At 35.9% G+C, this 144,179-nt stretch overlaps 1 protein-coding gene across 5 annotated transcripts; it reads right to left on the minus strand.

The window, feature by feature from the left end:
• Positions 1-23,220: 23,220 nt before the first annotated feature.
• LOC102687815 (TLE family member 1, transcriptional corepressor) lies at positions 23,221-71,030 on the minus strand. Of its 5 annotated transcripts, XM_015368453.2 has the most exons (21): positions 70,395-71,029; positions 70,215-70,297; positions 69,591-69,691; positions 68,218-68,281; positions 67,981-68,025; positions 56,504-56,566; positions 52,862-52,966; positions 44,633-44,840; positions 43,352-43,368; positions 37,784-37,900; positions 37,286-37,339; positions 36,070-36,222; positions 35,061-35,202; positions 31,604-31,794; positions 30,496-30,572; positions 29,643-29,892; positions 28,405-28,652; positions 27,165-27,312; positions 25,721-25,871; positions 25,508-25,584; positions 23,221-24,517 (listed from the first exon to the last, which is right to left on the minus strand). In XM_015368453.2, the coding sequence occupies exons 2-21, from the start codon at positions 70,236-70,238 to the stop codon at positions 24,410-24,412; spliced, it is 2,343 nt and encodes a 780-aa protein (XP_015223939.1). In that variant the 5' UTR covers positions 70,239-70,297; positions 70,395-71,029; the 3' UTR covers positions 23,221-24,409. The 5 variants fall into 5 exon arrangements, with proteins under 5 accessions (XP_015223939.1, XP_015223963.1, XP_015223947.1 ...); XM_015368477.2 differs by having other exon boundaries at positions 44,633-44,837; positions 52,892-52,966; positions 70,215-71,030; XM_015368461.2 differs by having other exon boundaries at positions 44,633-44,837; positions 70,215-71,030.
• Between the last annotated feature and the right edge of the window lie 73,149 nt (positions 71,031-144,179).

Raw genomic sequence — 144,179 nt, forward strand, 5'->3', positions numbered from 1 at the left:
ATGTTTTCAGCTCACTTGCCAGATTAAAAACTTGTGCTGTACTTGGTGATGGGTACTTCCTGTTCCATTTTACTAAGACCCTTTAAAAATAAGAATAAGATTCAAATTATTTTAGAAATATAAAATAATAAATGCCACTCACAGAATCCAAAAGTATTGTGAATATTTCTATTTTGTCTTTATCTCCTCATGTAGAATTAATAGTGAATACAGTGTATATACAGTAACAAGTCCTGGCAGGTACTGTACCTGGAGGACAGCGTGATTGAAAGGCAGATCAGCATACAGTACCTGTGTGAAATAGTAATAATTTCTAAAAATCAGAAAACAACTGTCTTTGTCACTATCTGCTACCAAAAAACAAACATGTTGCACAGCACCTGATTAGCAGCTACCCAACTCAGGGGAGCATTTAACACTATTGTGCTTCACCATTTGTATTGGGGACAAATCAGATATTAAACTGAGGTGAACATACTGTACTGTATTGCTTATTAATATTCATCAGATATCTACAATGCATTGCATGGAATGAACAGGGTTTAAGTGCTAGCTGAATGTCTTGAGTTGGGACACAGCCCATACAGCACTCACGTGGGGAACTTTGGCGTTTTGGTTTGTTTCTATGTCTCTAGCTTGCCATGTGGTTATTTTATTAATTTATTAATTTTAGTAATGTAGTTCCCAGGAAAGAATAATTTGTATCCAGTTCAGTGCCCTATTCATATGCAGAACTCTTAAATAAGGGGAGATATTTTATTATAATACATAATATGATTTGCCATAATATGATACATAATGTCACTGTGCACATTAAGCATACCATTGTAGCAACCTAATTCACACCTGAAGAAGGCTCCATGGCCAACACGTTTTGTTTTCTTTCTTCTCTTTTCAGCATGGAATAAACCTATCATATGTTCCTTTGCAGCCTACGCATGCTGACGCAGCTACCCACCTGAACTATTGTAGCAACTTACTGTGATTCAGACATCTTCTGATAAGGAGACAGGCATGATGAATATTCACAATAGCAAAAGATTCTAAGAATTGAATAAATTAATGTTTCTCCATTTAAACAGATGCAGTCTTAACTTGTTTGTTGTGCTTATTTACAGTGACTGTCATGGTCTGTCAGTCCAGCGCCCCACAGGTCACAAGTTACTGAAGGTAACTTTCACACTGTAGAGAACCCAAAATGCAGTGTCAGAATCAAAACAGCTTTTCAGCTTTGCCTAGTTCACATTTAAATGTGTCTTTATCATATAGATTATGTGTACTGTGGGAAAGGATGTGGAGCTTTTTATGCTTCAATTTCTGGTTCTACAAGATTTTGTCTAAAGTTATTTCAATTGGGAAAAGGTTTTACAAACTGGGCCCTTCTACCCCAAGACACATATACACAAGAAGCTTTTTTGACTACTTAAGTTAAATACATGTTATAACAAGATTGACTAAATATTAATTACTACCAGTAATAATAAATATGTATTTATAATATATATATATACTACCAGTATATACTGTATAATTTCTATAAATTCATATACTTTATACTCTATATACTATCTAAAGATTCTATTATCGTCAGCATTAGTACTATTTATACACAGTGCAAGTAGGTATTGCTTGCATTAGCTTTGTGGAAATATGAGTAATAAACTACCTGTTTCACTGGCTGTAGCTCAAATTCTTCACTCATACATTTCCAAGAGGTTTCTTCTCCCATGCAACATATTCATTTTCTGCTAAAAAGAGATATGGATTAAAAATGAATTGCTAGTTGTCCCTTTTGAAGACTTTGAAAGGGCGATTAGCTTCTTATCTGAAATGAAGCTAAACAAGCAGGCTGCTTTCCAACTCCCTTGACAGCATGTCTGAGTTTAGGAACCATTAATAACTATATAATTCTCATAGGCTCTTGATTAGTTTAATTATACATGCATGATTGTAACAGGGAGAGAAGAGCATTATGCAGATTAAATGAAAATCTTGAATGAACCTTCTTTTTTCTTTTTCTATTCTTGTGTCATGAGAATGATGACTCTCTTTTTGACATTTGAAAGAGGAGACCTGCCAGTTTATCATAATTGTCAATGGCACGCATTGTGTGCACACTGGAACCGACACAAGACACAAAAGCTTCATCTCCTGCTTTTGGAAGGCAGATTAAACAATTGTGTTTTTATTTGGCAATTTGTAGCCCTGTTCCTCTTCAGAAGCTGACTGATTAAGAAAGCAGCTGGGATTTGAGGGCAGCTGGTGTGTAAATAAGCAGATGAGCAGAGTGGAGACCACTGGTTCAGAAAAAAGTAGAAAAAATACAGAAAACCAAAGTAGCAGATGGTGCTACAACAAGATCTTGAAACATATAGTACTATAGATTAAATATAAATTACTTAATTAGTGCATATGCAGTTTATTGGGTTGGCAAGGCAGGAAACCTTTTTTTTTGCGTTCTACAATGAATTCTGGTAACTTTTCACTTTAAAATAGTAAATGTTCTCAAGGTAAAACATGTGCCTATATTCAGATAAATAGATAGATATATATATCTGCTTTCAGTGCATATCATAGAGTCAACCACTCTATGGTCTCTTTGTCCATTAGCTCTGGAGCATGTTAAATTAATAGTGTTGTAGGCAGATGGATACAAGTATTAGTGAAGCATCCTTCTCTGGTAAAACCTTATACTTCCATAAAGGTAGTCCATTACTACTTTTGGAGTATTTGATAGCAGAATATACCAGTAGTTTTTAAGATTTAATTTCCCTTACTACATTATTGTCAATATAATTAAATCTTTCCAGAAAGAAATGTTGTCTTCCCAGCATTTGACAAAAGAACTTCTAAATCTAAGGAACATGTTATAACATAATGGAAATGTATAGAAAGAGTAGGTTAGGCTAGGAGACTGTTCAGTTATAATTCTATTCATAGACTTCTGCAATTATGAGTTGACTTATTCAGTAGACTAAGTACTTCAAAACCTAGAGTGACTTAATAAGAAGGAACCATTCCAAAGAGCTTGAAGGTAAAGAATATTCAGGTTTTGTGAAGATAAAAACCTTAATATATGTAAGCAAAGACAGAAGGAATGTAATTAAGGAGAAGCTGAAGAGTGAATCGGAAAATTAAAAAATCATTTGATTTACTGGCACACAAATGCCTGTTGTGTCATTAGATCAGTGATCAAGCATTAATTGTCAGCTGAGGTCCTGGAAATCCTGATACTATATAATACTACATTGTTTCATATAAACATGAAATATCTTGTTTTCATTTTATTGTAGCTGGGAAAGGAGATTCTTCACATTTCCAAATGAAGAAAGACAAAGAAAACAAATATATATGCATGTCTTTTTAAGGTGTCTAGAAATTATTTTGTGAGGAAAGCTATTGGGATTATCTCATACAGTCTGTCTATACAGTCATGAGCAATTAAATTCACAATGGCTCCCAGGATCCTATCAAGCAGAAAATACAAAGATTACTACCAATTCCCTATACTAACCATAAAATCACAGAATACACTTCATACTTACTCAGGTTTCATTCTGATATCCTTTTTTTTTCTTTTTTGACATGGCCTAAATTTTATAGCAGAATATTCATAGCATTATAGTCTTGTAGTTTGTTTACATCTTGATTTATACTCCCACAAATTCCATCCAAAATTATGCCATTTATTTCTCCCATCATCTTAAACGATAAAGAATATCTTTTTGATGGAGTTGAATAAAATGTGAAGTTATATTTTGAGCTCACAATGACAATATCCGAATGGTAACTTTAGCATAATTTCATGGATAGTTCATATAGCTTTTTAGCTGGGAAAATAGATCATTCTTCACTCCTGGTTGACTTAAACCGTATGTGATTGTTTAGTGCAAAATATGTTACAATCAATTTTTTATCATCAGAGAAAAGTGGCCATTGAATTTTATATCATTTTATTTTTACGTCGGTTTACTCAATAAAACTGATTTGTGTCTCCTGAGCTACTAGAAGAAAAATAAAGCAAAAATGGGAATGAAGATAGTATTTAAAATTTGTAAAGAAAACAATTTAATATAAATTGGAATATAACAATGGCACTGTTTCAAGGTAAAGTGAAGAGCAGAATAAAGAAGTGCAGGCCTCAGATTTTTATTATAAGGCAATGGTTATGAACTAAAATTAAAAATTATGCTGTAAGTTAAAAAGCATTACAGACTATTCACAGCCTCCCAAAACTACAAGTATTTAAGATTCAAATCAGTGCTATACTGTTAATATTTAGTTCTGTATAACATGTTTGGGCAGCAAATGAAACTAAGCACTATCACCTAAAAACATAGAGTTAAAATAAAGTGATAATCTATTAATTCATACATTACACAAAACTACTTGTTAATTAGTGACCTTCATAACTTCTTTCTTTAAAAAGTATTCAGATCCAATACTCCTCTTTCTCAGATTCAGAACTTGTCTGAATATAAGGATACATTAAAGTCTACTACTTCTTTCACATCATTGAAAGTAACCATAACAGCCCAAGACACGTACTGTATTCTCCACCATCAACAGACTGCGAAAATCAAACTGTCCCACCACATTACCTGCCTCATCACAAGTTTGCAACACATTTTTAGATTTCTTTAGCTCCAAGATCTACAGAATCCAGCATAACATTCTCTCCACTACGCATGTTACTTCCACACCTCCTCCCTGCTTGCCTACCTTTACTGATTCCCTTCTCTCCATCTTCTCTCTTCTTGACTCTGCATCCCTCAGTAAACTGGTCTCGCATATGAAATCCACCACCTGCCTATTAGATCCCATTTCTACCACTTTCAGTCCTCTTTCACTTCTTCACTCTCTTCCCCCTTGTCCTCAATATAATAAATGAATCCTTGAGCACTGGCGTTGTACCAATGGTCCTCAAAACTGCTGCCATTACCCTTCATATAAAAAAAGCCAACTTGGCTCTGGACAATCTAAACAATTTTTGCCCCATCTCCAACTTACCCTTCCTTGCAAAAATTCCCGCTGTTACAATTCAGTTAAATAACTACCTAATTGCAATTAACCTTTTCGAACCCCTCCAATCAGGTTTCTGACAACTTCACAACACAGAAACTGCCATGGTCAAAGTCACTAATGATCTTCTAATAGCTCTTTCTATCCTAATTTTTCTTGATCTCAATGTTGCTTTCAACACTCTTAACCATGATATCTGTCTTTCTTGTCTTGAGACTGTGTTTAGAATTTCTGACACTCCTCTTAAATTAAGTTCAAGTCTTACTTCAACGATTCATGTCATTTTGTCTGTTTTAGGTCTGAACTTAACGAGTCTGGTGTTCCTCAGGGCTCAATACTGGGCCCACTACTTTTCAGCATTTACATGTTTCCACTTGGTCAGCTTTTAAGATCACATGGTGTCAACAAGCACTTCTATGCTGACAATACCCAAATCTACATCCATACCAAACCTGACACTGATGTAGCTGTCTCTATTCTCTCTAATTGCATCCGTGACATAAAAACATGGATGACTTAAAATTACCTTAATCTAAGCTGTGTCTAGACTGAAATCATGCTTGTTGTCATCACCCAGCAACTTTGTAAAGCGAGTGCTGTAACCGAATCTGTGGATGGTACTATACTTCAGGCTTGACATTTGTCCTACATGTGCAACATTTTGTCAAAACATCATTCTTTCACCTCAGAAATATCACCATACTACATCCTATGTTATTGTTGAAAAGCTGATCAACACATTTGTCTTCACCCTAATCGACTACTGTAACACTGTACTTGCTGGGGTTCTAAATCCACATTGAACAAACTTCAGAATGTCCACAATTCGGCAGTCAAAATCCTGACCTAGCTAGTGCAAGTAATCACATTACTCATTGAGGATTACATTATCCTCAAGTCTTTGCACTGGCTTCCTGTCAGGTTTCATGTTAAATTAAAAATCCTTATGATATAAGTCTCTGCATGCCTTGGCACATCAGTACCTGTTTGAGCTACCACCGTCCTACTCCCCACCTCAAAATCTTTTCTCTTCTCTTGTCTGTCCTTCAAGCCCTTCTACACTCTAGGGGTGACAGGGCCTTCTCCTGTTATGCCCAAATGCTCTGGGACTCTATCCCTAGGGGTATCAGAGTGTCACCTTCCTTAAGTTCCTTCAAATCTAGACTCAAAACCTTCTTCTTTAGAAGAGCCTTTACTTAACTAATTCTGTTATTTACCCCTCTGCTCCTATTGTATTCAGTACCCCCATCTACTGTCTCCTCTCATAGTGTATTCTTATTGTGCATATCTTGTGTATTATTTTATTGTTATTGTTGTCTTTCTGTAAAGTGCTTTGAGAAGCCATCTTTAAAGGTCCTATATTAAATATTATCATTACAGAGGGTTCTCAATATACACAAGGGTTGTGTTGTGGAAACCCGCACGCATTGTAAATTTCACGTAATTTAAACAAATGTTTCCAATTTAAAATAATGGTAAATGCTATAGTGGCATTCTATGTGCGTAAGTTTCACCCTGCTTACACACTATAAATGCAAATGATGGGATGTGCCATACACTAAATACTTTCATCAACTTGTAACATGTATAAAATAAAAACAGTTTACACAGACATGTATACATAAAAACACATAGCATTACATAAAATATTAGTAAGCATCAGTTATGTTTACTGTAAAGGGAATTTGAGAGAGAAAGAGAAAATGCAAGAAAACAATTCAAATTCAACACTCTTGTGATGCGTTCCTTGCTCTCACCACAATCATACCGTGCAATCACATCTAACTTTATCTCTACCAAAATCGACTTTCTTGTGCGCTTTGCGTCACTACTGGCACTTTCAGTCTTTGCAGGATGCTTGCTAGCCATGTTGAAACATAAATTGCACACAAAAATAATGTTTATGGGGTAAAATAAAACTGTTGAAAGAAGGGGGAATAACAGAACTGCACAGGAGACAACTATACCGTAGTACACCAAGTGGCAGACTGAGGCCAAGACAACATCATCACTGTATACCAGCATTCCCATCGTGCCAACGCGACACTCACGTCATGAGCATCAGGTTGCCAGTGGGGTAACTATGCAGCAGGCATTATTTCGACTCGCGCTACGTAATTGTAACAAAAATATACGTAAGGGTATAAGGCGCTATTTTAAAAATGCATATTTCAAACTCACGTAAAACGCAAACCCACTGTATAAAGTTTATTATTATTCATGTAACTGTGCTATGACTTTTCACCAGAGTAAGCACCATGATGATGCTATTTTTCACCATACCTAGCCAGTGACTCGAAGTCTTGCAGCTACTGTACCTGAATTTGTTTATAGCATTTTAGCTGACCTGCAACTGAGTTCTTTCTTATGGTGCTATCTTTGCTCAGGGGAGACTGTCTTATTGGGAGTAATTTCAATAACCATAACCAAATATACACCCAGAGACCAGAGTACTGTAACCTATAACGGTTAACCTAAACTGTGAACCTTGTAATCTTAAACCTTTATGTGATCACACATATATAACCCTGAAAACATATCCATATCATAAACCCTAACTATCATCTGTAACTTTACAACCAGATCTACAGTATATAAAACCCAAACCATAGCCATGTACATTAATATTTCCTTAACCTATCAGGTGTTTTCTCTGGGTGGACCCAAATCTGTTTAGAGTGTAATCCCCTCTGGGATTATTTGTTTACCATGTTTTCTCCTTCTGGGAATAAATGCTGTTGTAGTTTTCATTCCATAGTGGGTTGATCCAACAATCCTTACTCCCCCTTCCCATGATAGGATCACCCTTTTCTGCCTTTTCCTCCATAAAAACAGGGAGAGATCAACTTTCTGTCTCTCTGCCTCATGTCGGTCTGAGGCACCTGTCTTTCTGTCTTCTCTCTCTCAGGCCTTAGCTACTTTCCCTGGTGACTAGCACACCCACTGTAATCTTAAAGGTTATAAAGCTGTCATGGTGAGCCTGAAAGAGTCTCTTCCAGCTCGTTATACCCCATCACACCTTCGCAAGACCAGTTTCACCACGCTATTAAACAATGACCATGAATATCACAATATTGGGCTAGAAGCAAAACAACATTAGCTGGGTGCCTGTGGAGCTAGATATCAATGAAGCAAAGCAATAGCTCAGGCAGGAAGCTCATTCATCCATACAATATAGAACACCAAAGCGTGCATATGGATACCTTTAAATGGTGTCATCAGACCACCAGAAGAGCAAATGGTATTCATACATTATTAAATAAACATAGCCAATTTATATTAAGGAAGAAACATTGCAGTAGATTGGGATTTACCCCCTTATCTCAAACCTCCATGCTCACCGAGGGGGGGTGGCAGCATAACACTTGCTGATGGTCAGGCAATATAAGCTTCAAAGTGTTGCTCAGAGGCAGAGATACCTTGAAGGTCAGTGCCAAAAGCCAGTCATGCCATTATAAGGCCTGCTGTATACCAATTTCAATGAGTTTTCCTCCTGAATTCTTTGATTTGAAGTTGAAACTTTTTTTATTATTCATATTGTTAAGTGAAGCAACTAGCGAGAACCTGTATTTCATATGATGTAGGTCTTTGATTCTCCAAGTTGAGATGAAATAATCTGCTTATTCCTGTTTTTCTTTAGTTATTTCAGTGTAATGCTAATTGTATTTTTGATTAATGTACTGTAGTTCTATTGCCAAATTGAAATTGTGTTGGAACCACTATTAAGAATAGAATTATTGTACAAGATAAATATTTTGCTCTGCTAACTTTAAACACTATTAAAGAACTCAGAATGTTGCTAATCCTCTAAAGTGTCAGTAAGAGGTTGCAGAGCAGATAGAAAATAGCCTCCAGGGTTCCGAAAATATATTAGAGAGTTTAATATTCATATTGTATTATCCCATTCCAAGGTGTCTCTTGTCACACTCACACATAATCAACTGCATAATTCGGATAAATGCCGGCGCATTCCCATGACCCCTGTCAATCAGACATCAGCCCGTTCCAATTCCCAAAAATGACAACGCACAAGCTAATCGTCCTATCACATCTCTCGCTTCCCACCGCACCTGCTATTTAAACCTCCTCAACCTTCACTTCACCGCATGGTATTAAACAGTCTTCTGTTTTCCTAGCTCTTACCTTTGAAACCTTGCAATTCCCTTAATTCTTTAAGCTTCCTGGAAACTACATGGATTTCATACAAGACTACGTCTTTGTCTCGCCATTTGTCGTACTCTCTTTGCTGCCTCTTGGATACGACCCTGCCTGCATACCCGACTACGTCTTTGGCTTGCCTACTGGACTCGTTCGCTACTCGTTTGATACCCCACCTTCACACCGATCTTGACATCTCTCACATCATCCTACAGATGTGTCTGTTTCCCTAAGCTTATCACAGTGTCTTTACCCTTCCTTTCTCAATCTGATGTTTCACCTGCTATGCTATTTTCTTTCATCCACTTTCTTCTACTTTTTTTTCCTCAGCAGCTTCAACCTATTATATTTCTCTTAGATCATCCATTGAAAATGCTGACACTCTAAGAATTGATTTCTGTTTAAAAGTGACAGGAGAAAAACTGCATGTAAGCCTGAAATGTACTTATTCTTCCTTAAAGATCACTATATTTAATGAATGAAATGACACAGAAGCCTTTCCTAGCATGTCACTGATAACTTACAAACCCACTTTTTTCAAAAGAGACACGTTTCGACTGTGGAGTCTTCTTCGGGCCTTCTTCACTTTTCAGCCTGGAATAAACCTTTACTTGTTCCTTTGCAGCCTATACATGCTGATGCAGTTGCCTACTTGTACCACTTTTTTCTGCTTCTTAAATTTTTAAAGTGTAAACCTGGTTAGCACAGCTGCAGGGAACAGTCACAGTCAGGGCCGAGGAACAAAGGAACACTCAAGGAGCTCAGGCTGAGTGATGCTCACCAGGCATCGGAGCGGGAACAGGATGCCTGGCTAACTAGAAGGGGAAGGGAACGGCTCTGCTGGGACGCTGGAAGGTGGCAAGGAATAAAACAAAACAGAAAAAGGAAAAGGTGACTCAGACAGCCTGAGAAACAAAAAGGTGAGAGAAAAATATTCCTAAAGGTCTGGAGAAAAAAGCTGCCTCAAACAGAAGCCAGAAAGGCAGCGGAAACGAGAAGGCTGCTAGACTGAGGGAAGGATGACTGCACGGAGAGAGCCCGGGGGTCCTGGATGACGCAAGCTGCCTCCTAAAGTTAGTCTGAACCCCAAGAGAAGAGGAGACCCACAGAAAAGATTCCAGGGCAAAGGCCCAGAGAGGAGCAGAGTGCAGACTGGATCTAGAACTGGAACTGGAGCTGCAGTTCAGGCAGAGCAGAGTGAAGACTTGAAGCTGAAGCTGCACCACAGGTGGAGTAGCAGAGTGGGAGTTAAAAGTGCAGGCTGATTAAGAGGAGAAGGGAGAGGGTAGTTTGTATGGAGCCCAGAGGAACAGAATCCTGGACGCAAAGCCCGTTGACCAGGACTGGGAAGCCTTGGCTCTTGGGGTGTCACTCACTGGTCAATGGGGAGTGGATTCCTGCTACCGAGCTTCCAGGAGCAGAAGGACACTACAAGCTGTTTGAGCTACAGCTCACAACACTGGAAATATGAGGAGAGAGTTGAAGTAGTACAGCAACCGTCAAAGTGGAGAAACAGCAATTGAATAATAGATTTTATAATTACTAATTAAGGTAGATTTGGTCAGAGTAGCAAGCCCTTGAAAACCATAAACTGTCATAAGAATGTGATTGTCTCCCAAGGTAACCGCTGGCTGAGCGACGCCACAGGACAGCGGTCATAAGACTGTAAAGTTTCTTGAAATTACTTATCATAAAAAAAATAACAACAATAATAATAATAAATTACCAGATGTATTATTAGTAGAAGGAATAGGAAAATAAAATAAAATATCTTCCCTCAATTTAAGTTTCAGATGTTACAAAATTTAGAATGCTGCCTGAAAAATTACCTCTTACATTTGCTTCCTTTGGTAAAGTTATAAAGAATGTTAATGTGCAATTTCCTTTTGTTTTTTATACTGCCTACGGCAATGACCATGTAAAAATATTTTTTGTGTATTACTTTTTAATATCAGTAATACTCTTTTAAATGATCACATATAGCAAACATTATTTAAATGTGAGTTGAGTGAGAATTTTAGATTTATAAAATAATTTCAGTTTTTCTTTGAATGGTCGGGTAAAACATTAAGTTAATTGAGGACTACTCACTTTTTACATGTTAACTGAATTAGCATCCACTAACTATGACATGAAAAATTATATAGTTATTTTAACACTAAATTAAAAAAGAATAAAAGGATAGATTTTATAGATACTTTTTTAATTTTAGGCATTGGCAAGGCGTGATGGCATTCTGTCAAGTATACAACACGGCTGCTTGACTGATTTTATGTTATATTACATATTTTCATGAAACTACCATAGATATTGCAACTACAAAATCATTACTTTTATTCCACCAATTGACATGGTCACCTTCACTCTTACAAAATGAAGAAACAAACACTAAGAATGCATCATAACTGTATTCTCTCGCTTAAGGACTCAGAGTTGGTTCAAATTAGTTTAAAGCCTCACAGCTAGAACTATCAACCAAATAAGATAAAGCAATGTTGACCCAAAATAGGGCAGAGACTATGACAGGAAAGCAGTAAACAATTCCTGAAAGTGTACTGTATATCTGACAGAGCTTATCCACAACAGAGAACTGGAGAAAGTGGGGTGATAGGGCTCTTCAATAAATCGTAAAACAAAAGCCTTATTTTTAATCTTACACAGAAAAGAGCTGGGGGGACAGCAACAGCTCAGATGCTCTTTATCAGCATTGTAACAAATAACACTCCTGCAGTTTAAATATTTAATGCAAAATCTGTGGATTAATATAGCTTACAAAATGCCATAGGCTGATTATTTTTACTGTTTTCATGACAGGAATATTCATATCTCACAGCTCCAGAACACATTGCGAAAGGAATTCCTCCAGGTGCCTATGCTAGATAGCTTGCACACAAACATCAATAATCTGTTAATTATGTAACCCCCTCAGGTAGGCTAAAATGTTATTAATCTGATTAAATTATTTATGTTCTTAAAGAATAAAGCTGTTTGTTTGTTCCCCTCTGTCATTATGTTAGTGTCACTGCCCTATATGGATAGCTTATACAATTTAATGGTGGCAACTGTTTTTCTTTTCACCTTTAAGGATCTTTTGCCACAATCCATCACTGTTATCAACTATGAAAAACAATGGGTACATGGATTTTTTACACACATACAGTATTAATGTTTGTAGCTTTTCCTTCTTATAGTCTAAGTAATAAACAGAACAATTTGGCCTAACCTGAACACTTTGACATTTTATTAAAATATATATTATATATAATGCAGTTGTAATGTTACAGTGATTCTTAAACATTAAGATATTGCTAAAAAAGTTATTTATTCCTTTTTTCCGAGTATCTCCTGTGTAATAATTTGAAAATGTAGAGAAAATGAAAATCCCATTAAAAAATTAATGATCTCCGTACAGTATTTGGTGACACTTATGTTTGCATTGTTTACTGAAGGGGTCATTAGGAAAGAAGACAATTTCACCGATTCTGACCTCCTCCAACATGTGTCAAGGCACTGAGGCATGATGGGATTAATGGACCTGTGATAACATTCTAATTGGCATTAGAGGACCACTGCTCTTACTTTTTCTTCCAAGAATTCTAAAATTCTATTAGAAATTCAAGATGAGTGCTTCCTTATGTACAGTACAGATGAAGACAGACACAAAACGTGTGCTGTATTTATTAAATATTCACAATGCCATGGGACATACGATAGCCACAACATCCTGCTCAAATTATGAGTTGAGAAACCATTTTAAATAAGCAACATTAATTAGATCCAGTCATCATGTTTACCATGGTGCATCCAAGAACATGTGAAGTTTGCTTTCATATAATTGTGATACACAATAAATTGTTTTTTAAAATCAAAATTGAGACTTTAGATTTTTACAGCTAAAAATGAAATCTTCCCATGTTCATACCAGGGTCTATAAATAATATCATAAAATGAGTGCATTTGATAAGTAATGACTTTCATTTGTACATGTAATAAAGGTGAATGTCATTCTTTTGCATATTATCCACGGAGTTTGCCCAGTCCTGAAGATAAATCCCTCTCCACATATTAAAAGCAGACATCAGTCCAGTGGAACGTTTTATCCTGGCAATATGTGATTAAGACCTGGAGTTTAAATTCAACTGGCAATGTAGAGATTGGAAAATTAAATATACAAAATACACAATATAAACTATTATACTAGCATAATAATACACCACTGTTATTGGTTTGAATTTTTACTCAAGTGATGGGTACTTCATAGTTTCTATGAGCATTTGTTTTTTTTCTGAACAGTACTGTGGCAATGACATTTAATTTGTGTGAAGAGTTGACCCAGAAAGAACATTTTAAAACAAGCTACTTAACATTACAGATATTTACCTCTACTATGAACTGACAGCTGTGTGGAACATTGCTCCCTGTAGTGTAAAGAAGTGTCTTTCTCTCTTTTAAACACATGTTGGAAATGCAGAGAGATCATTTATGATAGGTTTACAAACAAACTGATCAACGCTTCAGTACAAACCAAACAGGGAGACGATTTTTTTAAAACCCAAACGTCATGGAGTTTACATAATCTGTTGATCCACTGAATAAATATATGTTGAAAGATTAGGCTGAGGGATTTATTTTGCTGCCATTCAATGCTAGGAATGTATAGCAGACTAATTTTCAGCTTGACTTGCAGCTTAGGGATTTGGAAAGAAAAAAATTAAATCACCTTCTCTCATGTGGCATGAAGTTATCAGCACATAGGCCTCTGAGGTAGGTCAATCTATCATCCTTATTTTGGCATCATTCATTTCACTGCCTCTTATAGAATGTGCTACTTCACTGACCTTAGCTTTTTCATTTTTCTCTTAATAATTCAGCCATTAAATGCAATTGTTTAAATGAGTATAGGTGATACCATTGTTGGGAATTAAAATATGTATTTGGGATTATACATTTCAGTTGTCCTTCTTTTAGTGTTGTGATACAAATGTAGTGTGGACTTTTAAATTATTCTTAAGCATTTCATAATTAATAGATTAAACAAGTGTGTTCCTGTGACTACATGGAATCTGTCTACATGTTTGTTTTAATCATCACCCTACATGGATTTCAGGCCTTTTAGTAATGGTGAAGATACAATATGGTGATACTCATTTTAATTTACAGGGCTGCTGTTACAAGAATTACAGAACCCAAGATTTGTGCTAATTGGGGTCTTTGAAAACACTGGTAGGTTTATGAATCAGTTCTTCCAATTTCTGTCAACAGAAATGAAATACAGGCTTTTAAATGAATTCTAGCATTTCTTTCAATTTGTCTTTCTGAATCCTTCTGAAAGGGAAAAGAGAAGAAATTAATGTAATCCTGATTTTTCTGAACTACAGGTAGGTGATAGGAGGGCTTCTTGAACATGTAACTTTTAATAAACACCATAATTAAATTAAAAAGATAAACATGATAAATTAATTTGAATGTGAATATTTTGCAACTTCCCTACACCATGAACCCCTTTCGATACTGCCTAATTTTCCGGATATTGTTGGTATATTGAATGTAAACAATAGATGAAAAAAAATAAAAAAGAAAACAGCTGGATGATTGTAATTTGTTTTAATTTAATTTAGTTTAATGTAACTTGTTTGCACCGTAATGCGTACTGTCTCTAGATGTTATGTTTAATCACACTCCTCAGAGTGACGACAAAGCTCAGAAGCCTACATCATTTCCACACAAGCTTGTGCTAATTGTGGCCATTGAAAATGTAGTGGTGCAAGCACAGAATACAATCATATTTCACTCGTCCACAGCATTATAGTTGCTATAACTATACTATGGACTTAAAGATTTAAAATACCTCCTTTTCATTTTCAGTACATTAAGGCTAAGTAAAACAACACATCAAACCATCATTTCCTGCTGATTTATTAGACACACATGTTTTTCCATTGGTGAAGTTCTACAAGAAATGCATATTTAAGTAAATGCTATCAGTCTCTACATGAAAAAAAAACTTTCTTCAGCTTAGTCCAGAGCGTATCAATGACCAATCAAGTACAGAAATAATTTTTGTGTGAATAATCACTTGACACTACTTTTGAATTCTAACAGAAACAGTAACTTTAATATTCTTCCCTCAAAAATAATACAATGGAGTCCTGTCCGGGAAGTATCTTCCTTGCACCCATTGCCTCTGCAACCCTGAATTGGATGCAGCAGTTAGAAAATGGATGGATGGAAAAATAAATTACAAATTATCTGGCAGATCCAGATTGTGATCATTATGAGAGAAGGCTGGAGAGAGATTTTGCTTTGGCTAGAGTACTTTTGAAGACTGGACTTTCAATCTGTAACAAAAACGTCATAATTGCCAAAGCTTTTATACCATTTTTTATAGGGAATTGTCTTATAATGAATTTTACCGTTTCAAAGTAACTGAGAACAACAATAAATGGAAATGATTAAATGCAATGCAAAGTACACAGATAAAGTAAAAAATGTTTATTTCCAATAATATTAAAGTCTTTATATCTTCCATTGATTTGATTGCAGTTTGAGTTCCAAACAAAATTATCCTGTGTAGCTGATAGTACAATTTTCATTACCAAAAATTTTGAGTATTAATATTGTGATTTAAGATGTAATGTCCAGTAAAAAAGTGAATTGCAACATATTTATTTCTTGTTCATAAAATGGACCAGAGATCTTGGTCATCAGTGATGTACTACAGTAAGTCAGTGCAAATAAAAAGAGAATGTATGAAGAGACACTGTGCTTCATTACTAACAAGGACTGTGATGTATTTATATATCTATTTTATAAGTACTAAATATATGTATAAGCAGCTATATATACAGTATGTAGCAAACGACAAAATGCAATCAGTTCAAATAATTTAAACACACAAACGTGTGAATTCTATGTGCTTAAGAAAAAAAACAAGCCAGTTTTGACTGTCATTTATCACTTTAGATTTTTAACTGTGGACCAAGGTTTACATGCAAAAGGTATTTTCTACACTTTAGTTTTTTCTAACAATTTACAACTACTTTATCTCCTCACCTCCAGCAGAACTGGCCGCAGACCTGGACTGGATAATAATGTACACTCCTCTCATCGTGCTGCCTTTATACAACAAACAGCAAAGTCATTTCCCACTGAGCCAAAGGTCATTTTTTTCTGTATGGAATTAATAGCAGCTCTGGGAGTGCCGATGTCGTGCTATTCTACATTTTTTCTGGGCCTGGAGATGCAATTTCCTGCAATCTGCAGGCAATTTCCCACCAGTTTTCTCAGGAAGCTAATAGGCTGTGACAGGAGCTGGAGCTGGCAGACAGCGGGTGGCCAGGGGGAAAAAAATTGCTTCTCTGCCACCTAACTGGTAATCTGCGTAAGACAGCATTTCCAGACTTGTAGTGCTATTTGACCCCATACCAGTGGAAAATCATGCAGCAATCTAAGGCAGTCTGTTGTTCATGGTCAGGTATCTAGCTTTTATTTCAGTTTTTCTACTTCATTTGCCATAACTGCATATCATCTTGTAACAAATATACTCTTTAATTCTGCAAAACAGCTCAAACGCCATGTGAGATTGAAATCAATCTGGAATGGCTGGGAGAAGACATGACATTGAAGATTGTGTCAGAGACTTCACTGAACACCAGAAAAAATGTATGTTTAAAACCTTGCATTATTAAGACCTTTTTTTCATTTGATTGATTGATTCATTGATTGGTTGATTAATTGATCGATTGGTTGGTTGAGCAGTTTAGTTATATGTCATATGCTAGTATTTTACATAGATGAAACTCTAAAACACTCTGAAATATACTGGGCCATCTGAAATATTCTTATTTGTATAAAACTATTATAATAATAATAGGCTTTGCATTTAGAAAGTGCTGTTCTCAAAGGATCTCAAGTCTGTTCAGCCACAGAGTACTGTAGATATATCTATGTATATATACTGGAGATATATATATATTATGATATTTAGGTCCCGATTTTCAGTACACATAATTTAACTATACTATAATATAATTATTTATTTTAACTGTTATGCACACACATTTTAGATTTGTATTTATGAGACTTAATTTGAATGCTTTATAGATGGCAAGTTTACAGCACAAAAAATGTGAAATAAATTAGTTTAAGACAGTTAAGTCTATGGCAGTGTCTTTTAGATTTTTTATTTTTTATTTCATCTTTGTTGTTCTCTAGTGACCTCTAGGATTCATCATTTTCCAGTGCACTGCTACAAAAACATTTAGTGACTTTCTGCTTCTCAGATTGCAAAAATAAAACAAATTTACTAATGCAGAAAAGATACAATTCAATTTGTAACTCTACTAAGTTTGCTGACTTTACTCTGAAATATTCTCAGAGTATTTTATTTTTCCACTGAGGAAAGATAGAAAAATATGTTTACTGAAAATTACAAGATTTAAACATTAACTTTTTTCTTAATTACAAGAACAGATATTACCCAGTCATCACTCATTCAAATTTGTGACTAACAGTGTATAAAAGTAAAAGAAAATAAAAATATGGTGTGAATTACTGTAGTTACATGACTTACATAGCGTTTATAAAAGTGTTCCAGTTATTTAAATATTTTTAAATAGAATTAAGTGTCTGAGAGATAGAAAAGATAGGGAAAACTTTTAGAAGATGTAAGTGAGATAGCTAATGTATAAAATTAATAATCAATTCAACGATCAAGCAAGGCCAGGCTGAGGAAATGCCGAAGTTGTATATTAGTATTTGCACAGAAGATACTGGTATGAGAAACATGGAATGTACAAATGTCTGGGTCCTGCTGGTATTCAACAAATTGTAATTAAGGGAATGAGGATTGTTATTTACAGAACTTTAAGAAAGTTCTTTCAACTGTCATTGGCAATGCCTGTTACTAGTTCATTTCAAAATGTGAGGTAAAACCAAGTATACGTTCATCAGTATGAATAAATCTGAATTCCTTTGCATGTAAGGTTATGGAGACAATAATTAGAAGTAAAAGTAGACAATTATCTGTATTATGGTAGTCATAAACTAAGGGATAGTCAATGTAGATTTAAAATATTGGTCACGCTTTAGTAACTTATTGGAATGTTTTAACAAATAACAGCAGCAATGGATAGCAGCATATAATATGGTATAAGAGCATATATTTACATGAAATCTGTATAAGTATATTCATTAACTGAATTTCTTTACATAAATATACTGGAAATAATTTGCATCCCTGTATTGTCTTCAAAATAAATACTTTGTTTATTAATATCTATAAACTTCAAACAGTACGAACAGCAGCCATTTTTACTTTGATATTTTCCTTCCATTTTGTTCTTTTTTATGAAAAGACCTTAAATTTGACCTTGTAAAATGAGAAACTCCCTTTGTATACAAGTGTGGTCTGTGCTTCTAATGCAAGAAGTCATAACCCCTTATTCCCTGTTCAACATTCTTCCCGAAACCTCATTGTAAACAAGACAGCAGAAAACTAATGGCCTTTTTGACCAACAGCCATCACAGAGAAACAGTGTTCCCTTGTGTAAAGGTCTATGTAATCATCCAAGAAATGTCTCTCTTTCACTCGAAAACAAAAACTGTGCCTTCTGAATAAGGTCAGCAACATGGGTTGCAGGGCCTAACACACAGAAACCAAATGATTTGAATAAAAATCAGAAACAAAACCAAATTTAAATAAAAATGTTCGTACGTATTTCATAAGGTTATATTTGAAAAGAGTTGCAAAACCTCTTAAAATTAGTCTAACTTAATATAAGTTTCTTAATGATCCAAATGAGTGTAATTAAATTTTGTAATTGTAAAACTGTTTCTTAAAGATCTTAACTGCTCTACATTAAATGAAAGTTGGAAGTGAAGTAAATGAACTGAAGGCTTCATTGAAAGATTATGACAAATAAAGGGCGCAATTAAGTGTTACTAAAACAAAGCATTTTACTAGATTTAAATGAATTAATGTTATAGCATATCACTTCATTATGATACCGCTTTGGGTGAAGCATAATGAATGTAAACGTTTGGCTTCATCATTTTCTTCTCAGATATAAAGTGCAGGCATTTTAATAACATTAAGATATTGAAAATAATACTGCAGTAATGAGAATTCATGATAATTCAGAGGCCAATATGTAATAATATCAGCTGAAAACACAGTAAGCAGCATTCCAGGAATGTTAGACCACCTCAAAAAATGTGGAGTTCATGTTTTATTGATTTAACATCCATTATCCACATACTGTTCAATCTGCTGTCACGGAAAAATGCACGATGAACTCCCCCTTATAGAAAAGCATACACCTCTCTGTACTTTATCCTTTAGTTTAGTCATACACATAATTAATTAATCACTAAGGATGAATGCACCAGTAGCTGTTTACACGAAAGCATATACCATTATGAGTTGCTGATTCAGTAATCCTACCAAACCACACATTCTTCTCACTTCAACTGCATATATAACCAAAGGTACATCAAAATGACATGGGCAATGAATTAAACTGTATGACAGCAGTTGTTTAACAAAACACTCACAGGTTAGGGAAATATTTTGTAATTTCCCCAAAATATACCCCAAAACTGCGCAAAACCTTTTACATTGACAGATCATTGCTATTTTAAATGTTTAAAAAATATTGGTTTCAAATACAGATTCAAAGCATTTTACCATGCTTGCCACAAAAAGATAGAAATTCAAAACAGATGAATAAAATATGTATTCACTGCAGTGTCATTAACTTTTATTTTTTAAATATGTATGGCACCCAATGTCTTGACTAGTTTCAATATTTGATCTTGGTACATTCAATCTTAAGAATATTATTAGAGAGCCCTAGGACAACAAAAAAGAATTCTAAGGGGATTAGTGCTGCTCTCAAATTTCTCTTGCTTAGAAATTATTTTTTAGAGACCAAGAAGCAAAGCAGAGTGAACGCTAGAAAAATGATCATAATTTATGGAAATCCAAAGTAGGAATAATTTCAAGCCTTTTAAATATTATTATTACATATTATTACATAAAGTACTTGTTTGCACGAATTAATTTCAAACAAAATTCAAACTATTGCAACTCATTAATCTTTTTTTTTCATTTTCCACATTGTACCATTCCTGTAGTTGCGCCCTTGAGCAAAGTACTTCACTCACATTGCTGAAGAACATGCCCTGATGAATAAATGGGTACTCTCCAGGTCGTCATTATAAATTAGAATTTGTTCTCAGTAAACTGATTAAATAAAAGATTAAATTCAATTAAATTAAATTACTAATGCAGCTTTATACAATAGAAAAAATCTTAATAGAACAGTTCCTTTGTAAGCATTTTTTTCCTTACTTGGTAAACAGTTATGAATCTTCAAATGCATGGCTCTCAAATACAAAGGCATGACTTCTCTGTATTTGTATGGATAGTAAAGGTTTGTATTAACCTATGCCACACTATAGCCTTTAGATCCTTGTGAGGCTCACTTGCGTTTTCTGGTTTTACAAAATCATCCTAAAGCTCTGGTAACAAACAATATAACAAGATTGCCTAAAAAAACCATAAAGTTACCGATGATTTTGAGTCGATTTTCTGTGGGTGCTCCAGTCCACAAACCGGCCCTGGTGTACGTGTGTACTTATGTATATTTAAATACATAAGTAATTTCTAGCACTATTAAAGGGAAAGGAAAACATTGCAAAATATGCCTACCATTTTATTCCAATTTTAACTACTGTATGAATAACAAGAAAGTACATGAATGTGTTAGCAAGCAGACCATATTCACGGTGATGGATATTAGTTTGAATCAATATTGGGAAAGCGCAATGATAAAAGAAAATTTTTCTTATTACGTTTATTTCTCACAATAAACACTTTACCTAGAGAATATTTTAGACCTTTCAGCCTTGACTCAAGGGCTTAAATTTCAACTTATGTCTCTTACATACAATGGCTGAGTTCCTGAATGAAGTGCAATAAGGCTACTGTTAAGTATAGTCTAGGCTAGCTGCCTGTGTTGTGAGTGGTAAGTGTATAGGTATACAGCATGACATTCAAACAGTTTTTAGTCCAGGTTGAGTTCAAATACAATGAACAGGACTTCATAAACACAGTACTGACGTTTTATTAAACAAACATACTGTACCAATTTACTGTGTAAATTAACTGTTGAAATTGACATTGGTCATCATTAAGCTTTATCAGCCAAGACTTTTCAGTAAAGACATAGACTTGTAACATGTAGCCACTGTTAGAAGTAATACAGTGTCACACTGTACAAGATTGTAGAGTCCTGCAGTCCTGTTCCATTCCTCCCATAGAGCCTCAGCAAGCAGGTTGTTCACCGTTCTCTGAACCCTAGATGAAAGCTACCCTTAAGCTCACCTCACAGATTTTCAATTGATCTTAAAGGGGACCTGCAGTCCCAATTTCTCAGGCCAGTTATTAAATCTCGATAGCAAAACAAATCGACTCTACCGCAAGATTTTACCATTATTAAAATAAGTGTGAAATTGATAACTTTCTGAAAGAACTGTATGGTGTTCATGTTGACATAAACCACTGGTCTCCCCAATGGCAAGATTGAGAGTTTGAGAAAATTGTGATGAAAAAGCAGCCCTTCCTGCTCACTAGTCATTGTAAACAAATGAATAACATGGTCTCTCAACGTTAATTAATGAGTGTATTTTATTTGTTTGGCAGGTTGCTCTTTGCAATACTTAAAAGTATATAAAAAACATGTTGCCTGTATGTGTTAGTTTATATGAAAATATTTATATGGCAGTAAAATTTGCTTTTTGAGCAATGAGCGCTCAACCGGAAGTACAATGCATACAATGCAAATGCAAGGAAAGAAGGAAAGCGAGAGGAGCATAGATGTCTGTTCGATGCTTTGTGTTTGTTTGTTTACTTTCATGCTGTGCTCCTGCTCTTATTCTGCTGTGTTCTATGTTGCTTTGCTGCCAAAATGAGACAACCTTGCGGTACTTTCTCGGCACAATATGAGATTTGGAACTGTGATGAAAAATCATGACGGAATTGTGTAGTCACTCCCTGCGATTCCTAGTCGTATAATTTGACACCCTCTAGGACAGAAAACGCAGCGAAATTCAGCAACTGCAGTCGTTAAATTTGACATGCTCTCAGACTAGAAGTCGTGTCGAGTCCTGTAGTGCGACACTGGCTCAAAGCACGTTTACAATGCAATAGGGCTGCTTTCACATCACCGGGCATTTTTTTGTGGTTCAGAACCACAGACAATCATGGCAATATGTTGCCACACATACATTGAAATTTAGTCTCTTTTGTGATGTAAATTTGAGGCTGTACACATTACAGTGCACTTGGGAGTTTCATTGTGGTTTGAAATGCACACAACATTCCCGATTCATTATAACCTACAAACTTAATGTTGCTTCTCCCCTTAATGACTGGCAAGCCGGACATCCACAGTGTAAATGTCACATTCTCGCCTTCTAAGAAATCATTTGTTATGCAAATAGAACAAAGACGTATCTTGTCACACTGGAATTTTGTTTTGTCACAATGAGTCTGAATGAGGGTCAACAAATGAAGTTGCAGGATTTGGTTGATGTAACATTGTGCAGCCAAGTTGCAACTAATCATCGTAAGTGTTCCGTTACGACTTGAATTTTAAGACACCTGCACATTTTGACCACTTCAATTGGTCCATTGTATGCAACTATTAGTTTATTGTTCCACATGTCTATGCAACACTTAGCACGGTAGCCTACATAATACCTTGATAAGTAAAGAATTCCTTCCTCTTGGTTTAGCATTCAATAGTTTAAATTACCTCATCCCAATCAATTGCCTCACTAATGAGTGATGTAACAAAGTCAATTCAGTGCATAGCATCATTAACAGTCATACTTGCTAAAAACATACATGCAGAGTGGTAAGATAATGATCAGTATATATTTTGACATATGGTTGTAATGTTTCCTTGTCATTTAATATTTTAATTAGCAGTCAATAACAGAAAAAAAACATGAATGATTACCTGAGCCAAGCAATTCATTTTTAAGGCAGTGTTTATTCAAGGATGGCCTTAGTTCAAACTTGACTAAGCAGCAGTAATTCAAAAATGGTATTACTTGTTCAGGATATCATGAAGTGCAGATCTCTAAATTATGAAGTAACCACCAATGAAAATAAAGTTTGTCATTTCTGTGCTACTGAAACCTCTTTAATTTAAAGTCCAGTAAATTATCACAACTATAACATCAACAAATGCCAAGACCTCAGTAAAACTAGAGAAGACCACCTATTTATTCCTGAAAATTCAAAACATTACAGGGTTTGTTTTGTTCTATAGAAATCAGTAGCTATATATGCAGGCAAATGGGTTGCTTATGCCCATTTAAGAAATAAAATGGGCATGTGTCCTGCATTTGACAGTAGATTTTAAATAGTTTAAATATGCATTTGCATACCTGAGATTTGTTGTTATACGGAAACAAAATGTGAAATATTTCATGAAACAATCACTTCAATTACATTTATGAATTGTCTGGATTAAGCCCAGTTATTATACAGCTCTTTGACATTTATAATGCAGAGATTTTTCTTAAAAGAACAAAATCATCCATAAAATGAGAAGTTTCATTTTGTTAGGAAAAAAAACATTTATTGTGTAGATGAAACCATCAAATTATATTAGATAGAATTTAGATGAAGTGTTATCTTTGCTATGTTATTTTATATAAAAAGACATACCAAACATTTCTGTTACTAAAGCCTTTACTGTAATAAACCAAATATTTACAGTTTGTACAAATTCTTGACCTAAAACAAAAATACAAAAACGTATCACAAGATGCCAAAAGAGGAACAAGTTCTTCTGAAACGCCACTGTCGTACATTTAGAAGAATTAATGGTTGTTGAAAGAGGCAATGCCACACAGTCAGGCAATAAAGCTAGTTGAGGTCACAAAGGTGTATGACATTCTTCTGAAGACCGAGGGTCTAGTAAAACAAGTCCAAATCCCAGTTTTCCAAGTATTTCTCAGGAGTTCCTGTAGTCCACCCAGTTCACCTGTCACTTTACACATTCAGGTAAAATGTCAGCGTGCTTCAGGATTGTAATCTCAAATCACAGGGAGAAGTTAAAACATCCAGAAAATCTGGTGAGTGTTATACTCTTAGGAACATTGAGGCTTTGGCCCTCTTCAGATGTATAAGGTACAAAAACGCCTTTGGTATTCAGTAGATAACTTCATAAACTGTGGCCTTCTTGTCCCCAGAGCCTGTGACAATATATTTATCATCCACAGAGATGTCACAGCTAAGTACTGAGGAGGACTCCTTAGACTAGGAGAGAGAGAGAGAGAGAGAGAGAGAGAGAGAACAGAGATATGTAGTGAATAAAGAGTATTTTTTTTAAATGGTCAAGTAAAATATTACTAGTTAGCACATTGACTCAATAGTGGTTTAGTTTATACTTGACAGTAGACCCTACAGAATGTATCATTCTTATTACGTTTCAGAATTCTCAGCTTTATTCTGAGACCTGCATCCTTCTCTTATTTTAGAACCTTAAACTTTCCCCATCAGCTGGTAATCCACCTCTTCTTTAGTCACTGATCGACAGTTACAGTATGCAATGCAGCCAATCTATAGCATAAGTCTTTATAGCAATAAGCAAAAAAGTTGATAAAAATACTCCAAAACGGTTCTAAATGTTTATGAGTTGTCTTTAAAGCTGTAATATAAATTAAAGCTGCTTACTTTCACTTAGCAACATAAAGTGTTATCTTTTGAAGTCTGTTACAAGTATTATTTATGTGCTCTACTTTAGATGTCTGTGACAGACTTTATGATGCAACAGGAGCCCAAATAAAATTTGGATAGTCCATTGCTTTGATCTGAGAGGTCTCCAACCCTTCTACTAGAAAGCCCATTTCCAGCAGGTTTTATAGGTAGTATATTAAAGCCAGCAATTTTGAAAATCCACATTTACACTGTGAACAGTGAAACAAAGAATTTTTTAAAAAGATCATTTGGGATACTGCATTTCAAAACTTAAGTTATTGATCAATTAACCAACTTATAGGGGTTTCTAATCTTAAAAAAAACAGGTGATTCAAGGTGAGCCATAAGCCTAACTGCAATAGTGTGCAATAGGACAGCTTCAAGCTTTGGAGGCTCTTTATCGACATTACTGACTTTCACTGCTGCAATGTTTTACTTATTGTCTCAACAAGAAAAAAAAAGTAACATTTCATTAGTTAAATAGTAAAACTGCAAAACAAACCTAATACATAATAAAACAAATTAAAAATAAAGATAATTCAACTGTACTTGGAATATGCTGGCTCCATAGGGCGTCCTCCAGGCATTCAGGAGATTATCTTTTCCAGTGCTCACAAACCACTTGCCTAGTAATACAAGAGAACTTCATTGTAACAAAACTTATTTGAATTTGTAAAGATTGTTCATTCCATCATTTTTCCCCCCCAAGTACACAACCTATAAAAAGTTTAAGATAATGATTACTGTCTTGCAGGTTCTTACCACAATAGGCAAACTGTAGAGAGAGCACACAGCTTTCATGAAGGTGTAGCTGGTATTTGTCTGGTTTGTTTACATGTAGGACCTCAACATTGCTGCTCTCCATTCCTACTGCCAACCACTCTCCGGTGGGACAGTAACCAAGGGAAAAGATCTGGAATTACACAGGAAAGGTCACTAATTTCAAATCCATATATATCATCACAAACTGCAGAATGTCTTACATTACTACAGTAAAGCGCTGGCAGTATACCTGTAGTACAGCAGAAGGGACCTTGTATACAACATTTTTGGGAGACAGATAATTCACCCTTTCAGATTCTGGAAAAGTCCTTTGCATTCTTATTAGCCTACATTCAGTGACTAATCATTTGGTTAGGAAACTAAGTCAGTTGAAGCCATCCCTGAACCACATGATGTCAAGGCAAAGAGGTGTAGAACATTTTCTGGTCTTGTGGTTTTCATAAAGTGCAGCCGACCACTAAGTGACGTGGCTTAAAGCTTCAATGCCGTTGTAGGTGATACCACTTCTTTCAAGAACTGTATAGATGAGATACTTGGATCAATTAGCAACTAGAAAACAAACAGGTTAAGTGGGCTGTATGCCTTCCTGTTTTTTGTAACCTTTTTATGCTTTGGGACAAAGACATTCATGCTGATTCCACACCAAGCCGATTGTTACTGTCTTTTGATGTGTTTCTTTATTTCCATTTTTAAAAATCGATTTTATCGGGTTTCATGGTACATGATGTAAAGCCTGGAATACCTTCTGCAGTGCCATTTAAACTACTTCACTTTTCACAAGTAGCTAAGTGACCCAGCTATACAAGATTGTCAACATAAAACTGCAGCTCTAATTAATTAATAGATTAGTCACTGGTGCTGGTTTGGATGAATTACAAGAGATTATATTTTGATACATTCCCTTGAACACTTTCTGAAACCAGTTTCTAACAACTTACTCTCTTCTGCATTTACTTTTACAGTAGTCAGAACTTTGAATTGAAGTGAGTTTCTAGCGGTTTAATTGGTTATACATCTATTTAAGTGTACCATTTGTTGGAAAAATACATTTGAATGCATTTTTAATGTAAGGTAATGACTTGCAAATTATATACAGTATGCTTACAATAAGTACAACATTTTTTGTGTCTTATGTAAAACATGGAATGCTCCCAACTGACGTCTTGAATCATTTTTAACTGTGCGTATGGATAATTTACAATTAAAAAAAAGATGTTTTTCAGCTCAGGAAAGTAGCATAACATTTGTTGTATTTATAATGTGAGAACAATGGGAAAGACTAAATCTAAAACTGAGCTTTTCAAAAAAATAAAAACAACAGTCTAATAAGACACAAAGATAAATACTTAAACGTTTCAGGGAAAGGGTTTTACTTATCAGAACATTGCTCTGACTTAATACTGGTCTGTATTCTCCAGCTCACCTGTGAAGTGAAATCGTGCTGCTGTAGCTGTCTGCCTTCTCTCAGGTCCCAGGACCTCACTGTGTTGTCCAGGCCTCCCGTCCACAGCTTGGTGCCGTCATTGGAAATATCAATACAGCTGGCTCCATCCGTGTGGCCCTGGAATTGCCTGATAAAATAAATAAGAGATGAATAAAGATTTCCTGACCAAGCCGAAAGCAAACACAATAATGTTGTTAGTTTTGGACCCCATATAAACGCATCTTTTTATTTTTTTTTCCAATGTCTAGTGAAGCATTTGGATAAACAAATTTTGGTGTAACGTGAAGTCTGCTTATATTATGTAAACATTTCCCAGGTGGAAAGAAAGCAAACCAGGATGCAGCTGGCAAAATAAAACATCTCACTGATTCCAGCTAATACGGGTTTGTTTTAAAGTTATTGTTTGTAAACCTCAAGGTTCAACATTAAAACCCTTCAAGATCTCTGATTAATTAACAACAAGGATGATCATCTTTGGATAGGATGAGAAATCTAAAAATAGTCTTTCGGCATGCATCAGGATGATAAACACCTTTAATCCTTCAACAATTTAGTTAAGTACCTCCTCCTCCCAAACACACACCTCCTTTGTCTCTACCAGTTTTTTTCACAACACACTGAGATCTTGCAGTTCAACCCACACATACACACAATATGAATATCACCCTATCTCACTGATTACTCAGTTTCCGTTTCAACCCACCCATGCTAATTTATGGAGCACTGGAGAATTCAGATCCATCCAAGTCGCCTCTCCCCCCTCGGGGCTTGTGTATAGCATAGGCACAACGAGATGAGATTCAAACTCATGACATTTGCTCCCTCAGCACTAGGAAGCAAGATGCCAATTTCTCACTCCTGTAGATCTCCAGCTGAGGTTGGCAACTCGTTACAACTGGGACTCTTAACTGGAGACTGTCTCAGACACTCGGCTCATCAGACAAATTGCTACTTGAGCTGAATATTCCACTGGAGACCAATCATTTCGTCTTTATATAATTAACAATTTAATTTGCTAATCCTTGGGTTGAGATTTCCAGATTGTTAAAATAAATTAGTAATTTTAACGCTATTCAGCAGGTAATAAAACAAGAGTTGTTAAAATTAATAAGCATCCTAGAAATAATTCAGAATACTGAATAGAGCTGGAATTGCATATAACAAATGACGATATGTGTTTCTGAGGGATATCTATGTATTCTGAGAGAGCAGGCCTCACCTGACCAGAGTCTGGTTGTGCAGGTCCCACACTGCGATGTTGCCATCACTGCAGCAGGAGAAGCAGACCTTCGAGTCAGGACTGATGGCCAGTGCGTAGCAGGCGGGAGCCGAGGACGTCAGCTCGGCCTTAATGCGCGGGGTAGGAGCTGCCAGATCCCAGATCGATAATGTACTGGCCTCCCCACCAACAATCAGGGTGCAGCCATCTGGCAATAATTTACAGGAGCGGATGTAGTTGTCCCTGTTCTGCATGGTAACCCCCCAAAAGGAAAAAAGAAAATATAAAATAGGGGACAACGAGATACTGAGGGGGGCATATACAGAAATCTCACTATGAGAAACTCGTCTAGTGCTCCATTTCCTGGAGAATTCTTTCTAGCCTGAAATCATCCATCCCCATCATTGCCAGTAATACTGGAAATATACACGTACTGTATAAAAACTACCAGAACAGGGGTAGATTTATATTTTGGATATGAAAAAAAGAATGGCATTTAAATAGGCTTTTTCAAAAAGCATGCAATGTGGCACTGCATTTGTTATGAACCTGCTAAGACAGGTCAATTGTTACTAGCTATCTGGAGCATTGCTCTAAAGAGCAGATACTTGAACTAAAGTTCTCAAAATTTTGAAAACCACTATTTCTAGGCAGAAAATTCTGCTTCTTCCCAAGATTGTCCTAAAATTTCCATCCATATGATCTTTACAGAGCAAGCTTTCTTGTGCTGTTGTACTTGCCTGTATTAATGGAGAGCTACAATTAATAAAGATAACAAAAGTTTAAGTGCATTTTACAATACAATGCAGCAAACAGGCTAAGGATTATAAAGGACAAGCTCTAATCACAAATAACAGTCTGAGATAAAACCATTCTGGTATACCACTAAGACTCGGCAAGGACACTAAGCAATACTATCTAGAGAGATTTACATCTCTAGGAGTATTCATAGTGACAGATGCCAACACTGCTATATGGCATTTTAAATTTAACCCCGGAAAGTCAATCAGAAGAAAACTATTTCTACAATGCCTATTTTTATTACAAACATACCCACATAAAGACAGCAAAGTGAGAATGGTTCAGAAGGCAGCCATTTGTGCTGACAAAGGAAATGGCCTTCAGTCGCACTTCCTTTTTTTTGAGTGATGTGCTGTACCACCCAGGCTGTGATTGCCGTTTCCTGGTTAAGTCTTCACAGAGTGACTGGCCCAGAACAGAAGGTCCCTTTCACTTACCAAACAGTCCAGCTGAGACACTGGGCTCTTGTTGCCCGGCTGGCTGATGTCCCAGACCTTCACACAGCCCTTGCCGCCGGTGTACACGTGTCTGGTGGGGTTGCTGATGGTAACGGCGCACACCACCTCTCCGTGACTCAGGGTGTTGATCTGTCGGGCATGCCGCGGGATCCCTGGGCCAATCAGAGCGTCGGGAGGGAAGGGGACGGGCTGCATCTGGCCGTCAGCAGTGACGTGGAAGGAGTATGCACTGAGGAAAATGTCCGTTAGGAATATGAGCTACAGAGGTCAGTTACGCAAGAGATTTTCTTTTCTACATTTTCCTTTTAAAACTTCACCTAAGCAAAAAAAAGGCGTTTTGTTTCTTCAGCAGTTCAATTAGTACAAAACCAAGAGATAAAAAGTAAACAGGCAAACAAAGCTACCCAGAGAAGACATGCTACATGCATGTCCACAGGCTCAACAAAAGCATTTATGTTCAAGATGTAGGAATCATAGCTTTCTACCTCTTCAAATGTAGTAGCAATATTTGATAATCATGAGAAAAAATTTAGAAGAAGGCCTTTTTTCCTTCAGCTCAATACAAAAAAAGTGCTTAAATTATTAGAAAACCCATGTATGAAGGATACTTGGCATTTAGCTGCTCTAGATTTAACTTTTACACTGTACCAGATCCGGTTTGTTTTAATATCCTGGACAAACCCAGACATCATTGAGATGGGTCACAATCAATGTGGAAAGCCCGGATATACAGGTGCTTAACCTGCAGGTCTTCATTAAACCACAGTACAGTTGTAAACAAAGACCTAAAAATATAGCCGCTGTTTGTTTTGTGATAACGAAGATGACTTACGGTTTTCCTCCAGGGATTCCTGCCAAATTTGGAGGCATTCCTGGTACTCGCATAGGAGGATGTGGGTCAAACCCAACCTAAAATCAAAACAAAAGCTAGGTTATGACATGTACAATATCCCTGTTTTAAACAGCTAATAGGAAATAGTGTGGACTATTATTTTTTTTCCTTTTGTGCATGTATTTTTTAAGCCAAGTAAAATAAAGTGGGAAATAATTCTTTGTGTAAAGCTTTTATCCTACTTAGTCATTTCCAGTGATGAATAATTCATGTATTCTAAAACTAACATGCTATGGGCAAAACTGTAATTTTACACGTCATATTTAAATATGGAAGTTTCTCAAATGTGTTTTTTTGTTGTTGCTGTTGTTAAGGAAACCAGTTTAACATGCAAAATAAAATTGTACAAGTTACAAATCTGCAACATGGAAAATTAGGTATCCCAAACCTTATACGTTGCTTAAATTTAGAGGAGTTGATGTTTCCAGTTTTTAGACACTTAATAAAAATCTACTAGATGATTCTGGTTGACATAAAAATGACTTGGTATATTGAATACTGTTCAATTGCAAATCATTTTCAATTAGTGCATTAATATATTTCATAGACAAACTACAAAAATGAATAAATGAAGAAAAAATTAGCTAGGGTAAACTAGAACCCATATTATTTCTTGCTGTTAATCATAAAGGTATTTGTTCTTCCAACAGGAGTTAAGGGTACATTTAAATATTTTTCTAGTTTGCATAATGTAACAAAACCTTTAAATTATCTGCATCATTTCTAGATGTATCTCATAAAAATATCTGTATTGTAGGTGGCTATTCTTTACAGTGTGATATGCATGTATGTATTACTGTATACCGCTGAGCTCTAGAAAAATGTTCACTATTGTTTCATCTTTACTTTTGCCACTATAGTCTATAGCAGAACTATGGCAGTGAATCACCTTTTATCAAACTAACGTGTAAAAAAAAGAAGTGATGCTGTTGCAGGAAAAGAAAAAAAGATTTATAAATCGGAAGCAGCTTAATACTAAAATGGCGTATATATTAAGTGCACAAGAACGTTGTTGCGACACAGACATTCTCCTGACAAAGTGATTTACCATGGGGGAACGTCCATAGGCCACAACCGCAGCAGCAGCTGCAGCAGCGCTCATCTGAGGTGACATGTTGTGGAGGCTGGCATAAGCAGCTCCGGGACTGGTCAGCTCCCCATTCATCCCAGAATGGGGCATCATCCCAAAGGGGCCCGGATAAGGACCTGGCACTGCCAGGGGAGTTCGCAGACCAGCAGCTGAAAGCAATTCAAAACAAATGACGAACATATTAACAAAACACAAAAGCTCCATGGTCTACAAGACAGGTTCATGGGTGTGTATACAAGGCACTGTGCCAAACCCTGGGGTATAAAGATAGAACTGCACCATAAGAGGAGTGTTGACTTACGTGCATAATGCACAGTACTACTGTGGTATTTAGAAAAGTGGCTAAATGGATTATATTTGCACAACCATAATGCTTAAAACTCAGAAGTATAACAAGGCATTAAGTTAAGTATTAAAGATGTAACGTAAATGTACCATAGCAAACAAGAGAAAATGTGTATCCATTTTAAAATGGTACCTTTAAAGTTTTTCCTTGAATTTAAAGAAAAGAGCTATACTGTCACAACAGGAAAAATGGAATTTGTTACTTTAAAGCTATCCAGGTCCCTCAATACTAAGCTCACAATTGTATAAAGAAAATCTGTATCATATTTGAAGTGTCTTAATGTACTACATAGCATTTTTTGTAACATTTATATTTACTAAACATATACAGCCTTAACGCGGCAGTTCAAAAATAACTACAGCCTCTAGGTGTTGATTTAGGGCTTACAATGCCTTTTTTCACCATGTTAATATTACAAAATATATGCAAGACTGTAAGTGTGTTGGATCAGGCCCCTAAGCTTGCTATCATTCTGTGCATATGTAGTAAACAGCGCTTGTATTCATGTGCACTGTCAGATGTCCTCTTAGGCATTATTTCCTGTATCTTATTAAAAACAGGAAATGAACTGTGAAAATCGACTTTGAGCTCAAAGTTGGGATTGGACAATCACTCAGATACGGATTATCTCTTGGTAGATTTCAATATTACATAATTAAACTCAGCATAATTAGTGGTATAAACTGTCCTCCGTTTTTTTTATTAAACAACCAGAGGTAGGAGGTAAAATTAGTGCATACAAATCTAATACTTAAGCTCTACAGAAAAAAAAAACAGATTCAAATATATTCTAAATTCTTTCCAAAAAAAATAAATTCTAACTGGATGCTTTAATAATATTTGCAGCCATTCCTCTGACACAATAGCCAACGGATAGTCTAGGAAGGCACAGAATAGGCAGTAATTACAACTTGAATGACAATTCCATGCAGGATAGGAGTGTGGTCTACTGTAGTGGCTCTTAACCGTGGTCCAGGATGAACCCTTTGTCATTCATATATTGTTCCAAAGGAGCTCTTACTAATTGATTGATTTAACTGAATTCTTGCTTTATGAGATCTGTTAACCTGCAGGCTTTGGTTTCCAAAATCCCTTGCTGTTAATGTGTGCGCCAGATTTCTTTTACACAAGTCCATCCAATCTCTCCAGAATTTGCCTAAGTGGTTGCTGTATTTCTTCATCTCTCAATAAGGGACCAATTAAACTTATATAGAGGCAAATGGGTATAACTATCAAACTAGCAAACCATTCCAACATTCAGGGCTCTGTAGAGGTCTTCTTACATTCCACACGCCTGTATAGACAGGTGAGTTCCATAAATTACATCATGATTGATACCTTGGGCATCAATACCTATCCCAATGTAAGTGGGGAGTATGCCTATATCAATAAATGTACTATATCGGATTATACATTTCACCTGTAGTAGAACAATATACCCTAAATATTACATTTTTTATTTTTTACTGAATAACTCACAAACGTCCATATCATATTATCACAATATACATCATTTTCAAATATCAAAGTACAGAGAAAAGCTGCAACATAAGGAAGGATGTCCTTTTGATACATTTGGAAATGGTTAGCATTCAGATTTTCTCCCTTGAGAATAAATAAATTGCAAATCGAGAGAAACTCTCTCTCATTGACAAACGTCCCAATAAGAGTCTGAAGTAAACCTTGTAAACATGCGCACCTAAAAACATTCCTTATCTTAAGTGGAAAATTCTTCATGACTGAAATTTCCTCTCCAAGCTCATTGGTTTACCACAAGTCCACTCAAGAACACCATTGTAAGCTAAGTGGCTGTTAACATGGGACATAAAATCGCCAAACACATATATAGAAATAGTCACACATTATCTCAGGAGAAGCCAAACACTGGCTGCACATTGAGATTTAATTATCTTAATCATTCAGTGATGGTGATTATAAAATTACATTGATAAAAACTCTCAGTATTAATTTGTGAATTAACATGGAGGACTGGCAGTTATATCCCAAGTGATCTCAGACTAGAAAGTTCTGTTGAGATTAGAAAGTGTTACCTAACTACATTTACTTATTGATGTAGTACTGATGACAATTTAAAATGAACAATTCTTGTCATGAGAGTTTTGATTCATGACCACTGAGATGCTCAAATCTGGTCCTGGGGAGCCAGTCTGGGTTGTGGATCATTTTAAATCTTCCAATCTGAAATTTGGACCACATAAGGAGGTGAATGCGTACAAATTTCAAAGGCAATTCAAAGATTAAATTAAATCTACTAATTTAGATAAAGAAAATGCCAACAGCCTGAGCTCGTAGGAACTACAGCTTGCGTTTGCTAATTTAAGTGAACCAATTGACCTACTAAATTGATCAAAACTGTTCTTGGTCTTTACAAACTGATGAGTTTAAGGTTGTCTTTAATATTTGTTCGATTTTGGCTCTGTTTATGGCAAGGACAGGAACGGCCGACCCGAGTACAGACAGACTGATTTTTGTAAACCAGTGCAGTTCAATTCTAATTTTAGACAGGTGTGTCTGCAATATTTCATTCCAGCTGAGCTCCTAATGACCTTAATTATTCTTGACTAAACTTGATCTATACATCAACTTTTGGGTCTTCTGGTGCTGCAAGACTTCAACATACAGCTTTTGAACAACTAGTAAGTCTTCTGTCCAGACAAAACTTTCCAACCCAACAACCCAGCACGGTGCCCAGGGACAAGGTGCTGTAGGATGTGCTGTCCTTCGGATACTAAACCAATGTAGTTATTATTTGGTTAGTAAAGGTCCCCAGGCACTCTCTGTGAGAGCAGAGATTTTACCTGTGGGTAAGTTCAGTTCTGACTGAAGTCCACTTTGGAACTGTAGAATTTCTATATTTCTGTCTTAAATTTGTAATTTTCCTTCTCCTCTGCTGTGTAGTGGGTTTTCTGGCACACAATGGCAGTCATGCAGGTAGGTGCTGCACTTACGTGGGTCCACTCCCATATAAGAAGCTCTCTAGGATCATTAATTAAATGGTGAAAATACCATCACTGTGTACAACATATTGAAAAGCACTTTATGGCTTACCAGATTGGTTGGCCAGTTCCATAGAGGGAGGCTTGGAAAGACTGGGTCGCAGGCCAGGGGTGGCACTGGTTCCTGGAGTTGGCATGTCTGCACGAGGAGTTGGTGTACTGGATTTCAGCACAGGTGTGCTGGCCTTTTCGTGCTGTTATCATTGAACAAGTAAAAATAGTTGGTCTTTATCCATATTATACAATTCATCATATCAGCAGCTTGGCTGCTGGGCACAGGACACAATAAATACTGCCAAATCCTCACAAAACCACACATTGCTAATAGCATTAACTTGAAGGTTTAGGGAGAAAAAAGGCAGCTATTTGTTTTATTGCTAAACTTCTAACAAGGACAAAATAGTAATGTAATAATGTAATTACCATGCATCTAAATCTTAAAAGTATTCTTATTCCACTTGATTGCAACTTTCAAAGGGTTAGTGTCCAAAGCACATTTAAAAATGGAGAAATGTTTATTCCTGTTGGTCACACTAAAAAATGACATTGGAAATTGTGCTCTTAAATCTGAAATCATTAAATAAATATCCATATATGATTTAATGTTGATTTTCAAGTATATATCACATGTAAACTTCTTTCCCTCAAACAGTAAAGTAGGAAATAATTGCCGGATTTCTCCAACATCGCATGACTTTCCATTTAAATGCATAGCTGATGCAATGCGCAAGTTATTACAAACAGATTAAAGAATGATCTTAAAACAAATAGTAGACAATACAAATGTGAAATGTGACACTATTTCAAATGCAAAAATCCCCCAATGCTCCAGTAATTTGCTGTCAAGCTAATTTTTCATCACATTGGTATTAAGTTAAGATTGAGAAATGGAAGAGATATCAAGACCTGAAGCCTTTATTATGGGTGCATGTATAGTATAACATGTATGTACCCCGAGCCATGAACCAGACCAATGACCTGGACCACCATATGACCAATGAGCAGGAGCTGCAAAGCTCTCAGATCCCACTGCAGAGTCCGATGGACTTGTCACTACGTACCATGCTCATCTCTTTAGACTTAAGAGAAGAGGAACTGCCAGAGGATGCAGTAGAGGCTGGGCTACTGGAGGCATCTTTCTTCAGCAGGCGATTTTTTTCTAATCCATTCTCGCGCGGGGAGTGAGCAGGAGTGCCACGTGGCGAAGCAGGGTCCTAGAGGGACAAAAGTGTAAAAAAAGTGTAAAAAAAGTGTAACCACGCCCACACATAGGGGAAATTTCACTTCCAACAGTTCAGCTTGACCCAAACAAAAATGTTTATAGACTTTTGAAAACATTTCCAGTGGTAAACTACTGGACATAAGCCCTTTCCACCTTGCTTTTCCAACCATAATTTTGTTTTCAAGTCACCAATTACTACAGAAACAGATGTAAAGAACATTTGTATTTAGAGAAGTTGAAACAATTCAAATACTTCTGCAAACTGTCAATATAGCTGTTATTTCACATATACACAAACTCTTTGCAAAAAGGTATAGACTTTCACATTTTTCAGAGTTCATTTAGGGCAAAGCTCAGTGAAGTGCTTAAGGTTTAATCAGTGTTCAAATTAGTTATGGTACATCTAAGCAGCAATGAATTTCCCAGTAAACCTCATCTATTTTACATCTAACCATCTGCAAAAACTTTTATGGGCATTACATTCTGTAAATGGGTTTCTTTTAAAATAAATCATACATTACAATATTTAGCTTTTGTTACTTTCCATTTCAATTAAAAATTATTCTCAAAAAACCTATGTTAAGACAGCTGTTAAAATAAACCAGATGACATAATAAATTTTAATGCAACTTTGGAATAAGAGCCAAACTGACGTTTTTGACAAAAACAATTACCAAACAAAGCAGTCACTGTGATGACTTTATGGTTTCCTTAGCACTGACAGGTCATGAGTTCACATTCCCAATTCAGCTACCAGACTGGTGAAGCAGGAGTGAAGCAGGAGATTTAACAGCAACCCACACTGATGCCCCCTATCTCAGAGGTCACTTTCCTCTCATACAGGGCAATTCTCTATGTTCTAAAGGGGCAAGTGTTAGAGTAAATTAACAATTTTTGCTGCCAGTAGCAAAGCCTGGCTGCTAACCAGGAGCTGGCAGTGAAAGGTGTTTAAATACCAAACTCAAGTGCCCCAGAGGGGATCTCATGTTGAAGGAAAAGCATAACAGTCTTCTATGCAAAGTTAGAAAAAAATCCTCTAAAATCAAGCAACAAACCTCATTGGAAACATCAACTACCAAGTTGTCATCACTTTTGTCTCCATCACTGTCCTGTAAATAGAGGATTTTGTTATGCACAGACGAGCCAGCAACACTAATAGTTGGCAAAGCTTTACTATCTGTAGTGCTTTATAGCACTTAAAGCTAAATAAAGTCCTTTTTGTCAGTACATCTATATCAAGATCATCATCAGTATTTTACTACATTGCAATGTAATATTTACAATTCAAATATTTTAAATGTTACAGTAACTATAAACTATGAATGTGATTGTATTTGAGATCCAAAACTTTACTAAACCTTTTTTTATCTTGGAAAACATTGCATTCGACGCACTGCTATGTATTTTATAACATGCCTTGGCACTACACACAGCTGATAAAATGTCAGTTAAAAAACAGTAACACACAAAATGATCTTTTTTTAGTAAGTTGTTAAATGAACTGAGCTTTTTGGAAACAGTATATTTTATATTGAAAATTACTCATTTCTTACGTAATGGCTGGAATCCTTGTCTTCAACTTTCCTTTTCTTCATATCATTAGAAAACTCTGGTCCATTTCGACGTTTGTCTGAGCCCCGCAGGCTCTCGGGAACCAGCAAGGAGTTACTCTAGAAGAGAAGATAAAGGTCAGTGTTGTTTGAAAACAATTTGTACATTAACTTTCTTTTTTTAAAAAGGATGCAATAAGCTTCAGCGAAACACGACACCAACATTTCTTTTCATTCCCCTATAATTCAGCCCATCATCAGGCCTAGCCTTTCATTCCTCTATAATTCAACCCATCATCAAAGACTTCAAAGAGAAACACTGATAGCACTCCATGCATTTTAATCAGGGGGTCTGTGTTATTCACTGTGAAGCCAACAGGGTTCAAAGTCCATCATCAGTCACCATTCACTTGTCTTCTATTCAAACAATCAATGCGCTTGGGGAACAACAGATTTCATACAATATTCATGAACATTCTTTGCATAGTTTTGCCATATTCTTCATGTAAGGATTTTTATTATACTATAAGCATATAAATTCAAACCTCCGAACACCACAACACGAAGGATTTTAATTATGAGATGATTTTTAATAGCATAAAACACAATTATTAATGGGAGGTAAGACACATTATAAAGTGCTGTGGCAAACAAAAGCGATTTTTTTCCTCATTGGAACTGTATATCATGCATTTCCTCAGTATTTTCTCAAGGTTCATAAAAATAAGTGTGAAAAACCACAAACTGGTCTGCTTGTGCTTACCGAAGGGATTTAAAAAAAAATCAGCAAAAATCAGTACCACTAATTCCCTAAAGAACAGTAACTCATCAGGACATTCACTGTATCATTGTAGAAAAAGTATTAGTTAATGGAATCAGATTTATTGTTCAAGGCTTTTGAATTAATTCTTTCTGTGGGGATTAGCATCAAATCATTATGTAAAATAGATTTGAAAATGTTTGACAATGAAATGTGCATCAATATCCACAAAGACATTAATAAACAAGCAAATCGAGGGGATGAAGTAAAGGGCTGTCTCAGGCAGTGCTTTCATGTCAAGCCACACAGGGTAAATTATTTAAAAGATCTCACAAAATAAACCACTGACCCGCAAAATACAAGCAATTTTGATGTTTTTCAGGTCACATGATAATTTTACGCGTCTTAGATTCCCATCTCCCCTCCAGCTAAAGTATTAAAACATGTTACAATGAGTTCCTTTAAACACAGGATTAGCATATCCAAGGGGGCAATTTGTTCAGTGATGTGTTAAATACTAGGAACAATGCTGAATAATTTCTGTGAAAAAAAACCCTTTCACAAGGCTCCGCTAAACCCTCATTTGGAAAAAGAAAATTGTTGAAAACAAAAGATAAATCGGAGTACCAGAATATGCCTACACCATGTTTTTACAGTGCTGCTGCCATTTTGTTTACTGCTATAGCTAGCTGAGAAGAGGTAAACGCTTCAGCATTCACTTTAAGGAAAGTGGGGAAAGACAGACATTTTGAGAGCTATCTGATCTTCCCAGACTACAAATGCAACACTCATCCTGGGGAAATTAAGGGTTTTCAAGAGACATGGAGAGCAAGGGTAATCTTTTTCACTGGTCTTAAAGAAGGACGATGTTCAGTTCCTGTGGAGTAAAATAAAAACACAGAACACATCAAGCACAAGCACTTCAAATTTTCTCCTGTCAGCTCCTGTCTACTTCAGGGACAGCCCTTGCAGCCAAATACTAAGCTGTCTTTCATTTACGCCCAGTCAAGCTGAAGAAAGTGCCATGGGGCTCTTGCAAGCAAACGGACAAGACCCCAATGAAATTTAATCTAAAGTAACTCACAGCATAACCTTTACAACTGGTTGATGCCAGAGGCACATCAACCCAGGACACAACATTTCACATTAACTGTTTTATTTACAGGGCTTGAATACAATACTCGGAAAGAAAACATTTTTTTTTAGGATTCTGAAAGCACTTTCTTCCTGAAATGTGAAGGCTAAATTTATTTTTATTTCTGCACTTGAATGATATTCAGGTTAACTTGTACTTCAGTGAATTTTAAAAACTTTTACTGAACATCATGTTATCTTGTAGTAGTTCAATTAAAGCGATTATCGTCAATGACATTTCCACTGGCTGCCAACTGATTCATTTTTAATCATGGCTACCCTTTTCTCTATGTTGCTGACAACAGAGAACAGTTTTTTTTATCATAACAAGCACGGCTTCATGAAACGATTCCTCTTTTTTCAAAAGATAAGAAAAAAATGGATTTAATGTCAGTCTTACAGGGAGGTGAACTGGCTACATGTAACAAAGTTTAAATTCAGATCAAATTGAATTTCAATTAGATTGTTTATATCCCTGTGAACACATTCTCCAACCTTTTCGGGTACTATGGTATAATACTCTAGATTGGTATTTGTAAATATCATATTATTGACCAAAAAATCTTTGGAAAGGGAGCAACAAAGCAAATTTATCAAATATCCATTTCTTACATCACATTCAGCAAAGTAATTAGGAAGTGTTTTGACAAGTACTGTAGTGCTTTACAAACCTTGTTCTATAATGTAAAGCCTCTGCAAACAGGTTGGAGAACGAACGAACCTGTACCTTATGTTTCTAACCACTATTTACGGATTTACTTATTAGCTGCATTATTTTGTAATCATGCCAGTATGCTTTTAAAAAATACACAAGGGAGTGTTATGTTAACAACACTAGTATGAGGTCTGTTGGTCTATTTACAAACTGCAGTGATTTACTGTTTCACAGTGAACACATTTGAGCATATGCTAAAAACTAAAATCTGCAGATCTGAACACCTACAAAAGAGAAAAAAAAACAATTTCAAGTTGGGGAAAGCCTCTCTCAAAGAATGAAATATGTATATACTGCACCATTACTCTGACTGAGTCCACAGGTTTTTAAAAATAAAATAAACCAGTGCCACAAATGAGCAAAACATTCATGACTACAGAGCACGTGAACTGAAGTACTTCATGTAGATATGACTGTTATTCAGATAGGTGTCCTAAGCTTTGTTTCCAGGTGTCCCTTGGAGAACAATATTTTTTTCAAAGCGATACATGCTTGTCTGAGAAAAACACTGGGAGATCCTCAGACCTCATTTATCTTGAATAGTCAGATCCAGGCATAATGCACTTTCTGCTCCAGTGAACTTGCACTGTTGACTAATAATGTGGAACACTGCACATTTAAACAATTAGATAATCATTAAGCCCTTGTAACAATGTGTTGATATAACACTGCACCTGTTGCAAATTAAGATACTCATGTACAGCACTTGACTGGGGATTTTTTAGGTCATATACATTTGATTATGATTTTGTTTTTTTAGTGACCAATAGATTTTACATTGCTTATTATTACATTACAAGTAGTTTCCAGTGGTATACGAGGAATGTCTTTGCAGGATATAGATATTTACTGCAGATTTAACAAATCGGTGGATCAAACCACATTAAAAAATTGAATTGACATTGTCATCAATGTTCTGAGAATCTTGACGTTCAAGTCTTTGAAGATGTGTGGAGTAATGAATTCCTAATATACTGCATATGCTACATCTCTTTTGAGCTACAGAGAAAGGCCTACATTTACCCCACATGTACACAAGGGGGTTCAGTGAGAAGTGCAACAAGAAGCTCCCATTTAATCTTAACATGCTATAGTAAAACTAAAACAAATGGTTCCACAGTCACGAAGCAAGAATAAAAATCATTGAAACTTCTGACATCAATATCCAGTGCGATTACTACCATGTAAACTTCAGAGGTTGCTTTGGGAATTCCATGTGAAGAGCTCCTTTAAAGTACATCTCTCCAACAGTGCATTTCAAAACTAAGTGCCTTTGGTGGGTGGGGACAAGCAAAGTGAGGGGGTTGTTAAAATAAATACATCTGCTTTGAAATAAGCAAATTAAATGGCTTCAGAAACAAAGTGTTATCAGCATTTAGCTGCTAAATACTTGCAAATCCTGGCTGGCTGTCCTTTTCCTCCAAGACATGACCTTTCACTGTCCCCCCCCCTCTTTGCCCCAATTTTATGACACAATAGAGCTGAACTCCACATTAACCCACAAATGTTTATGATAAGCGTAACATGGTTGAGGGCATTTGCATTTCAAAGATCTGTTTGCTATGAAAACAGTAGGTGAGACAAATGAATAGGTGACAGATGTTGTCACTAAACTCTCTGGAGATAAACATGGGCATCAAGACTATTGTAAACTATCCCCTACTTAAAGAAAAAAAAATAAATCAATATGTAAGAGATTTACTTACATAGATACAAAAATACTACTCAGTTTTACCTAGAGACCAACTTAGTGATCAGATTCCTTTAATGACTGCTTGCTATTTTCTAAATCTTGTGCTTGCTGTTCTATTTAACTTGATGAAATGTGTTCTCAAAACATTTTTCAGCTAAATACAGAGCAGCTGTACCGCTAAATATTACACCAAGAAGGGCAATTGTACTCACAGGCACCTAATATAATGTCCCCTTTATTTTTGACCATCAGAAAATTTGGGGGATGCTTATAAATCCTTCTTGTGACAAAGCATTCGGATCTTTCATTTTTTTAAAGCATATTCACTTTACCTGTATTTTTCTCAGTTCAGCCTAAAGAACTACTACCACTTGAACCAAGTGGATATTTCCTTTCAATTGAAAGCTGCAACTTTCAGAATTTTGAACCATGACTAAAGTTTTGTGAAAGTCTTGGACCTACTACTGTTTAACAAGGAGCCTGAAAGAGGGTAGATGACTGTACATAAAGTTACAGTAACTTCAAGGAAGGAGATTAAATAATGATTCTGTATTGTTGCAAGAGACATCAATGTTTTGCCTAATCAAAGTGCAAACCAGATCAGGAAGAGAAAGATTCCACAGAAAATGTAAGAAACCCATCAACACTATATTTAAATTAAAAATGCATCACATATTAACTTGCCTATGTCAAAAGGAAGTTAAAAATCAACACAAAAGAGCAAAATCAAGAACTAGCAGCTGTTAACTGTAACCAGTTTATTTTTCATATACCATTGCTACCTAAACCACTAAGATACAAACATAACGCAACATGTTACTGGAACACCTGGACTAGTGGAACATCCCAATACTGGAAATTCTGATTAGGATCGTTAACACAGGCGCAATTATTAATGTTCAGGTCTAGATTAATGTAAACAAAAGCACTGTTCATAGTGGTTTAGTGTAGAACACTTACCAGTTTTCATTACCATCCCCATTTACCTATTACAAATCAAAACTTCTGTTCCACTGTGTGCTTTAACGTCTGGACGATATATATGCTCAAGAATATCTGGATGATATACAATTTGCAATAATTTTTATCTAGCAGTAAAATGCTAGACAAAACCTTTTCCTTTCCAAGTGAGAAAACTAAGTGATGTTATCATGCACATTTCGATTTAATTAAAAACAAAAATATATTTTTGAGGTTTCTTAAAGAAACTACTTGCTGTTGCCAAATAGGTTCATTAAAATTAGTTAGCAGTAAAGCAAATGTACTTACTGTGCTTGGTTCTCTCTCTGTTTCCGCAGTTACCAAGAAATGCACAAACATGGCCGATCAGTAACAAGGTGCAAAAACAGAAATGAAAACAAAGAAAAAAAGAAATTAGAAAAACACAGGCGAATTCAAGTTTTTAAGCAGATTTTATTAACAGAAATCATTGCACATTCCTAATACAGCAATTTCCTGAAAATTTTACACTTATTTAGTAACAATATAGTTACAGTCTCTCAAACTAACCCTTGCCCCTTTGCAGCAATAGCTGAATAAATTATTGTTTAATCTGTTTCAAAATAAAGTAAGTGCAACAGCATGTCAATTATTGCAGGAAAGACGTTCATGATGTAGGATAACTGAGCACTTGGCATGGATCGAATAACCTGTTGGCATTATACACAGATGTTTGTATACTACTGCGACATATTTAGCAATCTTTCCATTATGATAACTTGTACATAGACCACAGCCAAAGTATGAAAGAAAGGATGTAAAGGTAATTAACGACAGGTTACAAGTGAGGCCCTGTCCCTTTCAGAAACACTACCCACCATACGTCCAAGAAATAGATTACAATAGCCTTCCACTTGTAACATTACCATTGGTGTATATATTGTTCTATGATACAGTTTTCTGGTTAATGCATATGAAAAAATACAATTTAATCATTTGTAAAAAAAACATTAAAAACTTTAGCAGCCTGCCCTTTCACAAAAACTTCAAATACATAGCATAAACCACATATGATTCAGTCTTTGTAATTCTAAAACCTAATCAGTGGTTTACAATATGGACAAATAATCCATTGCCTTCAAAAACCAATTTTAACTTTTGGAAATAAGGCTTAAGATAAGGATTCTAGCATAGAGTGCAGACACTAAGGACAAACTTAAACGTGATCACTTTCAAGACTGACAAATTCCAAACATTTGGTAAAATACAGTAGCTGAAGACCGCTTCAAGAAAACTAATTCTTCTGAAATAGGGAATTTACAAACATTTAAAAAATATTAAAAATGGGACCTCAGCTCTTCAATGCAAACAAAACTTGCACTTAAACTTATAACAAAACATTATCACTCGCCATCGCTCGACTGAATGTCCCACTTATGCACTCACACAATGTACCCAATCACAACCCCCCCCAATCAAAAATGTCTCAGAAAAACTGGGTGTTTTTTTCCTTGCATCTTAACCCAAAAAAAGCCAGCACAAAGCGGATTAGAAAACAAGTGTGGTTGTTCATACTGAAATGGTCCTAATCGAGCTTGCCTGGCCTCTCACCTCTGTGGTGATCCGGGTCATGACTGTTTTTCTTGTCTTCCTTGACTGTTAGGTGAGGCTGCCCACCAAGGGCACTGGAGAGAGCCAGCAGACCCGCACTACCACCCAAGTGTGGCAGGCCTGGCGGATGTAGGCCTGAAGGGTGGGGGGTGAGGGGCACTGGGGGGCCATGTCCATGAGACAAGTGCTGGGCCTGGAGCTGCTGCTGCTGTGAGGATGCACACCGATCAGGCAGAGACAGGAGGGAGGAAAAAAAAAGAAAGAAAAAACAATAAGTGTATGAAGAAAACAAGTAATCAATCCGATATACTGCCATCCCCTCTAGCACATTGATGCTTAGGGTATGAACACTGTAATGCATGTGAATACACTTAAACAATGTTAAACGATTAATAATTAAACATTAATAATAACATAAGAGTTTCCCAAATGAACAGGTTCTACTATAAAGTGGTATGTTATCAGTTTTTATGCAAGATATACAATTCACTAAAATAAGCAAGTAATTCATACTGAATCAAAATTAAAATGCACTTTAAATTACATTTCCTGAAATATATTACACAAAACAAGATATATGATTTTACATAGTCTCACTTCATAATTCATTTATTTTTTTATACTAAACCCAGAACCTATCACTACTTGAATTTCAGACATAACTAATCAAGCAGGCATGGCTGTGCGCTTGTTCACAGCAAACACAAATTTACAATGGATAGACTTGCGATTACATTCTAGCTAGCTATGGAATTACTTAGAAAACAAAAGTGTGCAGAATATATAAAGGAATATTTTTAACTCCCTATATTTTTCCCTCTTCATGCTGGTCACAGCCAAATACCACCTACCAAAAAGCAAAGAAACCAAACATCCAACAGTAGCATTTAAGTACCTGTTAGACAGTGAGAAACTGAATCATATGAGCAAATTCTCTTAGAAACTTTGCTAAGGTGTTGCACAAACAAGAATGAAAATCTTTGGAAATAATTTAGAGCTAGTAAAAAAACATTCCTACAAATACTTAGGCATTCAAGATTTAAATTTAGTCTGAGATGAAAGACAAAAGCACTTGAAAGTGATTTTAATCAGCTGATTTTAAAACTGGAAGCACAAAGCACATGTTCGGTGTATAATCTGGTCTAAACTTGCTGAAATCTCCTGCGCTAAAGATTAAGCCAATTAGACCAATATCATAAAAATGTTACGTAATGTAGTAGTATTTATTATTTTCCTGTCAAACCAAGATTATCAGAAACTGCAACTAAAGCCTTTTAAATGTTCTAAACAAAGTATTTCCATTTTGCCGAAATCAGACTCAATTTAATTGTGGTGTACTCAGCACCTTTCTTTTAAAACTTTTTTCAGTATTTATTTATAAATTTTCCCTTCAAAATGTTTGACACCAATGGATATCACTAAAACATAAAACACATTAAAATGTTAAATTGCCAGGTATGATCAAAGGCTTTTGTCAACAAGGTTGTCTTTATAGTCCTAGGCTTAAAACCAACAGAGTGCTCCGACAGTCTGAATTAAGGTACACCTTTGGCTATTTCACACATCACTTAATGGCATGCGACAGGCTGTATTATATTCTAATACTACAGGTGCTACTTATTACAGTACACAGGTCTACCCCCTAACATGCACAAATCACTTAAGGTAGTTGCAACTCCTTATATTTATACACATCAGGAATCGAAACAGACTGGCACTCTACTCATGCACTTTTTTAGAAAAAACACACAGGGATGTTGGATAATGATTTAATGCTTGTGGTATTTTGATTAATCAGTTGACGTAATGACTGATCACAAACAAACTCAATGACTGGAGTGACTCTCCGTAGAATGCAAGGACTAGACATAGGTGGTGATATAACCTGTTTAGGGATTTTCTTAAGGCTTGACAAGAAAGAACAAAAAATAACCAACAGGCCCTACTTATCAGAATAGCAACACCTTTGTGACACTGGTATGCTAGAGCCATGTTTCTTTGAGGAAACAAACTAAGATAAAGAGGGGAAAAAAGTGTTAAACACTATCCACTTTAAACCATACACTTACAAAAAGACATTTTAAAACATTTCAAGATTTCCCAAGACAGCTACTCAGCTAGAGGTGTAAGAAAATCAGACTTGAGGGTACCTGGGTCACTCTCCAGCTCTATTAACCTTCATGGAACACCTCTATCCAAGGTCTTTTTATATTTTAAGAGAATTGTAATAATGCTTCGGTCAACTGAGCATGTCCATTGGCCCTTAATTAAAAACTAGACACCTGCCATAAGAACAGTGTGGAACAAACCAAGTAACAGGTCTGCCCCACGAGCAATTACTATCATTGCTCAAAGAGCAAGAGCTGGGTCCGGTTTCTTTTAAAAACCCAGCAATGCATAAAGCAGAGCCTGCTCTATGGCAGCAATTAACCACAGCTCTGATAAAAATAGTTCCAAGTGGGCAGAGCTGTTTATAACAAGAGATGCTCAGCACAGGCAAAGACTAGGCACTTGTTTTTTCAGCTAACATACTTCTGGGGGTACTTAAGAAAGACAACCTACCATTATAAAAGTATTTAAATTACCAAGCATTGTCGGAGGAGCCTGTAAAATACTTCAGCATTGAGATACTGGATAATATCATATACAGTGCGGAGGTAAAATCCATTGTATATTTTAAGCAGAACTTATAAATTACTTTATCAGTTTTCTTGCAATGCTTTACATTTTATATTGTACATCAATACTGTGATGTAGGTATGATGGGAAAGATATCCTGTTAATCCTTATCTTTACTTTTAGTAGTAATGCAGCAAAAATGAAAACAGTCTATTAGAAACATTCACATTCACTTTTAGCCAAACTAAAAGCATAACCACTGTGGCAAAGAAATAAATTCAATTTTTAAAACATCACTTTATATTCAAGAAATACTTTCATTTAAATCATTTGATTCTTGCAGCTCAAAGCAGGCAATTTTCCTTTGGCTTTCACTGACATTCTGCATCTCATGTTCACGTCTGGTAAGAGTATTGATATTACTAACAAAGGTAGAGATAAGGGGGCACTTCTCATGAGGCAACCAGATGGGATGTTCAGGGCTCCTCACAGAGGGATCAGACCGGAAAACAATATTCTGAAAAATCAATGTTTAAGTCATTTTTTTATCATTTTGAACCTGGTCTGTGCTCCTGAATTTAAGACATGGATTTTGTCTTGCCAGCTCCTTTCCAAAATGCTCTGCAGATTATCATTGTGAGTCACAGTAACTCACATACCATACAGTACATGATACATGAAATTCCCCAAGTTACAAAAGCCAGCACTGGATTTCCCCAACTATAACAGATAAGAAAAGCAATTCTGTTATTAGTTATGTGCGTGTACTATATACATTTGGCTGGAGTTTTCCTTGACTCTTTCCATGACTTCCTTTTTATCTTGTGATTCAGGTTACGTCAAATTAAGTCCTGTCTGTTGATGTGCTGGACACCAGGTGAATAGATGCATTCATTCAATGAATTAAAATAAACTGCAATTAAAAAGTTTTTAATTATTCTTTATGCTTTTTAATTGCATAAATTTACTGATTTGCATCAATATCTTCATATTATCAGATTAGAAATTATGCTGGACATCTAAGTAATGACTGCATGTCTAGGGATGCATGAAGGATTAATGATTGACCTACAGTGAGAAGCCCTGAAGAGCACATGATCAAGAAACTCCAGGGCCTATACATTACATTTGTATACACAAGCTTACACGTGCGGAAACTCCACAGAGGTACAGGTCAGTTGAGGTTGTTCAATCGCAAGCATATGGAAACAATTGATCATACCTTTCTGACACATACACTGACAAGACTTTTCCCCTACTTAGGAGATCTTTCATGCTGCAAATAGCTGTCTAAACCATCAAACATCTACGTCTGCTCTTGGCTTAAATGCTGCTGTGGTTTAAGAGCATGTCCCCTCATTGTTCTTACCAATGGGTCAGATCCCAGAACAATACTGACAGCTGCTATCAAACTGGGCAGAGTTTACTGCAGCCCTGGCTGCTGCTAGGAGGAGCAGACAGGCTCCTGCAGCCTCCTCCCCTGGGGAGACAGGTTGACACATTGCATGTGCAATGAGGGAGACTAAAGGTCTAGTGAATTGTCAACCCGATTTTACACCGCTTCATTTTGTCAGGATGCACACAATCCCTTTCAAGTAAAATCAAGCATGTGCCAGAGCATGAAACCCATTGTACTCTAAAACATAATTATGGAGCACTTAAGCCTGGAAGTGCATGGTTGGAGAGATTTAAAATAAAAAGTTAGACTCCCTTAGTATCAATTGGAAATCAAGCAAGTCAAGGAAATCAGCTTCAAGGATTTACATGTTCCACAACCTAATGTGCATAAACGTAAATCAACATTTTCATGATTCATTATTTGCTTTTGGTGTGAAAGCAAATGAAAGGATCTTAAGGTGATTGTACATCATCCATTCATGTTCATAATTCAAGGCTAATTTTCAAATAGGATAAAATGAACTGGGATTTTAAGGAAAGTAATTGAGCAGTCTGAATTTAAGATTAAGTGGGAGGCACCATTTTGCCTGTAAGGGTACTTCAACAATCTGCATTTAACCTTTAGGCACAGAAATAATAAAAAGCACATGAAAAGTCCATTGCCCGTTTTTCCCTTCTCCTTAAAACAAAATGGCCCATCATTTGTATTCGCTGTTTTTTGCATGAGAATGGCCGTAGTTACCGTTGACTGATCCTTTCATACCAGAACCTTTTACCAGCACTTGAACCCAAATTTTTTTTTCCAAAAAATTTCAATGAACCCAAAGAGTAGCAATACAAATCTGATAGACAAGGGGGGTGGGAGCACAATTTGAGAAGGGAGGCACACAAAAGGGCTGTATGTTTATGCAAGGCTAAGCTGTCAAGTATTATAAAGCGGCATGAATAAAATTTAAGCTGAAAATCCACTGAAGCTCACCGGTTCAGGGAGAAAAAGCTATTAAAAGGAAGTGAAGGTCACCCTCCCAGTTTATTTCACCTAATTGACTGCCAATAGCTTACCACAGGCAAATTGACTGCAGAGCTGCAATTGAGAAACTGATGAAAGGAAAGTTTTCAAGCTGAGGCCAATTCTTTTATCAGCACTAATCCCCTGCACTTATTCCTCCTCCCCCTTCACCCAAAAGAATAAGAAAAAAAAATAAAATAAAACCCATCTCCAGTAGGGATGTAGTTTTAAGCACAGATGGATTAACTGGTTCCATTGTCTATGCACGTCACTGGTCTGTGCCAGCATTAATCCGTACAGCAGCATGTCTAATTATCATCACAAAGTGTCTGAGAAAACTATAAAGACCAGCAGGGCATCTTCTCACAAGCAATTAACATAAATTGATAAATGAGTAATTTGAATCTGCTCAAGCTGCTAATGCTGGAATATTTTTAATGTCTATTTCTCGTGTCCCAGCTAATTCTCTTTCCAACCTTGAGCAACCGAAAACGTTGGGAATTTTTCTGAATCTGAAGACAAACAGCAGCCTATTGGATGGCAGGTCTGCACGCTTCATTAAACTCATTTGAAATGCAAAAATAGAGTGACTGATGGCTAGTCAGTTCAACAAGGAAGCAAACAATCTCCTGCATTTAGCAGCAAAATGGTTAAAAGGAGTGAAAAGAGGCAATTAGGAGGCATCCTCTTTTGAGTAAAATGTAAATAGCCCCCTCCCAAGCTTTCTGCAAAGAGAATGCAATTTCAGAAAACATTTCAGAGCATTAAACATAATTTAATAAAACAAGAATTATACCAAGGTCTGTCAACCAAGAAACAAGGCTACTTACATTTCATGACCATAGACCTGCCCCCCCCCTCCAAAACACACATATATATTCTCTTTGTATAGTTGCTCAAAGTGAACGCTATTTTGGGAAAAAAAAGATCAAACTATTTACATAAAGGACTCTTTATAATGTTATTTTTTCACACCATATCTTGTGCCCAGCAAATTGTTTTTGTCTTCAACTCAAAGAGGAAATTAAACTATACATGTAATTTAAATTACATAATAAAAATGTGTTATGGAACATCTCCAATGCCACGCTGCCAACCTCAAAAACCAGCCTTTTCAGTGTAGCCTCCTGAAGCATAAAAGACGCCTTTCTCCAGAACCAAAGAATAATCCATTGCACTAGTATCGTGCCCACTGCCCACTCATGTCTTTGGTCAACAGCATACCACACAAAGAACTTTCATAAATTATAATCTCAATGTTACTGTAGGTTGTATAACAATCTTTAGGGAACAGGTGCTTAAAATATGAGTAAACAGGATTAATAAATAAGACCATAGGAGCTCATTTAGATGGCATAATAAAAAGTATGATTGTTGCGGCTTAGAAATTTTCAAAAATGTAACTTCGTAACGGCATAATGTTAACTTTATCAAAATAAAAAAAGTTCCTGAATAATTCAGTGAAACAACATTTTAAAGACTCCATACCTTAAAATAGTGTATTTTATACCAAGTGAAGGTACTATTACCAATTACACTGAAATTAAAAACAAAATAATTCCTTTAACAGAAACTAAGAACCCTTTCAATACCATTATAGACAACCACCCGTATTTGGCCAACATCTTACAGGTATAGTAGAGTTGACAGAGCAGAGTCTTTCCAAGCACTGATGCAATTTCTCACTTCTTCACCTGATCCACAGTAGAAATCGGTTTGCCAACTTAACATCTACTGATTAAGATTTCATATGGACACTTCCCTTTTTGGATTTTGGAATTGCTCATTAAGAAGATTTATTTCTCTTAAAATTGAGACTCAGCCCAAACAGCATTTAAAAGAATATTGTTCATATAATGACAATGTGTATTCTTCAAATGTTGTTAGTCATCTGGTAGCTTCACAACCCTTCAGAAAGTTTATATAAAATTCTGGATATCACCTTAACTAAAAATAAAGGTTAAAAGGGTACAAGACACTGAGACTAAAAACAGTACCATGTCAGATAATATCCAGAGATTTAAAGTCTATTAATGGCTTATTAAAAATCCATAAGACATCAACGTTTTTACTTTGATGCCCATTACCTAGTTCAAGGTTAACAGGTTATCCCACAAGGAACAAGATATAGGAAAGTTTTATCCATATGTATTGTCAGAATAGTGGCTGGGAAGTCTAATTTGCACCTAAGGGCAACAACTGTGAATCTTCAAAAAAAACTTTGGCCATTAGAGTGTTTTTTCAAAACTGCAATACAAGATTCAGCTAATGAATTTGAGGTCTGTAGCCGAGTTTATGGCAACATGAGTCATGAATTATTCCAAAACTGCAACTACCTCCCATGTCAAATGAGACCATGAGATGCGTCTGAATGTTCAAGACTGGTCACCCCAATCTCCAAACCAACAATCCAAAAGAACATGACATGAACTAAGGAAAGCACAGTACAAGCACAAGTTCCAGGGAAAGCCATCTCTATGTTATCAAAGCCATAGAAGAAGCAGCTGATTGAAGAGTTAAGCTGTTAACAACTTTGAAGTTTGGGCATTTAGATGTAATTATTTGGGATAAATTCATTTTGTGCAAAACTGATAGTCTTGCACCTTTTTGTGTTTTTAATGAATGCAACAAAACCCGAGCATACTGGATTTTTTTTTATGATGGAGCATTTCAGTTACATAGCATCAAAAACATGCAAAGAACTGGAAGCTACTGTGCATATTTCTACAAACTTACACACGAAAGTTGGCTGTACAGCACTTAAAGATACAGGAGCCAATATTGGATTTAAAAATGAGACATTGCCACCTAACAATCCATGAAACTGCTTGTTTTGCACTGTGGTGTTTCAAGCTGAAAGTGATTGCACACAGACGTTTTAGTACCACTACAGACATCATAATGGGCGTAATACATTAGGGTGCACCTGATGTCTTTTGTGGCTTAGGGGGAAGCACTGAGAGAACTTATTGAGATGGACAGTGTGGCTTTATGGAGATGTTTGGAAGCATACTACTATTGTATAATGCTAAAATGTACTCAGCTGTGGTATAGCTATGCGTTATTCTGTTTCACAGTGTATTTCACCTTAAACAGGTACAGTGCCGCAGGTGTCCTCAGAAGAATTCACAGGGCAGTTTCACAGTCCCCCACACCCCCTGACCCACAACCCCAAGCAGTAAGTAATAGAAAGGTATACACACTGTAGGAGGGAGACCTGGAAGGCCACGTACCCCGATGATAGCATTCAGTTCTGCCATGGTAACTTGTTTAGCTCTTTCCACTGCCTGTGCAACCTGCTGTTGGTGCTAGGTGAATAAAAACAGAAAAACAAATTGTGAATGGGGAGCTAGAAACTAATTTTGTAACATGTACACAAAGTAAAACACCCACGTATATGTTTTGTAGAGTGAAAAAACATAAATAAGATGCAGAAGTTAAAATTACATTCCAACAGTAAAAAGAGGTTGTACATTAACATTTTACAAATCTTAATCACCGTAATAAGGTCATTCAGACAAATGGATCCACATATAATTTGTTTAATAGTAAGCATAAAAAATACTCAATAAATTCCGACTTTATGATCCAGAAACTGACTATACTGCATGGCAGGTTTTGAAACCGATATAGTATTGAGTGGACTTGGGTAAATTCATTATGCTGATTAAGAACTGATTCACTGATGGCCTCTTGCAAAAACTGCAAAAGCCACAGGGTAGTCATGTGTGACCACCACTGAGAGCAATACCAGCTGCACTTGTGTAACACATGCTCTGCATTGAGCTTGCAGACAGTTGCCGGCTTCCCCTCTAGATGCCATGTCGTGCTCGCTGTGTGGCTCTGAAGCAGGATGTGCTTGGGAGCGGTTGTGGCCAAGTCCCAGTGGGATTAAGCTGCACCTCATGTTTTTGCTTGAATTACCTATATCTTCAGATGGTGCACTGTTCTCTGTGGAATCAACATTACAGTTTATGTCAAGTTAGTTTCTGAAACCTTATTCATCAAAGGTTTTTGTGCACCTCTCACAAGTTTTCCTTCCTGGTTACATCTGTTCCCTTGTACTTACATTTCATATTGTACTTGTAAAAAAAATATGAACATTTCTATCTTTTGTTGCCTTTGTGTAAAGACCAATTCAGAATTCAAAGAAATTACTTTTCATATAGTCCTCTAACTTTGGAAATAGTCTGGTGCTGTATGTTAGACTAGCGGCATCAGACATTTGCACCTACGGTTGGGGAAAAAAAAAAATTTAACAGTTGGTATATGTACAATACTAACCAGGAATGTGGAAAGTGAACCTGATATTTTGTTAGCAAGACATCTATAACTATCATTTTGTTTTTATTTATTGGGGGTCTGAATACATCTGGAAGGCACTGCATATATTATATGTATATATATACACACACACATTAAATACAGTATATGCAAATGGTCAATACCTGCCCAAGTAATAGGTTTATTCCATGCTGAAAAAAAGAAAAAAAACACAACGTTTCGGCCGTGGAGCCTTCTTCAGGTGAGGTGAAGAAGTGTCACTTCAGGTGACACCTGAAGACGGCTCCAAGGCCGAAACATTGTGTTCTTTCTTATTTTTTTTCCAGCATGGAATAAACCTATTACTTGTTCCTTTGCAGCCTACGCATGCTGACGCAGCTACCCACCTCAAGTATATACAAGACAAGGCTGTAGATAAAAATATTAACACGAAACACGAAAATTAAATATTTTAAGTAACTGCTTAAATCGGTAACCTCCACAGGGTATAGAAATACAACAGCGTGTAATGTTCTGCATTTGGTAATTTTTTGTCCATACATCACAAGACATAAATTGTGGACTTTTTTTCTTGCAGTTTTTGGAAAATTTGAAATGTCCTTCTAATCTGCGTTTCCAGCAGAAGTGTAACATGATTATAAACACTGCACACAAAGGATTGCAGTCCATATGGAGAATCAGTTATCTAAAAACACCTTTTTGTGCACAAAAAGCAATCTTTCAGCACCCAGAATGAATGGCAGCAAGGCTACCAACTTGTAGCCCAACCTGGTCATGTACTGTTAGATCTCAGAAGCTAAGTAAGGCTGGGGCTGGCTAATGCTGGGTGGAGAGACTTTCTGGTCTGTAGTGGGACAACAGATGGAGCAACCATTATTCACATCACCCAGGTGGGTGCTGCACTTCAATGGTACAGGGTGGACTCACTCCTATACAAAGCGCTTTATGGTACTTTAGAATGAAAAGCTCTATATAAAATGCAAGGAATTATTAAGGTGTTGACTAATTTGTTTCCATGATTTTCAAGGACAAGGGGAAATTTAATTATTTCCATTATTTCACAGTAAGTCCATGTATAGCGCTTTGAAACCTGTTTTTCGGTACTGTGCTCTTTAAGAAAAAAAGAAATCGAAATAAAACAAAAAAAATCCATAAAATGGTTGAAATAACTGAGAACTCATGGATTTCATTTCTGTGTAAAGCACTAAGCTAATGACATTGAGTGGAGCTTTAAAAAGGTGTGTAGATCAGAATAAGTACTATTACCAATAATCCAATGACATGCTCAATATAATATATTAATAAGTCAAACAAGTCTTTTATAGGGAAGTCATCTCTATTAAGACAATGTTATAATGGCCTGTTTGGGATTTTAGAGCACTTAGAGCTTCTCCAAAATACAATCTCAGCATAAGAGGCATGTTACAGGCTGCAGCAACCCTATACAATAAACCAGCCAATACAGTTCAGCACAAATCAAGACAGAAAAACTGTAAAATATATTGTTACTTTCCAAGGGGTGTTAAATCAACTAAAAATTTTAAAAAAAATCATTCATAGACAAGCAACAGCCTGGAAGTCTTTCAGATAATTGGCCAATTTCTGTATCAATGACAATGCACACAACACCATGAGCACATGACCACTGATACAACACAGCAATTAGTGTTGACAGAGACTAACATAATTCTCTGTGTTATTCATTTTCAGAAGGTTTTCATTGCAATAATGTTTATTGAAATGAAATAAAAGACTCGGATATTTACTGTACGATCTAAAAATTGTAAAGTTGTGAACCTCTCAAAAAGCAATGTTGCAAATGTATGGATTCCATATTCATTGTTTGTCCCAACATGCAACCCAAAAAAAACATCCAGCCATTTCTTAGTCTCTCAGATTATCCCCCTCCTGCAACTCTTGACTGGCACCAGGATGATCAGAAAGACATGCAAGAGTCACAGTCCAATATGTATTTGTGCCTTTGCCTCTTTGTTCAACCTTTTATTCTGCTATAAATTAAAAGGAAGCCAAACTTTACATAGGGTTAATTAAGGAACAAGTAAAAGTTTTTTCCATTCTGAAAGAAGCACAACATTGTGCTGTGGAGCCTTCTTTGGGTGTGAAGGCGGTGGAAGACTTTTACTTTTTCCTTTGTAGCGGACACAAATACCCACCTGAACTACTATAGTGTTAATTAGGAGACTTTCATAAAGCATGTTATGATCGTGCAATATTACTCATGTGTTAGGGGTTACAGATGAATGGATTTTCAGTCTGTTTTATGTAATGCTGACTAAACACTGAAGAAAATGGCTGTGAAATATTCCTTAAAAATAGTATTTGTTCAAGCATTATAAAACAAAGATTAAATCTGAGGTTCATCTGTCATCTTGGTGTTTATGATCTACCACCCGTTCCTCCAGACTAATCAACAAGACATTTCAAGCTGCGGGAAGAACAGATCTTTCTCTGACATATGCCTTGCCAAAAATAACATTTCAAAAGCAGACAATTTGAAAACAGAAAAGGCAAGTGAACTTTAGCTGAGCTGGTTTACTTACTTCCTGAGACAAAAATGGGATCACTTGTGCACAAATTGTATTCAGCCTCTTAGCGATCTCAGTCTGTAGGGAAAAAAAACACCAGGGTTTAAAAATATAAAACAACAGTTGAGAGTTATGTAATATTACATTTGCATCTATTATCCAAATTTAAGTCGATAAAAAAACTGTTGTGAACTTGCCATATGTATTCACAACTACCGTATAGCTGAAAATGGTAAATATTAAAAGCATTTTCCCATTCAAAACTTGAATGACAATTAAAAACAAGACTTACTTATGTATTATAATACACAAGTAAAAATGTTTTCGGCAATTTGTTTTTTTTATTGGAAACCAAAAACCTTTGAAATTGGTACCAGCACCCATGTCAAAGAGGTACAGAAAGGTACTCCCTATGATCTTAATTAGATAAAAAACAATTTAGATGAACAGAATGGGCTCCACTAAAAACCACGGATACTAAATCAATATTGTCAGCTGAATTAAAGCAGTATGTGATCATACTTTTCTATATAATTTGCAAATTCAAGCTCAAATTTATTCTCCATGCTAAAAAAAAAATAGCAAGCATTTATTTCTATTTTCCCATAGCCATGGTAAAAGCAGTAAGTCAACTGACCCATCCAAGAAAAAGCAGATTGTTTGTGGCTATATTTTTTCAATGCTTATTAAAATCCTCCAAGAGTTACACTCCAAAAGCATCTGCATTGAAGGCTAGCAGCTTCCATCTGTGTGAACAGCCATCGTGTACTGATTAATGGACTTCAAGTATTTTGCATTTAAAACAATGAAAGGAAAAAAGATAAACTAGGATTGAAAGCTGCTTGGCTAGCCCTGGCTACACTAATTGAGCTTTCTCTTTAGCTCTCTGGCAAGGCAGATTGTGGGCCATGTCTCCAGGAGAAAGCTCTTGTATCTGTCTGGCAGCTCTTAGCTGAGCATCTCAAGTGCCCTTAATTGTTTATGTTCCTAATGCAGAGCCTCTTGAACGTTTGCATTCATTTTTAATAGCAGGCTTAAGAGCAAGGCCTATCAAAGAATGACAAAGCAATTCCATTCATCAGCTCCTGCTACAGCGATGATGGCCTTTTGATTTATTTGCAAATGACAAGCTTGGCGGGCCCCTCACTTAAGTGCTTTCCTCCCTTTTGAAGCATCATTAAAATTAACATGAAGGAATTCTCCTGCATTTTGCATGATTAAGTAGTCTGCGTGAAGCTTACCTCTTTATTTTTTAGCTCACTTTTTAATTTTTTACTAATTAGAGGCTGAATGCTTTGATCAAGTAACAACACCATAAAACTGTGAAATATTAATTTCTCATTTTCACTGACAAATTGAAAGAACCAGGCCCCATCCATGCCTCGTTTCTACTGCGCTGCTATCTAAAAAGGAACATCAAAGCTTAAGCCAATTTCTCCAGTACAGCACTGTATTCCACATCCATCAAATACATATTTCTAGTAAAACTGAAACTAAAATGTTATAAAGGTATAAGTTTCATGCGTTATTAAAGACCTAAAGCTATGATAGATTTGAAGGTTTACATATGTACAGCAGCATTATTGAAAGATAATAACACTTTACATCAAGTAATGTTTTTAATGAATAGAACATTAATAAGAAGGTGCTTTAAACATACTTTCTTGCCAAAGCACATGGTTTCAGCAAATTTGTCATACAGTCCCAAAACTCCTAAATATTGTCACCTGTAAGCATTCTTAACCATCAGGTATAACTGCAGCACAGACTTTCTTTACATTTACTGCAAACTGTCAACTGACAATTCATTAATGAGCACTTAATAAAGTCCAGCAACTTACAGCAATTGGATATCTACTATTTAAAGGATGGTTTCCTCCTTAGTGATGGCACTGAACTCAGCTTCAGATCTCAACATGGATAAGGCTCAAGAAAAATTAAGCAATGCTGCTTTGCACAGATTTCAGCAATTTTAACATTTGGATGTTGTCTCAATATTCAGCAGGTTACAAAAAGTAAAGGCTAGCTGGTGGTAATGGGTTCTACCATCACACATTTTACATATCACAGCATACCTGTTTTCAGTATGATCTCCTATATACAGTACAAGCTGACTAGATAGAGTAATATTTCTGAGCAGTCTTCAATGTAGTATGGATATCAAGTTTCAGTCTGCTGTGATTTCTGTTAGAGGGACATCTCCTCTTTAAACAACATTTTCCCCACTGCTAAAGATTTGCAGGAACATTAATAGCCTAAACTCAGTGAACTCTCTTAGTGGGCTTCAATATGGACAATGTCAGGGACTATCAGGATCATATTCAGTTTCTAAAACAAATGACATCCTATAAAAATCCTGATTAATCAGAATAATTAAGAATAATTTTCCCCCAAAAAAATATTAAAGCCTAGAATGTGGATTGTCAAGGGATTGCCCTTGACCAATAAAGAATGGCTATGTACAAGCTGACAAGCTACTGACAAGCTTCTTAGGGTGTGACCTGTTCTGGCTGTACACCATTGCTGTAGATCAGATAACCACATACCACATAACCCACCCCAGGCAAGCAGTCATAGACTGTATTATAGGTATCAGGAGGGAAATGGGAGAGTTCCCTTACTGGTGCTGCGAAAGTGACTCCAAGCAGTGGTTTAATGGGCCAGTTTGGTTCCCAAATGACATTAGAATTAGTATGGGACCTTTAAAACCTCTGAGGTTCACTTTAAAAGGCGTTAAAGATCTTAAAACTACGTAAAGGAAGATGTAAAAGGTTTATTTCATGCTGAAAAGAAGAAAAACAAGGTTTCGGCTGTGGAGCCTTCTTCAAGGTGAAACGTTGCATTTCTTTTCTTCTCTTTTCAGCATAGAATAAACTTTTACTTGTTCCTTTGCAGCCTACGCATGCTGACACAGCTACCTACAAGTATATAATTGGGACAGATTTATTTCATGAGGTCTAACTAAGATTAATTAAGAAATTTGAATTCTGGAAAGTTATTTTCAGATTAACTGAAATAGTGTAGCAAACGTTTAAACTGGCACTGATGGAAACCTACCACTGCATACAAAAATCCCAGTATTCACTAAGCTGCACCATTCATCTTTTGTAATGACAACCGTTCACAATTTAGTATGGAATAAAGATATGATAAGATAGATACTCAAATGCATACTTATGGCAAGGACAGATTTTCTGTAGAAATTATGCAAATGCATACATTAGTTAAGTTAAAGCATTTGGTTTTTCTTTGGAGATAAAAGGGAGCTCTGAACCACAGTGTTTATTGGTCTGAGAAAATGCAGATTGATAAGATTCAAAATCATTACATTGTCCTTGTTAGATAAATAAATGCAATGAACTCCTTTTATATTGATATTCTAAATGCAGCAGTTATTTTGAATCAGGCAAGGTAGTGCCATTAAAACTTTATACCAGTAGTACATCAATGTCATACAATAGCATGTCAAGCTTAGATTCAATTTACCCAAGTGCCACAGCCAAATTTTCCTATTCCCATGCGCACTTTAAGATTATTTCATTGCTTAAAATTTAATTTGTTCCAACTCAGGTCTCCATGGCAACAGTAGCTAACCCTGCAAATTATTTGGATAATTGGATATCTTATCTTTCTGTTACTCTCAAATCGAATGATTCTGCTTGAATTGCAGCAGCCAATCAAATTTACGGGCCTCCTGAGTAATAGCTGTCGAAAAGTAGCCACATCCATCTCAGTTTTACAGCCATATTAAGTAGGAGGTGACAAACACTGGAATGCTTAAATTTACCAAATGCATTGCAGATGACCATTTTTAAGATGAATATATATCCCGTAAAGTTCTGTAATGATACTGGTAGCCTTCTCACAAAAGGAAAAAAATAATTAGGCTAGAGTCCTATCAACATGCAAAGTCCGTCAAATTCATAAGTATGCATTTAACTTAAGATGTTGCAACACATATCTTTTACTCAAACTCATATAAACTCACCCTTACAAATAATACATTTCTTCTTGCATCTGTACAATTAAGATATCAAACATTTTCCTAGCCACATATTAAGGTTAAATGATCACGAAGCAAGTACCAGTCTCAAAACTCTACTTAAAATACAACAGCCCTGACAGGACCACGCCAGTCTTGCCCTTTATACACTGAGCCAGACAGTATACAGGATGTGCTTTCAGCTTGCCCAAATTCCAATTATCCAGCAAGATGGGCTGAATACAGCAGATCAGCAGCTATTCAGCAGGCAGTGTAAACAATCACCCTGCCCGCTCACAGCTGCGAATGCTGTTGAATCTCTGCCAACTGGCAGGAGAGAAGCTGTCGTCAAGATACTATGAGTCAGTCTCTCTCGCATCTTTAGTATGTCCGGGACCTCCTTAGCAAAATACTACAAGAGACCATCTCCGTGGGCTTCTAACTGTGCCCGGCGCGCTCTTAATAGTGTTACGCATCATGTGAAGTACATTATCTGTTTTGTAACAGCCAGATAGAAATAATAGAAGCTTTCCCAGCATTAGATCACGAGGACAAAAGCAAGCCCGAGTCTGAGCCAAACAATTGGCTATTAATTTAGCCCCCCAAAAATTAAAAATATGAAAAAGAACAAGCCTTTTAATGATGTTTATTAAATGCCAACGAGAATGTTCGTTACACCAAGTAAACTAACACACATCTGTCATTTACCGGTGACAGTAACTTTACATTTAAGTTAGGTTAACTAAATTAATATAGCAACAAAATGATTCACAATTAGACAAAAGACAAATAATTCATTTCAGTCACTACAGGTTGGTTTGTGTGACACCACTATTGACAAAGCTATAAGAAAACCCACATAGGCTCTAAATCCAATCTGTCACTCCGGACATCAATATCTATTCAACATGGTTATGATAGATATATATGAACATACAACTATTAGGCCAATGAAGAAGACAACCTTCTGGACCATAGGTTCATATCCCTCTCATTATCCTGACCTGCTATGGCGGCTTTATGGACCTCAGATAGATAAGGAGGTCTGGATTGATTGCCCAGTCGAGCAACAGCTACATTAACAGCATCTAATGAGCTGAGGCTCGTCTCCATGCCCACCAGTCCACCCCCCTGCCCACCACTTCCTTCAGCGGTTCTGACAGTAATCCATGGGGGCCTTTCATGTGTCACACAGAGACAAAAGCAGTATTCGGTTCTCAAGTCGATTTCTCCTCAGCAGGCAGGGGTACTTTTCAACAGAAAAATGGCAGGGGAAAGAGTCAGGCAGGGAGACAAACAGAGGTCTTCCCTTCTAATTTAAAATCCATACTGTCACTGCCTTGGCAAACTGCTAAACAAGCAGTATTGGCAATTCGCTTGCGCTCTATAAAGCAGTATGTGAGGATTTCAACTAAAAACGTACAGTAATGTTATACTTATTCTGAGTTTCAATTACATCAAACTGCACCACTGGAAATTATAATTATCAATATATTGAAAATACAAAAAAAGAAAAAAACAGGTTATTAAAATATTTCAAGCTCTGCAACTTTTAAAAAAATGTACAACTAATCAAGGCCAATTAATGGGAAAACAAGATGATCTCAGATTCCTAAGGGTGTACAATTATAGTTGACTAGAGAGTGCACTTATCTGCCAACACAGACTTATCTTAGGCCAAATAGCCCAATTCCCAGATGTTCTTTCCATGGCAGAATTAGCAGAAAACTTGCCACTGCAAGGCACAGCTACAGGCACATAGATGTCAGGACAGTTCAAGCTTGAGGATGCGTGCAAAAAAGTGTGCAAGCAGATGTACAAGAAAAAGCAGTTTCACTCAGTCAATACACTAGGAGGTACTGTGCAAACTACATGCTTCATCAAAATGTCATTAAAATTTTATAGAAAGCAAAGACCAATTCATGTAAGGTACAGTCTTTTAAAAACAACTACCAGTAGTTACAGAGCTCTTCCATTCTGCAAGCTAAGGTATTCCGATTCCTGCAGGATCCCAATGTATCAGCTGTGACAACATCAGGTCACCTAGAGCATACTCCAGCAATTCTATTGTACCTAATGAGAAAAGAGATCAAAATCTCTAGTATCAGGATTAGCAATTATTCCATGCAATCTCAAGGGCCCAGGGGAATGGGTCAAAGGACCCTAGAGAAAGAAATGTAATAAGTGTGCAGGTCCAAAGATAAGATAGACTGTCAAATAACCATTACAAAAACAAAAGCTTTTTTATTATTAGGAAAACAGGATAAGGAAATAGTAATGACCAAGGCTGAAAAGACCATTGAAGTAGCAACCTTATTTTTTCACAGCTGCATGAAATTTTAAAAAAGTCCTCCCCATTCTATAAAATTTGCTTCCATAATAAAATAGTTTGAGTTAATTCCAACTGTTGGCAACAGTTCAACAATAACAGTTTGTCATTTAAAGAGAAATAAAAACAGTTCAGCAATTCAAAGGCACTGGACCCATAACTAAAGTACAGAAACTGTAGAGAGTGCAGAGTGTTGAAACACTCCATTGTTTAAAAACTGGCAAGATTCAATTTCCAGTAATTTTACATAACTGATCTCAATCTTATCCACCACAAATGCAGATCAGTAAAAGAATAAAGCCCATCAGAAATAAATACTTAATATAACAGCATTACAAACATCTACTGCTAAGTAATTCTTCATTAAATACACTAATCCAAAAACAATTTAACATTAAGTGGTTGCATTACCCATGCCAATTAATTATCAAGAGCTGACCAAGCGACATAGGCTTAACCAAGTACATACAACACATATGGAAAATTAATACATACAAATTAAGCCCTCTATTTTTATCAGCTGGCCACCTGTTACACTTCCAAAGAAAGTATAAAGAAAAAAAGTGATTTCATGGTACTACTCCAGATCTTGTTTGGATTTAAACAATCTGTCTGCTGTATACCTGTCTTTTGGAGATGTGCTGAAAATCGCAGAGGAAAGAATTCCACAACACATTAGGGTACTTTTTCTACCCATCTTTAAATCCTGGTACCTAACTGTACAGCATAAAAATAATACAATTTCAAACCTTAGCAACAATTATATTAAAAATTTGATTGCCAAACAAAATATGCCCATGTCTTAGAATTATTAAAATATGCTTAACCATGTGACTAACATTCTGTCCATGTCAATTTTAGGGATGGATTGACTATATCCAGTTCTACAACGAGTCCCAATTCAGATTCTTAAGTACCATAAAACAGTGCAACTATATAACTACTAATAAAAATGGCTTTCCAGATGGCTGGGGTGCTGAATAGTATTCTACACCAAGAAAATTGAAATACATCTCACTCCATTTTGAGTGCAAAATTATAACTGAGATCATCATGCAAAGATTCACAAGTTTTTTCCCTTCCCAACCAAAGAGATAAGACAGGTCCTATTCAGTAAAATGAAGTGTAAGACTATGAAAAAATATTATGTTGCACTAGTATGCAAATAATAGTCAAAGACTGACTTACGGATGTGGAAAAATAGCAGGTCAGGATGATCTGTTGAAAAAACAGATCTTTGCCATCAGTTCAGATCACACTGGACAACAGTTCTGGGCTAAATGCATCATTACTTGCCCAAGGTCTTCAGGGAAAGAAATTAGTCTGAAGACAGTTCAGTAGAAGAATGACAGCCCACACAGCTGCTAAAGGGAAAAGGGCAGAATTTAAACATTCTGAGTAGTAGTTTAGAGGGTCTATCAATGGGCTTTAGCAGCAGTGAATCTTCTTTGGCTGCTTGCCACTGAACAAAAGCTAATCCTACACCTAAACAATCCAGGCTTTAGACACAGGAAGCTTTATCTCTTGAATTATGCCAGGAGGCACCAGACAGCAGTCACAGCTGATGAAAATAAAAGGGCATTGCTGTAATGCCTGATGACAGCAGCCCTTCAGAACAGCAAGACTATTAATGTCTGAAGGTCTTATAAGCTGTGCACACGTACTACAAACACAAGAGAGTCCAGTAAGGTCAGCAATTAATTACATACACAGAACCATCATACTAAGCCCTAGAATTATTACCCCTTACTAAATACACCACCTGTATTTGTGGGCTTGAAACTTTCCAACCACAGTATCCAGACATGCCACCTGAGTCAACAGGTTCAAGAACCGGCAACAGAGAATGAGCAAGAAAATGGATTGCAGTCTGTAAACTTGTTTTGGCAAGGGCGGTACAATTTTAAATGTTATGGCAACATAAATACAATAAACATTAACATTGTTAAATACAACACTAAAACCTACAAAAGTAATTAAAGAAGCATTTAAGGGTACTATTATCTTAACATATATAGTTTCAAAATGGCAATAAAACTTGTTACAAATCAGGTTTTAGTGTGATTAAAAAACACTGTTCCAACCTGATCATTCAAAAAAGTAATCTAGAGATAATGTTAAAATATATTAAATGCTTATGTGGTCTGCAACATTCAAAGATGCGCATAAAGGTGCCATACTGAAATTGTCGAGAACAGCTCATTCTGATATTACCACATATCATGAATCTAAGCCTTCTAATGCCAAATACATAAATGTGCCGTTTTAATTACGTGATATGAGAACCCTGGATGTCTCTTGTGCATTTTCTTATTTAAATGTACCCATTGTCTCACTCATTAACACAACAACTGAACTAGTACATTGTGGGGAATGAGAATGAGGGGAAATTATAAGTGACCCATAAACAACCCCTATTGTGGTCCGATTCCAAGTGTTGGTAAAACCCCATGGGAAATCTTGAATTCGAGTCTCTAACATGCTGAATAGGCCTATGGTCAAGCCAGTTGAGTGTGCAGATAAAAGAAAACTAGAAAAACTGGAAAATCTGGTTGATTACCTAAGAACATCAATGTATCTTGAAAGGAAGAAAATAATACTTGTATTTTGACTGTGCAAGCATGAATCTAAAAGTACACAACACTGTATGGTAATGACATTTAACGATTTTCTCCTAAAAACAATAGAGCCGACTTTTTCATAACGTCTTCCTATTTAAATCAGTGGATACATTTTAATGATACATTTTTGTAAGGGGAAAGTGTCAGACAGAAACAGAAGTAATATTACTAAAAATATTATAGGACATGCCATGAACGTGGAGGAGTAAAATACTTCAAGATAATGGTTTTATATTTCCATAATTAGAGTCCAGTTTGAAAGTGCTTTCAGTGTGTATGCTATACATCCCATATTAAAGCACATTTCCTACATTTTTAAAGCAGGAATGTTAAGCTGGCATACACATCTTTGAGCTGGACAGCTGATTGGGAAAGTTTATATATATATAAATACTCATCCTTGACTGAGCAGCAATGGCTGAATTAAAAAAATACAGAAGACCCACAGGAGGCCTTCACAATGACTGAGTCTGTAGTTAGCCCTGGAGACAAGCATGCCTTGGAGCACAAGGCAGGGGGGAAAAAAGACTTTCACAGCAGAGCATTTCCTAATAACAAAGACATTGTCAAAATGACATTTCCTTTACAATGAATGCTAGCGTTTGCTTATAAGCAATAAAAAGAATAATTTCAGCCTGCCAGGAGCCTAGCTAATGCCCAGTTTCCCTCTGGAGAGAATTCCTGTCAAATGTAATGAGAGCTGCAGAGGCCTTCTCTACAACATAATGAGCACTTAGGACGCACTGGTGATCAGTCAGAGAAAAGGCATCAATTTGAGCCTGGTTACACCCTTGGGCCCAGACGTCACCAGTTTTAATAAGAATTATGATTACTTCATGCTGCACGCCTCCACAGGATCTGCGACACTGTCTGCACCGTCAGAAAGGCTGGACCACATTTATTCAGATTGTGCAGCTCAGAGAATGTGTTATTATTGCACATACCAGTCTGTTTTTCAGTTGTTGATCAAGCAATCAACCTCTACAGATAACTTGGACACTGTCTCCCCCAGAATATATACAATCCAAGTAGGTTTACATTACCTTAAACCCTGATGCCAAGGCACTTCAAAACATACACCACCCTGAAGCATTTTTTCCCCTCTACGCTAAAACATCACTTATCAGTTATGAAAAACCACTAAAGTGTACATTCACACGAGACATCTCCGATATTATCCAAGTCCAAAGAACGTGAATATTCAATACTTTATCATTTTATTCTTAGAACCGTTGAGGTTCCAAATACTCACTTGACGTCAGTAACTACATTTAAAAAAAAAGTATTACAGCACACTTAGAAAAAAGGAAGATAAAACGGCATTCCTGTAAAGATTTCAGTTCTTGGTTATTCTAAAAAACTATTAGTTCTATCCTTGTTCAGTGAAAAATGTCCATAATAGCATTAAAAAACTGATCATGCATTTTTATCCACAATTCATTGCAAATATGCAAAGAAATAAGGACATTTCATCAAAACCTTTTAATGTAAAAAACCTGTCATCTTAAATACAATTGCTTCCAATTTTTGTAATTTTCCTCTCCACTGGATTTTAGAAACAATTAGGACAGACATGGACTAAGTCCTTTTCAGCATCTATTCATCTTCTGACATTTAATATGAACAGTCAAGACAGTGCTGCTATCAACCTTTGAATTGACTACGAATATCTATGGAAAAAGACAGAAATGTACTGGGAATTTCAAAGTACATTAGCTTAGTAAAACTCTTTGAGCACAGTGAAAATCTGAAGACTTCCATGATCAATTTCTTCTCCTTTAGCCCATCAGCCATGCCCTTTAATTTAATGAAACAAGGGTTTGCTTCGAGACAGCACAAATGCATCAAGCAAGAATTTCATTCTACGTTTGAAACACTGCAACCTCATCTAATGATAATCTTCTAAAAGAAGCAATCGATTACTTAAAGACTCATTGTTGCCAAGATCCTGATGAAAAAGTGAATGTCAGCATACAAGCAGAGTACTTACACTCAGCCTTTAATTCATTCTTTGGCAGACAATGCCTACTCAATTCCATATCAGGCTGATTTAGTCATCATTTAGCTTCCATTCCCCTTTCCTCTATGTTAATACCACATTCTTTTCACCTTCATCCTGAGCTAACTATGTTACACATCAATCTAAACCAATCTGCAGTCCTGTAATGCAAAAGACACTTCCAGGCTATATCCTTACTTACTAGAGTCCTGTTGCAAGCAAGAAACATCAACATGAATTACATGCTTTTACACTCTTGAAGTCACTATTGCAAATCAAGAGTCAAAATCTACATTTATAAAACAGTCAAGCCAAAAAGAATAATGATGCAAGAAAAGAAGGTTTTTCAAACTTACTTTGAAGACCTTTTATCCTCATTCAACATTAGCCATTTTTGTAATTTAGATGACAATCTCTTCAGCTGCTTTCCCATTTTACAAACCCCATCCTCCCTAGTATGTAAACTAAATTGGTCCAAAGATATGAAACTCAAAAGGCAAGCACCTGTTCTAATGTAAACTTGGAAAACTTTTGTAAGTGAAAGAAGAAAACGGAGCTTACCTGTTTATGCATTTCGATGTTGAGCCCGTAAGACATTTCATAGTACTGTGAACACATGTTAATCTTGTCAGTTTCAGAGCACACCTCACACATTTTTTCAAACATCTGTTTATGTCGTAGATTTCCACATGCACAAAAGTCAACAACCATGTAACATCACAGATTACTTTCAAACGTGTTGATTTTAAAAGGAGAAATTGGCAATCTGCACAAAAAGCCTGCGTAATAGTAACTCACCATTACATAGTGCCTCTGCATTTCTGTCTTTTCACTTGCAAGTTTTTCACATTCCAGTTTGAGACTAAAAACAAAGGTCAAATTACATGTTCAATTAAAATGTATAATAGGAAACAGTTAACAAAAATCGCATTAAGAACTGACATTACTGTAACAAGCCTGCCTTAATGAAAAAGTGCTGAATTTTGCATATTTAGTATCAACATGGGCCTAAGAAAGTTCTGTACTGAACTGCAAATTATCAAGCAATTATGCAATTAGCTTCAATTTAAAAAAAAAGTGGCATATTGCATTTACTATAAAGAGCAATTCAGATCCCAAGTCATCCTTGTTAACTTTCCAGTAATTTCACATCAAACATGCACTGTTGGTGACTGTGGCTCCCATAATGACAAGGTGTTTTTAATGCACTATAGGTAAACCATTTTAAAGTAAATTATATACATGTGGACCTCAAATTCAATCACTGACACATTTACATCAGGATCTCTGTTCAGTTCATTTTCTTTCTAGAACAAAATGTTAAAGTAGTGTATAATAAGATTGTCTCAGAAATACTGTGGCAGCATTCCACCTTCACCTAAGACATCCAGTCTTACAAATTGAGTTCAGGGTAAATGAAAATTGTTTTCTCTGAGTTCTTTTAAGCCAAAGGTAATGTCATCTATATTCAATATGACTCCATGACCACTCATACAGGTAAGTGTTTAAAAAAAATAAGATGGCAAACAAAGTAATGCTCCATTCTGGCTGTTACAGTGATTACCATTTCAATATTACTGAAAGGGAAAACATTTTGGTTCACTAATGCAGAACTAAATCACTTGACATATATAAAAAAACAAGGGCGATTATATTTGAAGTGTTGCTGCAATTTTGAGTAAATAAAATGCTTAACTGCTTACATATTGTTTCGATAAACTCCATTTTTAAGTGGTTAGGCTGACGTACCAGACTGCACACATAAGCTCCATAAAGTATATGGAGCTGCCATTACACTCCTAAGCCAAATTCCTCACAATACCATTTCAAAACACACGATAGTTAACTGTTCATGGACACCAAGAAAACAAGCCGGGATCAGAGTTAATAAAGGATGAAAAACATCGGCCTTAGAACTTTTGAAATGCAATGTAAATGTCTGTAGAGTGTATGCACACCCTAAACCACAAGGACATTTAGACAAGTCCTGTCCACAGACGGAAGGAAAGTGGTTATTTAACCTGACTACAAACGCCACCCTCTGGTTCTTCAACCTTACCACACTTTACCTACCGCAGAATGGACACAAAACAGTCAAATGTAAATAACTCGTCCGGAATTGAGATATATTCGCGCTGGCTACTGTTATGTAAATAGGAAATTGCACTAACCTGTGATATTGGGCTTGTAGAAACTGAAACTCTTCTTTTATCCGATCCAAAGACTCGGGAATTGTGAATTTAAAGGGCTGCCCAGGAGCCTGGTGCGGCGTCTGTCAAAGTAGAAATGAAATAAGGACAGCAGAATCACGGGTTTTATGTTGCCGATTTTAGTTCACAATTTTGAAAGGAAGTTTTATACGCACACGACACTACAAAAACTGAAACAAATCACAAGCGGGGCAGACAAGTCCTAGGCTGTCGTGTAGGAAAAAAGCTATAAAACGCTGCAAAGATATTGCTGTTACCAATTAAGTAAGGCAAGAACGTATCATATGCAACCCATTTAAAAAAAAAAGACTGCGCTGTGCATTTATGACTTAATCAAATGAGAAACAAAAGGAAAGCTGGAAAACCACGAAACGAATAAACTCTGGCATCAAAACGACTGAAGAGTTAGCGCATGAGCGACTGGATAGCATTAACCCGTATTATAACAACGTAGCATTCAGTGCACTGTAAAACGTTCACTTTTTGCATACAAACGAACAAATTAAAACTCGACGAATTCAGCCAGGAAAGCAAAAGCCGCGAAGTTTCCTTTTTCCCCCATTTCCTTTGTACTGTTACACTCACAGGGTGTCTGCTTTGAGGAAACATTGCTCCTTCAGCCAAGCGCCTCCTCCGGGAATCCTCAATTCTCGGTTATCTTTTAACCCCTTTCAGCAGAAATTGAGAAGCACAAGCAGGAAACTCTGAATTAGGATAAATTCATCCTGGATCCCCGAAGAAATGGGGTCGTAAAGCAAACCAAACCTCGGTGCCCCGTCCTTTTATTTCACTCCACCGTCTCCTTCGCAGAACAAAACAAGCGCTTCCTAGTCGTCGCAGGTCTGCAATTAACTTGTGTTGTACAGTGGACCTTCGTTGATTTTCGAGTTAGTCCAATAGAGAAAGCGAAAATCCCCCCAAAAATGAGAAAATCATTTGCTCACAAACAGCGAAATAAAGTCCACCCTGGAACTGTTTTTTCTTTCCCCCAATGAAACAACGTAGCGCTGGTTCCCCGAAGCGATATCCAGAAAGATCAAAAACAAAGCGAACAGGCGACACATACAAAAAGACCAAACCGAAACGTTTGTCGCAAAAGTCTCAAAAATAATGATTATTTTAAAAAAAAATAACACCTCCCTCCAAATGGCTGATGAAGTATCCCCCGCGTGTGCTGTTCCAGGATAAAATGAAAATGTTTTTTTTAGCAAAACATGGAAATGCACTTGATATTAAAAAAAACAACTAAAAAGTACTCGATAATACAACACCTAAACTATAGCTCAATAATAAAGCCGAATATTAAAACATAAAAAGTATCAATAAAAATGGAAATCTTAATAATAAGAATGACAATACAGCACCCAACCCCACTCTTCCCCACTGCTTACATTAACACGCGGTTTCACACTCCCTGAACTAACCAGATCTAGACCTGCCTCTGAAAACTCACGGCAGCCAATCAAGGTTAGATGTACACGTGGGGTCATGACGTTTCCTCTCTAACTCGCCAATAGAATCAATACGTGAGAGTTCATGCTTGTCGATTATGCTGAGATACGGTAAAGGCAACCAATGGCAGAGGAGAGAGTGCTAAATGTAAGAATGAAGGATGAGGTGGTCGGTCTGCGGGAGAGTGACAATCCTCAAATGTCAGTCAAAGTAACGTGGGACGAGTGCGAAATCCTTAAAGAGACAGAATCGGATTTTTTTTCTCCTTGTACAAACAATGCGATTTCGATTTCGTTTACACCTTGTTGATTTTGCATTCAAGGAAAAAAAAAGACCTAAAATGTTCTAGAAAATAATTAAGAACATCAGGTTTGAAAGGTAACTTAGCATATGTGTGAAGCTGGAAAGGTAACTTCTAAAGACAAAATCAACCTTGAGAAATAAAGCTTTATTAAAGATGCCTACCTATCATCTGCACACCTACAAATTTTCATTATTTTTTTTACTGTTTTAAGCGTCTGGTACACAGCATTACAGAAAATGGGCATCCCACTTCAATAAATATGTTCTTTAAAAGCTGATTGGATGTGATAATTCTGAGTCTAAAATCCCATGTGTTAGAAATGGAGTTACTGTATTTTTGTTGACTTTGCCCATAGCTTAACAGTGAATAATCTATTAATTGATCACACATATCAGACCTATAATTTTTGTATTCTATGTAATCTCTATTTCAGATTTTTAACTCTGTTCTGTCCAACCATCCAGACATTTTACTATATCTTAAAAAAAAAACAGATCATGGTAATCTACAACCTTAAAAGTTTTTATTTTTTACTGCACATGCATATAAAACAAGCATACAAAAATAGATTTTTTGTCACCCGTAAGGCATTATTTTTTAGGTTATCCTGACCTAAAAGTTGCTTTAGAACTAAAAGAGTTTTGTATTCAGAGGAAGATTTTTCACAAAACTGCATGTCTGACCATCTATATATTTAATTAAATTTGCTACAAAATCAACTGTAAAAATGTATAATTTTTCAAATAACACACCATAAGCATAACTGCAGTTAATGAAAAGAAATGTACAAAAATAATTATGTTTCCTCATTATTCAGCTTCAAATACATTTTTAAGTGCTGCTTCTTACATATAGATCAGTACTTGAACAAAGTCATACTTTGCAGTGAAACGAAAATAAAATAAGTAGAAAATGACAACATAGTAGGTAGATGGAGTAGAGGAACAGCTGACCTGTAAAACTGACATGATGTAGTGGGGTCAGAGATCATGCCAGATGCTCTTTGTGACTGTAGATCACACTGATGGAAGACAGCAGGTTATTGCTTTCACATTAGAATTCAAAGTATATGGACAGATTTCTAACTCACCTTGACAACACTGCAGTAAGACTTATGCCCTCACAAGCTGTTTTGTAATTTAAAGAATATCTCATATTAACTTCTTAACATTGCATCAACTGCACTGCTAACCAGAAACTTGTTATTTATTCCTCTAGTTAATGTAATGAATTTGTTGACTGAAACATTGGAAGTTATTGATTGCCACCTATATATTTTGTGGCTGAGGATTTTAACCTAAACTTTGTTTTAAAGATTCAGCACAGCTCTGCAAGAACAACAATGACTCAGTACAGATAATGAAGAGCCGTTTAACCATGTGGTGTTGTAATTTGTTTAAACTCCTTTACATATTGGATTCATCAAGTGATCAGTAATAAAACCTGCTAATTTCGTCCTGTGGAATAGAATTATATCAGTGGAAATGATAAAGAAATACTATTGTCCTGTTGGTCCTGAAGAATTACAAAAAGTCTCAGTTACATATGGCAACGTTAATCATTGCTAGACTGATCATCTACTCATCTTGAAGCTAAACAATAATGACTGCTGCTATTCAAAAAGAGCATAAGGAATAAGGATGGGTCAGAGGAGGCCATTCAAAGATCTTACCTATTTGATATTTAGTAACTAATTTATCTGATAATCTCATCTAGCTGTCTTTTTAAAAAAGGAGGGATATTAGCCTCAACAACATGGCTGGGTAGCTTGTTCCATTTTCCCACAGCCCTTTGTATAAAGAAGAGTCTCCTAATATTTGTTTTAAATGCATTTCTTTATATTTTTAATTGACTAGAAGGATTTGGTTGTGATATCATTTCATCATTTGCAAACAAGCTTCTGACAGAGTTCACGTAATTCTTACAGAATGCATTACTCATTGGCTTCAAATGCTGTATCCCCATTTAAATGGTCAATGATTGACAGTGCCATTATGTCTAACACATACTGTATATGCAAAATGTTGGACATAGACATATACAGTATATTGAATACAGACTACACCCATGTTCTTATATTCAATCTGGGAATTACCTGGCAAATAAGCAACATTAATTTGGCCATGGTTAATAATGACATATGCATTTACCAATCTTGTCCCACAGGTGTTGTATTGTTGCTCCAATGCAGTTGGTCAGCTCACGATATTGATCATTTTGTACACTATCATGTTGAAAGAGTGCAGTATTATCTTGACTCTGATATCGCTGTTACAGTGGCAGAACACATGTGTCATGAAATTGTGAATAAGAAGCTGTGCAGTCAGTTTACAATGGACATCAAGAAGCTGACTCCTAAATTCTGGATTAATGGCTCCCCACACCATTTGTGATTTTTCCTCTGCAAATCGGACACAGATTTAGGATTAACCCTTTTCAGACATCACTCGCCAATCCACTTAAGACTGTCAATTTGCTTCTAACTCTACACCTTTCATTACTGAAAACAACATTTTTTGCATCCTTACTCAAAATATCGCAAATGCAAGTGATCTCTGTTTTCCCCTTTATTTTTTTTTTCACAGCAGCAAAACTGTTTCAGAATAAATAATTCAATAGTATAATGCTGACATCAACACTTCAAACAGAAACTGCACAGGAAGACATTGACATTGACTTCCATTTTGGGCGTGGGGCTGGATAGAGAAAGCATCACCTGAGCATGGACAGATGGTGTGGGAAGATATTAATGCAGAGTTTAGTAGTCAGCTTCTCGATGTCCATTGTAACCTGACTATACAACTTCATGTTTACAATTTCATGACACTTGCGTTCTACCACAGCAATATCAGTGTCAAAATAATACTGCACTCTTTCATCATAAAATGTGCAACATGATCAATATCATGAACTGACCAACTGCACTGCAGCCACAATCCAACACCTGTGGGACAGGACAGGCAGTGGTAGATGCGTATGTCATCATTAACCATGGTCAAATTAATGCTGCTTATCTGGCAGTTGCTTCCCAGATTAATAATAAGATGATGGGTGTAGTCTGTACTCAATATCTCTGCCTATGTCCAAATTTATGCATACTGTATATGTGTTAGACATAATGACCCTTATGTCAACCACTGACCATTTAAATGGGGATAAAGCATTTGAATGCAATAAGTGATGCATTCCACATGAATTGTTTGAAATCTGTCAGAAGCTTGCTTGCAAATGTTGCAGATTTTGAGTCTGGACAGTACTGTTGTAGAGACACTACAATATGTTACAGCTCTGAACTGCCCGATGACTGCAATCAGGTTTATGAGTCTTTTGACACCCAATTGTGTTAGAAAGCATATTTGGCCCTCTTTGGAAGCAGTTTCTCAGGTGGTCTCACTTGAGTCATTACACCTGGTTGACCAAGCCTGGGCTGGTCACAGGTGCTTTCTTTCAGTTTGTAGCACTGCTGATGTCTAGTGATGATTGATTGATGGACTCTGAATGCCCCAGTGACTTCATGTAACAACATTGCATGTCTAAAATAAAAACACATTGCTCACCACATGCTGTCACACTGTGTACAAAAGGGAACATGAATGCTACCATTTTCTATAAGCATATTACAATGACATACTCTCACACATAGACAGGTTAATTGGATAGTGTGGCACTCTAAGTGCTGAAAATATGTGTTGCATTTGTAAAGTAACTCTCTTAATGTACAGTATGTGTCTGTTATCATAATCATCTCCATCATTATCAACTGCAGCTATTATTTATTCACTGCTTGATGAAGACCGTGCCAGGACCCTCCAATGTTCTTCTGTCTTCAGTTATCATTAAACAATCTGTTCATGCAAATTTATTGATTTCTCATGTGCATCACTATCACAGCCTTTATTGATTCATAAAGGTACCCAATTCGCTAGAATTCATAACTGTTACTTGAAAGTATGAATGTTTAAATAACGTAAATGAAGTAGTATTGTCACACAATATTTATCAAACTTCAGGAATGCGTAAATATATTTGTAGGAAATTGAGGTTTGTCAGCAACACTAAATACACAAATGTTATGTAGACTCAGAATGACAAAATTGTATATCTTACTGATTTACTAAATTTAGTTATTTTCTAATTAAATATTTTCACCCAACCATGCAAAGCCACCAATTCACATAAGTACTTCTGTACTTATTCTTTTTGATTCTATTTAGAAACATGAGCCTCCACCCTCAGCAACTAAATTCCCCTAACAGCTGCTCAGACTCATTGTAACGCATGGGATAACTCCACCCCATGTTCTTAAGACACTGTTAATTCAATCAAACCACCTGTTTAGTCTCTTTTGAGTAAAATAAACAGACTCTAGGTCTTTCTTAAGCCAGATCTTTAAAGAAGCCCTCATCCCTTCGAAGAGCAGGGTCGATTTTCAGTTTATATCTGCAATTTAACCTACACAACCCAGACTTCTAACCCTGTGCGGTGAAGTAGCATAAGGATCAGATACCAGTATGCATAAATACTTCATTGTTGTCAGAACTGCCATTTTTACTAGCTTTTGCAGCCTGATGACATATAATACTCCTCATATATAACATTGTGCACAATGTTCACAGACTTGTACTTGATGGTTGCTACTGCAGCTGATAATGTACTGTATGTAGGCTAAATAAATGTATTATGATTTCCCATCTGGCAGAGATTCACAGAAACCGGTCTGTTTTAATCAAATCTTGTGTTTTTGCCTAATCTTTTCCCCTCCACTCCACCGCCCTTTTCCCATTATTTTTTTTTCTCAGCCTTATATAGACCCACAACAACCCAGGAAGCACTCCAGAGTCCTGTTTTTCTCTGCTTTGGCTCAGTCTTCCTATCTGAGATTACCCTTTAGCATGTTAACAGCTCTGTCCACCTATTAATTACTTGCCCGTCCTTGTGCTTCCTTTAACCTGACTATCATTTATCCTTGATTCCTCTCTACGTCGATACTCCTTTAGCCTTGGTAACTTTAAATTTCTAAACCTAGGAGGACACTGGCATGTAAAGGATTTATTATGAAGGTCTGTTTCATGGACAACTGATAGCAGCTTCCAAGGATCAGAAAGGATATAAGCTATTTTCTTCCATTCGGATGACCAAGAAGGCGGATAAACCCAAGTGGGATCTTTACACTTTGGCTCTTCTGCCTTTTTGATCTCTTTATCTTCTTGTTATTAAATCTTTTAGGTTTTTAGAAAGTGTTTATTAAAGTCACATCCAAATCACTTTCTTTGCTCCTATTTCATTGTCCATAAAGTGTCTGATACTTTCAATCAAGATTTTAATCTCAACATACAGTAAGGTAGTGTTACTAAAAATATACACTTTAAGTTAGAAGTCAGAAAATTAACTTTATACCAGGATATCCTATTTATCTAATGTTTCACATGTAATGCTTTGGAGTGCCTTCCTATCTAGAGGTGGTAAAGAATGTCTTCACAAAATTAATTATTTATTTTTCATTAGTAATTTTCAACCAAAAATCTGTCATGTTCAATCCTGTTTTGCTTATACAGCAGTGTCTTTTTATTCAGCATAATCATCCTTCCACAGAGAAAAATGATATCACCCACTATTCTCATGTATAAAAATAAACCTTTACAGAGAAATTAATTTTTCTTGGTAATTTCTAGGCATTTTTCATACCCTTTCCCTTGCATGTTTTGTTTCAGTGACTTTCTATCAGATTTTAAATGGCTTTGTAGTATTTATTGAACGTCTGATGAGCAATTCCATTTGAAGTTTGCTCATTCTGTAGATGATAACTTTACCTCCTTTCTCACATATTCCAGATTATTTACTAATATTTCGGATTTTGCATTTGAAATTCTGTGTACTGTACTTAAAGACTTTCTGTTTTTACAAGAGCATGTGCTGTTTCATTTTTCAGTTCTTACACTTCCATTCCTTTGATTAACATTGTGTGCATCATTGTTTGATTTTGAGAAGAACAAAAAACAGTTGACAATTAAAATGTGCTCTAGGAGGGACAGGTTGTAAGGCTGGAAACAAGAGCATGTCATTTGACTTATCTTGCTTTTGTGGACTTTTAGTAGCTAAGTGAATTTAAAATTTCATCCAGCTAATGCCTGCAGAGAGGTGAGCTCACCTACCTGCTGTAGCTGCTCCTGCTTCTTCTCCAGACACCAACAGCAGCTCCCCATCCTAAACAAATTCCTTTTTTATAGCCACTTTTGATAACATTGTCTTGCTTTTTTCCTGAACGTGAAGTAGCTTTTAGCTTGACCCGTGTGCTCATCAGGATGTTGTATACTTGAATCAAGGCTTGAAATATTCAGCTCCTTTAATCTGTCTGTATAAAAAAAAATCTCAGACACCAGAAGTCATTCTTGTTGCATTCTTGTTCTTATTGTTAAAACTCCTTCTAAAAGTATATCCTTTTTGTGGTATTGTGACTAAAACTGAATGCAGCAATCTAAAGATGAAGTCTTACTAAGCATTGTAAACCTAAATAATACCTGATTTAAATTGCACACATTGTACTATGCAAGCAAGGATATTTGTTTGCTTTTTAATTGTTTTTCTGTGTCTCTGTTTTGATGAGGACATAGCTGAATTTTCCATAAGTGGAATCTGTCACATGCATAGCTTGCTGTAACTTAGCTTCACTCATCCAGTATTCATTGTGTATGTTTCTACTTACTGCATGGATCACTTTACAATAGTCACCATTACATTTAATTTTCAACATGTTCCCACCTATCAACAATTATATGTGCAGCGGATCTGCTGCTGTGTTTGCCACTCCCTTTATTATCTGTTTCATTTCTTCTAACACTTCAGTTGACTGTAGTAATTTCTCAAGGGCACACAGGTACTCTATCCAAATATTGTTTATTCTAATTTTTATTTGTTCCCAAAATGTGTGCAATGACTCAAGTACTTCAAATGTATTTTCTCTGTGTAAACAAAATCCTACCCATTTTGAAAATTGCAATGCATTGGCCATTTTAAGCAACTTAAAACTTTATTTTTTTTAAGTTATTTTATCTACTGCTACATATTCTTTGAGACTTTTTCAGCGTTAAATTACTTTTATTACTGAATATACTGTATATCTATCAAAAATCTAACAGAAAGATTATTTTCTGACATTGATCATAGCTTCTACTTTTGTTTTGGGTGCATTCACTGGTCAGTTGTCCCTGTTTTGTTAGAGAGCTATATTTTACTAATGACCGGGATTTGTTATTCAAATACTATTCACTTCTGAACTAATCTTTGCGGTTAAACAAATGGCTTAGGTGTGTTGTTTTTTTTAATAGAAACATGGCTTTCAGACTTTAGCCCAAATCAGGTTTTGCATACTCTCTGTCAGAACTGATCCAGAAGTGGTGGGATTTTGTTGAAAAAAAACTTCTAACTTCTCTTTTTTTTCTTTAAAAAGTCAAATAATGTAAGTTACTAAAGAACCTACCATTTATGGAACTTATCTCTTCCAACAGCTTGGCACAACCTAATAGTGCTCAAAACTAATGGCTGATATAGTTAAAAGGAATTCTATATTGAGGCTGAAATACAACTTGGTATCTTACAAGAAAACCTAAAGATTTTAAAAAATAGACATATTTACTAATGTAGCCTTAATATCTTCTATGCCAGCACATACAACAAGTAGCAATATTAAAATGTAATGCTTTAAAGAAAGCATTTAAAGAAGTTGTTATTCTTATTTAATATACATGCAAAACAAAAAATCCAAAAAGCTTTTCTGTCAATATAGATTTATTAAACTATTTTAAATGTTCCAACACTAATGTAGACAGAAATAACAAAGGATGTGTCTTGCATATAATGTATAAGCAGGTTTGGAATTTATGTTCTAAAGAAATGGGTTTAAGATCTCTGCAAAAATGCAATCAGAATTCCCACCATGCATCATAGAGGAGACAAAATTGGCAGCTTCAGTTACATATCTTGTGCTATGGAGGCAATATAAGTGGAGAGATGCACATAGGAATGTCACGAGGAAATTAAATGTTCTGACAGAAAAAAAAGGTTTCTGTTATGACAAGATCAAAACTCCTTCTCTTTCTGTCAAAACAATTGGGCGCACTGGTAAAATATAAAATATACTGCATAAAAAATAATATTTACTAATTACTTGATGACACAGCTAGGAAATACTTAATGAGATTTATAGTCTATGTAAAAGATTATTAAAAAAAATAAAAACTACTATGTTTTAATACATAATTATTTGAGGTGCAGTATAAATTGTGTTTCTGCAAAATTACTAAAGATATTACATTTTGGTAACCTGTTGAAAATTAGACAATGCTATATTAAGTACATTATAAAAAAATACAATAATTTATTTTAACATCTCAAACCAGTATTAAGGTCATTTTTGCTAATAAAAGCATGCATAAGTAATAAGTGTTATCTAGTTTTGAAAGAAAATCTACATGGCTATTTAATTTCTGCTCACAGGGGATTGTATTTGTGCTTTGTAATGTCAGTGGAGAATTACTGTATGTGCTCTGTATGCAGCTTGGAGAATCAGTTCATCAAGCACATAATATGTGAGCATAAAAGTATAAACACCTTTTGAATAGCACAGGGGTTGTTCAAGGACATCTTTTGCCTGACATGAACCAAGAACAAAGCAGGAAAAGTAATGTACTGTATACAGGAATGACCATTTTATAATAATGCAATATTTCAAACTATGGAAACAGATGCTTCTATGGAAGAAGCTATTTAATTCAATTGTATTCTCTAACTTACAACTGAAATATACAAATAATCAAATGTGATAGAAGATGTTGATATAACCCCAGTCTTTCAAAAGCATGATCAATACATTATTTAAATAATGACTTCACGGAACATCTCCAGAAAACCTGTATTATGGTACACCAAAGCATTTAGCAGTCAATTATGTAGTACTAGGCAACTTTATTTTCTATTTTTTTCCTTTCTCCTTGAAAGTAATACAGTGTCTGAAAAATCTTTTCAGAGTATTTTTGAGATACAGTACAAGTCCAATTTGAATTGAGTCTTAATTTGAACCACTTAGAAACATTCACACAAGCCCAACCACAGTGAAGAATTTGAGACCAGCAGATCAAAGCTGAAACCACCTGGTCCTTGTTATGACCAACAGACCACACAGACTTCAGACACCATTTTATAACAACCAAGTTCATTGATTTGTTGCACTTATGAATATTTGTGGTCCGGGGACAGATATGTGACCAATTGTATATAAAATGCTTTTAAAACTGTTGATTAAATCCTGTAGCCGCCTTTCTTTGCAATACTTGTGCTGTCAAGGCCAAAACAAATAATAATATATTAAACATAAATAAAGACATAAAAATCTACATTCTGTGTTGGATTTTTGGAAATAATACATGATGTATTTTATAACATTCAGGTTCTTAAAAGCACTGTATTCATCTAATCTCATTAACTTTAAAATGGATTAATTTAGATTGATGTATGTGGGTTATTTTTCAACATCTTTTTTTTTTAATCTGTGTGATTCAATGTCTTCTACCTTGAAAATTTCTCAAAAGCATTTAAAGCCAGTTAGGAAAATCATTGCCTCATGTTTTGAAAAACACACATGTGCAAACCTTCAAAAAGTAAATGAACTGCTATGCATCTGTTTCACAGTTCAGCTCTAAGTTATAAATTGTGCTTTTTATTCTTACGTTTCCTGACATGGTGGAAGTATCAAAAACATAAAAATCCCCTGTACCAAGTGTAAAGTCAGAATTATTTCCCCTTAAATCACAGAAAAAACCCTACAAAATATAACCAAAATTGCAACCAAAAGTATTGCAAGTACAAAATAGAGCAAGTGTAAAATCAAAAGTCTTCAATGGGTGTATTTTCTTTCTTCAAATTTAAGCTAAAGGAAGAGGAAAACAATTCATTCTACTTTCAGAAATAAGTCAAAGACAAGGGGAAAATCAGTAGTGCACTGGTCAGCAGTAAAACCTCAAATGAAATCATACATAAAGAATATCCTCAGTGGTTTCTCACGATAAGGTAAAATGAGATATTGCAGGAAACCAGAAAAATTAAATTGGGAACATTTGAAAAGGAACAACCAGACTTTATGGAAATGACACATTGGCAGGCTTATACACATTTTTTTAAATTTTATCAACAATATCTTTGTTGAGGCACACATCAAAAGAGTTAACATATGTTTTCATTTTGTTCTAACTAGGAAATCACGTCCAGATGCTTAATAGGCATTCTGTTGGTTTTTCCGCGTTGATTAGACATGTTGGTGCTGTTTGCTTACAAGTGTAACCGTATTATTAGGTAATGTAAAGCAATGCTCTCATTGAGTTGCTAATTACGATTTTTGGAAACTCTCCACACTTAGGAACAGTTTGTCCTATTGCCAATAAAACTTGCGGTCTTTGAGATTTGTTTTCTCTGCCTTGTCTGGGAAAAATAAAACCTACGGTCCTGTTTCTGAAAGCCCCTCCTTCACCCACAGGATTTCAGCCTGATCCCAGTTGACTGAAGTGCAAAGAAATTAGGAGCTCAGACCACACACAAAATGCTCTGTGCTCCTGCCACCTTAATCTACTGTCATTACATCTGGCTGAAAGTTAGGTTCTCATTTTTCAACCATCTTAATTAACAAAGCCAACAAAATCTGTGCAATAAACCCTGGCCACCTGTGGGTAATTTTACCAAATCAGAACATACACAAACAAACCAAAGGAAAATGAAAACAAATGAGGCTAAAGAAAGAATAATAAAGTTTAAAAACATTTTTTTCATTTATCACACACAGCTTTATGAAAGTTTTTTAGAGATCAATGTTTTTTATATTATTTCCTCATGGCTATATTTTCCACAACTGAATCTTCATCAAGTTGAAAAGGGCAATATCAGCATCACACACAACTTCATAGCAAAGCACCTTCCTTCAGAAAAAGGGGATTGTGTGTCTGATCTATTTTTGAAGCTGAGTGAAGCACTGGTTTTCATTTTGAGACTAAATTAATCCTATATTTCAAATCTCAGTAACCTTCTTCAAGATGCAATAACACAAATCACAGACTAAAACCCCTCTTAATACTAAAAACCATATAACTTAAACAATCCTTTTGTGAGCACTGTGTTAAAATATTGGAGCTCATGGATGCTTCCATTTTGGGCGTTCTGTTCTCTCCAGACCTTTACTAACATAGAGCAAAGACAGATTAAGACCATAAGAAAGGTTACAAAATAGGCCTTGTTACAAATAAGGCCATTCAACCCATCTAGCTTGTTTGGTCATTAGCAGCTAATTGATCCAAGGAGCTCATCCAACCATTTCCTGGAAGACGACTGAGCACTGTGAGCTTTTTCAGTGCCATTGAGGATTTTAAATGCTTGTAAAAGGTCCCAACAGAATTGTTCAAGACAAAAAAGGTTCCGCTCCTTCAGCCTGTCAGTACAGGACATTCTCCCCAGACTCTTTTCTCTACAGAGCTACAGCTCTGACTTCCTGATATTTTAAAATTAATGCCACCAATTTTCGGAGTGATGACAATATCCTATATTAAAAATATATACCTCTCAAATAAAACCATAATATATTTCAGTTTTGTACATATATATTTATATATATTCCTTTAAACACTAGAATGTACCAGGTTGCTCTTCTTCAGACAGAATCCAGAGCAACAATATATTTCTACATAACATGGTGAAAGTGTACACAAACTTCTTACTTGCCTTACCAGTACATTTTACAGTTTTTAATATAACATCCATTGATTTAAATTCTGTACTTTACATATTTTAGCCTTTTGTGACCTCTTCACCACTTTGTCAAGGTAACATACACAATGTGTAAAAATAAACATATCTTTCTCTTAAGCACCTTCTTCTATCTCTGTGTTTCCTATATTGTATTTATAGGCTATATTGTATTGTATTTTGCTATCTACTTGCAAAACTCTGCACGTCTACAAATATTTTCCCAGTGTTGAATTTTATCGAAATCTTTGTTTGGAATCTAAATATCATTTGCTGCTTTATAGCGTGTACTAATCTTCCTTATTTGGAATCATTTGCAAACTAATTTAGCTAACTTCCAGAAATTTTAACACTGATCTAAATTAAAAAGAGCAGTGATCCTAGAACAGATCCCTGTGATACTCCACTAATTAGGTCTCCTGAGTTTGAGTATTCACACCTTACAGTTTTCTATTTATTAACCAATTCTCATTCCAAATACTTGCATTTCTCTGAAGGCCTACTGCCTACAATATGAGAATTAACTATTTTATTTATCAATACAATTATTATCCCATCCACTACTTGCTAATGTTGTAAAACTTTTTGCGATGGGTTACATGATATTTAGATTACAGAGCACCAATAATGCTCATTAGAGCATCTTATGTTTCTTCCACTGACAGAGAGTATAACAATTTTAATAACTGAATCAACTAGAATTAGAGTGAATTATTATAATACAGTAATAATAGTAAACAGTTGAGAAATACATTTGTGCCATAGACATTTCCAATAATGAAAAGCCACCTGCTGTTTCACAGTGTGCATCAAATGCCAGGAAATCAATTGAATTAACTACAGTTTATATACCCTTAAAGAAATCTGACAGTTACTTGGAATTTTTAGTCATAATTTTAGTTCTGTTAAGGCTGCTCTGAAATCCGAAGGGAATCTACAGTAGCCATCATTCTGTCATCAATGATTTTTTTATTATCTTTGTGTGTATCTGTTTTTCAAACAGCACAAAGGCTAAAGGGCCTGTTCTGGGATTAGCCCCAAAAGCTTATGTTTATAATTTCCTTAACTGTATTAACATTTATTTTGCTTTGGTATTCGTTTACCTGTACTGCAATGTCATATTCAATAAGAGTGCTAAATATATTTAATATGAATGTAAAATACTGGGACCTCTCAAATTCCTTTGTTTACTTGACTACACTACACGCACTTCCTCATTTGAAACTAATTAGTGGAATCTGAGATACAGTATGCTTGCCAACAAATGAAAATATTACATCAATGTTAACAGTACAGAGAAAAGATATGACACCACTAACACATTCTACAGAAGTGATTTTGTTAACTTACTCTATTTGAAAGATAGCTTTAAAGAGAATAGGAAATTTTAAGTTTTAGAGAGTAGAAGAGAAGGGATGCCAATACAAAGAAACTTTAAAGAGAAAAAAAAAACACAAAGAAACAAAGACTTCATTAAAGTATGCTGCTTGATCTGAACATTCCCTTTGAAATGCATTATCCCATTTTTGGATAAAAGAGTATTGAAAAATTGTAAATTTTGTTTGCAGCTAAGATATTATGAAATATAAAGGGCTATCTGGAAAATTGAAAGCGTATATTGTTCAAGAAAAATATAAAAATGTTCAATGTTTTAAAGTAAACTTTCATACATGATGCAATGTCTGTATACAAAATCTGCTTTAAGGTAAAGTTTAATTTAGCTGAAACTGCTGGTAGTTTACAGAAGCGCATTGCTGCCAACAAGGGAAAAAATCGCCTTATCTCGTAATTACGACAAAGTTAAAGTTAGCGAATTATCTCAGAATTATGAGACAGTAATTCTCGCGTACCTTATATGATCATGCGATAGCACAATTGTCATATAATACCTACATCGTTACATCTGGAGTTACAGTTTTAAGCAGTGGAACTGATTGTATGTACTGTATAACTGTTCATAATGGAAGCATCATTGCTTTGATCTCTAAATCCCACAAAATAGATCCTCATGCTTACAGTGATTCAGTTCATATTTGCTAAAAATTGCTAGATTTCATTATGACTAAACCCCAGTCGAAAGTAAATCCGTGCAAATTCTGCAGCACTGGACATTGACACGATCATTAAACTAAAAGTGCCAGCCAAGTTCACACTAGCTTCTAGATGCGTTCAGTGCACAACATAACAGGTTATACATACACTGAAGTAATCTTTGCTATCTCGTAATTACAAGATAAGTAATTTTCTTTCCCTTGGTGACAGCGATGTGCTTCCGTAGTATTTAAAGGTGTCAATAATGAATTAGCAGTTTCATACTAATACAGTAGACTCGTGTTTTACACTACATATTTTAACTTGTATTCATGTATACGCAGTTGGCAACCAATAAAATAAAAAAAAAATCATTACATTTTTATACAAGCATTATTTAAATACATCATGATGTCTCTTAAAACACATTTTGCTGTTTATTATCAGGTAAAAACAAAGGCCTAAACAGATATACACATTTGTATAACAAGTGTGTTTTTGTGCAACATGATTGTGACTGTTGGCATACTGTGGATATTATTTGTTTCCATGGGAATTTTAATTACCCCGTATTCATCAAAATGCATCTACTGTATGTCATATCCTATGGAATTTCTCATGTTTCTGAACTGCTTGTTAATAGTTAAATAGTTTTTGCAGCAAAGTGACCCTAGTGTATTTAAACTTTTGTGACCAGGAAACAGTTTCAAAAAGCAATGCAAAAATGCTGGTTCACCAGGAATATTGAGGATTTTCCATGTCAAGGCAGGAAAGAGCAGATTTTTCCAAATGCTGCTTCGCATGTCATTTAATCTGGAGAGGGCTAAAGTGCACCTGCATCCATTCTTTGTCTACCCCAGCTCAGGAATGGTTCCTGTCCCTGTCTGGCAATCATTGCATATGTGAACAACACAAAGCATTGACCTTTCACCTGGAACCAAATCACTTCACATCTACATGAAACCAGCTTAGCCACTTAGCTTTACAGAACTATAAGTAGCCTATAATATAATTAAATCAATCTCTTTGGCTGCTCTGTGCAATAGAAGACTTGGGATGGTTAAAAATAGCAGCAGAAAGATCCAGTGTCCTTGTGCTTTGAAAACGTGATCACAAATACAGTAATGCTGCGTTTTCAGTATGAAGCTACTAAATCTGAAACAGGTATCTCAAGTGAAAGTACATTATTCGGTGCTATGACATTTTTTACATTTTTAAAAACTTGTTAATTCAAGCAGAACTTCCTTGTACTATTTCAAGTATTTTGTGCATCTCATAGTTTAATGTAATTACGAAACAGGCTAGATAGGCTGAATGGCCTCTTCTCATTTTTAACCTTTCTAATATTCTTATCTTATTTCTGCTACTGTTTATTCCACAACTTTTTGCTACTTTCACAGTTATGTTTCTTTATAATGTCAAGGCAGTATTCTCTAATCTGTGCCGTATTTCTTTTAGATTAGGTCCTGACCTACCTACCAATTTAACTCTATCTGGTATGGTCTTCCTGGATTTAAATTGACACAGAATCTGGAAAACACAACTTCTTATTTTGTTTGATTTTTTCAGCTGCTTTTGACAGAATTAATGGTGTTATTCTCTTGTACTGCTTGTAATCTCATGTTGCTCTTTCTGCTAAACTTTGGGATTGTGTTTTTCTCCACTTGTGTTTGGCATTAGGTTGTCTCAGCAGGTGACTGTTCTTAATTGGTTACTGATCAACATCCTACGGCCATTCAGAGAAAGACATAGCTTTTAGAAGCACATCCATCCATTAATTGTGAATAACTGTTTAGTCCAATGCAGGGTTGTGGTAAGCTGAAACCAAACTCAGCAGACAGTGGGAGCAAGGCGGGAAACACCCTGCATGGGAGACCAGTCCATTACAAGGCACACGCATGAAGGTGATGGACTGTTAAGAAATGCTGATTAACCTAGATGGCACGCCTTGGACTGTGGGAGGAAACACGAGCCCCCAGCAAAAACTAACATGTTTACAGGGAGAACATAAAGGAGTAGAGTAGTAGAGACTCAAGCAGAAGTGAAGAGAAAGCTACAAGCGAGACCCCCCATGGAATGGCACCATCTTGAATTTTTCAGATAGAAGATAAACTCCAAATAAAAGGTGCTCAAGCGATCTCATGGGACAAATGAATCAAACCTGGGACTCGTGAGCTGAGAGGCAGTATTGTGCCACTATCTTGCCCCTTTCAAAGCCCATATAGATGAATACATATGATTTACAATTAATGTTACTGTGCTCTGCTCATTTTATGTTTACATACATCTACATTATTACACTCATTTAACAATTTTATATGGAAATTAAATTGAAGGTCTATATTTACGTTGTTTTGTTGATTATCTGTGTCATGGCTGTGTGGGCCTTTATGAATGAATGAACAACTAAAATGATTGGTTGGATATAAAGTGTATTTATGTGATTAGAAACACTTAATTAATTCTATACCATTTTCTATATATTAAACTATAGTAATTTACCTATATATTTAAATAATTAATTGTGTGTGTTCATAAATACACACCCATGCAAATACTAAAAATTCTAGTATTATACCCATTTTCACCCTTTGCACGTACGAAATTAAGAGAAATGGCAAACTGACATAACCACTTGAAAACAGCATTACAAAAACACCCACTATAAGTATTAAGAAGTTGTGAATGAATGCAAGCAGGTTGCCCTCAGGAGAAAACCTTTGTTTTCCAATGTTGTGTTCCTATGGATACAAATATCATAGCAAATCTGCTACTCACAGAATGAACAGATAACAAAACCAGTGATGTTTCAACAAGAAGAAGAAAATATTTCTGACATGTGTTTAAACACAGACTTTTGCAAGCCAAATAAACAAATGTGTTCATTTACAAATGACAGTAGAGATTAAAGCAAGATATCTCATGAGACTGTGTTTATTGTGTACAATTAAATGAAATAAGATAGTCAGCAGTCCAATTTCAGTGTCTAAGAAAGAATGAGGCAATCTTAAAGTCTGAGAACATGAATACGTATTTTCTTCACTTGTTAAAAAATAATTGAAGTGCTTTAATTACATGAGAATATGTATTACACAATTTGGCTTAAGAATTCTTTCAACTGGGTCCTCTGAAATTCACTGTGGAAGAAAGCCATGATAACTAATGTCATCTGATCGAAGCTGATATGTTTTTATAGCAAAGATTAATATCCTAGATTGTATATGTGATGCAGGAAATGTCAAATATGGTACGAATAAAATGGTTTTAATATTTTAGAATATTTGCTATATTAATTGTTAGGTATTTGTTCTAGCAGTTATCTAATCATGTACTGTAATCGTCTGGCACTTCAGGGTGAAAGTCTACTTATGCACCAGGATAGACTCCAGATTGCTGTGATTTTTAACAGAGTAACCAGATTTGTGGTACTGGATGAATGGATGAATTGAATCAACTGTGTCACAATCAGATAAATCAAAAATGAACTTTTATATAAAACACAAGGACTGAATTAGAAATACAATTTCACAAGCAAAGATAACAAAATCAAGGTTTTAGGCTATAGTCCCTGATTTAAAATTTAAAAAATTATTAAAATTAAAATCTTGTACTCATGTGCCGGGATCATATGATCAAGTGTTTGATTTACCATTTTGGATGTCAAGCTTTGTGAATCAATACTGACAACGGACAAAATCATATATTGTATGACAAATTCTGCTGTTTTATAAGTGCAGTATAATACATCTCAGAATTGGTCAACCATGATGTCAGATGAGTTCAGTATTCTTTAAGGTGGACATAAAAGGATATATCCAGAAATGTCTGTTAGCTAGGCTTCAAAATAATGTGTTCTTTCCTTAGCTGATCTCTTATTAAAATTGCTAAGAGTTTTACCATATTTGTCATAAGAGCCTCTCCTGTGCTAAGACTTTTACCATATTTAGTTTCAGTGATTAAAAATACATTTTTGATTTAGTATAAACTTTACCCATACCGTCATATGTCCATCTGTTGTGTAATTAGAACAGTTTTTTGTGAAACAATATGACCAATGCACACTGAACATCCATGCATAGATGCCTCTGTGTACATTGCATGCTCATCCTTCATATTGACAAAGATGGGGGTCAAACATAGACAAAACATTCAAATAGTCAGATTTTTCACTGACAAAAAAGACGTGAATATGACAAATTGATACTGAACTGGAATGTTAAAACTATTATCTGTTCAGATTTGCTACAATTATTGTCTGCCAGTCCTTCTTATGTACCACTGCAGTTAATCTTTTCTATCTTTTGCTATCATTTAGAATGTAATACAATGCAAGATTGACTTTTGATACTGTGTTTTGTTAAATCCAATAGCACAAAATGATATAATTATCTTCTTAAATTTGGATTTCATTGGCTAGCACACTCTCAATATTCCATATGTAACAGCTGGTCATATATCATGGCCAACACGCTATCGGTACCTAACGTCACATACATAATCTCAATATATTTTTAAATTAATTGATATATTATTGCAAAGAAGCTCCTAGGGGCTTTATATCTCATATATGTTTTTCATATCATTATTCTCTCTAAATGTGGTACAAGTACACACGTTAGCCTCTGATAGACAGTCAGTTCCTGTTCTGGGGTAAAATGTGGTTATAAACTGAATAGAAGGGTAATTGATAAAAATAAAGCTAAATGTGTTTGCTTTAAATATGCAAAAATATGTTTCACATGAATGAGAAATTAATAAATGATTGAATTAAAACTAACGCTTGAACAGCAAAATAAACTGATTATTTGCCTGTGTTATTCAAAGTGCCGAAAAGAAGGGAAGATCACAGAAATAAAACTGTGAAGAACGTCTCCAGGTCGAGACCAAACACCTTGTGGCTGTGGTTGATCACCAACTTTAAAAAACAAATTTGGATGAGGAAGTGCAGTGAAGAAAGATTTAGTTCACAAATCCCCATGGCTACCACTGTCATGGGAAATCCCCTCTATCGTTATTAACACCTGACAAACAGTTTAATCTGATATATCAAAACAAAATGGAATTCAATGATGAAAAATATCACTAGGCACCGACAACAAACCTTTCTGTTTGGTAACAATAACAAGGTGTCAGGAAGTTATTACACCCATGGTGATACATAGAAAAAAAAGCACTAAGTAGAAAAACCTGTTCCAACAACTTCAAATTTAGATTTGTGCAAAGAAGTTGTAACAGAAAACAGCAAAATGGTGAAATAGTTCAACAACTGCTGATCTTTTCTGTAAACAAATCAGAATTGTCTTTTTACACTTATGTCAAGCACTGCTGGGTCAGTACTGAGTCAGGCAACCCAGTATGCCCATTTCACTGGCCAAAGAGTATGCAGATCCACCTGCTGCAGGCTCTGAATGGGGAACATGACATAACCCAAGATGGCTTCTTGTTGATGTAATTCAGGTGGGTAGCTGCGTCAGCATGTGTAGGCTGCAAAGGAACAAGTCATAAGTTTATTCCATGCTGAAAAGCGAAGAAAGAAAACACAAGGTTTTGGCTGTGGAGCCTTCTTCAGGTGTAAGAGGCTCCACAGCCGAAACATTATATTTTCTTTCTTCTCTTTTCAGCATGGAATAAACCTATTGTTCTTGTTGATATATATTTGCAGATGTATTTATAATTATGAAATAAAGCTTAATTTAGTTTGAGGCTTATATATATTTTAAGTGTACCCATTGATAATCAATGATGTGACCTCAGAGCTCTAAGCTACATCACAGATCATGAGTTAAATTTGAATGTTGCAACAATCTTAAATAATAAATACATTACATATATACTGATGGAAAACAGAAACTCAACACCTCCTCCTCCATAGTCTTTACAACATGCATGGTAACTTGCTTTGTTAAGTGTCTTGGGGCAACCTTGTTGTGAAAGGCGCTATATAAAAATAATTTGAATTGAATTGAATTAACACTCTGACCTGCATGGAACAGGCTGAAGAGTGACTCATCCGTGAAGAGGACCTAATGCCACTGATGACAAATCCATTGAAGCCTCTGTCTGGCCCAAGCTAGTCAGGTGTGATGTCTAGGAGGTGTGAGCAGAGGGCCTCTGAAAGGTCGCCGTGCTCTAAGGCCAACAGCATGGAGCCTCACTGTCCTGTCTCTGATGCAGGCATTGTGTCTGCCGGATATTTCAGCAAAGGTACAGGTGGCAGATCTGAAACGATCTCTCGAATGGACCAGTCTGATGTGTCGGTCCTGCTCTGGTGTGGTCACTCGAGGGCAACTGGATCTTGGACGGTCATATGTCCTGCTGGTCTGCTGAAATCTTCTCTGCAGTCCTGACATGCCTGCCTGCAGCATGCCGATGGCCCTCTCCCTTGTTTTTGGTGACATTCATGGCATTATGGAACACACAGAAAACGGACTAAGTGTGGCCTTTTTCTTGCAGTGACCTAACCTTTGAATTAAGTCCTTTCTAAAGGTGACCTGATCAGCCATTGTTACACCTGGACCTCATTGGGTAAAAGTGCACCCAACAAGCTTTCTTGTGACTGGGAAGTTGCAATCTCAAGTTGCAAGCTGTATAGCTGGTAAGAGGGCTTAAAACAAATCGACCAAATTTTGCGTTTCTTTTTTCTATAAGTATATATTTTAGCTCCATTACTTCTTAATGTCAAGACAAAAGTACTCAGTCCCGGTCCATGGGGATCCCTGGGCCCTCTGGGTTTTGTTCCAGCTGAGTTCTAGAACACAGGCTAATTGATTTCAATTTCTATTTCCATTATATTTGTGAATTTGCTTTCAGCTCTTAAAAGTTGAATGAGATTTGTAAATTGTTACAAACCCTGTACTAATTAATGAGTTTCAGAACTGCCTTATTCAGTGTGTTAGCTCAAGTGTGACCAGCTGGACAGAAGGAAATCAGAAGCAGAAGGAAAGAACAAACACTTCTTACATTATTATTCCCACCTGTCTGCTCACCTTAAGCATTCACAATATCCTGTGTTAAGTTCTTTTTGCAGCAGTTGTTAGAAAATAATGCACTTTTGTTAGTGTAATTTTAAAACCAAGGCCTAAGGGAAGAGAAATGTTTAAACAAAAACATATATCTGTCACAGGCACCAATTAGTGCCAGTGATTAAGGGCCTAGTTGAAATGAAAGGGTCCTTTAGGACCAAGGTTGATGAATCCTGATATAAGGTCTTGTGAAATTCATGGCTGAATTGAATACAAAACAAAATACAAGGAGACTGTTCATTTTACCTTTCTTGTTGCGTTGCAGGTAGCTGTTCAATTTTATACAGTCATTCTTGATTTCCATAGTGTCGGCTGCAGTGGAATCGTATTTCATTCCATCCATCCATTTTATAAACCACTTTATCCAGAACAGGGTTGCAGGGGAGCAGGAGCCTATCCTAGCAAGTAATATGCACAATGGGGAACACACTCGAGATAGAACACCCTGTGTGTGCCCAGTCCATCACAGGGCACACAGAGACACATACATGCACACACTCACACTTGGGTCAATGTTTTACAAAAGCAAATTAATTCAGCATGTCTTTGGACTGTGTGAGGAAACTGGAGCACCTGGAAGAGACCCACATGAACACAGACAAAGATTCAAACTTCACACAGACAGGACCCCAGGAATTAAATCCAGGGTCCCAGTGCTGTGCAGCAACAGTGCTAACCACTGCGCCACCAAAGGACAAAACCATACCACAGAAATTAAGACAATAACTAATGGTTTGTGTTTTAAGTTAATATGAAATGTTAAGTTAATGAAACAAAATATACAGAATATTGGCAGAGGAACTGAAATACAAAGATTATGCTCCAATTTGTGTTCATATAGTGTAATTCTTCATTTTTCATTAGCTAAACAAGTGTATTAAAAATCAACCAGTAATAAAAATGACAACTAACCTCAAAAAAAGCTGTGGTAAACTTTACTCACTAAGATGTAGGTTGTCACACATGAACAGTGACCTCATTAAAATCCTATTTTTAAAAATGCTTTTATACATTGTCCAGTGCCTGCTTGTGGAATGAACTGTCTGCCATTTACTATGCACTGTCTGCAAACTTTACCATTTAACTCCCTTTTTGAATGGAACGTCTCTTTGAATGGAAGACAAAGCTGGCTTTTTAAAATTAATCTTTGTCCGTTAACACATACATTACATTATATACATTATGGAAAATGTCTAAGTCCCAGTTTCAGGGGATATTTTGTAATTAAACTTTTCATTTGTTGGTTTCTTTATCGTTCTTTAGGTTAGTTTATATAGAGTTAACCAGCAGCCTGACATTTAGAAATCCAAGTTGGTGTCTACAGTATTTCATAATTGTTAATCCATAGTCATAAAAAAAGATTAAGTCCCTGCCATGGGGACTGTTGTATCCTTGAGCGTGGCTCTGTGGCTAAGGATCCGTGCCTGTGACTGGAAGGTTGCTGGTTCAAATCCTGTGGCTGGCAGAGGAATCCTACTCCGTTGGGCCCCTGAGCAAGGCCCTTAACCCTAACTGCTCCAGGGGTGCCATACAATGGCAGACCCTGCGCTCTGACCCCAAGCTTCTCTCCCTGTCTCTGTGTCTGTGTCTCCATGGAGAAAAGCTGGGGTATGTGAAAAGACGCATTCCTAATGCAAGAAATTGTATAGGGCTAATAAAGAAATATTATCTTATTATTATTATTAATGGGTGCACTCCACCCGACTATATAATGGGTACTGGTGTAGCGGAGCTAGTTTGAACACGGTGATGTCATCGCCCTCCTTGCGAGTAGCAGGGACCTCAGCTGCCTGGGCTGGGGGAGGTCTCCTTTAGCTAATGCGGCTGGCTCCCTGTTGCATTACGCCTGAGACCCGGGTTTGTGCCCCAGGTGTTGCGGGACAAAACGGGCGGGGAGGAGTGGCGGAGGGCACAAGCCTGTGCGGAACCGCGACTGTCACACTGGCATCCTTTCACTCTCAATCTACCTAACATTACAGAAACAGATTGGGATAAGCTCTTGCTGTCATGCCCAGTCTAACTAGAGGGCGCTCTACATCTGTCCTGTTCCTAGTTCCCTGTGATTATTCATGTCTTTCCGGTGTGTCTTGTTGTGTAGCCTATTTACTTCCTGTTTCTGCTCTGCTCCTCACTCAGCATTAAGGGTACGGATGTCCTAAGACCAGCCTAGCTCCAGGTTGCTCCTGTCCGTGGCCTGAGGGTGTAGCTTTTTTTCCGTCATTGTCTGACCACCTGAGCCTGGACTAACCCTCATGTTGCACCTTTTTCGCTTCACATAGGGTCTTTATTGCTCTCCTTGTCATTCCACGGCATGCCCTTTTGACATCCGTGACACTTGTCTTATGAGCTACTATGCTTGCTTTACTAGTGATAACCACCCCAGAGTTGAATTTATTGCATTTTAAAGGATAATGATACTACTAGATGGTTTCCATCCTGTTTTGATACTATTACCTGGTGAATCAGTTCACATAATATAAGGTATTTTTATTTAATCCTTTAAATATTGTTTTACAATCTATTTGGTCACAGAAACCCGGGATGCCTTTTGAAAATTTAGCTTTCTTAGAATTTGATAAAATTAAAATATATCTTCCTAAGAATTGCAAAAGTAAAAAATTGTAATGGGAGGTGAGTTGACAAATGTGAGTTGAGAGGAGAGATCTGCCATTTTTGAGTTTCTGTAAATGAACTGTATCGGATATTAGAAAAGAGAGGGTGAATTTCATAAAAAAGCAGTGCAGAAGAAGTCTATAACTTCATACTGACAGTATTTTACTGTCAGTAAAATACTTTGTAACATGTTGAAACATCTTTCGTCATAGAAGAGTTAACTATAGTGAGATAAGAACAATTAGAAATTAGAGGCTGTCTGACTGATTTGCTTCCTTATTATCTTACTAATTTCCTTATTAGTAGCTAGTTGACTCTAGTATATCATTAAGTTATTTCTTGAAACATTTTTAAATAGTTTGGCTAAAACATTTTAACTAGCTACATTATTTGTATCTTTATTAATAATAATAGATTAGAGTTTTATACACAGTTTAAAAATCTCTGGTGAGTAAAAATGGTAAACCTCATTGAATTGCTATTTTTATTTTAGCTGTTACTTCATAAGCAAGAACTGGCCAGCATTATAAGTGAAAGTATTTTGACCTTAAATGCCATTAATTTATTTGAATTCTGAAGTAATCTCATTTTTATAATCTCTCTGTTTATTATTTGGCATGTCATTGTGCATAATGCTACACGAGGATCAGCATGAACCTGGATTGACATCGTAGTGTTGATAATTCTGGGTGGAACAGCTTTCTTGAGAGGATTAGGCTAAACACAGGCTTCTATTAACAGTTGCTTCAGGCAATCCGTTTAACTATTATGATGCCGTGCCTTGGTAAGTAGGTCAAATTAATGATTTCCTGAGATTGCAACCTAAAAAAAAGCTGAAGAAGCTAGATACTGTATGTTTATTCGATCTGGCTCTTTCATTTCAGTGGTGAACTACAGGGAATGGCATTCTATTTTCAACCTGAAACAAGTTGGTGCACTAGTCCACAGACATAATCCATTACTTGGTTTAGAGTTCAGCAAAATTTCAGGGTGTGTTGTGGGTGAAGCCTTTGCAAGTGGTTGGATGTCTTTTTAAGTATGAATTTAAATTTTATTTAGTCATAAGAAAACATAACAAACATATTGCATATATATCTATAAAGGTGTGGAGATTTGCACAGCAATTAGTCCACTGAATACCTTTGAGAAAAAAAGGTTTGGGTTTTCTAGTTCTCTTCAGTGCTGTGGGAAATGTATTTCAGATGCTTGAGTGAATAGCTACAAACATCCAATCATTCTCTTAAGTTCTGGTGAACACCCACCCATAGTCTACTAACACAAGGATTAAACAGGCTGCAGTATACAGTGTGTGAGATATACAGTGTTACTCAACAGTTTCAGAGCTATGAGCAGTGATTCTACTTTAAATGAAATGCTGGGACTATATCATGACTTTTTCATTTGTTTCCCTATATGAAAATAAGATTTTCAGTGCCATTGCAGATTTTTGTAAGCAGGATAAAAGACTTACTTACACAACAGATTTTGGTTTCTTCATTTCATGTGGTGTACTCAGTGTGCATGATATGATTGTGTTGTTGACACATTTTAAAACAATGTCAGGCAAGAAGGATTTTTGAACTGCATACAAACAATGAACAATGACAGTAAAACACAAACTAAAATTAAAAGGTAGAACCATGTAAGTTTTTTTGTTCCCCACCGCAATATTCCAATTTGTGAAGTCTGAATCTCAGAATAATAATGTATGTTTACCTTTGCTACACAAATTCCTGTAAGCTACTGTGCTTGCACCCATGTGTCTATATATTGTATATAGGTCTATAGGTCTAAAGATGTCCTTTTAATTTCTATTTTCCTCTTTAACCCATTTAGATTCTAACTGCCTATATCCTCTTAATTAATTTCTTCAGCTTGTTGGTTGTTTTTGATATGCAGTCAAATTCATATTCAAGTTGCATTATTCCCATGACCATTTACAGTCCCACACTACCACCCTTATTTTCCTCCATCTTTCCAAAAAAATATGTACCCATTAATTTTATGTTGGTTCCCATTATCCTTCCCCAGGCATGTTTAAATAATTCCTATAATGCCATAGTTTTCTATGCCACAGAAATGCAGTAGCCTCAAGTACTTTATTCCTATTCCTTATACTTCTAGCATTGAGGTATAAGTATTGTAGTGATGTGAGTTGTTTCTGATTTACTGGAACAATTTGAAATTGAAAGAGTAAATTGAAAGTGTGCTTTGAGGGGCTGTTAGAAACCCATCAGACATAATAACAATGGCATTAACAGATTCTAAATATACAATATACAATTTATTAATACAACACAAAAAAAATCATAGCAAAACAACAATAGTAATGCTCTATGTATGAAAATCAATCTGTTGTGTTATACATGGTTGATTGTTCATGCAGTGTTTGCAAAGAATTCATAATGTCAAAGTTAAAATATATATGTTATTGTTTTAAATACAGTACGTTATTGTTCTATCTTGTAAATTATATCAGTCTCATTTAGTTAATCATATTCATATTCTTAAAGACAAGTAAATATTAATTTACAGTTGTGAACTAATTTTTATCAAATGTTTGAAATAATAGTTTAATTTTTGAGATCACAATGTGAAAATCAAAAACATTTCTTGATGCCTTTTGAACTTCCCACTGAAGACAGAGCTGGACTGGGCTTGTTGCAGAGATCCAGCCTCCTTCAGCTGGCTAGGACACTGAGGGACAGAGACATCTCAGAATGTTAGCATGGGGCATAACATTGAGTTTTAAAACAGTCTCTGCACAGCAGCGTATTTGGGTCTGGCTTCAGGTGAGACAGGTGGGGAGAACTTGGTTTGCCCCAGATACAGCTTTTTACTGAGTTTGCACTATTACTCAGGATGTCCTACCGTATTCATTGATTAATCAAGCAAAATAACACTTGTTTTGGTAGACACAAGATTTCTTCCTATGCAGAGGGAAAATTGAGCAGAATTCTCTTAATGTATGGACACACTCTCTCTGTCTTAAACTAAAGTTAAAGTCCTAATTCAGAAGCCAATGGCTGCAACAGTCACGTGGTTGATAATGTTGTCAGAATGCCAGTGCAGAGGAGCGAGCGAACCAAGAAGTGAGTTCTACAGTACCTTTCATAATTCTGTGTCTGTAATACAGATGAGAACATTGTAAACTTGTACATTCTCAACCTTCCTAAATAATGGGAGACCCTCTTTACTAAGAGTATAGGGGTGGTGTGCTGGCTGTGTGGCTAAGGTTCCGTGCCTGTGGCTGGAAGGTTGCTGGTTCATATCCCACAGCTGGCAGAGGAATCCTACTCCAGTAGGCCCCTGAGCAAGGCCCTTAACCCCAGCTGCTCCAGGGGTGCTGTATAAATGTCTGACCTTGAGCTTCTCTCCCTGTCTGTGTGTCTCATGGAGAGCAAGTTGGGGTACGTGAAAAGACAAATTCCTAATACAAGAAATTGCATATGGCCAATAAAGTGATCTTAACTTATTTTATGTGTCAGAAATCACGGCCAATCACCCAAAGGATGACCAACCAATAGGGAATCTGCATTGGATGGAAAGATGATAGCTGATGACATCACAACAAATCACTAACCATGATTTTCTGGTTTAAAAGATACCGCATAACCTTCTCTGCTTGCTCTTACAGTACTCTCAATCACAATTTGGCAATCTGACAACAAAACCATGCGACTGCAACCACTGTTGACTTTCAAGCAAGATTCCACTTAAGAGTTAAGAGTGAGCCCATGCATAACAGAAATCTCACCAAGGTGCTCTCTATGCAGTGAGACCTTGTGACTAAACAGTTGGCCATTATTCCTCTTGATCACCCAAGTTCATATGGTTGGATTTTCATTGTCATACCTGATTATATTTATATTCAGATGTAGCAGCTACATCTGAGAGTGAACTGGCTCCTCACTCATCTCACTTGCCTACACTTACATGGACTTTATGCACAAACTTTTAAAGCCTAGTTCAGCTCAAAATTAACAAGGAAGTTCTTCCTGGAGGACTGTCTGTCAGCAGAATTCTCTCTCTCTTTAACCCTGCTAACATCACTACTGTTGGCACTGAGACAGACCAGGAGTGGTTATTGTTCTGAATCCCAAATACAGCCAGCGGTCTCTCTCTCTTTGTGCATGGGACTTACAAATACATAGATGTTGAATGTGTATAATTCAGTATTCAAAATTATTGACCTCAAGAAAATTTGATACCCTAAACTTGATGTTTTCACATCACATTAGGAAAAGCATTTACTTGAATCTGTGTATCTAAATGTAAATATTGTTAAATGTTAAATAGCTACATATGAGATATACTGTATTAATGATCAGGAAATAACAACTTGTTTAAATTAATATCTAGTCCTTATATTTCTGCATCTCTTCTGCATTACATTGTTGGTTTAATAACACATGCTTGTTCCTATCAGTAAAATCGTATATTTTGTCATTTAAATCTATAACAATAATAACTAATTATTGTTGTCCATTGGTTCCTAGTAGCCAACAAACTCATGCAATTTACTATTACAGTCTAGAATTGTGCCAGTAACAACACTGTAAGTACATCTGAAGAAATTATTTGTTAAACATAAATCTTTGTGATTATACCAGAATAGACTGGTTTTCAATGAAATCAAGTATCTCAGTAATTATCTGTGATTTCCAAGATTCTGTTGGGGTTCACAAACTATTTCTTGCCACTGTATTTCTGAAAACTAAAAATGTCATTTATCAGAACAGGGCCTTTATTACATAGTGGATATATATATATATGTTGAATATATATATAGTACATTTAAAATCTTACAGGTTTTGATTTAGATGATAACCATTCAATTTGAAATTTTGTTATATTATCATCCATTCAATTAAAAAAATGGGTTTCAATATTATTTAAATATATTATGAAAATAAATTTATTTAATGGTCAATTTGGACATTAGCTCATAAAAATCAAAACAAGAATTCATAACAGTTTGTTCTGCCAGAATATTCTACCAGAGAGATATGATGTCTCCTAAAAGTACTTTATAGTATTTCACAAACAAGTTTTCTTTATATCATCAATCATTTCCTTTTAGTGACTGTTAACTTAACACTTTGAATCTTGTTATTCTTAGAGGGATTCTTTGATTCAGAGCTGATTATTCCATTTGTACCAGACTACCAGTATTTGCTATTATTCTTATACAATAATATAAAAATAGTAAAAAAAAGTAAAATAGAATTGAGGCTTTGGAAATAGCATGTAATGAGTAGCTTTTTCACAGTGCCTTAGAAAATATCAAAGATTAAGCACTTTGCATTAATTAGGGTTTGAAAGAACTACTGAATAATCAATAATAATTCATAATAATATTATCTGATATAGATAATATATTATATAAAGGCTTAAGTTTTATTCTGTTTTAATAAGTAGTATATTTTTTCATGAGCTGCATTAACATGGTGTTTATATTAAAACATAAGGCATCTATTTAGATGAGTCTCACATGAGGTGGTTAAATATACACACTAAAGGAATTGCCGTCACTAAATCATCTTTAAAAAGAGTTATGCAATGTATTGGTTTAATCCTAAACCTGTAAAGAGTGACATGGCCACTACTGATAAAGACTATGACAGAAATGTCCAATGATAATTAGATGAAAGATAAAAATCAAAACTAAAATCAAAAAAGGAAGAATACAACTTCATAGGCTGAAAGCTTTATCAGTTCATTCTCCCAACACCTTTTTAAAAATGTATAAAATTATTCACAAGCATGCAAAAGGCAATATATAAGCAGGAAACACTGTATATCATTGTTACGTTTATGAAGACCACATAAAAATTAACCCAGGTTTTTGTTTGTTCATGGTGCTAGACAGATTGGCATGGTCATTTGGAAAGGTTTCATACCTTGAAGAGATTTTTAGAGAAATGTGGGCAATTAAAGAAGTAGAGGGAATGGGATAATAGAGGAAGGTGTCGTTTTCATCATTGTACACAGAGCTAGAATAATAAGGCCCTTGTTGCCATTGTGTTAATTCTTCTTGGAGTTAAGAAAAATAAGGTCAGAGCAGGCTTGGAGGGTTTATTAAGGTTTAGCCATTTTCAATTATTCCAAGCTTGGGAAGTTAAGTAGATTGGGGAAACTCGGACAAAACAAAGTTTAAGATCTCTGTTTTTCCTAATGATATGTATTCTCATTTGTTTTTCCTGCTTGCATAATTTCCCCCCTCACTCACTTTATTTCCTGTTCACTTAGGTGTTCAGATCCACTTTGTATGATTTATGAAGAAACATGAAGTGATTAGTTTCACAACACATGGAAATTCCTCAGGTTCAGGGGAATGTCCAATCAGTTATGCGCCAAACTGTTGACTGGATGAGAACATGAGCAGCCCTGAGCCATAAGGAGATTGTGTCGAGTTATTAAACACTTGTGCTAAAGCTGCTTATTGTTAATTCTCCAATGTCCTGCTGAAGCGATCAGATCAGATCAGGTCGGATTAGATCAAAGAGCCTGGGAACCAGCCTTTCAAGCAGATTCATTTAATCAATAAAGAGGGCCTCACAGGGTAGAGCAGTACTAGGATCAAAGAAGATTACAGCGAGGAAAATATGAAACTACAATCGGATTATTATTTTTCCTGATCCATGCGTTGGGGGAGGATGGGGAGATAAAAAAGTTTTTTTTCTTCTGATCAAATGTACTAAAAATGAAAAAGTAACAGTAGACATTACTTGGACAAGATGAGTGCCAAAAGCAGAAATTTGAAAAAATGAGTTGTGCAACATCACACTAGGATTTAACAATCCTTTTATGACTGATGTAGACTACTTAAATCCAACTTTTAATCCTTAGTCTAAAAGTCTTAAGACCTTTCCCATGCCAATGTGGCCTCATAGAGAGTCCAGTGTTAAGAAGTGCTTTAATCTCTGGAAATGGTGCACAGAACATTTTGCATCTCAGTCAACCACCTTAGACCTGAGTATTACAATCTGACTGGTTTAAAGCTAATCCTTTACAGAGAACGTAGCAAATTAGTAACATGAGTTCCTGCTTTAAAGCTATTGATTTCAATCACATGGAACTTCTGGGATTTCTTCTTCTAATCATTTTGTGTTATGTGAATAGTTAATTAATCTCAATTAATATTAATGCTGTTTCCCTTAAAGGAAGGAGAAAACTACACATAGACCCAGTATTACTTTATTAGATAGTATTAACAAGGTATAGTATTATTGTATCACTAGTTCTATTTATACAATCAGAGGAGGGGGTAAAAGAAGCTATCTTGTATCCCAGAGAACAATCTTAGCTGAAGGATTAGTTGGTTTCTTAGGTGGAGTTGCAGCTGTCCTTTCCATGACTGTAAAATAATGAGGTGAACAGTCTCACTGAGTGTGACTCCCTGACTCAGCACATCAGCACTACCAGATCTAATACTTTAACAGGCCTACCGGCCATAAATAATCCTTTCTTACATAATGGGCCCAACCCACAATTTAGTGCCACACTTAGGCTGACTTTGTAGACATTCTTACACAAGTAATACATCAAGTGAAAGTAATTTACAGAGAATCATAATTAGCAATTCTGAAAGTGGAGTTTACTTGTACTACCCTTTTTCTCTGGGTGTTCCAGTTTCTTCCAACCTTCCAAAGACATGGTTATTTGGTGTCTCAAAACTGTAATCAAAATGGACTGCTCTCTTGTCCAGGCCTTGCTCCATATGATGCCAGGACACACTTCATACTTGAGCAGCAAACGTCCTTAATAAATGTTTCTATGCTCTATGCTATTGGCTTAAATTGCTTAACAATACTTAACAACAGCCCACACCATTTTTAAACAAGCAGAAATAATACATAATACTTTCCTGTAAGTATTGTCGTGAGCCATATGTGGTCTCAAATAAATTATTTTGTCATTCAGTAGTTAAAAAAGATGCTGTTAGAGGTGAGAAAGACACCATTTTGTTTGAAAACTAAGGTTCTGTGGTGTGGTCTTGAGCCAATATGGCTGACTGTTAACTGGAAAGAACTTAAACATGAGGCAGAGGTGATCTTAATAAGTAATTAGCACTCAGAGTTAGGGACATTTCATATGAAAGAAAGGAACTGTTAAGATAGGCTCTGTAGAATTAACCACACCTCTGGACTAATTAGGAGACTTATAAGACCAGTTAGGAGGAAAAGGGTTTCAGCCTCTGTCTAGGCTCTGACAGAACTCCAGAAAGACTGTCTCATTAGTAATGGATTGGTTTGGCTTTGAGGCCTATGAGACTCAGTGAGTTAGGGATGCTTGAGAAAATACAGTTTAGGTTGTATGTAGTGGTATCACAAGGGCTGGACAGGTGGCAGCTTATTTGCCAGGCTCAGTGGGGTTTAAGAGTGCTGTAGAGGAACATGGTTGGCTGACTGGCAATGCTAGCATCCCGTGGATTGGGGCATTGCTTGGCAAGGTAGTAATTTTTCTTCTCACCCCAGATGAAAAGGAGTCAAAATAGCATAGACTGAGTCTCAGGTACTTCAATTGCCTTTACAACAGCAGAAGGGGCAAAAGGAAATGGCAAAACTGAATGCTTCTGTGTGAGTGATGCTAGCATTTATGATGGAGAGGTGCCCTGACCAAACATGGGATTTTGGAATAGGAATAGAAAATGTTTAGTGAAGATCTGGTGCTTGATGAAGATTAGGAACAAATAGTTGAGATAAAGTGGCTGACAAATCAAAAGAGTTGAAGAGGATCTAAGTGTAACAAGCTTGTGCAGTTATTAAAGACAACAAAGTTTAGAGTCTAGAGAAGATCTAGTGACTCGTGTGAGCAGAACTAAGAACAACCTGCAAGGAGGAGGACTCTTCAGCGTTACCTGAGAGGGGGACAAAAGAACTAGGAACCCAGAGGAGGTCCAAGAGATAAAGGCAGACCACTTAAAAGGAAAAAAACTAAGGTGATAATGACTACAGTATAATTGAAAGAAGGGGAGCTAATGAGTGAGATTGTGTGGCATCACCTACAGACTTCTGACTTTTCTGTGTAGTTCCTAAGAATATTTACAATCAGAACTGACACATTTTACCATTAAAAACTGGAACACCTAAAAACCAAATAAAAAATATTCACAAATACTGAAAAGAATTGATGAGAAAAACAAAACTTCAAGATGGAATCTTTGACATGCTGGCAACATCAAAATCGATAAAAAGCCCACATCTACAAGGAGATATTCTGATATACAATACAGACTCTGTTAAAGTTGTTTCTTCAATTCTTCATTATTGTCTGACAACAGATGTTAAAACTTGAACATTTAGGCTTATAAAATTGAACAATTTGAGGATCCCAACTGACTCTAGAAACTTTAGGCTATGAGTTACCTTTCACACTAAATAATAAAAAACAGTAAATGACAAAGACTTCTAAATATGTTCCAAAGGAAACAAGAGTAATAACAAAATTTTAACCTGAAGTCTGAAGATTCAGCAGCATCTTGAAAGTTAATGAGTTGCAGGAGAAAAAAAATGAAAGAATAATCAGTGTGGATGAAAGCAACTGCTGCAGTGATTCTCATTGAATATTTTGGGGATAATGAGGGAGGTCAGGACAAAGACAATAAAGTTTTACAACTTGTCCTCTGCTAATGGTTATGACAGCAGGTTCCTTCCTCTAATGGAATTTGATGTATTTTAGTTTGAAGCACCGAACTAGTAATAGTATAATTATGGTAGTTCAAGTAGATAGCTGTGTCAGCATGCATTGGCTGCAAAGGAACAAGTAAAGGTTTATTCCATGCTGAAAAGAGAAGAAATGAAAATACGTTTCAGCTGTGGAGCCTTCTTCAGGTGTCACCTGAACCTTTACTTCCTTTGCAGACTGTAATTATGTTTACATTCTAAACTATATCATACTATACTGAAAACAGAAATAGTTAATAGATTACAGTATTTGCCTTCACAAAATGAGCTCCCTGTATGAAATGGAACAGTACTTTTTATTATAAAGATCAATTCACCTAGAATGGGAGTAGGGGGTATTAGCTGTTTTTCTATTGTGTTTTTTACAAGTAAAGAAAACTATTAAGATTAAGATTAAACTATGGGAATTATATATTGTCCAATGTTCAAAAACAAATTTGTAATCTAACATTCTAACTGCATTTCTGTTCTCAAATCTTGGTCTCTTTAATCCTAATGAATAACACATGCTTCACGTTATTAAATATTAAAGCACATATACTGTAAGTGTTGTGGGAGTAAATGGAAATGTTGCTCAAGAACAATCAGTGAATCAGTCAAGAACGGGCGTGATGCACTATTTTAGAGTACAGCAATGCCAAAAGTAAGGATCACTGAAACACACACACAAAAAGCATTTACTCTCTTGCTGCCAGCTGTATCTAAACCACAGGGTACAAATCTAGGGTGGCTGCTAGCCATATTCTATCTCACACTTATGTATGGTAGGGTCACAGATATGCAGATATGGGTGGAAACAACAAAAATGTATGCAAAGAATTTGCACTGAACTATGTTATTAAACAATATTTATGGCACAGAAAAAAATTGTCCAGTCCATGCTTATTAAAGCAGCCTCCATGCAAGGGGGCTGCATAATTAAAATCTGGACTCTCATTTTTCACTCCCTTTTTCTTTCATTTCTCCCTTCAATTTAGGAGCCCATTTTATAACCTTTTCATGCAATATAGTGGCATGACAGGGAAACCAGAGCCTATTCCAGAAAGCAACAATTGCAAGATAGGACACTCCCTGGATTGGATATACACAGAAACTCACATCAGGGCTAGTTTTCCCAAAAACCAATGAACCTACCAGTGTGTCCTTGGACTGTGGGAGAAAACTGAAGCACCAGGAGGAAACCCACACAAATACGGGGAAAACATTTTCTCAACGTAATGAAGATATGAATATAAATTTGATATCCAATCCACAGGTTATCTATTTAAAAAGTTACTTTCTTACCAGTTGTAAGGATATCAAAAGAGCAAGAAAAAGTTAAATGGAGGTTCACACAAAAATGCACTTAATCAGCACAAGCCATGCTACTGTGATAGTACTTGCATGTGCCCCTTGGCTAACTCCTGTTCCAAAAATTTTGTTTTGATGTCTTCAACCGGGCAACAGCATATAGCCAAGGAATATGTATAACTAAATCCATCTGTATTTACATTTAAAATAGTTATTGCATTAAGCTGTGGGGTGTTATTTGAATCTCCTAAATTTTTTCAGATTCTAATAGAAAACATATTAATCATGTGATCCTCAGCGTTCCTTTGGTTGAGAGACATGATTAATAGAAATATCATTCGTAGGTACAGAAAGTATTTTTTGAAAATTGTAAAATTGTGTGATAAGACTACATAAAGCAGGTAAAAAATTTGGGATTAAAGGAGCATCTAAAATTGTCCTACTTTTCATGAATTGTATTGAGTGAGTCTGACTCATTTCCTTAATGTAGCTATAGCTTATTTACTTTATTTATTTTGATTGTTTTATTTTTTTTATTTGTTATAGAATTCAATTTAGTAATTTCAGTACATTAATTAGTTTTTAATCCCTCAGAAATTTATGATGACATGTACAGTATTACTGTTTCTCAGGACAGAAGTGTAAGACAGCTTTTTTCTTTAAACACCTAAATGCATAAATGCATTTTCCCCTCTTAAATATACTTCAGAGGTGTGCATATGAAATAAATAGGAAAAAACTCCTAATGCTGATGCCACTACTTCTTTTAAATCATAAACTTTGTTTTGGTTCTTGGTGCTATGTATACCTAACCCATTTTTTTAGAAACAGGAACAGCTTGTGTAAACAAAACAATGACAAGAAAGAGAGAAAAAAAAACAAAGAAAGTGAAAAATAGTTTAAGGGCATAGAAAATAATTTGATATTACAAAAAACAAACAAGAACACATCTGATGTTCTTTGAGGAAACAATATCTGCATGCATATATACAGTTCAATCAATTGAACTCATACTAACACACAGGGACAGCAAAACATATTCACAAGGAAGAAAAACACCAAAGACATAAACGTATTGAAATGTGTCTGTTGAGTGGTTAGTCATAGTAAGATGTGGTTTAACCCGCTTGGCCCAAGACCAACCTCCTGGCTGTATGACCCCATGCAGAGCAAGTAGTGAACCAAGGGTGGAGGAGGGATACAAGAGACAAATGCGAACGAGAGAAGTGTTACATATGGTATTCACATGTTTTGTTTAATTTAGAAAATGACAACAGAAATGATTATGAGTTAGTACAGCTGAGATGAGATTGAACTTGGCTGGGGTCATCCCTCCTAAGCCTCCTCCCTGAAACATCCCTCCTCATCAACTATAAGAAATCAATAGTGTTCAATGTGAGACTTGCAAAATCCAAAATAATCCAATGCTGAAAAAATTCATGTAAAGAGGTTGTGTTGCCTTTCCTGTTATATCAAGTGCTATTGGGCAATAATAACTGTTCTGATGTATTTTGCAGTAAAAAAACACTAATTTAACCCTTAATTAAAATTGAGGGGAATGGAATTTTAAAGCGTGAGGGATTTGTTATCACCCTTCCCATAGGTCATTTCTTTTCTTTAGCAGACTGGGCAGCTTTCCAGTTATACGATTTGTTCAAGCAGTAATATACCAAAAATATTTAATACATCAAAAACAGTCCATCTTCTCTTGAAATATTTAATTATACAGGCTGCCACCCTAAGTGACATTAATATAATAATCACCCATGCTTTTTGTGGAGGAAGGAATTATATTGGGAAAGAGCTGGCAAGATGCTTCTACAAATCCTTTTCCATAAAACTTAATTTTCCATCCGGACAACCTCATTACCTTCATTTCTGCATACCTATACCAGCCATTAATTATAATGGAAGGGCTTAACATTATTTTCAGAAACATCATGCGTGTCAGAATCACTGTGATCCAATTTGACACTTTATTAGAGATGATTATTGTTGCAGATAAATTAGATTGAACAGAAAATAACCTTCATCCTTAGCATGTTTTAACTTTTGGAATTAATGTGATTTAGGAAACACATATAAATAAATTTTTGATGAGTCCCCACTGACTGGCAGTCTTGGTGGTATTGAAGTGTATTAATTTCATGCAGATGATGAATTCCTTAAGCATTCAGTGATAATCATGCTTGATTTGACAAGAATTTCTCATGCTATTTTAGGGCCTTAATTTTCTGTGAAGTTCTGTTAAGTACTCATCAAGCACCCACTTATCTGCCTATACTGCTCAGGCCAGCCAATCGAATGGCCTCAAAACAGAGGGCTGCCAAGTTCCAACACATTAAGATTCGGATCATGTGACTAATTCCAAGGAGTAAAACCAATCAGGGGTTGATTAGCATGCCGATCACATGACTCCCAGGGAGAGTAAATGAGTTACACAGTAAGACATCAAACAAATTTTCATCTTGAAAGAGTGATTGCTTTTTCTGCCGCTGTGATGTTTGTCAAATTCACTCCAGCCCTGTCCAATTAAACCCCATGAGCTGAATTAATAATGAAGAGAGATGCAAGCTCTTTGCCAGCACAATTGCTCTAAGCAGCACCACTGAGCGGGAGGTGCTAAAAAATGCCAAAAATAATGAAAAATCACATCTGGAGATGAGTCAGAATTGCTTTTCAGATACAGCTGCATAAAAGTAAGAGGAAAAGACACTTGCACTGCTTGATTGGGAATTTCTTTTATTACAAAGTTTAAATGGGTAATTAGAGTACATGTCTTAACTGTCTATTGTTACATAACCGAGTAATATACACTGTTTGAAAATTTGAAAAGTTTGACTGAGCAAGGAAGAGTGCTCCACAACTCCGGGATGTATGGGAGGGTGGCAAGAAACAAGCAGGGCTGTTTTGAGGTGTGCAGAACAACACTATGGAGATTCTGAAGCCATGTGTAAAAATGTTTTGTGTTCAGATGAAATCAGGTGTGGTGTCTTTAAGGGCTGGAGCCCTCGTTGAGAGAGTGACGTGTTGCCTTGGTAACCATAGATGAATTTAAGTTAATTAGACTCAACTGTGGGAGGGCTTTAAGACCAGGGTGATGACTTCCCTGAGAAGTCCAGGCGCTTGACTGTTGTAGAGAGAACCAGCTGTCATGATGTGTGAGATCTGGGAGCAGGAGGCTCCATGATTAGCGACTAGGCAGGGAGGCCCCTAGCGAAAGAGAGAGTGTTTATGCCATCAAGGTGCAGGGAGACATCGAAGAGAAGCAACCTTGGCTGTTACCGTGTCAGCCAGCTGGTAAGGTATAAAAGGTGGTAGAGTGGGTCAGGCTAAACATGATCAGAGAGAAAGTTAAAGGTGAAACCTATTGAGCCTAGGAGTTTGTGAGCTGAACAATGATCTTAAAGGAGAACCTAACAGGACAGTGGTGTGGGCAAGTTAAGAGACTCAGGGCCTGTATGCACCACATGTCCTGTTTGCCCCAATGAGGGGACCTTGTACTGTTTATTGTCACTATCAGAGTGGAGTGCATGCAAAAGTAGAAAAAGTACAAAAAAGCAGGTTGTGTGGGGTATGTCTGGAGTGATGGACATGCCTGTTTGTGCCCACAATGACAGCCTCTACCCCCGTGATGTCACACAGGATATAACGTTTTGGTTTAAATGAACTAATTTACATTTGGTGAAAACCCAATACTACACATCACACAAAGAACACCATACCTACTCTTAATTATTGTGGAAGCAGCATTTCTTTATGGAGTTGTTTCTCTGTTCAGTATCAAAGGGAAACTAGATGGTCCAAAATATGAAGGGATCCATGAAGAAAACTTGCTGCCCTCTGCAAATTGGGAATTAAATTAACCTTTTGGCATGACAAGCGAGTGTCTTAACCTAAGCACACAGCCAGAGTGTGCAGTGGAGTTGCTAAAGAACAAAAGGGTAAACATCCTTGGATGGCTCAGTTAGAGCCCTGACCTCCATTGAATTGAAAATCTGTGGAATGACTTGAAGGTTACAGTCCATCAATGGTCCCTTCACAATCTGACTGAGATTAAAGGATTCTGTACGGGGAAATGGGCAAACATTGCTTAATCTAGTTGTGCTACATTGGTGCAGACCTATTCAAACAGTATTAAGACTATAATTCAAGCAAAAGGTTCTTCCACCAAGTATTAACTCTGGGCTGTGTAATCCTATACAGCTCATATTTCTAGGTATTCATTTGTAATTACTTTTCAGAATATTCGAGCATTTGTTATTCACATGGAGGAAAGTCCACATCATACGTTTTGTGTGCAGTTTTGAAATGTTACAACCCATTCGGCAAGGGTTAAACACACACAAGGGCAGTAAAATGTATGACATTACATGCACAGATCTCAATGAATTTTTAGGCTTTTGAAAAAAGTAAATAGTCAAATAGCCCATTTAATTTTTGCCAAACATTCTTGCAATCAATTGACTGGCAAGCACACGATCGACTGGTTCAGCACCCCTGCATTAAAGGGATTGTAAAATAGTCAACAAGTGTATTTTGAGAATAGGAATAAAAATGGAGAGAAAAGGAATACAGCTTAATGTACTTTTTCCAATACTTTACAAACTTAACCACTCTCTATTTTAATCAGACTAATAATGACCATATTTTTATGAGCCTTGTATGTTTATTATTTCTACCCTTTAAACAGATGACACACTGTAGGTCTACTTGATCTAATTACTACTTAATTAAAATAATTAATTTTTCATAGTGTATTAACGTGACTGTAATTGTTATCCTTGAAAATGAAAAAATAATGCACTATTATTTTAACTACTTTCTTATCTAATTAAATAATAAATATAAGCTTCTCCATGTCTTTCCCTAGGATGTTTTTGTTGTTGTTGAATAATAAGTGATGTGTAATCCAAAACAGAAATTCAGAGATTTCCTGCCAAGGTCATTCTTGGTCTAGATGGTAGTTGCCCTAATCTGACCTGTTGTATAGCAAAATTCACCAATTCTTTCAAACTAATTTAGACTGTAACCCTTTCTTCCTCCTAAAATAACCCGATGACCAATATTTCTGTGAGTGGCTCTCCATTAAAGGTCTTCTCTTGGCAATAAGTACAAATGTAAGCTTCCGTTCAAGTACTAGAATTCAAAGGGACATAAAGAACCTAGTTTTCAACATGGCTGGCCTGACTCCAGTCACACCATTTTGAGAAGACAAAGAGGCTGTGTTGTGCCATGGAATTCATTTTCTTGTTTACTTCCTCCAGCAACAAGAGCACAATCGCCACTCAGGGCATCAGATCAGACTGCTGAGTTGTTGACAGAAGCTTGGAGAGCCAGCAGGCTTTCTACATAAAACACTGGCTTTCTTCTAATACCCCTCCTCCTGCCTGCTCTTAGGCCAATTCTAGTACATCAAAAAGACCATTGAGATAATGACCATGAAGTCTCATGATACACTTTGATGAAGTGTAAAATATTTTTAAAGAGGTTTTGTCTGTGCCAAAATGATACTGACAGCTGATTGAAAGTAATCATATTTAAATAGATTACTGCAGTAGCACACCTAGGCTTGTGTGTATATCACTGACAGACTTATCAAAATGTTGTGCAAGATCGCTTCAGCGTAAAATTAGACATCTTCTTGAAATAAAATCTTTCCCCTTTGTAATTACCTTGTGAAACTGTGCAAGGTGAAGCCATGAGAGAGTAAACCAGACCTGCTTTACCTCCTGTCTTTCCCTGGAGACTGTGTTTTTGTTTGATCTCAAGGTCTCTTGGCAGTAACGGTAACACGAGATAGGCTGCACTTGAGAGGATGCCATGTTCTCACCTTGCTTCCTTGTCTACAGGTTACTATGGAAGATCACATCTAACTGTTTCTAGTAAGGTCATCTGCAATCAGCTTCAACATCATGCCTGGCCACCCCTCTGTATGGTCAAAAATATCATGGTTTTCCGCAGACCATTCATTTCTCATAAAGACTATCTCTTTTGTATACACTGACCAAAATGGACATTCAATGACATCCTCAAGATCTCATGGGACAAAAGCCCTGCCTTAAGTGTGGCACAAATAAAGGCAGCTGTCACTTTATTTGTTTTTCATTTGGTAGGCTCTGCAAAGCTACAGTATACACAGTATACACATTTTATTGTGAAGAATAAAAGGAAAGTCTGTCTAGGAAAGGAAAGGTTTTTGTTTTAATTTAGGGGAATTGTAGCACTCTAGAAACAGATGTAACAATACTGTAATTATTTAAAAACATTCATACCTTTGAGTTCATGCAACATTAAAGACCATAAACCGTTCAAAATGAAATTATTATTATTATCAGACAAGCCTCCAACCAATACATAAAGTAATTTCAGCATTTTAAGTGAATTCTTACACACATGCAAGAGGTTTCAATTACATTTACCTGATTTCTTGCAACTTAATTGTGAATGAAATGACACAGGAATGAATTTCATCATGAAAAAAAGATAATAACACAGAGTAAGTTTGAACAGAGAAGACTAAGCATGTATGGTACCAGCATAATTTATAAAGGTGAATAATTCTATGTCTACAGTGTCTGAATTTGCCAGTATAAACTACAAAAGCAGAGCATTGACAAAAGGATTTAAAAATCATATTGTATAAAAAAGAAACAGAGCAACACTGATTCTGTGCATTGACAGAAAACGCTACAAACCATGTTCTTGTATTTGCTCTAGTTTTATACTGTGAGTCAACTGTAGAAAATGTAGCATATTAACACACTTAAACTAATTATTAAAAATACATGCTTATGGAGCAATAAAATAAAAATGATTTACATCATGAATGGTGATGCAAGAGTTCAGCTTTGACTATACAGTAGTTACATTGAATGACTGGAGTGTCAGCATTGCTATATCTTAACATGAGGTTGGTGCTGAAAGTCTCACCATTTAACACTACTGTTAGAGTGTCATTCTGCCCCATCCTCTGGCTTGCTTGCTTATTCAAAAGAGAGGGGCTCTACAGCCCCCTTATTCATCAGCTCACTTTGTTTACAGCAGCAGAACACAACTTGTGGGGATAAAAGATGACAAATAAAACATAATTTTTACAAATATACATTTTAATTCTTATGGTTGTGCAGTCTCATGTTAATAGCATTGTTTCAATTGCCATAACCATGCCCCCACATATAATAATTAGTTATTATAGTTCCTCACACTTATATAGCGCTTTTCTGGACACTCCACTCAAAGCGCTTTACAGGTAATGGGGACTCCCCTCCACCACCACCAATGTGCAGCATCCACCTGGATGATGTGACAGCTGCCATAGTGTGCCAGAACGCTCCCCACACACCAGCTATCAGTGGGGAGTAGAGCAGAATGAAGAAGTCAATTCATAGATGGGGGTTATTAGGAGGCCATGACAGGTAAAGGCCAAGTGGGAATTTGGTCAGGATGCCAGGGTAACAGCCTATTCTTTTCAAGAAACACCCTGGGATTTTAATGACCACAGGGAGTCATGACCTCAGTTTTACATCTCATCTGAAAGACGGCACCTTTTTACAGTATAGTGTTCCCTCATAATTATACTGGGGCATTAGGACCCCCATAGACTGCAGGGTGAGTGCCCCCTGCTGGTCCCACCAACACCTCTTGGCTCATACCTTGTAAGTGAGGAGAGACTTGACAGCACTGATATCCGACCAGCGATGTCATTTCCTCAGCCAGATGAATTCAAGCCAACATACTATATTAACCATGCTCTTTATATTCAATGCCTTCTTTCATCATTATTAGAACTTGACCAAACAAGTGAAATGGTGCATACATGGCCAGCAGCCATATCACCCTGCAACTCACAACTGGCAACCCACTGAAGCTAAGCAGGTGTGAGCCTGGTCAGTACCTGGATGGGAGACCTCCTGGGAAAAACTAAGGTTGCTGCTGGAAGAGGTGTTAGTGGGGCCAGCAGGGTGCGCTCACCCTGTGGTCCACGTGGGTCCTAATGCCCCAGTATAGTGATGGGGACACTATACTGTAAACAGGTGCCGTCCTTCGGATGAGACGTAAAACCGAGGTCCTGACTCTCTGTGGTCATTAAAAATCCCAGGGCGTTTCTCGAAAAGAGTAGGGGTGTAACCCCGGCGTCCTGGCCAAATTTCCCATTGGCCTTAACCAATCATGGCCTCCTAATAATCCCCATCTATGAATTGGCTTCATTACTCTCTGCTCTCCTCCCCACTAATAGCTGATGTGTGGTGAGCGTTCTGGCGCACTATGGCTGCCGTCGCATCATCCAGGTGGATGCTGCACATTGGTGGTGGTGGAGGGGAGACCCCATTACCTGTAAAGCGCTTTGAGTGGAGTGTCCAGAAAAGCGCTATATAAGTGTAAGCAATTATTATTAATTATTATTATACCATCATAAATCCCATAAGAAAAATGTCCACACTTAATAATTTGATGAAAACAAAAGTATGAAATGTGAACATGAAAATGAACCATGTTACTCACCAGATTTTATTGTCCAGGTAGTCAGGACATTTGCGGAACATCTCATCTGAATGGTTACTCTTCCTGCAGCACCACGTGTCCTCCCATAGTACTGGTTGGGAAACACCATTTACAGCAGCAGCCTGACCATGGCCAGCCGGATAGGCTCCATATTTTCGTGATTCTCAGTGGGATAACCAGGTTTCTCAACAGATGGATGAAAGTTTTATAATGATTTGAATCAAGTTGCACCACTATGCTTCAGAGCTGAAATAATGGGATTTACATACATTTTACTGCACTAACTAAATGGCTACTTTCATAAAATACTATTCTATTTAAACCTCAACAAATTCCATTAATCCATAATATTTCTCTCTGTAGTTGAACAATAAACTCTAATAGAGCAGCTGGGATCTGTCTTGAAGTATGAGTATGCATTGATTTTGTTTGTATTTTCCTCAATTTAATAAAAACAAGTTTTATAATGCCTTTTGTTTATTAATTTTTGAAATTCTTAATGTCTTAAATATATTTCTATGTTTAGCATTCTTCCAGTCTTTAGACATTTTAGAACAGTGGATCTTATATTAACATACAGGAAGGCATATAATTATTTTTGTCACTAGTGGTCCTAAGGCTTTGAATTCTCTTTTGCAGAATACTGTTTATCTGAACTTTGCAATTCTAATAAAACAACCTAGGGTCCTCAAATGTTTTAAAACAAGATAATACTGATGTGAAATCAATTTTATACCACTGATTAAACAAAAAAAAGCACCACCAGGAGAACATTCTGTACAAGGGAGTCTATTTAAGTAGAGGAAATAGAACATTTTTTCTCCGAAAGTGAAAGGAAAGCACATTGTACAAACATGGGCAATCTTCATTTTAGGACAGCGTAGAAAATGGTACTCAAGCCATAAAATTGCTTCTCATTTCAGGAGAAGTACTTTTAATGTTTATCAAAAATGTTTATTAAAATTTACAATTTGGCACACTTAAATGGGCTTTCTTCTCTTAGTCTCTCTTAGAGAAAGGGGAAAATGTAAACAAACTAAGATTTACAAAAAACATTTTAGTATGAAATACAAGCATGCATATTTTCAGCAAAAAAAGGCAGAGAAATTTAAGCTGTAGGTGATTCAAATTGTCACCTTTTCTGATATGTACCATAACTAGAAGGACAGCATTAAAATGATCCAGCTTAAATGTAAATTAAGATGTGCTGACAGACTTGTACAGATAGCAGGTAGTGGCAACAGTATAATGCTTCAAAAAAAGGTCAATAAGACCACAAGTGCAACATGTGGCTTAGAAGAGAAAACAATTTAGTCAAGATGCTATTAAAAGGTGTGTACAAGAGGTCTAATCTAGTCACTATTTATTGGCTTGGTGTAGACAGTATAAATTGAGACCTAGTTATAGGTTTAAGTTGCAGATAAATACCAGAGCTAATGTACTATTTAAAGAACTGTAATGAAGCTCTGGGGTTAAGCACTCTATATAAAGCAATGTAGAATAAACTAAAAAAAGTCTTTGAAAATAATAATAGAAGAGAGCCAGGATGTGCTGGATAGCTCTTTATTCTGAAGGATGTAAATACTACCCCAATCATCAAAGTTTTACATTTCTAGGAGGCACTGATAACAACCCAGACAATTTTAGGCATACCTCTTAAAAAGTGTCACAACTTCTACATTTTTTTAGAAAACAATTTTATTCAGTTTAAGAGAACTCCATTTTATGAACTCTCTTTTATGAAACAGATGAATCTAGAAAAAGCTTAGTTTAAGAGTAAAAACTTCTATAGCACAACCTAAAATGCCTTTATTAAACTTAAAATATATATATTTAACAACTTTTAATGTGGTAAATAAAATGTAGTAATAAAACATTTTTCTTTTTTTGTTTTCTCGGAACAGGATATTTTTCTAAATCAGAAATAAACAAATAGGAGACCTCAAAAACAAAACTAATTTCCAGATTGTTGCATAGTAATATACAGTATCATTGTCACATTGACATCTCTTGTTTTGGGCTTTCCCAACATTTATATTTTACAGGGTGAGCCTAGACTATAACAGTCAAAACAGTTTTTCCATCACCTTTATTTTTTGATTAATCAGAATTAATCCTCTCCCAGATAAATAAAAAATTGACTCACTTAAATTACTTTAGAAAACTAAAGTTCCTGCTCTCTTTAGATAAAATGTGCTCAACATATTGGAGTAGCAAGCAAAATCATAGTTTTTCTAATTTTACAAAAGTCTTCATTGTATTAATTACCTTAACTGTTTTTGAAGGGATACTTTGTAACACTTTGTAACATGTAACTATAGCAATACTTTGCCACAATACTTGACCAGTCTTGTATGAACTTGCTTTTCTAAACCTTTTCCTTTACCATATAACATTCCCCTCAGGGGAATCTGGGGATCCGAATCTGGGGATCCGAATATCTCCATAATCCTACATATTGTCATACATGCAATATGACAACAGACCAAATGCTAAAACACAGTTAACTCCTGTTACAGCTTGAAGCTAACTGAGCCTATTTACAGTGCCTTGCGAAAGTATTCGGCCCCCTTGAACTTTTCAACCTTTTGCCACATTTCAGGCTTCAAACATAAAGATATAAATTTTTTATTTTATGTGAAGAATCACCAACAAGTGGGACACAATTGTGAAGTGGAACGAAATCTATTGGATTTTTGAAACTTTTTTAACTAATAAAAAAATGAAAAGTGGGGCGTGCAAAATTATTCGGCCCCTTTACTTTTAGTGCAGCAAACTCACTCCAGAAGTTCAGCGAGGATCTCTGAATGATCCAATGTTGTCCTAAATGACTGATGGTGATAAATAGAATCCACCTGTGTGTAATCAAGTCTCTGTATAAATGCACCTGCTCTGTGATAGTCTCAAGGTTCTGTTGAAAGCGCAGAGAGCATCATGAAGACCAAGGAACACACCAGGCAGGTCCGTAATACTGTTGTGGAGAAGTTTAAAGCCGGATTTGGATACAAAAAGATTTCCCAAGCTTCAAACATCCCAAGGAGCACTGTGCAAGCGATCATCTTGAAATGGAAGGAGTATCAGACCACTGCAAATCTACCAAGACCTGGCCGTCCCTCTAAACTTTCAGCTCAGACAAGGAGAAGACTGATCAGAGATGCAGCCAAGAGGCCCATGATCACTCTGGATGAACTGCAGAGAACTACAGCTGAGGTGGGAGAGTCTGTCCATAGGACAACAATCAGTCTTACACTGCACAAATCTGGCCTTTATGGAAGAGTGGCAAGAAGAAAGCCATTTCTCAAAGATATCCATAAAAAGTCTCGTCTAAAGTTTGCCACAAGCCACCTGGGAGACACCCCAAACATGTGGAAGAAGGTGCTCTGGTCAGATGAAACCAAAATCGAACTTTTTGGCCACAATGCAAAACGATATGTTTGGCGTGAAAGCAACACAGCTCATCACCCTCAACACACCATCCCCACTGTCAAACATGGTGGTGGCAGCATCATGGTTTGGGCCTGCTTTTCTTCAGCAGGGACAGGGAAGATGGTTAAAATTGAGGGGAAGATGGATGCAGCCAAATACAGGACCATTCTGGATAAAAACCTGTTGGAGTCTGCAAAAGACCTGAAACTGGGACGGAGATTTATCTTCCAACAAGACAATGATCCCAAACATACAGCAAAATCTACAAAGGAATGGTTCACAAATAAACATATCCAGGTGTTTGAATGGCCAAGTCAAAGTCCAGACCTGAATCCAATCGAGAATCTGTGGAAAGAGCTGAAAACTGCTGTTCACAAACGCTCTCCATCCAACCTCACTGAGCTCGAGCTGTTTTGCAAGGAAGAATGGGCAAGAATTTCAGTCTCTCGATGTGCAAAACTGATAGAGACATACCCCAAGCGACTTGCAGCTGTAATCGCAGCAAAAGGTGGCTCTACAAAGTATTAACGCAAGGGGGCCGAATAATTTTGCATGCCACTTTTCATTTTTTTATTAGTTAAAAAAGTTTCAAAAATCCAATAGATTTCGTTCCACTTCACAATTGTGTCCCACTTGTTGGTGATTCTTCACATAAAATAAAAAATTTATATCTTTATGTTTGAAGCCTGAAATGTGGCAAAAGGTTGAAAAGTTCAAGGGGGCCGAATACTTTCGCAAGGCACTGTACATAGTTCAATACATTGTCAGAGTACAGATGCACACAGCAGGTCAACATGTTTTGTTTGTATAAGTATTTAAGTACATTAAGGGTGCATTAACAGAAACATATCAGTGTTAACTGCAACACATTTACAGTTATTAGTAAAATTACAATCTTCTTTGAAAACAATATTGCAAACAGAAATTAAGTAAATATAACTGGTAAATTCATTGTGCTGATTAACATTTTTCTTTAACAGAGTTGATCAACATGGTGGTGAAAAGAGATGAAAGTAACATATAAGTAGTACAGTACTGTATGCATGTCCAACTTTGTAAGCAAAACAAGATGTATATCTGCAACCTTTGATTTGCACCAGGTTGCAGATGATACTGATTTATGGGATTAAGTTACCTTCCTCTCTTAAAACCCAGAGAAGTATAGTATGTGCCTGTTCACTGGTTTCTGATACCCTAAATGTCACATACTGTATCTTCCCATCTAATTCCACAAATGTTCCATGGAACTCAAATGTGATACAGTATGTAGAGCTTCCACGACTTTACTGCCTTGTTCTCATTGTGCAAAAAAAACAGTAATAAACAAGTAGCACGAGGACAAATTTTGTCCTACTGAAATGGTCTTAGAGCTCATGAACAACTTGTTGCAGACCAAGATGAAGGGCAGCAGGTACCAAAAACTTGATTGATGTGGAACAATGCAGTAAAGCAGACTTCATTCACTACAAGTGGAGCACTGTTGTATCTAGATACCCCAGTTCATCACATTTGGATAATGATGTATTAATTTTGGTGAGGTGTCATGACCTGTGGTCTCACAAACCACGACTTATCATGCAGACATGTTTTAATCTTGCCAGGTTAGAATTTGCTGGCTATAAAGTGGCTGATCAAGTCCAGGCTCCAAAATACAGATGGCATGCAAGTGGGATTCTGTTGCTAATTGGAGCATATCATTTCCCTTATGTGCTTTCTACATTTTTACCGGGACTAACTTTCAAGAGAATTTTCAGAACCACTGCTCTTTTTTTTGTGTATCCATGATCTAGAGACTGGTACAGTATAGATGTGTGGCAGACTGTATTGAGGATAATGTCTAGTGACTGACCTGTCACTAGAGGCCTTTAGCCTTTGGCCTGCATCCAGCAGCTGTCTGCTCTTTCTCTCTTTGCCTCCGTGATTAGCGCACCCAACTGTAATGAAAATGGCAATAAAACTGTCACAGAGCCTGTAAAGTCGTCTCCAGCCTATGAGCTATTCCCCATGCCACTGACACAAAGCCATTCTTACTGTACAAAAACAAGACCACAGCGAGATGCAGATGTTGGGTAGTAGGTACTAGGGGCGGGGGGCAGGGAGAGGCTCTCTCATAATCCTAGTCTGTTGTGCAGCTAATTTGAAAGCTGCACTTAACATCCTTATGCTTCCATCCTATTCTGCTCTTCTTCCATCCAAGACAATGTCGCCCAGACCCAATGGCAAATAAGCAAATATGTGAATTCACAAACGTTAAAATAGATGTCGACACCCTACTGTATATACTGTAGGTTTACATGAGGGGCATTGTTTGATTTATTAGTTTATTGGCTGAGGTCACATCACATTCTTACATGGGATTAATTTAGAATAATTTGATAAACTGTACAAGGGGGCTCTGTTGGCTTTAGGTTTTAGGTTAGAGTAAGACTTGAACAGAAGATTTTTGTTGAATGAAGACTCAATACAAAATAAGGACTACGCACAAAATCCTTGGTGTCCATTGTGATTTCTATGTGCTCAGGTCTCATGAGCAATCTGTTAAGAAGGAGACCTGGCACAAGATTAAAAGATTTCTATAGCATTAAAGAGCAGGCAAATATCTCCGAGATAATGGTGAGAATAGTCATGTGCAGAGTATTACATTTATTAAGCAAAAACATATTATGGTAAACATACAACATGGCAAAAATAAAGCTTAAAAAGCTACTTGTGAAAAAGATTTAAGAGTTCATGTTGACCCATGCTTTACTTCTAGACAATGGGGGAAGCAATTGAAAAGCAAATCAGATGTTTAGAGATGCAGCGTAATTAAAATGTAGAACTTAATACAGGAGTTGTGATGTTAGAAAACTACAAAATGTCTAAGTAAAACGTCATTTATATTTTTGTGTACAAAGCTATCAATTAATAATTTAAGTGCTGGCCCTAGCTTTTTGTAGGCCCTAGGCAAGATCTTGGAAATTGACAGATTATGAATTGGGCATTCACTACATTATTAGCTCCCAACAAAGCCTTATTTTACTATTTCGAACAATTAAATAAATACATTATATAACTAGAAAACTTATTAACCAGCTTTGAAGAACACATAATAAGTTACAAACATGAACAGGAAGCACAAATGTTAGAAGGATAATGTATTTTAACATTGAAATTCATAAATAGGAACATTAATAACAATAAATAATGATAAACAGGACCTCTGTTACTGGACAATTATAGCAAATCATAACTTACAAATCACTGCATTGAAATCTTTGTAGAAAGGAATTGTAAAAATAAATAAACTTTATTGCTTATGTCACAAGATAAAGTCAGATATGTTTATCATGGTCAGCCATGAATGACAAATCAACCACAATGAGACTAGAAACTTTTGATCTATTTGTACATATAGAGTGTCTTTTACATATATGTGCCTAAGTAGTATTCTTTTAAGGGCTTTGCACCATTTTAATCACAACAACACTTGATTCATACTTAATGATGTACTGATTTAGGTTATTACTTTTGTGAAATTCAGAAAGCCTATGTTTTTGTGCTAAGATATTACCTTATCTGGTTAAAAAAAAAACTTTCATTTATATTTTTATACATAAAGATCATAAATAATAACTTTGAACCTGAATGTATTTGAACATAATACAAGCTTGACTTGAACATCACAAACATTATATTATTTTATGCTTTCAGATTGTCTTAGACAATGGAATTGTACAAACGCCAATATACTAAGTTACATAAGACATGTTCGGAAGAATAAACGTTTCTCAGAAAGCAAAACAGTTTTTTAAATAGTAATGGATGATTGACAGAAATGTTATAACAGCCTTCCACTCTTCCAGTACAGCCTTCCAGTACATATCAGTTTGAATTTTCTTAATCATGCACTATAAAGCCACCAAAGAACAGACATATCTCCTGTTTATTTTAGAAAGAATGATCTGAATATAAAAATAAAAAAATGCAGTGGGAAAAGGAAAACAAAATGAGGAAATAACATACTTTTCCCTGTAATTTTAATTGACTGCCTTTATTTTATCCTGAATTAATAATTTCCTCAATATGCAAAGGTCTTAACCACCACAGAGGTTAAGAAATGTCTTATTATTAATAATACAAACATCTAAAGTGGATAGCACAGACAGAAGAAACAATAATGCTTTAGTCAGTTTATATAATAATATACCCATAACAAAATACTCATTGTTATGTATCTATTGTCAATTTCAGTGTATGTATAGGCACAAAAGGTTTAATGACTTAATCAAAAGTTCTAAACATAAAAGCAGAATCACATCAAATGCAAACAGATCAAAGATTCATAAGTTTTCCATATATGCCATAACACACTATAAAAAATGAAAAAAAAACAATACTAGATATAACCTACCTTGCTTAGCATTAATACAATACTTTCAAGTTTGATGCATAGACCTGATCAGCATTTGGATAGAGTGCTGTGGGTTGCTTGATGGCATTTCTTGTGCAGCTTGAACCACATATTGAAGGCTGGCTCGTCACAATTATCTCATGTTGGTTGCATTAGTGTGTGGGTCCTATACACTAATGCACTATGGGTCCCATAGGTATACTATTAGACTCAGGTTAGGTGAAAAATCAACACTGTTTTCTTCAAGCAGTTCCATTGCAACCCAGCAATGTATTGTAAGGTATTGCTGAGCAGAAATTTTGCTCTTAGCACTAAAGTCACTCTCGAGTTATAGAAGATTGATCCCTACATCGATATACAGTATTCCACTGCTTCACAACTTGGCATGAAGAATGCAACTGTTACAGGTGCAGCTGGCGTCAATTAACCTTCATTATCCAATTTCCATTCCACACCCCTTCCTTCACTATTTAAAACCTCCTTTCACTCCGAATCATCGCTCGGTAATTAGGAAACAATACGCCTCCTGAGCTCACATTGTCCTCTACCTCTGACCACTGTTACGAAGCCTCTTCTAGCCTCAGCCCTTTCGACAATTCATTCGTCTCGCCCCTCTCGGATCTTGGAGACCTGCTTAGGATTCGTAGTAACTCGCCTTAACAGCTACATTATAATACTCATTATGGCATGTCTACATATTACAGTTTGTCTCCTGTTAGGTCTGTCTAGAGGAAATGAACATTCTTCAATGAATACAACACTCCATTCATTTCTCTGCCACTACCTCAGATATTCTGTGGCCCACAGAAGATGGGAAGTTCATCTTTCATGCAGATCATTTTCATGGAGACATGGAGTTGCAACTATCCTGGTGATGTGTAGTTTTATTTTATTCTGGAAAACCATTGCTGTTTTAAAGCAATTACACTTATGCATCAGATGGATATGACAGTGAAGGGACTCTCTACTTTCCAGGACTGGGGAAGGCTTCTGGTTTCTCTGGATTTGTTTGCTGATTGTCGAGGCAGAACACTTCATTCTCTGAGCAATTTCTTTCCCAGACAAAACACCTTCAATCATGCCATTAGCAGTCAGACAAATTTACAACATAAACAGGGTGTGGTTTCATGTTAATTAACATAATTTGTAATTTTATTGTGCATCAGTATATTATGCTCTTTATAATATCTTCTAAAACTAGGAGGTTTAAAATCAGCAATCATTATAGTTAAATTATTCTTCAAATTAAAATATAACATGGTGTTAGGTCAGAATAAACCAAACCCATTAGTAGAGATCCTCTATGTCATCGCTATTTCAAAACATCAGTCAAGCAGGCCTTGTGTAGTGATAAACTGTCCTTGAAAGGTGTCTTGTGTCGCGCATCAGCTTTAATTTAATTCATTTTTTTCTTTGGTCTTGCTCAGTTGTCTTTCCAGCAGACAACTGTCTTTCCAGTCTTTCCATGTCTGGTCCTTACATACTTAAAAAAAAAACAAGCTCATTTCACAACCCATTTTGTCTCTTCCTATCACATTCTTACAGTAGCTAATATGATATAATGTCATATGCTTTTTGTAAGGTATCTACCTTGTTGAACTACAGTATCTAACACCCCTGGTGCAGATCAAAACATGTTATAGCAACTATCTCAATCCACGACCTTGCCAAGGTGTTCAGGCCTGTAGGTGATGAGGTAGTAAACTTTCTTGCAAAATTGATGATCTGGGGTCAAACCCTGGCTCAGACCGTAACTCCTTCATGGGAAAAGTAAAAAGCAACCATTTAGCTAGATTCAGTGCTGGTTATGAAAAGGGATGGGGGGTTTCATGTTGGTGGGTCTCGTAGTGCAGCATGGTGATGAGAGCAGGTTAGAGTGGGAGAGAGTTTATTTTGCAGGGCCACAGGTTCAGGTGCACATTCTAACACAGGGATTGAACCTGGATGACTAGTTTTTGAGGCATGTTTTTGTAGGCTACATTGCACTTGTAAAGGCAGAGATGCACCCCCATGTATCCCCATGCACATGAGCTGGGGGGCATGCATGTTACAGAACAGATGGGAGATGAGAGTGAACAAAATATTCTTCCCCATTTTAAGTAATGTATACTGGATTTTACTGTTTAAAAATTCAAAAAGCTGCTGCTTCTACAATCAATAATATACTGTCATTTACTATTAGGTTTCAATGAAAATGAAGACTTATTTTTAACAGAAGTGCTAATCAGGAACACTATTACCCACTGTTCTTTTTAAAAGACATGCTGATCAATACTGCAGACCTGTCACATCAGCTTCAGAACCGATGTGTTTTTCTTTAAAACAATCATCCTTTTGAAAGTACACAGTGCACGCATTTTTAATAGTCATGTGAAACAACCTGGACTAGCCTTACTCAAAAGGTATTTTTTTTATTGTAGTTTTGGCTCAGCTGCTTTGCACATTGTTTCACTTAAAAATGGTTAGTTCTGGCTGAGAGAACTTTTCCACACTTGTAGGTCAGGTAAGATACAGTATGTCTGCTTGATCATAACCAGAATTTGCTCATACTTGGCATCCATTTGGCAAGAACTACAGTCAAAATGGAAACACAATTTTACAAATCTAAAGACATACACCCTTTCTAACTCCAGCCCACACACTCTAGTTGGTTTCAGATTTTTTCAATTCACAGTCCTGTACAAAAGAGCATTTTAACTTCAGACTGAGACTTTTCTACAATATCTTTTTGTATCTTTTTGTTTTGCAATAGACATTACGATCAGATACATATGCAGGGCCTTAAGATTGAGGAATATTGATTGACAGCAATCATTTGACAATGTTCACCAAAATAGTTCTGAGGAACTTTTCCAGGCTCTAAAAAAGCTGCCATTTTCAAACTATTAAAGCACATATTATTTATTAAAATAATTGTTTCAGGAACAGACTGTAGACTCCACAGGAGGGTTGGTGTAAAGGAATTGGTTGAAGACGCTACAAAGATGTATGTAACATGCAATATCTAATTAGCAGCTGGAGCAGTGGAACCTCAGTATGTTACTGACATTAGTTTACAATAAAGCATGCAATGAAACATAAAAAGACTGTTAAAATTAATTATGCAACGGCTGTAAAAGTTTTTGAGGAGTGAATTGATTTTTTTTATTTCGGGTATAATTGCTGGCATCCCACTTGCTTTAATAAACCTCAAGGACATTGTTAGTCTTACATGAAAGAAGGAAAGAGACACTTTTGAGTTGGCAACATATTTTAATTACTTACCATTTTCTTTAGTGCATTGGAAGTTAAAATGGAGAGTGTCTGTATAAGATACTATCATTTAGTTTTAATATAACCAGTGACCGAAACCACACTGAACATTCCAGATCCATGTGTAAGAAAAATGTTAGGGCTATACATGCTCAAATTACTACCCTCTCTCTTTGTTGTTAGTTGTGGTTCATAAATATAACCAGTATGTTACCACTAGAATATAATCCAAACTGATGATTATAATTATAGTGATTCTGAATCTATGGATTTAATTTTACATGTAATGATAATAATTAGTCATTTAACAGATGTTTTTATCAAAAGCAACTTACAGAGACTAGTAACTGCATAAACTGCTGCAGAGTCACTTGCAGCAGGACATTGGACATATTTTACCAACAACTTTCCTTTTTTCATGTTCGCCATACTGTATACATACATTGTAATTCATTACCTTAAATATTGACTTAAATGAATTGTATTTATGCTAGCAACTATATGTAACCATTATTGTATCAGTAATACACCTGGTATTGCCGAACACACCCACTTCATTCTAAAGCAATCCAGATGTTTGTCAATCCTACAAATTATGTTCTATAGTTCATTTAATACATATCCACAGGATGTTGTTAATATCATTCTGGTATAGGAAGAGAACCAGACTTTGTTGGCTTGACAAATTGTTGTCAGCTACATCATCAGGCAAACTTGTCAAATGTATTTTCCAAATGGTTTCAATGTAGATTTTTTTTACACATTTGTAATTAACTTTATATATGTTCCTTCTAAAAGTTATCAGTATCACACGGCCTGGATCCATAAATTGGCTGAGATAATTTAGTATCATCAGCTCATCATTTGTATTTTTAAACCTAAAAAGTTGAGAAAAAAAACTTAAACAAAGCAGCATTCAAAAAGTGAAAAAAATAGATATACATACATCACGGACATTTTGATTTCAATAGAGTTCATATATTCCTGATTATCAGTAGTTAAAAAATATTGTTCAATTATTGTTTAATGGTGGTAAAACTTATAATTCTGTTAGATAACATATTTGTAAAGAAAATTGATTTTAAAAACTAATTTCATTTAAATTTTTTATAGGGTATATCTTATAAGGATGGTTAGGGGATAAAACTAAAAAAGGTCCATATAAACCTTAAAATATACAGTGCAAAGAAAAAAGTACATTTATTTATATATTTGCTTACTTTTTTGTGTGATTTATTGATAACATGCACTCACTAACTCCATTTATATCTACACTATGCTCACTGACACCTACTCTTACATTTCAGTCTGCTCTTGTAGTTCTTGCAGTGGTTGTGGATGTTTCTTGTACAGTATCTGCCTTGGTTGGACGTGATGGCGGGGCTGCCAGTAGGTGATTCTTGGCAGACGGCTTCACATCCTGATAAATTCCTATCTCTCCTAGACACCAAAAGTCAAACTGATTTCATAAGAACATTCTTTTCAGAATGGCTGATGAGCTGCCAGTGTAGTTGTTCACTATCTTGGCTGAAAATAAGTTGAAAGATGTTCCTATTCACCTGGACTCTGAACTGCAATGTTGTCATGTACTTTACCATCCATCATTATGATATATCTTCTTTTCACTGTTCCTTCTGCCTCATGATGGAGGCATTTTTTGCCTGTGTTATGTTTCTTTTATTCATTCCCACACAATGGTAGACAGTAGTGTTCCATAAGTTGTACAGTATTTTCTTAAAATGATTGCTTGATTTCCACTGTTGTTTTTGTCGGGCTGTGTGTTGTTGAGTATCTAGTGGCTGTTACCTGCTAGCCACTGACACAGCTGATTGGTGTGTACATGCCGTTTGTCGGAAGCTAACCAGGAGACTGCTGATTTTGGATGGATGAAACCTCTTGTGATGTAGCTTGTCTGCTTAATAAACAGATATTTAGTGATCATTCTTCTAGAAATTATTACACACTCTATTTGAACATACTGCTGTTATAAAAAATGTGCATAGCTTTCAAATGACATTGAATTACTGTGTTCAAAGAACCCAGCCACCTTTTTATGGGATAAAGTTTTAACATTGACTAATAATCTTAGCAAAGGAAAGAAATATGACTATATGGCCTGGATTACAGTTTCAGGAAAGATCTTAACTTTTTGATATTTAATTGGTACCTGTGTTGTTACTTTTCCTCCTTAAAGTGCATAATATTTCAGTAGACTACATCTACTAAAGATAGTGTATGTTATAATATACAGTATGTTATATTGATGGTTGCCCTGCATAGAGACTTCTCATGATAATTTTGTTTGTAAATGCAGTATTTCAAGGGCAACTTCAAACACATTTAAGAATTGAGCACAGTTTTCTTATCGAATAAATTAAGGGCTTAACTGTATAACAGACAGATTTGGGAATCGCTGGGATACGGAATTCAAGTATCCAATAAATATAAGATTTTTTTTTGGACAAGATTTATTAGATGCAAGAAATAATTTAAGTCCACATATCCAACATTTGTATAATCGTCATTTTCCAACCAAGGATCCTTTAACTTTAACTGACAGTTGCATTAAATAGCTGAATTATGAATAGTTGTACACCTCTGTGTAAAAGGGTCCCTTTTACAGTGTTAAAGGGGATAATCATATTATATACACCTGACTTTCTATTTTCACGTCTGGGCAACAAAAAGAGCTTGTCTTCTAGGTACTTGGGAAAGAGAAAAATGACAAATAGTTGGACATGATGTGGTAAGTATTGTTTTTATTTTTTGGAATAAAGCATGTGAATAGATTATGATTATGTATGTGACTTGAGGAGTAAGCAATTGAAATAATAATTGCTTACATTTATATAGCACTTTTCTGGACATACCACTGAAAACACTGTACAGGTAATAGGGACTCCCCTTCACCAATGTGCAGCATCCACCTGGATGATGCGACGGCAGCCATAGTCCTCCAGTACGCTCAACACACACCAGCTAAAAGTGGGGGGAGGGGGGAACATAGTGATGAAGCCAGTTCATAGATAGGGATTATTAGAGGGCCATCATTGGTAAAGGCCATGGGAAATTTAGCCAGGACGCTGGGGTAACACCCCTACTCTTTTCAAGAAACACCCTGGGAAGTTTAATCACCACAAAGAGTCAGGACCTCAGTTTTACATCTCATCCGAAGGACAGCACCTTTTTACAGTATAGTGTCCCCATCACTGTACTGAGGCATTATGACCTACACAGACCGTAGGGTCAGTGCCCCCTTTTGGCCCCACTAACACAACTTCCAGCAGCAATCTTGGTTTTATCCAGGAGGACTCCCATCCAGGTACTGGCCAGGCTCACACCTGCTTAGCTTCAGTGGTTTTCCAGTTGTGAGTTGCAGGGTAATATGGCCAGCAGCCATATCAGCAGCCACTGAAGTGTATTACAACTTTGAAAGATGGACTCCTCATCTACAAAAATTATTCCCTCCCTAAGTCTGCCTTCTTTTCGGACTGGTCAGTTTTGCCACAGCAGATATCTGAGGTTTTCCTGATGCACTGAGCATATTTGAAGTGTGTTGTCTTGAGCAGTGTTGCTGATTTTGTAATGTTGAAGAGAACCATTGCTGCCTGGATTTGCCAATTCTATTTTTATAATAATGCAAAAGTGAAATATTTGGATTTTTATGTAATGCATTGAATGTGTTTTCTTGCTAAGTCTATTCTCAAACAAAGGTGTGCTATCAAATAATCTAAATAGTTGTATGTGGTAGTTTTATTCTCCACACCATTTGGTGGAATTGGCATTACTGTGCTACAATTTCAAATAGTGAATCAATGGTCAGCTATCTCCTAATAAATACTGCGGCTACCTCCCACCTACCTCATGTTTCAAGAGAGACATCTTTTTGAAGAAGAGATAAAGCAAATATAGAAATAAAATTTAAAATTTAAACTTCCTTGAACAGAGATGTATACGCTACAGTGCATTGCATGTATATCTATGTCTGTAGTCTGTACACTGTTCTTTCAATTAACAATCAAGATAACTTCCAGGAATTGCCTTAAAAACAAAAATAGTAACAAGCAGCCCTGTAATCACTTTATGGTAAGTAGAGAACCATTGAAAAAAATAAAATTCTGTATGTACTGGACCTATGAAGGAAGAAATTAAAACATAAACTATTGTTTAATTTGGTATTCAATGTGTCCCTTCCTACTTTGTTCAAGAACAGAGTTAGATTATATTTCATAGTCCAATACAGATTCCAGAATATTTTTTCTTGTTTTAAAACAAGCATTTATCTTTATGTTATAGATATTTAAATTTTCTGGCACAGGAATCAAGGACAAATGAGTTTAACATAACCGTCTACGTTAATCACCAATTTTGACAGAATATACCCTAACTATCAATTTCTTTGTATTTATCACAAAAAGAACTGTAAAGAGCTTCTTTCACTTACCAACATGCTCAGTGTAATTAACATAACATGAAATCGAAAAAATATTACTGGTGCTTAGAAATATTTACAGTATTGTGTTATTCCATTGTCCTTTAAGAGGCTATTTATTTTATAGATGTCACTTCTAAAATGATTTGCTTTATATTTTCCACTGCTTCATAACTTTAACATGTAGAAATGTTTACCATCTGGTATCACAAAGATTTGAACAATTAGTGTTTTTGAAAAGATGCTGAAAACATGAGCTTCTACAATTTCTGTCCAACATACGGTATTGGCAACCTCTACTGAATAACATGTTGGTAATAGCATTTAATTTTTTTATCTCAGTACTGGTACTCCTAATTGACAATATACTTTAGAATGCAAAATAACAGTATAATTAAAGCAGAATATGAAAACACACAAGGAAACTGTGACTTAAGTAATTATATTGTTCAATCATTCAATATTTAACACATAGGGTTTCTTTAAATCCTACAGCAAATCGAACAAAACAATTATCCCCTTTTCTTTCAATGACATATTCCCAGATAGCACTAGCAAAAACCATGAGGTGAAAGTCCTTTCAAAACATTGATTTTTTTGGAGTTTATTGAGATATAATTCCTTGCAGGTTTTCTAAATGCAAGTAAGAAGTGAAGGAATTTTCCAAAAAGGATTCTGTGGGTTTTGGCACTTGTACTATTTAAGTGGAAGAAAAAAAAATGTATTGGCAGTGTTTAATCATTTGCCAAGGCAGCTGCTGGTGCAGTAGCGATCTGTAACAAATTAGAGGGCAGTTAAAGTGAGATTTTCCACAATCGAGAACAAAGTGAGACCAGTTAGCAATGGGACAGCTTGTTCTTGTTGCTAATGTGTTTAAAAAGTTGCTGTATCTAATCTAAAACAGCTTTACAGTGAAGAGGATGTTGAATCTGGTTTCTGAGGTCTTTTTTGTAAATGGAAACCAAATGCTCTCAAGCTCAATGAGAAAATGACAAATTGCAAACTGATACACCACTATTTAGGTTTGTTTAAATTGTGTGCTGTGCTTATTTCTGTTGACTACAAATGAATTTGATAGAGTTGGGAAAACATTGAAAGTATCCGGGTTAGAATGAAAACACAGGTTTCCACAAATTTTACTCAATATTGGATATGAAGAGAAACAAACCTCTGAAACCAATATTTTGAACCCACAATGAAGCATGAATATGTAATTACAGTTCATCCAACACAAACATTTTGGATACCATTGGCAGCTAATGCTATTTCAAGGCTTTCCTACAGCAAAAAACGGAACCGTGTCAAGAGGGCATGTAAAGACGGAATTGCTGCAAAATATGCTGCTGTAAAGAAAGTGTCAAATGTATTCAACACCCAGAGCTTTTGGCCCACCTCCAGACCCCTTACTATTTCTATACACAGGGTATTGACCATGATGGGCTATAAGACCTGTTAAATTAGACACTGGATTTTTGGGAACTGTGCAGATTATACCACTTATTAAATGTTTTAACTAATGAATAAATTAATATTTAGAAAACAATAGTTTCATTGCACATATACAATGAGATACAGTTAGTGCGGTGGGCAGTATTATACTGTAAGTATTGGGACAGTGAAGTCAAAATTATTATTTTTGCTGTATACTCAAGCAATTCAGATTTGAGATGAAAAAAAAACAAATATGAGGTAAAAGTACAGATTGTCATTTTTTAATTTGGGGATATTTTGGTGCATTGTATGCTTTGACATTTTAGAATAAACAATTTTTGTGTTTTAGATTAGTAAAATTGATATCACCAAATATATTTTAAGGTGCTTTGCCAAGCCTTTTCTGCTGCCATTTTCAGTTGCTATTTGTTTCCTGACTTCAGTTTTCTCTTCAGCAAGTGAAAAGCATGCTCACTTTTTGGAGGGCACTGTACAGTATTTATGTAATGTACTGTAGGCCCTAGATACGTATTTAACCTTGACCTTGAATTATCCAAATAATTTGATTGCTCATTGTAAAGAATACTGTAGTTATTGTACAGTATGTAATAAATAAAAAAAAAACTTAGAAGTCAAGAAACAAACGTCATATTTTGTCATAGTTACTGTAATAGTTATCAACCTTAAAACAAGTAATTCCTGTTGTTAATTAATTCAGTCATATGTCAATGAACACTTAGAAATCTGCTTATAAAATTGTTACAATGTGGCACAAGACACTGTGGTGTTCAGGTTGGAATCCAAGTGTTAGGGATTGGGGAGTTTCGGAGGCTTTCAAAGAGGCCCAGAGGTGGAGTCGTCAAAGTTCTCCTGAGAAAGCCGAAGGTGCAGTGATTCGTGGTTGCTTTCAATGGTCGTGGTTGTTGACGATCAACATCGGCACTACAACTAGAACTACAGTTATAGTGAAAGAAAATGTAACTAAAAGTTACATAGACAAGCAATTAAAAATTGGAAGAAGAAATAGATCATTCTTTTCTTTTAAAAATACAACAGGATGCTGTATCCTAATGATGGTTGTATAATTAAAACTTGTTTTGGTAAATTTTTAAACTTTTGCAGTTTTTCTTCCTTAAATTATTTTAAATCTTCAAAGAAAGGCAAAAAATTTTAGGCAGATACCAGCATTTCTTTTGTCTTTTCTATTTAAAATAAACAGAAAATTACAAGTAGCCTCATCATTAGCATCTTGTAAAAATTATGTTACAGTATTTGTTAACACTTTATCTTAAGGTTGCTTCAAAATCTCTTCTTAACTATTAAACAAGACGATGAAATCCTATGCATAATGCTTTCTAGTGACAGAAATTTATTATGTTTTAGCATCACATCATACCAATGAAACTGAAAGTTAACGGTCCCAGCAACAGTACTATACAGTGTATGGTAATAGTAATAATAGTGTAATTTTGTACTATTAAAGTAATGTAATAATAATGATAACAGTATGAATGTACTGTATAAGAGCACTTACAAGCTTATGCAAATTTTGGCCTATGTAAAATGTAACCCTAATGTACCATGGTGCATATTTGTATCATGTCTGAAATCTGCAGACTTTATGACACTAATCTTACCTAAATGACATCCCATTTTCTGGTTTGCTCCACATAGGTACAGCAGTTTCCACCTCTTACACTAAACCTCTCCTTGCTTGTCCTCTTGTTCTCATTCCGTCTTTTTTCTTTCAGATCCCCGACCACTGTTTCTTGATCTTGTAACATAACCCTACCCTAGATACTTAGATGCCTTTTCTCATGCATCTCTTCCTTTCATTTCTCACCCCTGGCAACTGTGTACCTCCTTTCTTTCCAGCTTGATCAAACCTACTGTATATAACTGCTTTTCTCTAGACTTTTTCTCTTGACTACACTCCTCCCCTTTACTTTATTGCTCTATTTCTATTTCCTCTCTTAAACTCATAATGAAAGGATTTACTGCCAAATGTCCATTATACTTGCCAGAAAGCTGACAACTTGTTTCTTTTCAGCTAGGTTTTTGTCTCCTACATTCTAAAAAACCTGTTCTGCTCTTTGCTTGTGCTCCTCTGACTTTACATCTCTTGACCTTTCATCTGTGACTTTCCATATCAATGGGCTTCAACCCTGGTCTGCACTACTGTATCTGCTGGGCTTCAAATCTGCAGTAGTGATCAATGACTCCAGTTGATCTGCTTGCCTGTATAGACTTTTGGATAACTTGTTTATGTACTCAGTCCTGAGTTTCAAAATACCCAATTTCAAGGGTACATGTTTTCAACATCTAGAAAACTTGAAACTTGCTTAACCTTATGTCTGGCTAAACTGCTCTCAAAATGAGCTTTCGTCTCCTTCTGTAGAGGTTCATTTGATAACATTTCAGGCAAAACACCTGAATGAGGTCAGTTCTAAAACACAGAACTTGGTACAAGTTTGATTTACCTTTTTAAAATCTATAAACAAATATAAAATAGGCCTAATAAAGAAGTTAACAAAGTTACCATTGAATCCAAGGACTAATTAGTAAAGGGAGAACAAATATCATGTGTGTATGTTTTGTTATCACAATCTCCAATATATACTGATGGAAAAAAGAAACGCAACATTTTCTGGAATGAGAATACTATAGTTATAGCTTATGTACTTTCACAAAAAGTTGTCAATTTGTTTTAAAACCTCTGACCAGCAATACAGCTTGTGCAGTAAGGCATTGCAACTTGCCAATCACACGAAAGCTCATTAGGTGCACTTTTACCCAATGCGGTCCAAGTGTAACAATGCCTGATCAGGTCACCTTTAAAAAGTCCTTAATTCAAAGCTTGGGACACTGGAAGAAAAAGGCCACACTTACTCAGTTTTCTGTGTGTTCCATAATGCCTTGAATGTCATCAGGGAGAGGGCCATTGGCCAGCGTTCCCAGCGTGAATGTCATGTGCCAGCGTTCCCAGATTCTATGGAGTAAGCCACTCCACTGTGTCCTGACTGCAGAGGAGGTTTCAGCAGACCGGCAGGACAGATGACCGTCCAAGATCTGGTTGCCCTTGAGTGACCACACCAGAGCAGGACCAGGACCGAAACATCAGACTGGTCCATCTGAGAGATTGTTTCAGATCTGCCACCTGTACATCTGCTGAAACTTCCGGCAGACACAATGCCCGGATCAGTGACAGGACAGTGAGGCTCCATGCTGCTGGCCTTAAGAGCAAGGCAACTTGTCAGAGGACCTCTGCTCACACCTCCTAGACGTCAGACCCATCTGGGTTGGACTGGTCAGCAGTGGCATCAGGTCCTCTTCACGGATGAGTCACTCTTCAGCCTGTTCCACGCAGACCGGAAGGCCAGAGTGTGGAGGAGGAGGTGTCGCGTTTCTTTTTTCCATCAGTAGACATGTAGAGGAAAAGGCAAATTACTTTTTCATCCCTAACGGACTGATTGGAAACTCCTGTTTTAGGTTATCTGTCACGGCCTCTGCAGCCAGAGGGCGCTCCTTCTCTGTCCTGTCCCTAGTTTCCGGTCTGCTGTCCTTCCTGTCCCTCTCTTTCCCTTGGGCTATATATTTCCAGGTCTTGCACTCTGTCCTCGCTCAGCATTGATGTTCGGATGTCCTGAGACCCGCCTAGCACCAGGGCGCCCCACGTCTGCTCCCTGAGGGCATAGGTTTCTATACGGCATTCCTGAACTCTTTGCACTAATGAGCCCGGGCCTTTTTCCCGTCTTGCCGCTATGCATATGGGTCTTTTTCTGCTCTCCTGCTCCCCACGGTTAGTCCCTTTGGACGTCCGTGACATTATCAATGCCAAAGTTGCATCCACAAAATTATAATTGCTGGGGTGTGAAGAGATTTGAACTCGAACAATGTGTCTTTAGAAATGTGTAATTTTTTCTCACAGATGTAGCAGAGTTTCTACTGATATGTGAAATACTCACAGTCATGCATTTTATTTTATATTTTACCAAAAATTTCAGTGTTAATGTATATTTTCAATTTTAAATGTTTTAATTGTACTTTATCAAGATTAAGATTAATTGTACTGTGGCATAATGTGGGGGTTTGTTTAGTGTGGAGACTGGGCAACGACTTTTACTGGTGCTCGCTGCAGCTTTTCCCACTCCCACATGGTTACAATTCATATTTCCTCCTGTTTAGACATTGTTCTGCTCTTTATATTCAAGCTTTTTTTCTGAAAACTTTAAGATGATCTTATACTGAGATTCTGATCATTTTATTTTAACAGCTATTCTTCACAGATCTATATTTTGTAATACAAAAAGTAGCCTTTTATGGTTATAGACAAGTAGGCACTCAATGGTGTTAATGACAAAGAACAATGAATTCATTATGTTTTATTTGTAATTCTTATGAATTGGCTACAACAATGTTTTATATTGTTGGCTCCTGTATAATTCACTTTAAATTGCGATGATGTTTAGGAAGATTATGATAAACTTGAAGTAAAGTTGTTAAATGACAAGCTCAGTTTATTTTTTACTAATACTAATAACAGTTACGGTTGTTATAATAGTAAAAAAACATTATTGAGTTTTGCTCAAATTGTTAATGCTCTTAATATACACCTGTGTCTATGTTTTTTGCATATTAATATACCATATTATTTTGTATATAATTCTTTTACATACTTTTGACAGTTCTAATTGTTGTGGTCCACAAAATTTTCACATTTCATCCCGTTATCTTGCAAGAAGTCTGTTGGTCTCCTGAAGCCTATTGTTATGTTTAGGATGTCAATCAGCAGTATTCCCAACAGCCCCCCTGTGCTGATAGGTCAATTTTACTCTGTTTTAGCACAGCAGGCTTGAGATTAGGTAAGTATCCTTATATGCACTCAAATTGCAGGTACTGTGTGTCATTTGCCAATCAATGATGGAATAGCAAACAAGCAAGACATCTTGTGGCACATGATTGGCTGTCTGGCACTCAGTAGTGTTTGAAGCAATTATATTTGATTTTTGTCTGTATTTTCAACAACATAAAAATAAAATCTTTGAAAGGTGAGCAGCAACTTTTTCATGTCTTGCCATCAGTTTACAGTATGTCTCGAGCAAGACGTGTTAAGACATGCAAAAACCAATGAAATTGGCTGTATCTCGTTTTGGTCACACAGTCATACCCATTCATTTCTCTCGTCTTGTTGCTGTGTTTTGTTCTAAGAATGCCTTTTTCTCTGTTCTGGGGGGTTGTGTGTAGCATCTGTGTCATTTTGGAGGGTGTCGTGGAGGGTCCATGTTTGGTGCCATATGTTAAGGCTGCAAACACTGGTCAAAGACATTTCTTTAAAGAAGGCAAGGTGTTATTCGTTTTAGAATCAGCTTATTTTTATTATGCTTGATTCAATTTGAGACATATGATTACCTATTATTACTATTATCACTGATGATCTGATTAGTGTTTTGTTAAACATTACATTGTAATGTAACAACTTGTACAGAAGTTGTTATTCCAGCATTTTGCTATTTTTTAATATACTGTATATACAATATGTATGAATATATGCTACTGTAAACAGTACATTTATTGTTATGCATGCATTATACATATCTTTCCATTATTTCCAGTTTTATGGAATATAATCAATGTCAATGTATATATTTATTTAAATATATACTCTGCCTCCCCCCTACTCCCAGCTCCACACTCCCGGCTTTTGTTCTCCCATACTATATAATCTCTGTCTTTCTCACACCCGAAGAAGGCTCCACAGCCGAAACGTTGTTTTTTTCGTTCTTCTCTTTTCAGCATGGAATAAACCTTTAACTTGTTCCTTTGCAGCCTACGCATGCTGACACAGCTACCTACTTGAACTAATACAGTATATTTTATTTAATTGTGTATATGCACAAAATGTATTTACATATATAATATGTAATATGTTTATAGAATGTAAAGTGTCTTTTTTTACCAAAAACAGACACCAGGTATTGTCTGAATTATTTCATTTTTGAAGGGCAAAAAAAGTTCCATTATGTTTCTTTTGTTTAATCTGGAGATAATAAAAATGAAAATTTACTTACACTGTAGAAAATGTATTCTTTTAACTAATCATGAGTTATTTTATCCCAGAAGGAAAGTGAACAAAGTGAATGGTTTAAAAACCATTAGATCACAATACATTTTCTTTTATATTTATGTCTCTGCCAGCTTGTGCTTTTTTCTGATTTTGTGTGTGCTTTTTCATAAACTTGTTAGTCCACATGAGTTTTGAAACATCATCTTCAAATGCAGATGCCAGACAACCTTAAGTGACAAGCATTTTCTAGTAGTACTGAACTATTCCTCAAAATCATGATAGAAGTTATTTATCTTCAGGACTTTGGTACTTTTTAAATTTTACTATTTTTACTGTCAATTAAAATTCAAATAACACGTTTGGTATCCTAGTGTTAGCTGTACTTGCACAGCCATCAACATGTTATACTGTATATTCTCTAGTTATCTGGTTGGAACATCAAAATGGTTAATTCCACAGGCGGCCTAAAGAGTGAATTTTCATGGAGCACATGGCTATTTTACAGAAGCTGGAGTGACTAAAGGCTTTATCACCCCACACAGTCCTTGCTCTGCACTTCGGAGATTCAGCACAATGTGTAAATTCAGATCCAAAGAGGGGATCATATTAATTTCCTAAAACAGACAATGACAGCTGCTGCATGCTGTGCAGGCCTTGACGATAAACATAATCTACAGTACATTTCTTTAATCTGCTGAAAGAAATGGGTGTAACCTAAATGGACAAATTAGTTTAATGTAATTTGCTTTAAACGCTGAAAAATCTTAATGCTTTCTATTTAAAAATGTTCACTGGGAGTTACGGTTATACCAACTGCTATTGTGCAGGAACAGTTGCTTGTTAGTGAAAAAGCAGGAAAAAGCATTGGATATCTGAAAATCTAAAACTAAAATAAAATCCCTATAGAAAGATACAGTATGTTCCCAGAACACTCATAATTTCTCATCAATAAGGCCAATAGTAATGTAATCTAATTAGTTAACAGGCTTATGCCAAACATATTGAAAACCTTTCAAGAAAATTATTTCCTAACTGTAACAGTAACTCCTTGAAAGCATGGCTTGTTTTAGACAATTTTTGCAATAAATGTAGGCTAAATTTACAGTTGGTTTGAAGATTAAAAGATTACTTTTAAGATTAAAGATTACTTATTCATCTACTGTATATTTGTTGCCAGATTGACAGTCTGATAATGTGTTTGGTGGAAATAACATTGAGTCACATGTGCTATTACTATACCAGTCAAAATTTATAAAGGCTAAAATTGGCTATTAAAGGTATTTTTAATGGAATAATGGATGCACATATTTAGAAACAAAATTAGAGATCACTATGAGGGAAGTTGCTCAACCTGTGTGTTATGTGTGAGAGACATATCCTACAAAGAACAGGGACAAAAAAATAAATTTAAAATGTAGTTCTTGATTAGTCTTCTTTAAATCATAAATAAACTATCTTAACAGTTGTATTTACAGACGTTAATACAGACATTGCTGCATGTTGTGTTTGAAAGAGATTGTGCTCTGTAGTTTCCTCAGATAGATATCTAATGCTGATATGAGAAGTTTTCTGACATTATATATATCATTTGATTCTTCAGTGGAAACACAACTTCTACTTTTTGCGGTATACCAGACTTACTGTAACAACAATAAAGAAGGTCACTCCTTCTCTCTAAGAGTCTCTACAAGTGTGATTTTGTCAAAGATTATAAACATGGAATGTAATCTATTTCTATCGGTAGCACTCTTTTGAACAGTTGATGAGTGTACATCCAGCCCATTAGATTTTAAACACATGGCTGCATCACAAGCTGTACTTTATTAGATTTTAAAATGTAACATGAAGAGTGACCTAATTCAGTCCATGTGGGTTTGTACGTTTGATGTTAATAGGCCCTTTTTTGCAGTCAAGGCATGCAAGAACCCTTTAATAAAATACCAGCAGACTCTGCCAAGTCTTTTATCCCAAGAGGCTAATTCGATTCATATTAAGATCACTGATTAATGGATTCCAAAAAGGCCCTTAAGCTTTTAATATGAATTTCCTGAAAGAACAATTAATAGCTTGTCCACAATAGTAGTCATAACCACAATTATTTCTATACTCCATAGAGTTTTGCATACAGCTACTTTTCCTGCTTTATAAACATGGTTATTGAATAAGCATTCTGACAAAATGACTTTGTTTCATGTTATGTACTGTAAATAACTGATTCATATAACATAGAAATGTGTAGAAAATTACAATAAAAATGTCATCTTACTCCTGTGTTTTCATTTTTCTTAGTTTTTTCATTGTAAAATTTAGTTTTCTGCAAACTCAAATCACTGGCTCTTATCCCAGGTTGTATTTCACCAGATCCCATGACAATTTTGTAATCAGAAGACACTTTGGTACAGTGATGGCTATTAGCCCCTAACAATTTCTCAAATCAACATAATTGTCCTCGGGTTGAATAGTAAGAGCTGGAAAAAGCCAAGATCTCATCCGACTATCTCAAAAACCCAGAACTAATGGTGGAAAAGGCATCCTGCCATGACTGATTCAAGTATCGCCAAAATGAAAACAAATAATGTAAATTTAAGATAAAAGGTGTTTTTAAATTGCTCAGTGTATAGAAGGTTGGAGTCTGACACAGACCATCCAGCTGCTGTATATTCAGCATATTCACCACAAAACTCCAGAAAAATGCTATAACATTCAACAACTGAGTGAATTAAATTTCTAGTATGCTTATGTTGCTGAATTGCAGAATAGATTTGATGCCCTCAGCTCCCAGGAGTGCACAGGCTGAGAGGTAGTCCACATCTCAATTAATACTAAGATGTGAATACACATTCCTAATTGGTGCTAAACTTCTTATAATGTACTGTGGCACATGCAATGTGTCAAGGAGGACATTTCTGCATGGTATTATTCTTGTATAGAACAGGAAATGAGCTCAGTCTTAAAATCAATTGATGATTCCAAATTACATGAGTATTGTGACAGCTTCTGTTTCAACATGGTGGTGTGGATTCTTGGGAGAACAGGTACACAAATGTAGCAAAGAGGTACAAAAGAGTGCTTTTATTTTGAGTACAGAACAGCCAAAACTCAAAGCCAGTGCAAATGTGGTAAAACATAGATATTTATTCAGAAGTTGATACTAAATCAACTTTATTTGTAATTTAGCATTTGAATTTAACTTCAATTGGAACAATTTGAATGAAATACCTTGCTCAAAGATACAAAAGCATCCCACACAGGACACAGGAAACCATAACCCACATGTCGTGAGTCCCAGACACTTCTTAAATACTCGACACTGAATATCGGGAGCCCCTAGTTACTCATAGTTGGATAGTTAGGTTGCTTTCTAGGTACCAAATATATAGAACAGCTATGTCCAAATAAAAAAAAACACTAGATACAGTATTATATTTTATTCTAAGAAAAGGTAAACCTTGTCAAAACAACTTCTTCAAAAAAGTAATAACAGTAATGGATACATACAGATCATATGATTTGGTGTATTAAGATATTTTAAAGGCTTTTAATAGGGTTACTCATAAAAGATTATTTCTGAAATTGTAGGCAGTAGGAGTACAGGGAAATGCATGTGTTTAGATTGAGAACTGGTTAATATAAAGAAGAGATTACAGAAAAGGGATAAGTGCTCAGTTAGGGGCTGCAAGGAAAACAAAAATGATAAAAAAAAATGGTAAACACTGAGATAGAAGTTCACAAGTTCACAAATGTCACTATCTACACTCAAGAATGGGTCCCATTTCCTGTACTTTACTAGCCTCGGCTTCTCCCAGTAAATTTTAATTGCTAAAGATTATTGGAAAATTTATACCACACAGAAAATATTGAAATAATGACATTCAGCATCTGGTTGTCTAAAGGAGATTATATTTTCAGTTTTCCCACTAGAACAGAAAAGGTTTTTGTGGAGTCTCCCTCAAGACCTGCAGTAACTGCCCTCCGGATGTAGCCTTCTCTGTTCTTTGTCTTCCCTCTCTAGCCAGGGGCACAGGTGGGACGGCAAACCCTAAATGGTATCATCACATTAAGTGACAGGCAATAACCCTCAAATAATTTCACGGAACATATGAGTGACAAAAAAGTTACATAATAGACAAACAATCTAACACTCGCACATCGCTCAATGTACTGTATAAAAACAACCATTAATTTAGAAAAGATCTGAGATGTGTAAATAAAGAATTAAAAAAAGAATGGAGTAGGACTAAATACATGGATAAGAAACATAAATGAAAAGATATTAGCAATCTAAGTACGATTAATAATTATTAATTAATAAATGTTAATTTGTAAAGAATTACAAATCATAAAATTTAAATCAAGGCATACTACAGAATATTAAAGTTGTTTAATGCACTAGTAAGGCGCCTCAGACTAGTCACTACATCATTGAAACAATATTTCTTCTTTGAAATAAATCTAGAGAGGAGTATTGAGACACATTCCAGGGGTTAAACGACTCATCTACAATTAAAGACTAAAGGAAGTGGACATTTTTAGTTTGAGGTTTGAACAGTGAAAACTACAAGGAGACTTGTATTCATGTATTCAAATATTCATAATGCTTAAGGGCTCAAGGGACAAAGTCAAGTTGTACACAAAGGGGTGTTGGAGTATGGAACAAGCTAGTCTTTCAAGAAATGCAGTGATGAGATCTTTAAATCAATCAGGTACTAACTATAATACAGTACAGCCTAGTTGGGTCATTTAGCCACCTCTGCTGTTCTTAAGTATCATTTTTTGGTTACTCATTTTCTTACTGTCCTGTCTTGCTCTTTTTCCATAACAAAGATGCCATATCTTGCTTTCCACCACACTACACAATATAGAATGATGATTCTAGACTTTTAAATAAACAAACAATATTATAATTATTATTATTAGAATTATTATTAGGATTAAAATTAATAGCATTAATCATTAAAGTTTGTATTACATATTTTATCAGTAATACTGATAAAGTATGATTATTGCAATAATGCATGAAATTTTCAATACCTTTAAATTCGTGTCTCAACAAACTTTAGAAATGATTTTCTGTTGGGTAGCATAATACAAAAGTACTGTGCCCCACAAACACTAGCGTATAAAAATTTAAGTAGTGGGAACAAAGTCATTCCCAGAAGCACACCTGGAATAATCTCTGCAGATTGCCCTAGTGCATTTTATGCAGAAATATGACCTAATTGCCATCTATATGGTCCTGCTATTGTCATACTCAAGATTGCATGAATTCATCTGACCCATCACTTTCATCAAATTCAAAGAGGTTGTTGTGACACCTTACAATAATAGCAATCATTAGAACAATCACAATTAAAGTCATGGGGACTTTTCTCAAATCTGCTGGCAAGATTTGAAGCCAGAAATGCCACTAAACCGAACTTTGTGTTATCGTGTTAACAATAATATTTTTTGTGGTCTCAAGTAACTCTTTACATTCTCTATGAAAGTATTGTGGTATTTTTTCTAAATAGTTGTTTACCATTTAGCTCTAGACATGGATTATTAAAAATTTGCAGCTATTGTGATACATATTCTTATGAATATAAACAACACTGTTGACTTTTCTTGACAAGAATTTCTGACACTGACATACTGTATCAACAAGATCAAATTAACAAAACATCTAGCAACAAATCTGTATAGGTTAACCTATACCCTCTTAATGTTTGTTGCCTCATCTGCACCTACATTGAATACTGAAACATTTAACTAATCAAAAAATCTGCTGATATTTAAATATTTTAAAATAGTACACATCATTATTTATTTTTTTCAGATGCAACAATTTATTATTTACAAAATCAATGGTTTTAACAGATGAAACATCCGGTTATCTGAGCTTTATAATGTCTGTGAATCATCTATTAATCTGCTAATCCTAGGCAGAAATATTGTTATTTTTTTAGTTATGACTAGTACAAAGAATCTAGCCAACTTAAAATATTCTGCAAGCAGACATTAGTTATGTTTTAATTTATCTCAGTTGTAATTTGTGAGTTGTATTACATACTGTAGCAAAGGTTGATTTAATTTGTGATGAGGGTGATGTCATTTGTAAACACTTAATATTTGACATTTTGCTATTTGATATTGTTGCTGTACTCATCCAGGTTTCAGTCAGACTTCTCGAATTACTGTTGTCTTGATAGTAGAGATAAAAAAGTCCCCACTTTTATATAGCACTTAATGCTACAGTTCACAAAAAAACGTTAAAATCTGAGATGGTTTATTTGAATAAAACAGTTTGGTCAAACATTTCATCAAACCTTTTATGTATATTTAAAAACCTAGCAGAATTCATAGATGTACATGCAGGACTGTGGTGTCAGTAAAACTGATCTAAGATAGTTTACCTTCTGTATATAAGCCTGAAATGGGGTAAACCTTAAAGACGTACAGGCATGAATGTGTAAACTTTAGATAATCATGAAAATAAGTAAACTTTATTTGTAATACATTTATGAAATTTATAAACCATGTACTATTACATGTATATTAAACAAAGTAATAAAATTCCTCTAAATAAATACATTCATTTTTAATTCTTCAATGTTTAGTTCTTCTAAATTTGTACATTTTAAATAAACAGGACCAATTGCTACAGCAACATTCTAATCCCAGTGATTTGAGAATCTATATAGATTAACATTATTTTTCTGTACCAGATTCCTAGATGTTCTTATTTTAACATATTGTGAATTCTCAATTTGCAACACCTTTAGATAAACACAAATCATTTCATTCTACTTTTCAGTTTTAGTCCCTGGTATTACAGTATCTTGTGGCTACCCGTATAAAGTCTTCTCCAGTAAATTAAACCTTCTTT

The sequence above is a fragment of the Lepisosteus oculatus genome, chromosome 3, assembly GCF_040954835.1.
Source record: "Lepisosteus oculatus isolate fLepOcu1 chromosome 3, fLepOcu1.hap2, whole genome shotgun sequence".
NCBI classification, from domain to species: domain Eukaryota; kingdom Metazoa; phylum Chordata; class Actinopteri; order Semionotiformes; family Lepisosteidae; genus Lepisosteus; species Lepisosteus oculatus.

Coding starts and splice junctions, on each gene's coding strand:
- LOC102687815 (XM_015368453.2), bottom strand. CDS start 70,238: ATGTTTCCTCAAAGCAGACACCCT. Junction 37,340..37,783: donor ACAAGGATTCCAGCCATTAC/GTAAGAAATGAG, acceptor CTCTATTTACAG/GACAGTGATGGAGACAAAAG. Junction 30,573..31,603: donor CCTATGGACGTTCCCCCATG/GTAAATCACTTT, acceptor TTTTGATTTTAG/GTTGGGTTTGACCCACATCC.